This window comes from Pan troglodytes, chromosome 17, assembly GCF_028858775.2.
Source record: "Pan troglodytes isolate AG18354 chromosome 17, NHGRI_mPanTro3-v2.0_pri, whole genome shotgun sequence".
Classification (NCBI taxonomy): domain Eukaryota; kingdom Metazoa; phylum Chordata; class Mammalia; order Primates; family Hominidae; genus Pan; species Pan troglodytes.
In genome coordinates this window covers 41,789,217-41,933,395 of record NC_072415.2, presented here as the reverse complement: position 1 = coordinate 41,933,395, position 144,179 = coordinate 41,789,217, and the positions used below count along the sequence as shown (strand labels likewise).

At 41.4% G+C, this 144,179-nt stretch overlaps 2 protein-coding genes, 1 non-coding gene and 1 pseudogene across 14 annotated transcripts; 1 reads left to right on the top strand and 3 right to left on the bottom strand.

Annotated features, from left to right (window-relative positions):
• Positions 1–25,116: 25,116 nt before the first annotated feature.
• RNF138 (ring finger protein 138) lies at positions 25,117–64,917 on the bottom strand. 6 transcript variants are annotated; one of them, XM_512083.9, is made up of 8 exons: positions 64,523–64,917; positions 63,873–64,059; positions 44,773–44,938; positions 42,833–42,948; positions 33,114–33,170; positions 31,846–31,957; positions 29,892–29,999; positions 25,117–27,468 (listed from the first exon to the last, which is right to left on the bottom strand). In XM_512083.9, exons 2-8 carry the CDS (start codon positions 63,980–63,982, stop codon positions 27,400–27,402), a joined length of 738 nt encoding a protein of 245 aa, XP_512083.3. In that variant the 5' UTR covers positions 63,983–64,059; positions 64,523–64,917; the 3' UTR covers positions 25,117–27,399. The 6 variants fall into 6 exon arrangements, with proteins under 6 accessions (XP_512083.3, XP_016788984.1, XP_063651644.1 ...); XM_016933495.4 differs by lacking the exon at positions 33,114–33,170 and having other exon boundaries at positions 64,523–64,913; XM_063795574.1 differs by lacking the exon at positions 64,523–64,917 and having other exon boundaries at positions 63,873–64,296.
• On the bottom strand, positions 62,171–62,273 carry LOC112206305 (small nucleolar RNA U13). Its single transcript, XR_002940538.2, has one exon. It is a non-coding gene; the product is annotated as a small nucleolar RNA U13 (small nucleolar RNA).
• A 958-nt stretch (positions 64,918–65,875) lies between the features above and the next one.
• RNF125 (ring finger protein 125) lies at positions 65,876–138,158 on the bottom strand. 7 transcript variants are annotated; one of them, XR_010151886.1, is made up of 7 exons: positions 137,332–138,158; positions 119,108–119,261; positions 114,428–114,522; positions 110,941–111,031; positions 90,761–90,868; positions 88,278–88,464; positions 83,559–84,561 (listed from the first exon to the last, which is right to left on the bottom strand). XR_010151886.1 is itself a non-coding variant. In XM_001160124.7 (6 exons), the coding sequence occupies exons 1-6, from the start codon at positions 137,493–137,495 to the stop codon at positions 88,378–88,380; spliced, it is 699 nt and encodes a 232-aa protein (XP_001160124.1). In that variant the 5' UTR covers positions 137,496–137,959; the 3' UTR covers positions 83,559–88,377. The 7 variants fall into 7 exon arrangements, 4 of the variants coding, with proteins under 4 accessions (XP_016788983.1, XP_001160124.1, XP_009432115.1 ...); XR_010151888.1 differs by having other exon boundaries at positions 90,761–91,487; positions 137,332–137,900; XR_010151887.1 differs by lacking the exon at positions 90,761–90,868 and having other exon boundaries at positions 137,332–137,900.
• LOC743849 (small ribosomal subunit protein uS8-like) lies at positions 80,471–80,897 on the top strand (annotated as a pseudogene).
• Positions 138,159–144,179: the final 6,021 nt, after the last annotated feature.

Genomic DNA, 144,179 nt, shown 5'->3' with positions numbered 1-144,179 from the left:
ATAAATTAGAAATCTATTTAGAGTTGTTAGCGGATTCATAGGACTGTGTATTTCCCCAATCGTTAAAAATCGGCCACTCTGAGCCTTCCACAGAAGACAATTAAAAAATCGGCTACTCATCATGTAGAGAGGTCTGAGAAATATTGTGAGGTTCAAAATTTTACCATGCTGGACAAGACAAGAAGCACTAGTTTAGTTTTGTACAACACTTTTGTCTAGTTAATGCCTACTCTTCCCTCAGATCTAGCTTTAACTGGCATCTTTTCTGTGACCTCCCTGACATAACCAAATTCTGCTATTATGTGCTCTCATAGCATCATAGCACTTAACACACTTGGAGTTTTAGAGTTGTGAGCCATATTTCTTATTTTTGTGGGATGTTATTACTATACAGATAACATTTGCCACAAGGTGTGGCCCCCTTATAGTGTCTAAGGCTCCTAAGGGTTTGTGAGTGTGGATATAGAATATCTCTCTCCCACTACTGTAAAACATCATACGGGCAGGCCTTATGTCTTCCTGATCAATACTGTCTGTCCAGGGTTCAGCACAGTTTCTAGCACACACTAATAACTCACTCAATGAATAAGTACAATAAGCTAAAAGTTCCTGTGTCCCAGTCCTAGGAGATAAATCCAGGGATGACATGTCAAAGTAAACCATCTAAAGGTCTTGGTGGCTGGTAGCTATCTCTAGAGACCTAGACCCAGAAGTAGGTCTCCTAGGAGAGGAGACCCAGATATGTAGAGGAAGGGGAATGTGGAGCTCATAAATGTATCCTGCCTAACAGCCAAAGTCAGGGGCAATTCCACCTTTTATGGACAGTTCTCAGTGTTAGAAAGAGCATTAGATTGGCCGGGCGCGGTGGCTCATGCCTGTAATCTCAGCACTTTGGGAGGCCAAGGCGGGCGGATCACAAGGTCAGGAGATCGAGACCATCCTGGCTAACACAGTGAAACCCCGTCTCTACTAAAAATACAAAAAATTAGCCGGGCATGGTGGCAGGCGCCTGTAGTCCCAGCTACTCAAGAGGCTGAGGTGAGAGAATGGTGTTAACCCAGGAGGCGGAGCTTGCAGTGAGCGGAGATTGCACCACTGCACCCCAGCCTGGGCGACAGAGAGAGACTGTCTCAAAAAAAAAAAATAAATAAAGGCCTTAGATTAGGAACTACACAGTGGGTTCAAGTTCTGGATCTACCTACCATCAACCTGGCATATAACCTTGGATTAGATATCTAACCTCATCAACCATGAATCAGATTCTTAATCTGTAAAATGGGGATGATGTCTGCCCTATCTACATCATCATTGTGAAAAACAAGCAAAATGATGGACCCTAAAGTACAGTGAAATTATAGAGTATTCGAGAAATATAAGGGTGGCATTTTTTTCTAAATACAATAAGTCCTCAATGTCATCAATAGGTGCTTGGAAACTGCAACTTTAAGCAAAACAAAACCAATTTTACCATAGGCTAATTGGTATAAACAAGAGTTTAGTTTCTTGTGGCATTTTTCTGGTCACAGAAACATCACCAAACTTCTAAATAAAGACACAAAACACTTCTAATATTAAACATTGAAATAAATGTGAGCTATATATACCTTTAAGAAATATTAATAAAAACAAGTAGCATAATTACCCAATTTTTGGTGAATCAGTGAGTGATGGGGGTTGCAATAGTGGTGGATTAAATCAAGGAATAAATGTTCGCAAAGCAAAAAATATCAGAGTACTTCCTACCACTATGCAGCTCAAAAACAATCACAGACATGGCAGGCTCAATAAGCGCTTTTGTCCTGCATCATTTATTTTCATGCATGTATTAGTGTGTTCTCACACTGCCATAAAGAACTGTCCGAGACTGGGCAATATATAAAGGAAAGAGGTTTACTTGACACACAGTTCTGCAGGGCTGTGGAGGCCTCAGGAAATTTACAATCACAGCAGAAGGGGAAGCAAACTTGTCCTTCTGCACAGGGCGGCAGGAAGAAGTGCCAAACAAAGGGGGAGGCCCCTTACAAAACCATCAGATCTCATGAGAACTCACTCACTATCACGAGAACAGGATGGGAGAACTGCTCCCATGATTTAATTATCTCCACCTGGTCCTGTCCTTGACGCATGGGGATTATTACAATTCAAGGTCAGATTTAGGTGGGGACACAGCCACATAATATCAATGTATTTATATGATTTTCATATATTTTGTGAAGTTTTATTTTACCATCATATATATCCATTCCTTTATTCATTTTCTAACCCACTTATTTCAGTTCAGGCTCACAGATGGCTGGATTCTCTTCCAGAAGCTCAGGGTGCAAGGTGGGAAATGACCCTGGAGAGAATGTAATTCCATTACAGAACACACTCACAGACACCCACATACTCACTCCAACTGGGACCATGTAGACACACCAATCAACCTAATGTGTACAGCTTTGAGATTTGGGAGGAAACTGGAATATCCTAAGAAAACCCACTCAGACATGAGGAGGATGTACAAACCCCACACAGACAGTAGTCCCCATTGGGAATCAGTTTTTTCTTTCTTTTTTTTTTTTTTTTTTTGAGACGGAGTCTCGCTCTGTCGCCCAGGCTGGAGTGCAATGGAGCGATCTCGGCTCACCACAACCTCCACCTCCCGGGTTCAAGCAATTCTCCTGCCTCAGCCTCCCAAGTAGCTGGGATTACAGGCATCTGCCACCACGTATGCCTAATTTTTGTATTTTTAGTAGACACGGGGTTTCCATGTTGGTCAGGCTGGTCTCAGACTCCTCAGTTGATCCACCCTCTTCGGCCTCCCAAAGTGCTGGAATTACAGGCAGTTTTTCCACATTACAACGAAACCATGTTGAACAAAATCATGTTATTTGAGGCCCTGCTGTGCTGCTTTTTTATGATTCTCCTCTTCAGCTTCTCCTAATTTATAAAATATGATTTATCTTTTCTTTTTAAATCTTCAGTTTTTTCCCACTTCTTTTTTTTTTTTTTTTTTTTTTTCTTTTTTTGGCTGCACAATCATGGCTCACTGCAGCCTCAACCTCCTGGGCTCAAGCAATCCTCCCACTTTTGCCTCCCAAGTAGCTAGGACTACAGGTGCACACCACCACACCTGGCTAATTTTTAAAAATTTTGTAGAGACAGGGCCTTGCCATGTTTCCCGGGCTGCTTAAGTTTCTATAGTTTTTCTGGATATTTGTCTATCTGTTAACTTTCATTGATTATGCATCCTAATAATTACCTAAAATAAACCCAATTTCTCAAAGGCCCCATAAAGACTATTTATCTTGATGTGCTAGTAGCTCAGTGGACCGAGAGCCAATATCATTTCTTCCTACTGTCACAAAGCAGATCAACAAACACTTATTGATTACCCCACTACATGTTAAATGTTAGTTAATATCAAATGAGTAATACAACATCACATTTTCAAAAATTTCACAGCCGGGAGACTTCTGGTTTCAAAATGACAGTGTAGAGGTAAGCTGGTTTCACTCTCCCCCATAGAATACCAAAAAGTATATATACGGCACTGAGATTTTCACCAGCAACAATCCAGAGCTCAGATCTGAGGATGAGACAGTTTTCAGGGCCTTAGAGAAATGGAAAACCTCTGAGCAGACAATAGGAGAAATGGATTTCTACATCTGTAATGACCCTCACCCCGATTCTGCCCAGTACCAAGTAAGTGAAAAATCTCTCCCAAACTCAGTTTCTACAATAGAAAAAGTGAAACTGAGGTGGTCAACCAGCTTCCCCACTTTCTTGGGTTCCCTGGCAGGAACCCTGTCCTTGCTTTAACCTATGGGAAGCATTGTGACTGCCTGATGGCAGAAATATCCCTGAGAACAGGAAGAGACAAAGTGGGGAGACAGGACTACCATCTCCAGCCCTAGGACCTCTGCTCTGTAACTCAGCCAAAGGAGATGCTAAATCAGAGTGGCCGTTCAGCAGCACCACACTGTAGGAAGTAAGTCCCACAGGTCTCCTGGGCATGAACCTCTAGCCAGCCTTCTGACACAGTCAGGATAATCCCTTTGGGACCTCCTCCATTTAGGACCGGGAGCACTCTGAGCATTAACTAAAGCTGAGGCAAACCTGGGCTTAAGGTGTCACCTAAAGCTGAAAAGGAAGCAATGACCTGCAGGCAAAGATGTGCTAAGCAAATATATTCAATTAAAAAAACAAAACAAGACTGAGAAAACTGGGATAAATAATCATCCAATGCAAAGACCTAGACATCCACAAGAAACAGCATGGAACCATGACCTCTCCAAAAGGATAAAGCAAAAATCCAGTAACTGACCCTAACAAGACAGCAATTTGTGAGCTCTCTGACCAATAATTCAAAACAGTAGTTTAAGGAAACTCAGTGATCTCCAAGATCACACAGAAAAGCATTTCAGAAATTTATCAGAGAAATTTAACAAAGAGATTGTAATTAAAAAATAGAAATCTTGGAATGGAAAAGTACATTTGCAGAACTAAAGAACCCTTTAAAGGCTCTCAAGAGCACAATGAATCAGAGGAAAGAATCAGCCCAAAGACTGGCTATTTGAAAATATGCAGTCAAAGAAGAAAAATGAAAAAGAATGAAAAGGAAAGAAGATCACCCACAAGATATAGAAAATTAGCTCAAAAGATCAAATCTAAGAATTATTGGCATTCAAGAGGGAGCCAAACATGAGCAAGGGGTAGAAAGATAAATAATAACAGAAGAGTCTCCAAAACTTGAGAAGGATAAATGTCCAGGTACAGGAAGGTCTTAGAACACCAAACAGATTTAACCCAAATAAGACTAACCCAAGGCATATAATAATGCAACTCTCAAAGGTCAAAGGCAAAGGATCTAAAAGCAGCAAGAGAAAAGAAGCAAATAACATATAAAGGAGCTCCAATTCATCTAGCAACAGACTTCTAACAGAAACCACAGAGGCCAGGAGGGAATGGAATGAAATTTTCAAAGTGCGCCAAGAAAAAAAAAAAAAACTATCATTCAAGTGTAATATATACAACAAAATTTCTCATTTAAATATGAAGGAGAAATAAAGTCTTTTCTAGACAAACAAAAGCTGCCAGAATTTATCAACACCAGATCCATCTTGCAAGAAATGCTAAAGGAAGTTCTTCAATATGAAAGAAAAACAAAAACACACCAACATCCCAAAGAAAACATTTCAAGGCATAAAACCCATGTTAAAATTAAGTACACAAACAAACCCAGAATACTCTATTACTGTATTTGGGGGGTACAATCCACTCGTAACTCTATTATGAAGCCCAAAAAATAAATCTGTTAAAAACAATAATAGCTACAGCAACCTGTTAAGAGATAGGTAATATAAAAATATATAGTTTGAGACAACTAAATCAAAATGGAGGAGGGGATAGAGTTCAAGAAGTAGAATTTTTTTGCATGTGCTTTTCTTGGCCTTTGTTTGCTTCTATTCTTTTATTTGGAGTCAAAGATAAGTTATCAACTCTTTAAAATAACTTGTTATATGTATAAGATGTTTTCTGTAAGCCTCATGGTAACCACCGTACAAAAACCTATAATACAATTCCTAAAAATAAAATACAAAAAAATTAAAATATACTACCAGAGAGAATCCTTAGCCACAAAGGAAGAAAATAAAGAAGGAAAAGTGGAAGGGAGGAGTCTCAAAACAACGAGAAAACAAGCAACAAAATGGCAGTAATAAGCCCCTATTTATCAATAATAACACTGAATGTAAATGGTCTAAATTCTCCAACTAAAAGGCATAGAGTGTCTGCATGGATAAAGAAACAAGACCCAACTATATGATGCCTTCAAGAAACCCACTTTACCTAGAAAGACACACACAGATTAAAAGTGAGAGGGTGGAAAAATATGTTTCAAGCAATTAGAAACCCAAAAAGAACAGGAATAGCTATTCTTATATCAGATAAAATCAGATGAAATACTTATTTCAGACAAATCAATGACTACAAAAAAAGACAAAGAAGGTCATTATATAATGATAAAGGGATCAATTCAGCAAGAGGATATAACAAGTATAAATATCTATGCAACCAACACCAGAGCTCCAACTATATAAAGCAAACATTAATAGATCTAAAGGAAGGGCCAGGCATGGTGGCTCGTGCCTGTAATCCCAGCACTTCGGGAAGCAGAGGTGGGAGGACTGCTTGAGGCCAGGAGTTCAAGGCCAGCCTGGGCTGGGCATGGCGGCTTGTCCCTGTAGTCCTAGCAAATTGGGAGGCTGAGGTGGGAGTATCACTTGAGCCTAGGAGTTTGAAGCTGCAGTTAGCTATGATCACACTACTGCACTTGGCCTGGGTGACAGAGTGAGACCCTGTCTCCAAAAAATAAAAAATAAGAAATAGATCTAAAGGGAGAGATAGACTGCAATGAAACAATAGTAGGGGATTTTAATACCCCAATCTCAGTAATGGACAGATCATCCAGATTATCTGCAAAGAAACAATGGAGTTAAACTGAACACTAGATCTAATAGGCCTAACTAATGTTTACAGAACATTTCACCCAACTGCTGCAGAGCACATGGAACATTCTCCAGAATAAACCCTATCTTAGGCCACAAAACAAATTTTTTAAAAATACAGATTTTATCACTGGGCATGGTGGCTCCCGCCTGTAATCCCAGCACTTTGGGAGGCTGAGGCAGGCAGATCACCCGAGGTTGGGAGTTCAAGACCAGCCTGACCAACACGGAGAAACCCCATTTCTACTAAAAATACAAAATTTTTATATTGTATATAAAAATTTATATTTCTATAAACTTTATATTTTATAGAAAATTTTTCTATAAAAATACAAGCTGGGCATGGTGGCACATGCCTGTAATCCCAGCTACTTAGGAGGCTGAGGCAAGAGAATCACTTGAACCTGGGAGGCGGAGGTTGCAGTGAGCTGAGATCGCACCATTGCACTCCAGCTTGGGCAACAAGAGTGAAACTCTGTCTAAAAAAAAAAAAAAAAAATTTACCAAGTATCTCTTCTGACCACAATGGAATAAAACTAGAAATCAGTCACAAAAGGAACCTCAGAAAATACACAAACACATGGAAATTAAACAACATGCTACTAAACAACCAATGGGTCAATGAAAAAATTAAGAAGGAAATCAAAAATTTTCTTGAAACAAATGAAAGTGGAAATACAACATACCAAAATCTATGAGATATGGAAAAAGTAATACTAAGTACTAAGAGGTAAGATTACAGCAATAAATGCCTATATCAAAAAAGTATAAAGACTGCAAATAAATAACAATGCACCTCAAGGAACTAGAAAAGCAAGAGCAAACCAAACCCAAAATTAGTAGAAGAAATAATAAAGATCAGAGCAGAAATAAATGAAATTGAGACTAAAAGACAATACAAAAGATCAACAAAAGGGTTGTTTTTTGAAAAGATAAGCAAAATCAACAAACCTTTAGCTAGACTAAGAAAAAAGGAGAGAAGACCCAAATAAATAAAATCAGAAACAAAAAAGAGACCTCAGAAATAGAATCATTAGAGACTATTATGAACTATATGCCAACAATTGAAAAGCCTAGAAGAAATGAATAAATTCCTGGACACATACAACTTACCAAGGATGAACAAAGAAGAAATAGAAAACTTCAACAAACTAATAACGAGTAACAAGATCAAAGCTGTAATAAAAAGTCTCCCATCAAAGAAAAGCCCAGGAACTGATGACTTCACTGCTGAATTCTACCAAATATTTAAAGAACTAATACCAATCCTACTCAAGCCCTTCAAAATAACTGAAGAGCAGAGACTACTTCCAAATACTCCACAATACAAGCATTACCCTGATATAAAAACCAGACAAGGACACAGCAAAAAAAAAAGGAAACTATAGGCCAATATAATTGATGAACACAGATGCAAAAATCCTCAACAAAATATTAGTAAGCCAAATTCAATATTTAAGAGATGATTCACCATGATCAAGTGAGGTTCATCCCAGAGATGCAAGGATGGTTCAATGTATAGAAATCAATAAATCAAGGAAATGAATATGTCAAAGAGACATCTGCCCTCCCATGTTTATTGCAGCACTATTCACAATAGCCAAAAATATGGAATCAAAGTGCCCACCAATGGATGAATGAATAAAACGTGGTACATATACACAATGGAATAATATTCAGCCATAAAAAGAAATTAAATTATGTCATTTAGCAACATAGATAGAACTGAGGGGCCATTATGTTAAGTTAAATACACCAAACACAGAAAGACGAATATTGCATGTTCTCTCTCGTATGTGGGAGCTTAAAAAGTGGATCTCATGAAGATAGAGAGTAGATTAATGATTACCAGAGGCCAGGAGAGGGAGATGGGAGGATGAAGGGGAAAAAATATAAGTGTATTTTATTACCACTAACCTGTATACTTAAAAATGGTAAAGATGGTAAATTATATATGTATATTTGGTCTAAATAAAAAATACATAAGTAAATAAAAGATATTAAACCGAAAAATAAAAATTGAAGGAAGTGCAAGTAAAAAGCAAACAAAAAATTTTCACAGTGGCTCTTAACTCTGGCTGTACATTAGAATCATCTGGGCCCTGCCCCAAACTAAATCAAAATCTCTGGAGGTGGGACCTGGGATATAGTTGTTTTTCCAAAGATTCTTACGTGATTCTATTGAGCAGACAATGTTGCAGATCTAGTTGGGAAAGAGACTTACACAAGTTGATGGTAATGCTGTGATGGAGGCATGAAAAAAGTGCTATTGAAATCATACATTCTGCTTGGGGCTGCAATAGAATATGAGCTCAATGAGGGTAGAAGCCTTTGTCTGTTTTGTTTACTGATATGTCTCAAGCACTAGAGCCTTTATTTCTAGCACAGCCACTCAATTCATATTGTTGAGCTGTAGCTTTAAGAGTGAACAAATAGAATGTCAGCAAGGCAAGGTATGGGAAAGGCATTCAAAGAAGAGGTACTTGGAAAATAAAAAAATAAAAAAAAAAGTAAGTGCAGCACATATGGGAAAAATTTCAAATAGTTGACTAAAGCTAGATTATAATGTATAATCTCTAATGTATAGTGTATAATGGAGACTGGTGTAAAACTCCTTTTATTTCTATAAAAAGAAATTTGTTCTGTAGTGTGCAAAAATTGGTAAGGTACCAAAGAACAAAACGGTACACAACTTATAGTTTTCAAAAGTAACACTCAAGTTCTAAGGTTATCAAACATTTCTCTTTATGGACCTGGATTCCTATTAACAAGATGACTGCCTCCATTTCTGTAGTGGAGAAAGTTGATGAGGTCAGTTTTCCTGTGTTTAAAACTCCACTAATAGTTTGATCAAAGATGCTAAACTGGTAGATAGGCCTGGCTTTTGTTACAGAAGCACAAGACACAGAGATTACATTAGAGAAGCAATATTGAAATTTTGGGATTTACATACTGAAAATATGTAACATTGTTGGAAATAAGTATCTCCTAAGATAAAGGAAATTATAAAACTAGGTACACCTGAAAAGGATTCTGAATTTAATGTCTTAACAGATTGGAAAGGCAATTATTTAAAGAAAATTTCTTTTTGAAGGAAGACGCATGAATTAGTGAAAAAAAAAGGTCATATTTCAACAAGTTCAGACTAAGGTAATATGATCCTTAGGCAAGAGATATTAAAAAGAAAAAGTTAGTAGAGAGGATATTCTAACAACGTTATTAAAAATTGATCCCAATAAGGAAGGAAAGGGGGAATATTTGAAGAAATTAAAGTAACTGCCATTCTAACAAGATGAAAAATCAGTCTATAAAAGAGACATGTATACAAGGATAAATAGCAGTGAATCATTTCAAGAAGGTTAGTACCCCAGATATCTAAGACTCTTGAAAAATTCTGAAGATTTTATATTTTAACCTTTTAGAGAAATTTTTGGAACAAGAGAAAAAAAGACTGATAGGTTTCTGTTAGGAGCAGAAGATACAATGTCATTCATTTACTCCAGTGGTTCTCAAACCTTGCCTGCATGAGAATCCCATGGAGGCCTTATGAAAACAAAGATTGCTGACCTCAGCTCCAGAACTTCTGTATTCAGAGGACTGAGATAGGACTTGGGAATCTGATTTTCTAACAAGTTCCCAAGTAATGCTGATGCTGCTGGGACAGGCACCATGCTCCAAGACTGACTTAGTGTGTGTCTTGGTTTGGGTTCCACAACAAGTAGACACTAAGACAAGGATACAAGTGTAAGTAATTTATTTTGGAGGTAAAGAAAACACCTGTAGGGGGCTGAGCACAGTGGCTCACGCCTATAATTCCAGCATTTTGGAAGGCCGAGGAGGGAGGATCACTTGAGGCCAGGAGTTCCAGACCAGCCTGGACAACATAGTGAGGCCCCATCTCTCCAAAAAATAAAAAATTAAAAATTACTGAGTGTGGTGTTGTGCACCTGTGGTCCCACAGACTCAGGATTGCTGGAGCCCAAGAAGTCGAGGCTGTGAGCCATGATCATGCCACTGCACTCCAGCCTGGGTGACAGAGCAAGACTTTGAGAGAGAGTGAGAGAAAGACTGAGAGAGGAAAAAAAAAGGAAAGAAAGAAGGAAGAGAGAGAGAGAGAGGAAGGAAGGGAGGGAGGGAGGGAAAGAGAAAAAAAACCTGTTATCCCAGCACTTTGGGAGGCCAAGGTGGGAGGATCACTTGAGCCCAGAAGTTGGAGACCAGCCCGGGCAATAAAGTGAGGCCCTGCCTCTACAGAAAAATACAAAAAATATCCAGACGTGCTGACAAGCACCTGTAGTCCCAGCTACTCAGGAAGCTGAGGTGAGAGGATCACTTGAGGCTGGGAAATTGAGGCTAGAGTGAGCTATGATCATGCCACTGTACTCCAGCCTGGCAACAGAGCAAGATCCTGTAAAAAAACAAAAGAGAGAGAGAAGAGAGAAGAGAGAAGACAGAAAGAAAGAAAGAAAGAAAGAAAGAAAGAAAGACCAACACCTGTAGAGGAGGGGAAAATGAGACAGGGAAACAGTAAAATACAGACCTCAGAGTTGTTCCACAAAAGGGGCCAGAGAGGTAGGATTTTATACATCAACTTCCGTTGGGCATTGATCGAGGGTTGATGGAGGGGAGTGTTGATAAAAGAGATTGGTTAATTCTCCAACACTTCCAAACTATGGACCTCCAGGGCGTTACAGGAAGGCCTCATCAGAGGTGGGGATATAGATTCTGACAATTGACGATGCAGAATCACAGTTGATTCCTACTGTGTATTGGGCATTACTATGCCTCCCCCACTGAATAGTCCATTGCTGCTGTGTCCTCATGGAGCTTACATTCTGGGGGAGACTGGCAAGAAGTTATTTAATTTAATTGTAACTGGGTTAAATGCTAGGAAGCAGAACAGGTGCTATGGGAGGGTACAGCAGGACCAGAAGAGAGCTGGGTCATCAAGACTGCCTTGAGCAAGTAAGGTGAGAACTGAGCTTTCAGACGAACAGATTACAGCTAGATGGAGAAGGGAGGGTGAGGGTGGTGTTCTATGTTGAGAAAGCAGCATGTGTGGAGACCCTCTGGTGGGAATGGGCATAGCAACTTTGAGGAACAGAATCTATGGCTAATAGCGCCTGTGTCTCTAGTATGAAGAGTGATGATAAATGAGGCTGGGAATGTTATGTAAGATGCAGACGCTGTAGGTTTGTTGGCCAAATTAAGAGCATTTGTTTCTTTTTCTCTTGAGAACAATGGAAATCATTGGATGATTTTAACCAAAACAATCGTAAGAAATTTGATGATATATACTAAAGAGAACACAAGCCTATTCAGGCATACTGATCGCAGTCCAGAAGTAGGGATGATATCTTTGGGTAGTGGAATGACAGTGAATAGGAAGAAAGACAAAAGAGACTTAAGAAATAAAATCAACAGGACTCGTTAATGAATTAGATGTGTAATATATGGAAAACAGAAGTGACAAGGATGACTCCTAGGCTTTTGGCTTCAGCAAGTGCTGAAACATACTACTGTTACTGAGTTTCAGAATATGAAGACCAGATGTGAAGAGAAGATAAGTTTGGTCTTAGCTGTTATGAGTTTGAGACACCTGTGTGATCGTTGGTGCTGCTGAACAAATAGGTGGATATGCAGAGGACAGATGCGGATGAAAATTTGAGACTGGTTACCATAAAGATGGTAACTTGACGCTTGGATGAATGTGATCACTGATGCACAATGACGGATGAAAATGCTTGACCTTGAGATAAAGTAAAAGAGGAGAGACAGTACTGAGCCCTAAAGAACTCTGACATTTACATGCCCAATCTTAGGAGGTGAACCAGCAAAGAAGAAGTAGAGAGGAATGTGAGGAGAACCAGGAGAGAAGGATGCCACATTAGGCCAAGAGAAAGCAGTATTTCAACCCAGTACTGAGTAGTACAGTAAAACAAGTACTAACTAGCTATGAGAACCCCGCCTAGGAAATAAGGGGCTTTTCAGCATTAAGGTTCTCAGGCTACAAACCTTAGTTTGCATCTTTTCTAAGGAAGAGTGGCATAACATAGTTAATAGTGAATTGAAGCTCAAGATACAGGAATAAAAGTAACTTGCTGCTTCAGATGAATTCATATCTCTAGGTCCAGATAAATTTCATCCTAGTATAAGGATGAGAGTGAAAACCTCATGACAATGACAAAAACTGCTGAAAACCTTCCTCATTAAATCTTCACATCCAACCTGTGGGTAGCCTGAAAAGAACAGAAGGGATACCTGTCTTCCAAGATCTATTCATGCTAAGAGTTGCCTGAACCAAACCCAAACCACAGCATACTCATACTTCGTCTCCTCTTTTCCTGCTCTGTGTCTGTTTCTGTTGACTTGCGTCTCCATCCCCCATCCAGTTCACTGTAGTTTCATCTTCCCTCTTGGCTCAGTGCATTTGAACTGGTCACACCATCACTGGCCTCTGGATTTATCTCAGGATTTTGTTTTCTGAACCTGGGCTCACAGACAACCCAAGATATACAGACCAGCCCTGCCACATACTCAAGGTGGATTGAATATCAAACTATGATGATGATGAAAATAGTCACTTTAAAATTCGTGACATTGGCCGGGCACGGTGGCTCACGCCTATAATCCCAGCACTTTGGGAGGCTGAGGCAGGTGGATCACCTGAGGTCAGGAGTTCGAGACCATCTTGACCAACATGGTGAAACCCTGTCTCTACTAAAAAAAAAAAAAAAACACACACACACACACACACAAATTAGCCGGGTGTGGTGGCAGGCGCCTGTAATCCCAACTACTTGAGAGGCTGAGGTGAGAAGCACTTGAACCTGGGAGGTGGAGGTTGCAGTGAGCCGGGATCATGCCACTGCACTCCAGCCTGGGCAACAAGAGCAAAACTCCATCTCAAAATAAATAAATAAGCAAACAAACCAACATTCAGACAGGTGCGGAGGCTCACGCCTGTAATCCCAGCACTTTGGGAGGCCAAGGTGGGCAGACCATCTGAGGTCAGGAGTTCAAGACCAGCCTGACCAACATGGTGAAACCCCGTCTCTACTAAAATTACAAAAATTAGCCAGGCATGGTGGCACACACCTGTAATCCCAGCTACTTAGGAGGCTGAGGCAGGAGAATTGCCTGAGCCTGGAAGGTAGAGGTTGCAGTGAGCCAAGATCACACCACTGCACTCCAGCCTGGGTGACAGAGCGAGACTCTGTCTCAAAAAATAATAATAATAAATAAATACATTCTTTCCTATGTTATAAATTTCACAAGCCTCACATCAACTTGCTGCTGCGCTTTTTTTTTTTTTTTTTTGAGATAGGGTCTTGCTCTGTCACCCAGACTGGAGTACAATGGTGTGATCTTGGCTCACTGCAGCCTCAACCTCCTGGGCTTAAGCAATCTTCTTCCCTAAGCCTCCTTGTGTAGCTGGGTTCATAGGCACTCGCCACCACACCCGGGTAATTTTTGGGCTTCTTGTAGAGATGGAGTCTCACTTTGTTACCCAGGCTGGTCTCGAACCCCCAGGCTGAAGCGATCTGCTCACCTCGGCCTCCCAAAATGCTAGGATTACAAGCATGAACCACTGCAGCTGGCCTCAACTTGCTTCCTTATCGTGATATTAGCTCATATTACAAAATAAGCAGCAGGGTGTTTATGAGAAATATGAAAGAAATAAGGCTGCAAACAGAATCTTCACTTCAATTTAGACATATTTGTACTGAGGAGTCTCATACTCATGATATCATAGGCCCTTGATAAGCCCCAGCCAGTCAGTACGTAAGAAACCCTATCTGGATCAAACTGCTCCTGATTTTTTGTTGAAAGAGATACTTTTATTAGAAATGTCCCCCAACATTCATGGCCCAAATAACAAGAGGGGGAAACAAAAACTTCCAGCTTTTTTGCAATAATACACCTATCACCAGTGAAACATATACAACATTTTACATGTGGTCACCTTTTAGTGATATATATATTTAAACATTTTGTAGAGTCAGGGTTTCACCGTGTTGCCCAGGCTGGTGTTGCCCAGGCTGGTGTTGCCCAGGCTGGTCTCGAACTCCTGGATGCAAGCAATCCACTTGCCTCAGCCTCTCAAAGTACTGGGATTACAAGTGTGAGCCACTGCGCCCAGCCAACCTATCTTTCTAAAGAAAAAGAATGCATGCTCTGGAAATTACCAGTGAGAATCATGTTGTTCGACAAAATTCTAGAGTATCTGACTTGTAAGCAATTAGAAATTGAAATAGTAATTAAAGGACTCAAGGTGTATTCACTAAGTCAAATCAAACTAAATACATTTCACATTTTAACACATTTAATGGGCCAGAAGATTAAGAATTGTTATCATTGCAAACAATATGCTATGCAAGGGCTGGAGACTAGAACATTTAAGCATAAATATTAAAGTAATAGTTTAATAACTACACTCAAAGATTATTGATTAATAGATGAATGCCAGTCTAAAATAGCCTTTAATGATTTGTTCCTGGGCTCACCTTGGTCCTGTGCAATAAGGTGAAGGCCTTGCTTATTAGTCTGCACATGAATCTGGGAGTGGTAGCTAATATGTTGAGTGCCAAAATAAAAACTCAAAACATCTTATAGGTGAGACCCATGGCCAAAACTAAAAACAATGAAATTTAATAGTCTTTAAAGTAATGTCCTAAATTATGAAAAACATTTTAGGGATTATGATAGACATAAACTGCCATCAGTGGTCATGTAGTCTTGAGCAATTTTGATTAAAATGTGGTTTCTAATACAATGCACATAATGGTACCAAATTATTTTGCTTTGATGGGAAAACAATTTAAAGCACTGGACTGCAATTAAGAAGCCAACAATTTAGGGCGTTGACAAAACTGAACTGAGGCCAGACAATGGAAACCAGGAAGAGAAGTGATCCTAAAACCAGGCCATGAGGAATGATCAAAGCAAATGAGGATGTTACCTTGAAATGAAGTAAAATTTTGCTGATATTGTAAGAGACTCATGCATTCAAAGTTACGTTATAAAACGACAGAATTTTATGTCATTTATTTTTGGTAAGACTGGACTATAGAATTATGAAGTCGTTTTATGGCAATCACTTGGATGGAATGTTATCAAGCTGTGTCAGGAATTGGTGGGTTCTTGGTCTCACTGACTTCAAGAATGAAGCTGCGGACCCTCGCAGTGAGTGTTACAGCTCTTAAGGTGGCGCGTCTGGAGTTCGTTCTTTCTGATGTTCGGATGTGTTCGGAGTTTCTTCCTTCTGGTGTGTTCGTGGTCTTACTGGCTTCTGGAGTGAAGCTGCAGACCTTCGCGGTGTTACAGCTCATAAAAACAGTGTGGACCAAAAGAGTGAGCAGTAGCAAGATTTATTGCAAAGAACGAAAGAACAAAGCTTGCACATTGTGGAAAGGGACCCCAGCGGGTTGCCACTGCTGGCTGGGGCAGCCTGCTTTTATTCTCTTATCTGGCCCCACCCACATCCTGCTGATTGGTAGAGCCAAGTGGTCTGTTTTGACAGGGTGCTGATTGGTGCGTTTACAATCCCTGAGCTAGACACAAAGGTTCTCCACGTCCCCACTAGATTAGCTAGATACAGAGGGTCGACACAAAGGTTCTCCAAGTCCCCACGAGAGTAGCTAGATACAGAGTGTCGATTGGTGCATTCACAAACCCTGAGCTAGACACAGGGTGCTGATTGGTGTTTGCAAACCTTGAGCTAGATACAGAGTGCCGATTGGTGTATTTACAATCCCTGAGCTAGACATAAAGGTTCTCCAAGGCCCCACCAGAGTAGCTAGATACAGAGTGTCGATTGGTGCATTCACAAACCCTGAGCTAGACACAGGGTGCTGATTGGTATGTTTACAATCCCTGAGATAGACATAAAGGTTCTCCAGGTCCCCACCAGACTCAGGAGCCCAGCTGGCTTCACCCAGTGGATCCCGCAGGGGCCTGCAGGTGGAGCTGCCTGCCAGTCCCGCGCCATGTGCCCACACTCCTCAGCCCTTGAGTGGTCGATGGGACTGGGTGCCGTGGAGCAGGGGGTAGGGTTCATTGGGGAGGCTTGGGCCGCACAGGAGCCCACGGAGAGGGTGGGAGGCTCAGGCATGGCGGGCTGCAGGTCCCCAGCCCTGCCCTGTGGGAAGGCAGCCAAGGCCTGGCAAGAAATTGAGCACAGCAGCTGCTGGCCCAGGTGCTAAGCCCCTCACTGCCCGGGGCCGGTGGGGCCGGTTGGCTGCTCCGAGCGCGGGGTCTGCCAAGCCCACGCCCACCCAGAACTCACGCTGGCCCGCAAGCACCGCGCACAGCCCTGGTTCCCGCCCACGCCTCTCCTTCCACACCTCCCCGCAAGCTGAGGGAGCCGGCTCCGGCCTTGGCCAGCCCAGAAAGGGGCTCCCACAGTGCAGCGGTGGGCTGAAGGGCTCCTCAAGTGCCGCCAAAGTGGGAGCCCAGGCAGAGGAGGCGCCCAGAGCGAGCAAGGGCTGTAAGGACTGCCAGCACGCTGTCACCTCTCAATGCCACAGCCTGAAAACACTCTGTAAAAGCCTACTAGCTCAGAAAGTCCTCCTCTCAGCTCCATGGCACTAGTTCCACAGAATTAACTATTATTATTATTTTTTTTTTTTTTTGGTGTTTTTTTGCTAAACTATCATATCTGCTCCACTTAATCTTCTTCATAATCTGCTGCAGTTTGCTGCTTGTCAGTTGAGGACATGGTTTACATTTCAAAAGACATAATTTAAGCTTCTTTCCTTAATAAAAGTACTTTTTAAAAAATGTTCACGCATTTATTTCTTTTGAAATAAATCTGAACTTTAAGAAAATTTGCGGCTGGGTAGCCAGGGGTGGTGGCTCACGCCTGTAATCCCAGCACTTTGGGAGGCCGAGGCAGGCGGATCATGGGGTCAGGAGATTGAGACCATCCTGGCTAACACGGTGAAACCCCGTCTCTACTAAAAATACAAAAAATTAGCCGGGCATGGTGGCGGGCACCTGTAGTCCCAGCTACTCGGGAGGCTGAGGCAGGAGAATGGCGCGAACCGGGAGGCAGAGCTTGCTGTGAGCAGAGATCGTGCCACTGCACTCCAGCCTGGGCAACAGAGCGAGAGTCTGTCTCAAAAAAAAAAAAAAAAAAGGAAAGAAAGAAAGAAAATTTGCGGCTGGGCACAGTGGCTCACACTATAATCCCAACACTTTGGTATTACAGAAAAAAATAAAAATAAAAAAAACCCAGGATGCAATAAAGAAGCCAGTCAAAAGCTGTCAAAACCAAGATGGTGACCAAAGCAACCTCTGGCTATCCTCACTGCTCCTAATATGTTAATTATAATACATTAGCATACTAAAGTAAACTCCCATTAGTGCCATGACTGTTTATAAATGCCATGGCTACATCCAGAAGTTACCCTACATGCTCTAAAAGGGGGACAAACCCTCAGTTCCAGGAACTCCTCACCCCTTTCCTGGAAAATTCATGAATAATCCATCCCTTGCTTAGCATATAATCCAGAAATAACCATAAGTATAGCCAGTCAAGCAGCCCACACTGCTACTCTGCCTATGGGGTAGTCACCCTTTTATTCCTTTACTTTTTAATAAACTTGCTTTCACTTTACTCTGTCAGCTCACTCTTGAATTCTTTCCTGTGCAAAGCAAAGAACCTACCTGGCCTTCTGGGCTAAGCCCCAGCTTTGTGGTTCACCCTGTGACAGAGTGATAAGACATATAGATCAATGGAACAGAACAGAGAACCCCAAAAGAAACTCACATATGTATGCTCAAATGATTTTTTACAAAGTTGCAACAGCAAACTCAATGCAGGATGGATAGTGTTTTCAACAAATGGTGCTGGATTAATTGGAGAACGATAAGCAATAACAAGATAATGTCAGCCTAAACCAAACCATTTATATAAACATCAACTCTAAATGGAGTAGATTTAAATGTAAAGCATAAAATTATAAAGAATTTTAGAAGAAAACAGAAAAAAACCTGCAGGACATAGGACTAGGTAAAGAATTTTTAGGTATGATACCAAAAGTATAATCCATAAAAGTTAAACTCAATAAATTGTATTTCATGAATATTAAAAACTTTGTTCTCTTAAAGTTTTTAATTTATCAAAAACTTATATATTTTCTTCTCCCCATGTGTATGTTATTTCCTTCTTCCCTGTAAGATGAGAGATCCAGTATATGAGAGACCCAGTTTCTCTGCATCCTTGCCAGCATTTAGTATTATGAACATTTTTTTCTATTTTAAACATTCAAATAGGTATATAATGACATTTCATTTGTGGTTTAAATTTTTATTCTGTAATAGATCATGGCATTTGACATCTTTTATATCCCTTATGTCCCTATAAGAATAAGGAAACAACAGATACAGATGGGGAGAAAATATGCAGTAGAAAAACAAATAATCCAGTTAGAAAATGGGCAAATGATAAGAAGATATAAAAGGACATTTCACTAAAGAGAGATGGCCAGTAACACACTAAAAGATGTCAAATACCATTAGCTATTACTGAATAAAAAATTAAACCACAATGAAATGTCATTATATATCTAATTGAATGGCTAAAATAGAAAAAAATACTTATAACCATGTGATTTGTGCCTGTAATCCCAGCTATTCCAGAGGCTGAGGCACGAGAATCACTTGAACCCAGGAGGTGGAGGTTGCAGTGAGCTGAGATCGTGCCACCGCACTCCACCCTGGGTGACAGAGTAAGATGCTGTCTTAAAAAAAAAAAAAAAAAAAAAAACTAAAAAAATTTTGACTCTTAAGTAGAAGTCTTTTTTAATATTCTGGATAACAAAAGGGGGAAGACACATAAAGTACATTTCCTGCATAAGGAGGTACAATGGTTGTCTCAAGGAAATATATTTGTGCAAATTATATTGAGTTATGACCTCAACCAACTTTTTTTTTTCATGGCATGGCCACTTTTACTTAAAAGAGTGACTGGCAAAATATTTATATGTGGGTATTTGGAGGGAGAAAATCAGCATGTCACTTCAAGGTAACAACCATTTTTTGTCAAAGATAAAATTTGAGGTTTTAAGCAAAAATCAGAGTTTTGTAAGCTTCCTGGCTTCCCAATTTTTAAAGACTTGATGAGATCCATGGTGATATTAATATAATTGCTACAGTATAAAAAGTGAGTAAATATTTGATAGATCTCCATAACTCAGTGCACCATCTTTTGGACTGACCATCACATAATGCTATGCAATCATGTGCAGGTAGAAGGTCCATTCAAATACAGGATAGATCTATGGATTTTCCTGTTAAGTGTACAAAAAGTTTGATGTGGTTCGGATTACAACTAACTTTTAAGAATTTACTATTTGTTCAGGAGGCTGAGGCAGGAGAATTGCTTGAACCTGGGAGGTGGAGGTTGAGGCGGAGGTTGCAATGAGCTGAGATTGTGCCATTGCACTCCAGCCTGGGCAACAAGAGCGAAACTACATCTCAAAAAAAAAAAAAAAGTTACTATTTGTTGTTTTTGTTTTGATGCAGTATGTAAGAATACCCAGCCAACTTTTTTTTTTTTTTTTTTTTTTGAAACTGAGTTTTGCTCTGTCACCCAGGCTGGAGTGTAGTGGCACAATCATGGCTCACTGCAATCTCAACCTCAACCTCCCTGGGCTCAAGAGAACCTGCCACTTCAGCCGCTGTGGGTAGCGGGGACTACAGGCACATGCCACCACACTCATTTAATTTTTGTATTTTTTTTTTGTAGAGACCGGGTTTTATCACATTGCCCAGACTGGTCTCCTGAGCTCAAGCCATCCGCTCGCCTCGGCCTCCCAAAGTGCTGAGATTACAGGTATGAGCCACCTTACTGGAACTCAGTTATCTTTTTTAAAAGGCTATTAAAATATTCCTCCCTTTTCCAACAACATTATCTGTATGAGACTAGATTATCTTCATATCCTTTAAGCAAAATAACCCACAATAGGTTGAATGCTGATGCATATATGAACAATATGAACAATCTAGCTGTCTTCCATTAACCTAGATATTTGAGAGATCTGCTGAATATTTTTGCAAGTTATTTTCCATTACAAATGTTAATGATAATGTAATGAGCTTATTATTTTAAATGTTAATGTTTTCACTTTGTCAATTCCCTTTTTTTTTTTTTTTTTTCTTAAGAGACAGGGTCTCATTGTGTTGCCCAGGCTGGTCTTGAACCCCTGGCCTCAAGGGATACTCTTACCTTGCCTCCTAAAGTGCTGAGATTACAGCCATTAGCCACTGGGCCTGGTCCACTTTATCAGTTTCCTATGTGATAAACATGTGATAAATACAGTCATGCATTGCTTGATGACAGGAGTATGTTCTGAGAAACGTACCATTAGGTGATTTCCTCATTGCGTGAACATCACAGAGTATATTTACACAAACCTAGATGATATAAGCCTACTACATACCTGGGTTATATGGTGTGGCCTATTGCTCCTAGGCTACAGAACTGTATGGCATGTTACTATACTGAATACTGTAAGGAACTATAACACAGTTTATCTAAACATATCTAAACATAGAAAACATATCTAAACATAGAGAAGGTACAGTGAAAATACAGTATTATAATCTTAAGGGACCACCATTGTATATGTGGCCCATCAACGACCAAAATGTCGTTATGTGGCGCATGACTATATTCACAAAAACAAAACTGCTTTTGGGTTCTCAATAATTTCTAAGGGTAAAGGGCTCCTGAGGCAAGAAGTTTGAAAAGTGTGAGTCTAAGTAAACCTAAAATTACTTCATAAACACAGAAAATGCTGTTGTGATATATCAATTCTATCTGGAAACAGAAACAGTTGGTATAGAGTAGTATTCTCAACCATTACTCATAAAATTTTCAAAAAGCTCAGAAAAACTATTTTACACCCTTTGATACTACCAAATAACCTAGATAATCATATGTAAGCTAGTCAAGTGATTTGCTAATGTTGCAAAATAATTTTTTTCCTAGAGACAATAGTTTCATTCTAATTATTAAAGAACCAAACATGTTAAAAAATGGGTGGGTTAAGTAAATTTCTCATCATACATCCTAGGTATACATTCGACTGAGAAGTATGATCATCAGCTGATTGTTTATTATTCTTTTTCTTTTTTTTTTTTTTTTTTTGAGGAGTCTTGCTCTTGTTGCCCAGGCTGGAGTACAACGGCGCAATTATTTTAAGATATGTTTTATTTAGAATTCCTCATGTGTGGGGTATTTGTACTTCTTGGAAACAAAAACAATGTCTCAGATCTTCCCACAAAAGTTGAGGCTAGCAAGCCAGGTATGACGCACACCTGCAGTCTCAGCTACTCATGAGGCTGAAGATCCCTTGAGACAAGGAGTTTAGGTTCAAGGGATCGAGGCCTTGAGGCCAAAGCAGGAGGATCACTTGAACTCAGGAGTTTGAGACCCACCTGGGCAACATGGCGAAATCCTCTCTCTACAAAAAATACAAACAGTTGAGGCCAGCAAATAAAGACTAGTAACCCTTTAGACTCTATATCCTTAAGGGGGAAAAAAAATCCAGACTGTCTTGACAGGATTTTAGACTAAAGTAGGACCTGACAGATATAAATACAATAGGTTGACTTGTACTGGATACACAGTAACAATAAACGTAACATGCTCTGTTCCAAGCTCTTTGTAATATTAACTAATTCAATCCTCACAAACCATAGAGGTAAAAAGGGCTAAGAAATGTGTCCAAACTACACAAGTAGCAACCAGCAGAATCATCAAAAACGGGTTGTCTGGTCCAAGAAAGTAGGCTCAGTTGTTTTAAATGCTTGGTCTTCTGGCAAAGATCTACCCAACACCCTTCTGTATCTGCTGCAACCGCTTTTGTTTCTATTGGTGGCTTCAGATCCTATCCCAGAAAATATTGTCCTTAAATACTCATTAAAATCTCCTATTTCCCATGATTTGAGGGAGCCTAACAAAAAAATAAAATAGAAAAATAAAATTCTGTACCTACAAAAATGCCTTGAAAAGAAACATCCAGGCCGAGGTAGGGCACGGTGGCTCACGCCTGTAATCTCAGTACTTTGGGAGTCTGAGGTGGGCGGATCACCTGAGGTCAGGAGTTTGAGACCAGCCTGGCCAAGATGGCGAAACCCCGTATCTACTAAAATATAAAAATTAGCTGGGTGTGGTGGCGCATGCCTGTAATCCCAGCTACTCGGGAGGCTGAGGCAGGAGAATCGCTTGAACCTGGGAGGGGTTGAAGTGAGCCGAAGTCAGGCCGCCGCACTCCAGCCTGGGTGACAGGGCGAGACTCCATCCCCCCAAAAGATAAAAGAGCATCCAGGCCCTGCGCGGTGGCGCACACCTGTAATCCCAGCACTGTGGAAGGCTGAGGTGGGCGGATCACTTAGGGCCAGGAGTTTGAGACCAGCCTGGACGTGGTGAAACCCATCTCTACTAAAAGTATAAAAATTAGCTGAGCATGGAGGCGCACGCCTGTAATCCTAGCTACTCAGGAGGCCGAGGCAGGAGAATTGTTTGAACCCGGGAGATGGAGGTTGCAGTAAGCAGAGATTGCACCACTGCACTCTAGCCTGGGTAAGAGTGAGACACTGTCTCAAAAAAAAAGATAGAACATCCCATACACAGCTCATGGAAAGTCAGGTAAGAGCCGCAGAAGGCCATTTGGCTAGACTCTTCACTTCCTTCCTCAGTTATGAGGGGAAGACCAGCCTGTTCTGTTTTTACCTACATTTGGCATCCCCAGGTACCAGCATACATAAAAGAATCACTTGTAATACATTTAACACAACTTTTATAAATACTAAAATGTAACTTTAGAAGACTAAGCTTTTCTGTTCTGGACAAAGGACAAGTCACTGCTGCTGTAAATGCAAGAAAAAAACAGAAAAATCTCAATGTTATAAAAGCCAAATATAAAATAATATTTACTGTGTGCTTCCACTTAACACAAACCCATTTATGGTATTAGAAGTTATGTAGTGATAATACTTAGTTGTGACCGGAAATAGAAACAAAAAGACTTAGGAGATTCTAGCAATTTTTTTTCTTGACTTGAGCATGGATTACTTCAGGTTATCGTTCACTTTGTGCACTTTCAGTATCATGTGCCATTATTGCCCACTTAGACTAATACGAAATCTCCCTCACATCATATTTTCTTCCTCTCCATATCCTCCACCAAATGGCTGACTCATCTGCTTACCAGTCTTCCATATTTATTCCCCTGCCTTGCTTGTCTTAAATTCTGCAGGATGTCTTTCACTATTACAATCTTAAGAATTCCTGTTTTTTGGCTGGGCATGGTGGCTCACACCTGTAATCCCAGCACTTTGGGAGGCTGAGGTCAGGAGTTCAAGACCAGCCTGACCAACATAGTGAAACCCTGTCTCTACCAAATACAAAAAATTAGCTGGGCACGGTGGCGTGTGCCTGTAATCCCAGTTAAGACAGGAGAATCGCTTGAACCTGGGAGGCGGAGGTTGCAGTGAGCCTAGATCATGCCATTGCACTCCAGCCTGGGCAACGAGAGAACTCCGTCTCAAAAAAAAAAAAAAAAAATTCCTGTTTTTTGTTGAGACAGGGTCTTGCTCTGTCATCCAGGCTGGAGTGCAGTGGCACAGTAACGGCTCACTGAAGCCTCAACCTCCCCAGCTCAAGCCATCCTCCCACCTCAGCCTTCTGAGTAGTTGGGACTACAGGTGCACACCACCACACCCGGCCAATTTTTTGATTACTTGCAGAGATGGGGATATATGTTGCCCAGGCTGGGAGAATTCGTTATATAGGACATCATACAATACAGTTTAAATTGTTTGTTTGTCAGTAAAGTACATAATGGAATACACCCATTTTACTCATATTGGGAGAAGAATGCAGTGTATGTCATCTTTCTCAATCCCAGGACTGGACCACTGCTATTGAAGCAGGGAGACAGGCTGTGACACCCGTTTTCCTGAGATTCCTGTATCCCCCTTTAACTCACCTCCCTTCCCCATCTTTTTTCAAAACTGTACTGCACAGATAATTATGTTACACACTAAGTGATATCATGGAATGAGTGCTTTACTTATATGTCTGAGTTTTATAGTATCTGTATTTACATGTTTTCTGGGTCACACCTTTTCTACATAGTATGCTAAAAAGTCACGCTTCTACAAGGGGTTTGAGTAGCAGCTGTAAGGGGTTTCTGTAGAAGTTATGATGTATTGAAGATCATAATTAATACTTACCAAGCAACCCATACAAGGTATATGACATTGTATTTGGCAACATAGTCTTATAACCCTGGTATCTTACTTAAAAGTACTATCTCCATATAAAAGTGTTTATTAAGCAAATAAGCTTTCTGCCTAGCTGCTAACAGGGCTTGAAAATCTTGCTCCGCAGACACTTCATAAAATTGCTTTATAAGGTGATTAACATTTGAAATGGATACAAATAAATAGGTTTATAAAGTTAAATCTGACATATAGCACCAGCATGTGGTAGCTTTTTCTTATCCACTTTTTTAAGTGCAAAATAATGGGTTATCTCCTACATGTCTTTCAGTGTGAATTATGAGAGTTAAATGTTTGCCTCCAGACAAATTTTAATTAGACACACAAGTAGGAGAAAACCACTTTTAATTGAAAAATAAAGCAATACATCTCAAATAAGACTCTGTTTTAACAACAAAACTGTAATTTGTTGAAATAGCTTTCCTAAGTGGTATTGTGAAATTTAGGTATTGGAGTATCAATACAATTCCCTCCTTTAATTCTGACTCAGCTATAAGTAATATTAAAAATAAAAACTTTTCCCCATAAATTTAATGTCCATAAATCTGTAAAGTCTATCCCTATTCCCAATTCACTGACAAAAAGAGGGGAAATTTTAAACAATCATTTTCATACTGAGAAATTCTCAGATAAAAGCAAATAAAGTATTTTCCTTATGAAAAAGCTGATATGTGAGACACACAAGACTATCAATGGTATTTAACTCATTCACAAAACTTTAAAACACAATTCCATCAAGATGACCTCTACTACAATTTTCCTTTAAAGAAGTTCCCAAATCCCAGAATGGTTTAACTTGACATATTGGATGTATTAAACTTTGAAAGAAACTATGAAAGTTATTGCTTTAAACTGGAAAACACTATGGTCAAAAGTCTCTTAAAAAGGAGCTGTTTTTTAAATTACACCCATGTAACTGAGAGAAAATGCTCAAGCACACACATAGTAAACACCACTCTTTAAAATGACAGAACAAAGGCGTATGTTCATTAAGATGTATGGCTTTTCTTGTGGTTGTTATTACAATCCATAAATAAAGTCTTTACTGTTTGACTGAAAAAGGTTTTTACAAAACTCCACTTCCAAAATTAACATTTTTATTAAATCAAGTTAAAAAAAATGTTCAGTGTAGAAAAGTCAACAAGGGTTTTAACAAAACCAAAATATACCTTTTTATACAATATATGTATATATTAGCAGCAAACTACTTCTGAGATTCTCTTTTATGTTCTTCTAGTTATTTTAAAGAAAGCATAAACAAACAATGTATATTAGTATGGAATGTCAGCAAATCCACTCTTAGTCCTTTATTCTGTGATTTGGGCCTTCTACAAAATACTTTGTGATTCTCACTAATGAATATTAAGAACATACCCAATTTTAACTAAAAAGTAGTGAAACAGTGGTTGGTAGAATCTTTCTCACTATATCACGGTCACACATTATATTTGAGAATAACAAATGAGCACCATATAAACAGGTAATTGTGTGTGTGTAAACTCAATTTTTAAGGTGTAATAGCAGCCAACTAGATAACTTAGCACTGTGACTATCACTTTTTAAAAATTTGGTGATATACAAAATTTTAAACAAATCAGATAAACACTTCAACCCCCTATTGCTTGTCCATTTAAAAAATCCTTAATAGAAATTCTATATATAACCTGACAAACTGCATACACACATATGTGTATATATACACACAAAAGTATATGTATATATACATCTTTAGCTTTGAATAAATTTCTAAACTGAGATGAAGCCAAACCTCTCATTTATATCTTCTAGAATACAATATCACCAACTGAAAGTTTCTAATAAGAGTTTCAACTTAATCAGAAATACTGGCTACTGAAAATTCTGAGGCCAAAGAGCTGTTATTCAGCTTAGTATATTCTAGGCTTACAAATCAGTCAAAGACTGAAATTATCAAATGCCCATGAAAGAAAGAAATTTTTCTCTTTGTATGTCCTTCTAATAACAAAAAGAAAAGAAAATATCTTTACAACAAGCTTTCACTTTTTAAAGAATTAAAATTATTACAGAAATCTCACTAGTCTTCAAAAATAGTAAATGTTATATAAATACAATTTTCTTATAGTTGAATTTTTCAGCTAGAACCTGCATTTAAAAAATTTCCTTTGGATTATTCCATTTAGCACTTCAAGTTTCTATTCTGCAACTCTAATAATAACTGGCTCAGATTTGTTAGGTTATATCAATCACATCGTTCAAAATTTGCTACTGTGTGTTAAATGTGTACAATAATAAAGTAAATGGGAGGAATGCATCAAATTTCAAAAGCAACATAATAATGAAAAATTCAAAAATAATATTACAAAAAGATAAAGTACAACAGGGATTCTCTTTCACCGTTACATTAGTGAAACATCTTTTTTACACCTTTAAAGCTAATGTCATAACTTTCATTTTTTAACTTATCAAGATGATGAAGTTTTTAGAAGCCCTACCTTTATTTCCAATCAAAAACTAAAATGACTGAATTACTTTTATTAATATACACATCAAGTTACTGAAACGGTGACTTCATGTAGTTTCCCCCTTAAAGATGGCACTTGCAGGTACAAAGATGCAGAGATGTCTACAGCCTTCAGATGTTTACTTGAAAAGATTCTTCAACAGCAGTTTGATATTGGGTTTCTTCATCTAGCTGAAGATTCTAAAAACAATAACATTCATGTCAACAGGAAAAACATACTCAACTACTCTAATACTTTGCCCAAAACATTAGACATCTTGATACACAGTACACACACTCAGGACAGTTATGTAAAACATATATAACAGTATCTTTTAAGATACAAGATTTGAATACCTGAACTTTATCAACTACTCTAATACTTTGCCCAAAACATTAGACATCTTGATACACAGTACACACACTCAGGACAGTTATGTAAAACATATATAACAGTATCTTTTAAGATACAAGATTTGAATACCTGAACTTTAATAAGACATTAAGTTCAGTTGTAACTGTTCAAGAATAACAAACAAACAGAGAGGATCATCACAGAACAAAATTTGAGTGTTATAATGCCTTTATAAGTCATTCATAAAAAATGTGGTTAACTGGAAAGCTGGGTAAGCATGCGCCTGTAGTTGCAACTATTCAGGAGGCTGAGGCAGAAGATAGTTTGAGCCTATGAGTTTGAGGTCAGCCTGGGCAACACAGGGAGACTGTCACTTTAAAAAATAAAAAATGAAAAATAAAACTGAAGTTAATCATAACACACAATCATAAATGTGTCATCTCTAGAAAATAATGCCAAATATCTGACAGTAAACTGATTTTAAGAAAACAAGCATTTATTGAATTATGAGTTGAGTAAGAAATTTTTTGGGGGGGCAGTTTGGCTCTGTCACTCAGGCTGGAGTGCAGTGGCACAATCTTGGCTCACTGCAACCTCCACCTCCTGGGCTCAAGCAATTCTTGTGCCTCAGCCTGCCAAGTAGCTGGGATTACAGATACGTACCACCACACCCAGCTAATTTTTGTATCTTTAGTAGAGACAGGGTTTTGCCATGTTGGCCAGGCTACTCGAACTGCTGACCTCAGGTGATCCACCCACCTCGGCCTCCCACAGTACTGGGATGACAGGCATGAGCCATCATGCCCAGATGAGTAATAAATTCTTAACCATAACATGAAGCCTACAGCTTATTCAATCATTATAAAACTACTCCTTAATTTTAAAAATTATATTTGCTACCAATTTTATGCCCTATGCGTTTCGCTTTAAAATCAAGGCCTCTATTTGACAATCTGAAATAATTAGATCACCTACTTTTCTTTTCTTTTTTGAGACAGAGTCTCGCACTGTCACCCAGGCTGGAGTGCAGTGGCGTGATCTTCACACACTGCAAGCTCTGCCTCCCAGGTTCATCCCATTCTCCTGCCTCAGCCTCCCAAGTAGCTGGGACTATAGGCACCTGCCAACACACCCGGCTAACTTTTTGTATTTTTAGTAAAGACGGGGTTTCACCGTGTTAGCCAGGATGGTCTCAATCTCCTGACCTTGTGATCCACCCACCTCGGCCTCCCAAAGTGCTGGGATTACAGGTGTGAGCCACCAAGCCCTGCCTAGATTACCTACTTTTCTATGGCAAGATAAAACAACTTGACAATTAGATCAAAAGTGGTTCACAAATTTTTGTATTTCCAAATACATTACATAGCAATCTTTCTTACAATGAGAATTTAATAATAATCTAGAATTACTTTATAAATTGCTAAAGCAATAAAGCGCACCTAAATTTTACATATATTTGAATTTTTACTTTGAAATTGGCTAAATAATGCAAATTCTACAAAATTTAAAAACCATTTAAACAAGAATGATGTAATTTCAACACTGGAAGGCAGACAAAAATGTATATTTTGTTCATGTCACTCTGCTTACCTAAACTGGAAAACAAATAGCCATTCTTTGTCAGGACTAATCTTAAATAAAGTTTTGATTAAACTGAAGTTGAATAAAATGCAATTTAATAATTAATAAAACAGGTTTTCACCTAATTAAAAAAGTATATCACACATTTAGAAGTACAAATTAACCCATTTTGCTTTATGAATTCATTTTTACATTATATAACTTCTCTTACACTCTTAGTCTCTTTGTAACCTGGCTTTGCCTGATAACTAAGCTCCCTCATTTTTAAAAACATTGTGTCTTACATGCTAGATTTGAGAAATCTAAGATTTCTAGCATAATACAAGCAACTTATACTACATGAGAAAGACATCCTCCATATGTTGTACCAATTTTACTTCTCTTGTAGGTACAATTTTCCCTTAAATCTTGACAGAGTTTTCATGTAAATCATCATTTTGTTAATCTGGGTGCTTGCTGTTACTCTATTAATTCTCTCTCTAGTACAGGAGGTGGAGAGTAAACTCAATTTTTACCTTACCATTTCTACAAGCTAAAGTTCACCAGTATTATTAAAAACCTAAGAACTTGCTCTAAATCCATCCAGTAAGATACAACAGCTTGCCACAAAATTTAAGTCGATTAAAAAAAAGTTATTTTAACTTTAATATTTAAACAGTACTTTCTTAATCTTGAAGAATTCACTTACCACAAATTCTCCATAATCAAATTGATGTCTCTGATTTAGATGACTAACGAAATTTCTGGTAATCTGGCTAGGATCTCCCCAAGGAAGAGACACACAAATAGGACATGTCTATAAGAAACAGATTGTTTTAAACAAAAAATAATAAAAACAATGAAATATTATACAATTGACAGTATTAAAATAACACAGGGATATGTTAACCAAAAATATCTATGTGAGAAGCATTTTTAAAGGCCAAGTTCCATGACTAGATCATTTCCCAATCAATTACCTTAGATAAATGACATTAATTTAACACAGTAAGAGAGATCTTAGACATTCTATTCCTTAAATCTCTTATTACACAAATGTTTCAACAGAAAAACCACATCTAGCTTTTAATAATACCAACTGTAATGACAGTTATCACTAACTGGCTGCCTGCAACATATCCAATATATTATCTCATTTGATCCATACAATAACCATATAATTATTATTAGTTTTATTTCATTTGTAAGTAAAATAAAAATGAAGTAAACTGGAAAATTTACTTTAAATTGTATCCTTAGTTTTTCTTTTCTTTTCTTAAAACTAGAGACACAGTCTCACTGTTGTCCAGGCTGGGTCTCAAATTCCTGAGCTCAAGCAATCCTCCCGCCTTGGCCTCCCAAAGTGCTGGGAGTAAAGGCATGTGCCACCACACCCAGCCATATCCTTACGTTTAAATGAACTACATCTTAAAAACTGAATGGATAAATAACTGAAATAACACACAAAAAACCTTCAGTAATTAAACTCTAGCCAAAGTTTATGATATATCGAATATTATGCAGAAATGAATAAAAATTTGGTAATCCAATATAAAACTAAGTAAAATCTTAAATATGAGCGAGATTTCCTGGAACATCTTTGGCACTGTATTTGTCTATTTAAGCATAACTGAACCCATTCTAATAAGCAAAGTAGGTAGTACACCTTCTTAGGTGGTATGTGAGAGCTTAAGGTCATCCTCAATGGTTATTGAAGCATATTCTTTTTATTTTATTTTTAAATAGACAGGGTCTCACTATGTTGCCCAGGCTAGTCTCGAACTCCTGGGCTCAAGCAATCCTCCCCTCTCGGCCTCCCAAAGTGCTAAATTACAGGCATGAGCCACCGTGCCCGGTCCTGAAGCATATTCTTTCACAACTTTTCCTAGCATACTCACTAAAACAGCTTAGAAATATCTACAGTTCTTATTGATAACATTTTCCTTCCTATTCTCCTTTCTGAAGACAATTATTTATATATCAAAATGTTCAGCTGAAAGGGAAATCTCTCTCCCAGCTCAGTTTCTCCTGTTCCATTCACAGCTGAAATAACTTACCTATGAAACACTTCTAGGATCATTATATGTTGGAATCCTGAATTCTGCTCTATCTCCCTCATTATCAAAAAGCTCTCACCATTTTCTTACATACCCTCAAAATGTCAAAAAATACGTAGGCATCAAATACAAAGTCTAAGTCTTTTCCTTCCTTGCTTTATGCATTCACATACTATATGCTGCAAGAAAACAATAAAAATACCTACTGACTTTATTCTTACTTACAGGTATTTTCACCTACAGCAATCTACCTGACTAGATCTACTTGTCTGCCATCTACAGAGCAAGTAACTGAGGCCTCAATAGACAGGTTGTGCTACTGCGCAGGAATGAGTTCCCAGTTCATCTTTCATTACTTCACTCTTCTCCAGACTGTGCTATATTACCTCACACTATGCATCTCCCTTTTTATAATGAGAGTTACTGCAATTTTAAATATCCCATTTTGCTTCACAGTCATCAATCCTTTGTTGACAAAAATCTACCTTACTGATAATGCCCCAACCAAATATAAATCAACTACTTTCCCTTGCATACATGAAGTGAAATAAATAGAACAGCATGTTTTATTCTAAGCAGAAGACTGTCTCAAACATATGTACTTACCACAGGAACTATCTGAAATAGGTGATTACTGTTACAGTGATCCAGTAAACGCTGTCTGGTAAAATTTGATTCTTGACACAGGGGACACTTAAAAGTAGGATGACCAGAAGAACTATAAAACAATTTTAAGTGAAACATACTTAATTCAGAATAACACAAAAATAACGCTCTCCTATTTTTTGAGGAATCACTATACATTTTTTTAAAAAGTTATAATTATTAGACTATTCAAAGATTCTCTCGTTTTGAACATACATATTCAGGAAATGATGCATTACAGAGGTTCCCAATCTCAGTTTACAGTACTCTTAGTATCCTCAATAAATTTTTTCATGGCACCTCTAGGCCAAAACAAAAACAAAAACAAAAACCTAGCTGACTCCATATATTATGTAGTTAGGTCCAAACTTAATTGTAGTTGTTTTCTGATGCCAATAGCTGTCACTGTATGTCCCTTGAAAATTTTTAATATTCTGTAGTATTCCACATTTTGCAAACCTTTTATCTAGGAACTTAAAACTTCTAAAAGACTTCCATCAATATCGTATCTCTAATAAATACCAGGCCCTAGGAATCCAACATCCAAAATTCAAAGGAAAAGAAAAAACAAAAGCACTGATCATGAGAATGAAATACTCGAAAACATTCTGAGGATCAAGCATCACTGAGTTTTAATACTTCTGAATTTCAGGAAGGGACAGTTCAACACAGACAACTTTACCTGAATCGTGTGTGGAAGAAACCTGACCACAGTGAAAGAGAATAACTAAACTCTTCTAACCTAATGTGATTCTTAAAAGCAGTAACTGCATTTTCTATTTCTAAACTGCTAACTTCAAACACTATGCCTAATGATGTAACTGATTTTTTTTTTTTTTAAGTTTAATTTATGGCCAGGCGCAGTGGCTCATGCCTGTAATCCCAGCACTTTGGGAGGCCAAGGCAGGTGGATTATCTGAGGTCAGGAGTTCGAGACCAGCCTGGCCAACATGGTGAAACCCTGTTTCTACTAAAAATACAAAAATTAGCCGGGCGTGGTGGCAGGCACCTGTAATACCAGATACTTGGGAGGCTGAGGCAGGAGAATCACTTGAACCTGAGAGGCGCAGGTTGCAGTGAGCCAAGATTGCACCACTGCACTCCAGCCTGGGAAAACAAAGTGAGACTCCGTCTCAAAAAAAAAAAAAAAAGTTTAATTTAAAAAGCTATTTGATAAGTGATAAATATAATATTACTTGCTAAAGTGGCAGGATTTTTCAAAAGCTTACCTTGTATTCTCTTGGTAAGTTTCTGTGTTATCAGATGTGGATGTTTCACTCCTATTGCTTAAGAAGCACAGGGGAAAAAGTTAATACCTCAAAGTAATGAAAACACACTAAAGGTTCATTATCTTGAACCATTAATGAAGAAGACTAGTCTGAATTTGTTTTAAAAGTCTGAACTTCAATACACCTTTTTCCTATTAGGTCCTTGAAAAAACAAAATTTGAACTTCAAATGGTTCTGAACTATGAAATAATTACAATATTAATTACTTTTAAATAAATTGACTGCTTACTAGATTCTTATTTATGTTCTTTAAAATTAACTTATGCACAAGTTACAAAAGTATAGAGAATTTTGCAGAATTACCTTAAATCCCATTCCTCTACCTTTACCTAGACTAGTAAGGTTTTAAATGCTACGGTAGACTCAAGAATTTGTGAACTTTTTTACTTCAAACTAGGATATGGTATAAGGTTATGCCCTCCAAAGTGGAGTAATTTAAGAAAATATGTAAATGTTCATTATGTTTGTATTTTATTTCCAGAAAGGAAAGAAACCAGGCTTCACTAATATTTAATATACAGAACAACTTAACATCTCCACTTTTACCATATGCCAGAGAGTCATGTGTCACATGGAATATCAGAGGAATCCTGAGGGAAGAGTAAGTATTCCATACAGGGACTGTCACCTGTGTGTTACAGAATTTGATCAATGTGGTCAATTTTATTTATTTATTTATTTAGTTATTTAGTTTTTGAGATGGAGTCTCAATCTGTCGCCCAGGCTGGAGTGCAGTGGTGCAATCTTGGCTCACTGCAACCTCTGCCTCCTGGGTTCGAGCAATTTTTCTGCCTCAGCCTCCCAAGTAGCTGGGATTACAGGCGTGAGCCACCATGACCGGCTAATTTTTGTATTTTTAGTAGAGATGGGGTTTCGCCATGTTGGCCAGGCTGGTCTTGAACTCCTGAGCTCAGGTGATCCGCCCACCTCAGCCTCCTAAACTGCTGGGATTACAGGTGTGAGCCACCGCGCCTGGCCCAATGTGCTCAATTTTATAAAAGCAACGTCTTTCAATAGTAGAAATCTTAACACAGTAATAAGATAAGTAGTGGCTAAGAAAAATTGTACAATACAGGTTGGTTCTATATCTCAATGCGAGTTTAAAAAGTTGAACTTAAATGGTTATTCATTTTTCCTTTATAAAAAGACAAGGAGTACTGTATCATCTACTTAGCAGCTGATCTTTCTTTTCTGTTTACTTTAATAATAAATGTGTATACAACAATGTGTACACAGTGAAAAGGCACCATTCCAATGACACTCAGTTCACTTCTGTGAAGATAACAATGTTATCTCTCCACACATAGCCCAAGCGAGCAAGCAGACTTCACTGTTAAAATACATAACCCAGGCCGGGCACAGTGGCTCACACCTGTAATCCCAGCACTTTGGGAGGCTGAGGCGGGCGGATCACAAGGTCAGGAGTTCAAGATCAGCCTAGCCAACATGGTGAAACCCCGTCTCTACTAAAAATACAAAAATTAGCCGGGTGTGGTGACGGGCGCCTGTAATCCCAACTACTCGGGAGGCTGAGGCATGAGAATCACTTGAAACCGGAAGGCGGAGGTTGCAGTGAGCTAAGATCATGCCACTGCACTCCAGCCTGGGCAACAAGAGCGAAACTCAGTCTGAAAAAAAAGGACATAACCTAAATAGAAGACTATTAAACTACTATTTGTACCTTTCTGGAACTAAAAACCTGCTCTTTAAAATAAAGTCAAATTATGGAGAGTGCACTTATTAAGGGAGTGTTACATGATTTTGTTACCAAAAACAGCATGTGTCACCAATTAAAGAAAAACAACTCATATCTATACATTTAAAATTGGTAGATGTTTCTAACCAGCTTAAAAAATCTTCCAAATTAATATAATCACTGGGTTTTGAATGTGCCCTTTAAAAATACTGTTAACAACTTCTAATAGGTTTATAGAACTATAATATCATTGGGGAGGATGAAAATTTCAGCAACAGTCCTTTTTATATTTAGAAAATAGGATTAAAACTTTTTTTTTTTTTTGAGATGGAGTTTCGCTCTTATTGCCCCGGCTGGAATGCAGTGGCGCGACTGCGGCTCACCACAACCTCCGCCTCCCAGGTTCAAGCGATTCTCCTGCCTCAGCCTCCTGAGAAGCTAGGATTACCGGCATGTACCACCACACCCGGCTCATTTTGTATTTTTAGTAGAGATGGAGTTTCTCCATGTTGGTCAGGCTGGTCTCAAACTCCCAACCTCAGGTGATCTGCCCGCCTTGGCCTCCCAAAGTGCTGGGATTATAAGCGTGAGCCACCACACCTGGCCAGGATTGAAAAAATTTTTATTTTATCCTATGGCATACATCTTCCATTTGGATCTGCTTTTTTTTTTTTTTTTTTTTTGAGACAGTCTCGCTCTTGTCTCCCAGGCTGGAGTGCAGCGGCGCGATCGCGGCTAACTGCAAACTCCTCCTCCTGGGTTCAAGTGATTCTCGTGCCTCAGCCTCCCGAGTAGCTGGGTCTATCGGCCATGCCACCATGCCTGGCTAATTTTTGTATTTTTAGTAGAGACAGGGTTTCACCATGTTGGCCCAGCTGGTCCTGACCTCAAGTGATCCACCCACCATGGCCTCCCAAAGTACAGGGACTACAGACATGAGCCACCGCACCCAGCCAGTACTATGCAGTTTTAAATAAACACAAACACTGGGGGTACATACTCAATTCTTTCACTGATAGGGTAATGCAATCACAAAACTTCTGATTTAAAGCATTTAATATCAAAGTTAATGCCCTTTTCAAACACGTTCTCCCTTCTGTCTACCATTATAACTCTCAATTTTCCATTATTACTGTCATCATCATCATTCTAGTTCTTCCTAGTCATCCTTGTATCATGCCTAGTCTGTTGTATCATGCCTGCTCATTTAGCTCAGAATAGGTTCAACAATAGAAAATCAATTACTGACAGCAAATTATTATTTTTTTAAAAACTTATGATTTTATCAGATACAGAAACACCAATAAAATTCAATCTCCATAATAAAACAAAAACAAAAAATTATTTTCCCATAGTTATGTCTTGCTTTTTAATTTAATGTTCTATATCACACTTGGTTTACTGCATTCAATAGGATCTCTATCCAATGTTAAATAGTAAGCACAATGCTTTTTAAAAATACAAATGCCTAGACTCCAGGTATCAGAATATCTGGAACTCTAGCCAGATGTATATATGTTTTTAATTTCATACATGATTCTGATTTGAGTAAAACTATTAATGGGGAAACCTTAAATTCAGGGTAATACTGACATGGGGCAGATAAACTGTAAAACTAAAAGATCTACGCTAAAAAACTATAGTAAATATTATACTTATTTGTAATATTATAGGTGTATTCCCACTAAAATCAGGAACAAGAAAAGGTGCCTGCTATTTAACACAATAGAAAACCTATTCAATGCAATAAATCAAGTATTATATAGAACATTAGGTTTAAAAGAAGCAGACAAAACTATGGGAGAACATAATGATTTTCTATATAATAAATCTAAAAGAATCAACAGGTAGATTATAAGAACTGCCAGATTAGAACTATTACAACTAACAAATCATCAAAGCTGCTGAAAACAAGATTAACATAAAAATCAATTTACTCTCTAGTAATAACTAATTAGATTATCAAACAGGAAAAAAAAGGGGCTCATTTTTATAGCAACAAAAACTATAAGGTTTTACTAGAAAAAGATATAAAACATTTACTCATGTTCTAAATGAACTTTTAATCCATTTCTTTTTAAATGAGAAAGAGGCTGGGGGCAGTGGCTCACTCCTGTAATCCCAGCACTTTGGGAGGCCAAGGCAGGCGGATCACCTGAGGCCAGGAGGCCGAGAGCAGCTTGGCCAACATGGCGAAACTCTGTCTCTACCAAAAATACAAAAATTAGCCAGGCGTGGTGGCACATGCCTGTAGTCCCAGCTACTCGGGAGTCTGAGGCAGAAGAATCACTTGAACCCAGAGGCAGAGGTTGTAGTGAGCTGAGATCACGCCATTGCACTCCAGCCTGAGAGACAGAGTTAGACTCTGTCTCAAAAAAATAAAAATAATAAATAAAATAAAATAAAATGAGAAAGAGGCCAGGCACCACAGAGGCTCATGCCTGTGATCCCAACACTTTAGGAGGCCAAGGCGGGAGGACTGTTTGATCCCCAGAGTTTGAGACAGGCCTGGGAAACATAGCGAGACCCTGCCTCAATAAAATAAATAGTAAAATGAGAGAGGTCATATTTCTAGAGGAATGAACAATGGATCACCTCCTACTGCGCCCCCCCGCCCCAGAAAAAATCAGGATGCAGAGATGTGTAGAACAGAAGTGGCATTATAAATCAGTAGACAAAGAACTGACTCCTCAATGAATGTTACCAAATGGTTTATCACATGGGGAAAATTTTTCCTACCTCACATTATACATCCCAAATAAATGTGAAAAGCTCAGCTTTTAAAGTTTAAGAAGAAAATATCTTTTATAACCTTCATGTAGAAAAAAATTTCTCAGGCACGATATAAAAAGAAAATTAAAGAATATGCATATACATGTAAATACTTTTCTATGTCAAAAGACACCATACAAAACCAGCCAAAGACTAAACAAAAATATCTGCAATGCATGTAATGAAGGATTATTATTATTATTATTATTATTATTTTCTTTTTTTCGAGACGGAGTCTCGCTCTGTCGCCCAGGCTGGAGTGTTAGTGGCACGATCCCGACTCACTGCAACCTCGGCCTCCCAGGTTCAAGGAATTCTCCTGCCTCAGCCTCCTGAGTAGCTGGGATTACAGGCGCGCGCCACCACGCCCAGCTAATTTTTCTATTTTTGGGAGAGACAAGGTTTCACCATGTTGGCCAGGCTGGTCTCGAACTTCTGACCTAGTGATCCACCCACCTCAGCCTCCCAAAGTGCTGGGATTACAGGCGTGAGCCACTGCGCCCGGCATTATTATTATTTTTTGAGAAAGAGTCTTGCTCTGTCTCCCAGGCTGGAATGCAGTGGCCAGATCTCGGATCACTGCAACCTCTGCCTCCTGGGTTCAAGAAATTCTCCTGCCTCAGCCTCCTGAGTAGCTGGGACTACAGGTGTGTGCCACCATGCCTGGCTAATTTTTGTATTTTTAGTAGAGATGGGGTTTCACCATGTTGGCCAGGCTGGTCTTGAACTCCTGACTTCAGGTGATCTGCCCACCTTGGCCTCCCAAAGCTGGGACTACAGGCGTGAGCCACTGCGCCCAGCCATAACAAAGGATTACTATCCAGAATATATGAAGAATGCCTATAAACAAGAAAAAGAACATTTTAATACTATGCCAGATTTCTTCATAGCTATTTAGCCACTTAAAATATTGAACAATCTGGAGAGAAATTTATTAGGAAAAATAAAAGACTGCTGGTAATTTTTTTTTAGTTTTTGTGAAGAGCTGTATTTGAAATAAACTGTATGAGCCTACTGACAACCAGTTACTAACGTTTACAGAGTCAAGATTAGTAGGAACAGCCTGAAAACAGACCAAATGATTTCCAAGGAAGATAAAATTGAAATGTCTTCTGTATCTTAATGATTACATTCATCTTCCCTCCTCCTCCCCACTTCCTGTGGCTAAAGAAAACAAAAATATATAATCTTATGTTAGCAGCAGAATGTTGTTATAAAATAGGAATGGCCTTAGTAAAATTAGCACTGCTATCTAATTATTATGAGAAACTACCCCACACCAATGCAATAATTTTGCTAAAACATCCTCCAACATTTACTAATTTACAGTAAACAGTACTACTCTGAATGATATGAATGAAAGTGACACAGATTATTTTAGATGGCTCAACTGGAAGTTATAGCTTACAGTTAGATACGTGGAAAAAATAATGTCTGTTTTACCAATTCCTGTATATTCATAACGTGGAGTGTGTCCAGCACTTCAGAACGTATAACAAACAGTATGAATTAGTGAAATGATCTATGGATTTATTTTGCAATTTTTTTTTCTACTCAGTTGCATGCAAATGCCACTTTAAGAATTTCCATAGCCATGCTCTATTCAGCTCTCTTCTTCAGGTTCTGGTATCTATTTCCTCCTCTCTCCTGCTTTCAGTAGACCCAGAGCACACCATTATTCCTTGTGGCTTCCTATACCCTACTTATATAGTGAACCTAACATACTACTCTTTGAAAATAGTCTCTTTACTAAATTCTCCTCAAATCGCATAATTAGAGCCCACTGTTTCCTGCTCAGACCGTGAATATACCACAGATCATATTTTTCCTACCATTAAAAAAAAAAAAAATTTCTGGCTGGGCGCGGGTGGTTCATGCCTGTAATCCCAACACTTTGGGAGGCCGAGGCAGGCGGATCACCTGAGGTCAGGAGTTCGAGACCATCCTGTCCAATATGGTGAAACCCCATCTCTACAAAAAATACAAAAATTAGTTGGGCGTGGTGGTGGGCACCTGTAATCCTAGCTACTCAGGAGGCTTAGGCAGGAGAATCACTTGAACCTGGGAGGTCGATGTTGCAGTGAGCTGAGATCGCACCACTGCAATCCAGCCTGGGCGACGAGCAAAACTCTGTCTACAAATAAATAAATTAAAAATAAAAATAAACATTTCTGGCCAGGCGTGGTGGCTCACACCTGTGATCCCAGCACTTTGGAAGGCCAAGGCGGGTGGATCACCGGAGGTCAGGAGTTCGAGACCAGCATGGACAACAAATTGAGGACCCCATCTCAATGTGTTTAACACCAAAAACCACCCCCCCACCCCAAAAAACCAAAAAATTAGATGGATGTGGTGGCATGCGCCCATGGTCCTAGCTACATGGGAGGCTGAGGCAGAAGGATTGCTTGAGCCCAGGAGGTCAAGGCTACAGTGAGCCATGTTCACGCCATTGCACTCCAGGCTGGATGACAGAGCAAGACCCTGTCTAAAAACAAAACAGAACAAACAAAATAAATTTAAAAATTAAAAAAAAAAAAAAAAAAAGCTTTTCCTTCCTTTGCCAAGTTTCTTACTGACTAAAAATCCATATACAAACTCAATTCTTCCATTGCAATCAGAACTCTGCAAAGGATATAGAAATAAATAAGACTTAAAAGCTCATTCTAGGTGAGGAGACAGGCTGAAATAAATAAATAAATACAATAAAGTTTAGAGATCTAATAGCATAAAGAACAGTTCTACCAAGAAGAAATTCTAGAGCTCAGGAAGGATTTTACTGAGTAGCTAACACTTGGTCTAAGTCTTCAAGGAGAAGAAAAAAGTTAATCAGCTGGCAAAATGCAGGTTGGGATATTACTGGTAAAAGTGTGGAGGTGAGGGAGTGATAATGAGGATGATGAGGAAGAACTAACATTTTCCAAGCAAAGTACTATTCAAGTTTCTTTACCTGTATTAACTTATTTATTAACTTCAACTCAATGAGGACCTATCATCATCATCGCCTCTCATACCTTTCCTTAAACACATGAGACAACTGAGGCAGTTTCTTGACAATGTAATACAATTAGTAAGTGACATCTGAAATTTGAACCCAGCATTCCGGCTCCAAGCCTACATTTTTAACCACAGTCATACTGTTTTTCAAGAATGGCAAAGAGAGGGAACAAATAAATCAACATGGCTAAGGCATGTGATGCAACGATGGATAACCAAGAAAGAGGCTATAAAAAGAGAGGAAAGGGCCAGATCAGAAAGGGCTTTGGAATAAGGAAGTGTGTGTGTGTGTGCGTGCGTGCGTGTGTGTTTTAGACGGAGTCTGACTCTGTCGCCCAGGCTAGAGTGCAGTGATGTGCTCTCGGCTCACTGCAACCTCCGTTTCCTAGGGTCAAGTGATTCTCCTGCCTAAGCCTCCCAAGTAGCTGGGACTATAGGCACGCGCCACCACGTCCAGCTAATTTTTGTATTTTTAGTAGAGACAAGGTTTCACCATGATGGCCAGGCTGGTCTTGAACTCCTGACCTCAAGTGATCTGCCCACCTTGGCCTCCCAAAATGCTGGGATTACAGGTGTGAGCCACCGCGCCCAGCCAGAATTTTGTCTTTTATACTTCATTAATATTACTTTGGCGATAGAATGTAAAACAGATTAGAGGATAACTACCAGCTAAAAAGGCTATTATCATAGTTCGAGTGAGAGATGATGAGGGCCTGAGCTAGGGAAGTGACAAGATAAAATAAAAGTACAGATGAGGAATATTGCTATTAGGAATCAAGTGTCTATGACCAAGTGGATCTAAGAAATAAGGGGGAGGAAGGCCTGTTTCCTGATAAGAAAAGTTGGTCATTAAAAGTGTGATTGCAATCATGTATACTAAGAACTTTACTAAAAGCTGGAGATATGCTCAACAAGACAAACACCATCCCCTCACTTAAGAACAATCTATTGGGTAAAAAAGCAGATAGGAAATTACAATAAAGTAGAAGTACAACAATAAGAAAAACATAGAAATGAAGAAACCCAGAAGGACTAAAAAAAAAACTATAAGAGCAACAACTTTCAAACAAATTTCCTTGACACTAACAAGTCAAGTAAAATGAGAACCTGAAGTTTTTTCAGACTAGGCAATCAGAAAATTACTGCAGATCTTTACCAGACAATCACTAAAGATTTTTACCAGAAATTTCAACTGAGTAGGGAAGACGCTTAATGTAGTATGATCAACATGAAGTGCTTAAGGGCGGTTAAGTTACTAAAAATTAGCAATATGTAAAATGAAAGGCTACTAAAATAAAATATTAGAGACTGCTTAATATACTGTCTCCTGGGAACCTTTCTATAATAGTGGCAATATTGTCTTTCCTTACAGTTACGTATGTGCTTACTACTGAAGTTTTCAAAATTAACAATGCATTGTTTAGGGATACATGCATGGGTGATGATACATAAAGAAAATCAAAGGAATGAATAATCCAAATAAGAGAACAGTGGTTGCATCTAGGAGTGTACGGTTCAAATGGGCAGGAGCTCACATAGAGATCCTAAAGTTCTGAAAAATGTTCTTTCTTGACCTGGGTTAATAGGTAACTGGATGTTAATCATTATTTTTTTAAACCACAAGTGCATTTTGGCCATTTTTCTGTGTAAAATACATTTCATAAAAATGTTTAATGTACATGAATCTGAGATAAGATACAAATCAATCCAAATCTAGTTGTTTAAAAGAAATGAGACTCAAATAGAACTGCACTGCACCTGGTTTCATTTTTACATGACATTTTAGAATAAAAATTTCAAACTCTAAGTCTATCCCTTAGATAGCAAAGAAAAAACAGGTTGTAGTTTGCAAATACATTACTGAAAAGAATTTTCTATAGTTTTTCAAATCATTTCAGTTGCAAAATCAGTAAGAGAAAAATCTCCAACTTATTTTTTACTCAAAAAAATGAAAATTCTTAGAATGATTTTAAATAACGTAAGCTGAAGTTCATGAAGTCATCTCCCAGATGAGAGCTTACGTGTGCCAAACAGATTTTAAGGCAAATGCTGTAGTTCTGATACTTGGCAATTCACTTTAAAAACACATGTGCACATACACACACACACATCCCCCCAAATACCTTATCATATAGTTCCCAAAACAATTTCCATTTCAATTATGAAAATTCTGTATTTAGGAATAAGTATTGCTTACCTGTTCCCTACTGAATCTTGAGAGATCTGAAAGTTTGGAATGATAGAAGAAACACCATATTCATCCTGATACTTCTTACAAGATTTGTAATGATGTCTCATGCGATAGAATTTAATCTGTAAATTATTAAAATGTGACTTTTAATTTAAAATAGAAGTCATAAGATTTGAAATAGTGTAAAAAGAGGAAAAAAATAAAAGTAACTAAATACTCCATTTAAACAGGAGTTGTATTTTTTTAAAGTAAATGATTTCATCCTTAAGTAGGAGTTAAGAATAGATAATACATTTCTGTTCATTAAATGTAGAGATGGAGAAGAGTCCATCTGTCCATAAATTCACTGCAAAAAACAGCAAATAACTTCACACTTGAAAAGACACTACCAGCAGTAGACAAAAAAATTAAAAGCACTAAGAGGATGCCAGATGCTATTGGGCATGTCTTATTATTTAACTTCTGCAGCCTGGCAGAGTTAGAAACACTTTTAAAAAATTAAGTTCCTGGCTGGGTGCAGTGGCTCGCGCTTGTAATCCCAGCCTTTTGGGAGGCTGGGATGGGTGGACTGCTTGAGTTCAGGGGTTCAAGACCAGCCTGAGCAATATGGCAAAATCCCGTTTATACAAAAAATACAAAAATTAGCCAGGTGTAATCTCAGCTACCTGTGGGGCTGAGGCAGGAAGACTGCTTAGAGCCTGGGAAGTCAAAGCTGCAGTGAGCCGAGATTGTGCCACTGTACTCCAGCCTGGGTGACAAAGTGAGGCCCTGTCTCAAAAAAAATTAAGTTGCCAGGAATACTTGGAACATTTTTCAGTTTCTCACTGAGAGGAATAGCCAGAATCTCTCGAGTGTGTTTTCCAGCTTCACGTCATTGCCTTGTCAGTTAAACACTTCCTTCAAAAAGATGTAAAAGCAGATCTGACTTGTGTGAATGCATGAAATAGCAACCAGCTTTGCTCACTGAATTCATTAGCTATTAGAAAAAATGTCGGTGATAAATCTATAGACACATGGATATACTCAAAGCCTAACCACCCCTCTCTATTTTATTCCTTCTCCAAATGATAGAATAAAATCCAGATTAGAGAATTAATGCTGGTTATTTGTTAACACCTGATTTTCCTACATGTTCCTTAAAATTAACCAAATATTTTGTGATTTCTTTCTTCTTCTTTTTTTTTAGACAGCGTTTCGCTCTTGTTGCCCAGTTTGGAGTGCAATGGCGCAATCTGAGCTCACCGCAACCTCTGCCGCCCAGGTTCAAACAACTCTGCCTCAGCCTCCCAAGTAGCTGGGATTATAGGCATGCGCCACCACACCTGGCTGATTTTTTACTTTTAGTAGAGACGGGGTTTCACCATGTTGGTCAGGCTGGTCTCGAACTCCTGACCTCAGGTCATCCACCCACCTTGGCCTCCCATAAGTGCTGGGATTACAGGCATGAGCCACCATGCCCGGCCCTTGTGATTTCTTAAATACATACATAAATACATAAGTAAAGTGAGGAGCTAGAGAGTTCCTTAACTACATAAATCCATGTGCCCAAACTAGTAACATTTCTATGTGCAAAGCTGCAATAATGATGCTACCATGAGAAAAACTTAAGGGGTGAATTTGTACCAGAATGGGGTTTAAATGAGCTAAATGCCAGCTTGCTAATTTAGTTACTTTAGTAAGTAATCAAAGAAATTACTTTTAGAAAAATGCCATGCTAAGTATTATGAAATTCAGTGATTTTTTTTTCAGTCTCATTTCTCAGTAAGTTTATAATCTAGTAAGATCTATGACCACAGCTTTTTTTGGCCTTTTCTATCCAATTCCCAGTCTAAATACCTTTCATCTTTTCAAAAAAAAAAAAAAAAACACCAACCAAGAAAATTCAAATAAGAATTTCAGAGTAGAAACTTGGCTTCCAAAGAAGAGAGATGTCACATTTACTCTACCTGTTTTGCACAGCATCTGCAGCTACCAGAAAACTTCCTCATTATATTTTCAAGGTCTAAGGCCCGTTCAGGACATGCTCTCTCTCTTCTAGTCACATTTCCACGACATAGGGGACAATGTGCTCCGCTTTCCCTCATTGCAGTCAGGAAACATTTTCTACAGAAACTAAACCAAACATTGTGACACATTAATTACAAAAAAAATTACTCGCTTCATCTCTATAATTAAATACAAACAAGTGATTATAAATATGTATTCATATTAAATAAGTTAGGCTACTCATATGTACATAAATCTCAGAAGTTTAGTAACTGTATATGTATTTATCAGAGAGTAAGACTGATAACTGGACTAGATGGGAATATTTGAACAATTACACTCAAGTCTGCTTTACAACTTTTTAATATATGATGAATATTAATGCTACATATTAATAATATTACTAGAGGAAGCATGGTACAAAGGAAAAACTGGATCCCGGCTCTGCCATTTAGTAGCTGTGTAATCTTAGGCCAACAAATTAACGCACACTGGATCTCCATTTCCTCCCCTTACAAAATAAAAGGATGAATAACATAAGCTTTTGTCTCAAACTGATGTATATCCACATGTTGTTCCACAAGACATAAACAGGTCTACTACAAAAGAGCACACAAATTGGTTTGGGAAGTTCTAGGATAAAGTTAATAGGTTTTACCCAAAGTTAGGTGTTACCCAAAGTTATCTGCGTGTTAACAGATATTTGGTTATTTGGTCCGGAAATAGGGAAATTTCCCAAACAGTATGCAATGGAACATAATTTGAGAAATACTTAAGAATACTTCCGGCTTTGCCGGGCACGGTGGCTCACGCCTGTAATCCCAGCACTTTGGGACGCTGAGGCAGGCGGATCACGTGGTCAGGAGATCAAGACCATTCTGGCTACCACGGTGAAATCTCGTCTCTACTAAAAATATAAAAAATTAGCCGGGCGTGGTGACAGGCGCCTGTAGTTCCAGCTACTCGGGAGGCTGAGGCAGGAGAATGGCATGAACCCAGGAGACGGAGGTTGCAGTGAGCCGAGATTGCACCACTGCACTCCAGCCTGGGCGACAGAGCGAGACTCCGTCTCAAAAAAAAAAAAAAGATTAAACATTTATAACCAACTTTCTAATTAGAATCAAACTAAAATCTTTTTATCTTCTCTAGCCCCACCAAATACCTTATTTGATCATTTTGCTTTCAAGAGAACCAGTTAAATTACAGACATATATATCTGGGATCTAGAATACATATACATTTAATCCAATCTCCTATAAATATATATGAATATTCCTCCTCTATACTAACGAAAGTTGAGAAGAAATGGTGCAGTAACAGATCACATAACCTGAGTTTCCTAACTATGCAGCACTTTTAAACAAGTCAGTTTTCCCCTCTAATATCAGTTTCCTCACTCATGAAATAATAAAAGTATCTACAACTGATTCGGCTGTTCAGAGGATTAAAATAGATAACAAGTATAAAATGCTTAACACACTATTTGTCATGGTCAGGAAAGTGCTCAATAAATAGTAGCTAATATCATTAAAGCAGCACTAGAAGTCATTACCAATTAACACCATAAACTAAAACATTAGGCAGGGCGTAGTGGCTCATGCCTATAATCCCAGTGCTTTGGGAGGTCAAGGCAGGAGGACAGCTTGAGGCAAGGAGTTGAAGACCAGCCTGGGCAACAGAGCAAGACCCTGTCTCTACAAAAATTAAAAATAAAAAAAATTAGCTGGGTATAGTAGCATGCACGTCCAGTCCCAGCTACTCAGGAGGCTGAGGCGAAGGATCACTTGAGCCCAGGAGGTTGAAGCTGTAGTGAGCTATGAAGGTGCCACTGCATTCCAGCCTGGGTAACAGAGCAATACTGTCTCTCAAAAAACAATAACAATTAAAAATATTTACCATAGCCAGAAACCAAAATAACGCAAAGTAAACAAGATGCCAGTTTTCACTTGCCAAACTAAAAACTAGTTTTATTTGTTTTATTTTTTTGAGACAGAGCCTCACTCTGTCGCCCAGGCTGGAGTACACTGGTGCGATCTTGGCTCACTGCAACCTCTGCCTCCAGGGCTCAAGTAATTTTCCTGCCTCAGCCTACCCAGTAGGTGGGACTACAGGCATGCACCACTGCGACGGCTAATTTTTGTACTTTTTGTAGAGATGGGATTTTGCCAGTTGCTCAGGCTAGTCTTGAACTCCTGAGTTCAAGTGATCCAGCCATCTCAGCCTCCCAAAGTGTTGGGATTACAGGCGTGAGCCATGGTGCCCAGCAAAACTAGTTTTAAAAATAGTAAAAGTAACCAAATCTGGGCACAGCAGCATGTACCTGTAGTCTTAGCCACTTGGGAGGCTGAGGTGGGAGGGTCTCTTGAGCCAATGAGTTCAAGGCCTGCCTGGGTAACACAGCATGACCCTGTCTCTAAAAAAATAGTAATAATAAAACAATGGCCAGGCACAGTGGCTCACACCTGTAATCCTGCACTTTGAGAGGCTGAGCGGGGCAAATGGCTTAAGCTCACAAGACCAGCCTGGGCGACATGGTGAAACCCCATCTCTACTAGCCTGGCATGGTGGTACATGCCTGTAGTCCCAGCTACTCAGGAGGCTGAGGTGAGAGGATCACTTGAGCCTGTGAGGCAGAGGTTGCAGTGAGCTGAGATCGTGCCACTGCACTTCAGCCTGAGCAACAGAGTGAGACCTTGTTTAAAAAAAAAAAAAGAAAGAAAAAGACAAAAATGAAAACGGTGGGAAATACCAAGTGTTAGGGAGAATATGAACCAACCTAAACTCACATTGGAGGCTATGGGAGTATAAACTTTTACAACCATTTGGAAAACTGGGTGGCAATATCCATTAGAGCCCATAAATTCCACTCTGAAGTATATACCCATCAAACCTATATACATAAAACCATGGGCAGTGGCTTATGCCTATAATCCCAGCACTTTGGGAGGCCAAGGCGGGAGGATTACTTGAGGCCAGCCTGGACAACATAGTGAGACTTTGCTCCTGTAAAAAAATTAAAAATAAAAATAAAAAATTAGCTGGGCACTGTGGTGCATGCCTGTAGTCCTAGCTACTTGAGAGACTAAGGCAGGAGGATTGCTTGAGCCCAGGGGGTCAAGGCTGCAGTGAGCTATGATCACTCCATTACCCTCCTACCTGAGCAAGAGACCCTGCATCCATTTAAAAACCAAACAAAACAAAAATTACATATATAATCAGAAAAAATTTGCTAGAAAGTTCATAGCCACACTATTTATAATAGCCCCAAACTGAGAACTATACATATGTCCGCCAACAGAAGAATGCATAACTAATTATGGTATATTCGCAAAATGAAAATTACAATATGATGTATTGAGAATGAAAATGTTACAGCTATAAGCAACAATATGAACATAATGATATAATGTTGAGCTAAACAAGCCAGATATAAAAGAGTACAAACTGCATGATTCTATTTTTTAGAATGTACAAAAAGCAGTTAAACTATGTTAAAGGTCAGGATAATGGTATCCTGAAGGAGGTGGGATATGTTCCCTTAGAGAAGGGAACATTAGGGGAGTTTCTGGGATGCTAATAATCTGTTGCTTGACATAGGTGCTGAATGGTTGCTTGATATGGGTGTACTCAATTTGGGAAAATTCACTGAGCTGGATATCTGTGATAGGGACACGTTTCTGTATGCATTTTATAGTTAAATAAAAAATATTTGGCCAGGCATGGTGGCTCACGCCTGTAATCCCAGCACCTTGAGGAGCCGAGGCGGGTGGATCACCTGAAGTCAGGAGATCAAGACCAGCCTGGCCAACATGGCAAAACTCCATCTATACTAAAAATACAAAAATCAGCCAGGTGTGGTGGCAGGTGCCTGTAATCCCAGCTACTCAGGAGGCTAAGGCAGGAGAATCACTCGTACCTGGGAGGCGGAGCTTGCAGTGAGCCGAGATCGCGCCCCAATCTGGGCGACAGAGCAAGAATCCGTCTCCAAAAAAAAAGTACCCTTTAAACAAGGGTAGTTATATTAAAACTGTTATAAAAATAATTAAATAAGGCCGGCGCAGTGGCTCACACCTGTAATCCCAGCATTTTGGGAGGCCAAGGAGGGCGGACTGCCTGAGCTCAGGAGTTCGAGACCAGCCTGGGCAACACAGTGGAACGCCGTCTCTACTAAAATACAAAAAAAAAATTAGCCGGGCGTGGCAGCGTGCACCTGTAGTCCCAGCTACTCGGGAGGCTGAGGCAGGAGAACTGCTTAAACCCGGGAGGCAGAGGTTGCAGGGAGCCGAGATCGCGCCACTGCACTCCAGCCTGGGTGACAGAGCGAGACTCCGTCCCCCCCCAAAAAAAAAAAAAGAAAAAAAGGAAAGTGAATTTAACCAGAGACAGTTAACACACAAGAGCCCTAATCCAGTGGCCCAATAGCCATAGGAGACAGAAAGAGAAAATTATTTTCAAAGAAACAAAAGGAGAAAGTGAGAGTGTGAGGGGAATTTCCAGAGCTAAAAAATATGTCAGCAGAATAGAGACAAGTGAAGGACCTGTACAATAAATTTAACAGTCACAACCAGAGAGATTACTGGAAAAACTTCAAATAATAATTTTCAGCCGGGCGCGGTGGCTCACGCCTGTAATCCCAGCACTTTGGGAGGCCCAGGCAGGCGGATCACGAGGTCAGGAAATCAAGATCATCCTGGCTCTAACACAGTGAAACCCTGTCTCTACTAAAAATACAAAAAATTAGCTAGGCATGGTGGCGGGCGCCTGTAGTCCCAGCTACTCAAGAGGCTGAGGCAGGAGGATGGCGTGAACCCGGGAGGCGGAGCTTGCCATGAACCGAGATCGCACAACTGCACTCAAGCCTGGGTGACAGAGCGAGACTCCATCTCAATAAACAAACAAATAAATAAATAAATAAATAAAATAAAATAAAAAATAATTTTTCAACTTCTAGTATCTTCCAGAGAGGAAGTAAAAATAGATCACCTACTAAGGAAAGAGAATCAGATTAGCATCAAACTCATGAGCAATAACAAATGACAAATATAATGATGTGTTCAAAGTTCTGAGGAGAAATGATTTATAACCTAGAACTGCATCTTCTGGATATTAAATCATTTTGTATCACTTAAGGCATTTCTGATATAATGTAACATATGAAACACTGAAAACCTTGGCATTCTGCATACCCGCACACTAAAACTTATAGGGCTTATGGAAAAAAATGGTTGGAATAGACCACTCGTGCAACCTTGTCGCCAGACTACTACTAACAAAACCCAAACAATCCAAATAAAAATACGAACGATTCTGAAAAGGTATGTAAAGTTCCTAATAAACACTTCACCCTAAAATTTTCTTAAAAGAAGAGAGGGATAAGTGGTTGAAGCTGTTAAATTATGGAAATAAATTTAAAATGCACAAGGGAAAGGAGAAACATGCAATAGGTATTCCAAGAGAGAACTCATAGCCAAACTGAACTAAGAAGAATGAATGTTGGGCACCTTGTGTCATAGTGCTTAATTCTATGGTTTGTTATATTCAGCTATGTTTTAATGTGCTTTGCTTCAGCTACCATTTGTTGATGGACCAAAACAATTTTCAGGGGGAAAAAAGTCACATAGAAAGCTATCTGTTCTGATATAATCTGTTGCAGCAAGTAGAACAGACTACATTCAGTCCATCATTTGTCTTTAACCTTGCTGCTTGTGGTCTTCCGATATGGAAATTTTTTAACTTTTAGACATGGCCTTTTCCTAAAATTATGGTTTATGCTTTTGCAGTCTTAAGAATTCCCCACTTCAGGATCAGAGATATTCCCCCACATTTCCTTCTAAAGTTTAAGCTTTGCTCATTAAAGTTTTCAATCCATCTGGAAATATTATCATGTATAGCACACAGCAGAGATTCTACATATAAAGCTATTGCCTAAATACTATCTTACTGATCAAAGCCACCTTTTCCTCATTCATTTGCAATGTCACGTCTATCAAAGATAAAAAGTTCCAAAACATGGGTGGAACTATTTCTGGACTCTGTAGTATATTCTAGTCATTTATCTACTGCTGAATGAACACCATACGATTTGGCCAGTGCGGTGGCTCATGCCTGTAATCCCAGCACTTTGGGAGGCCGAGGTGGGTGGATCAATTGAGGTCAGGAGTTCAAGACCAGCCTGGCCAACATGGTGAAACCTGTCTCTACTAAAAATACAAAAATTAGCCATGTATGGTGGCAGGTGCATGTAATCCCAGCTACTCAGGAGGCTGAGGCAGGAGAATCACTTAAACTCAGGAGGCGGAAGTTGCAGTGAGCCAAGATGGTGCCACTGCACTCCAGCCTGGGGGACAGAGGGAGACTCCGTCTCAAAAAAAGAAAAAAGCATATGATTTTTTAATTTTCATTTTGTATTTTTATATTTTTAATTTAATAATATTTTCACAGGAAAATCAAAGAAGCCAACCATACCATTTTAATTACTATTGTTTCATAATATCTCATTATATCTGATAGGGTTGTGCTATCTGTATGTTCCTCTTTTTCAAATATTTTCTTAGTTATTCATAATCATTAGCTCTTTATTAGAATTTTTAAATCCATTTTTCAAGTTCTACCAAAAAATCATGTTGGGACTTCACCAGAACTGTATGTTTAGAACTGTGTGGAGAAAATTGATACCTTAAATTTATTAAATCTTTCTAACCATAAATGTCATGTTCTCTTACACTTTTCAATAAAGTTTTGTAATTTTCTTTAAGAAGCTGTGTATATTTTTATTGTTTAGTCCAAATAACATTATAATTTTGTTGCTATTGTAAGTGACGTTTTTCTTCTATTAATTTTTTTATCTGATTACTGCTGGTATAAAGATATGTTGTTGATTTTTGTCTGTTCTTGCATCAAACCTCCCTGTACTCTTATTGTTTCTCTTGTTTTTAATCGACAAATTATGACAATTTTATCTCTTCCTTTTCCATCTCTGTGTATCTGATTTCTTCTTCTCTCACTGAATTGTCTAAAACCTGAAATACAATGTTAAATGTCAGGGGTGATGCAGACTTCTTTGACTAGTTCCTAACTAGAAAAGCACCTAAAGCTTACAACTAGGTATATTTGCTATAGATTTTAGGGAAGCCACCCTTAATGAGGATTTTTTCTTTAAAGTTTTAGGCCAGGTCTGGTGGCTCATGCATGTAATCTCAGCCCTTTGGGACGCCGAAGTGGGGGGATCACTTGACCTCAGGAGTTCGAGACCAACCTGGCCAACATGGTGAAACCCTGTCTCTACTAAAATACAAAAATTCGCCAGGCGTGGTGGCATATACCTGTAATCCCAACTATTTGGGAGGCTAAGTCACTAGAATTGCTTGAACCCAGAAGGCAGAGGTTGCAGTGAGCCAAGATCAGGCCACTGCACTCTGGCATGGGCGACAGAACTAGACTCTGCCTCCAAAAAAAAAAAAAAAAAAGTTTTTTAGCCTATTCCTAATTTGCTATGAAGTTTTCTTTTTTTTTTCTGAGACGGAGTCTTGCTCTGTCGCCCAGGCTGGAGTGCAGTGGCGCGATCTCAGCTCACTGCAAGCTCTGCCTCCAGGGTTCACACCATTCTCCTGCCTCAGCCTCCTGAGTAGCTGGGACTACAGGTGCCCGCCACCGCGCCCGGCTAATTTTGTTTTGTATTTTTAGTAGAGATGGGGTTTCACCATGTTAGCCAGGATGATCTCGATCTCCTGACCTCGTGATCCACCCACCTCGGCCTCCCAAAGTGCTGGGATTACAGGCGTGAGCCACCACACCCGGCCCATGAAGTTTTCATAAGCTCAACATGTACTCTTGTCTAAAAAAAATTTTTTAATGATAAAAAGGGATAATAAAAATATTTTGTGGAAAATTGCTGTTTATTGATTGTGTTCTTTGAAGGACAAATCTTTTTTTTTTCTTGGTGCCTTGAATATCAGGTACACAAAAATGTTTAATCAAATGCTGAATGAGACCAGACACAGTGGCTCGCACCTATAATCTCAACACTCTGGGAGGCTGAGGCAGGAGGATTATTTGAGCCTAGGAGTTCAAGACCAGCCTGGGCAACATAGTGAGATTTCCCCACCTCTACAAAAATTTTTAAAAATTAGTGAGGTATGGTGGTATGCACCTGTAGTCTCAGCTACTTGCAAGGATGAGGCAGTAGGATTCCTTAACTCCAGGAGTTCAAAGCTACAGTGAACAATGATCACCCCACCCCACTGTACTCCAGCCTGGGCAACAGAGTTAAATTAAAACTAGTCTCTAACCAAAAAATGAAAAATAAACACATGCTGAATGAATTTTTACTAAAAAAGGAGAAACAAAGCCAACAATTTCTATTCAGCATTTACTTTCAAAAATATTGGCACACAACTAATAAATGCAATGGTCTGGATTCAAAAATATACATATACACACATGTATATATATATAGGCTATAAAGACAAAGCAAATATTTAAAGGCATAAAAATATAGAAAAGCAAAAAATCAATTTAGATCACAAAACTATTTTGTTAGAAAATCCCAAATTGGCCAGGCATGGTGGCTCACACCTGTAATCCCTACACTTTGTGAGGCCAAGGCAGGTGGATCACCTAAGGTCAGGAGTTCAAGACCAGCCTGGCCAACATGGTGAAACCCCGTTTCTACTGAAAATAAAAATTAGCTGGGCGTGGTGTTGCGCACCTGTAATCCCAGCTACTCGGGAGGCTGAGGCAGGAGAATCACTTGAACCTGGGAGATGGAGGTTTCAGTGAGCCGAGATAGTGCCACTGTACTCCAGCCTGGGCAACGGAAGGAGACTATTTCTCAAAAAAAAAAGAAAATCCCAAATTAACCTCCAAAATTACATGTGATACACCAGGTGACAAACTGTACAATACAAACTCTTCAAATATTAATTGCATTACTACAGACTAGTGACATTATTAAAAACATTCATATAAGAAACTAAAAAAAAGGGCCGGGCACGGTGGCTCACGCCTGTAATCCCAGTACTTTGGGAGGCTGAGGCAGGCAGATCACGAGGTCAGGAGATTGAGATCATCCCAGCTAACATGGTGAAACCCCATCTCTACTAAAAATACAAAAAATTAGCCGGGCGTGGCGGCGGGCGCCTGTAGTCCCAGCTACTCAGGAGGCTGAGGCAGGAGAATGGTGTGAACCTGGGAGGTGGAGCTTGCAGTGAGCCGACATCGCGCCACTGCACTCCAGCCTGGGTGACAGAACAAGACTCCGTCTCAAAAAAAAAAAAAGAAACTAAAAAAAGGTCAGGTGTGGTGGCTCACACCTGTAATACCAGCACTTTTGGAAGCCCTGGCCAGAGCATCACTTGAGTCCAGGAGTTTGAGGCCATTCTGGGTAACACAGCGAGACCTCCTCTCTACTGAAGAAAAAAAAAAAAAAAAATCAGCCAGGCATGGTGGTGCACGCCTGTAGTCCCAGCTACTTGGGAGGCTGAGGTGGGAGGATCGCTTAAGCCTAGGAGGTTGAGGCTGCAGTAAGCCGTGATTATGCCCCTGCACTCCAGCCTGGGCAACAGAGTTAGACCCTGTCTCAAACAAGCAAAAATGTAATATGGAAAAATGCATGCAGCCTTGCTAGCAACTAAAGAAATACATTTTAATGTGACTTCTAGACACCATTATGAACTGTATTAAAATAGCATAAAAATGCTTAAAAAAACAAAATTGGCAAAGATGATGGATTACAAATATACTTTTATAGTACTAATAGCATTTTGTAAATTAGCTCAATTTTTGGGAAAGCAACATGACATTTATGAAAATAGCAGTTACCACTTATTGAGTACATAATATGTGCTAGGTGCTAGGCTGGATCCCAGAAACTATCCATTCATGATCTTGAATTCTTAAAAAAAAATAAATTTTTCTTAATAAGTTCCTTCATTTTACAGATGAGGAAACTAAGGCTTAAAAAAATAAAATGTTAATAAACCTATAAGAGTGAGGCAGGCAAATCACTTGAGGTCAGGAGTTCAAGACCAATCTGGCCAACATGGTGAAACCCTGACTCTAATTTAAAAATATATATATATACACAAAAATTAGCCAGGAGTGGTGGTGCACGCCTGTAATCGCAGCTACTCAGAAGACTGAGGTAGAAGAATGGCTTGAACCTAGGAGGCGTAGGTTACAGTGAGCCAAGATTGCGTGTGCCACTGCACTCCAGCCTGGACAACAGAACCAGACTCTGTCTTTAAAAAAAAAAAAAAGAAAAAGAAACCTATAAGAGGTTGAAGCCCAGAAGATGCTTCTGTCATTCAAATACAAAGCCCTGCATGTTCCCTCCTACCTCGGGACCTTTGTCCAGAATGTTTCTTCTCCCCAGAATGTTCTATGCACAAGCACAGCCCTCCACAAATTAATACCTATATCTCTCTTAGATATCAGCAACAATATCACTTCCTAAAGAAAGGGTCATCGATACTCACCCACTAGATCTGGTCCCTCTCTTATACTCTCTCGAAACCTATACATTTGTAATTACACCATTTTTCTGAGTGTTTATTTTAATTTAAATATATCTCAGGCCAGGCACAGTGGCTCAGGCATGTGATCCCAGCACTCTGGGAGGCCAAGGCGAGCAGATCGCTTGAGCTCAGGCATTCGAGACCAGCCCGGCCAACATGGTGAAACCCAGTCTATACAAAAAATACAGGCCGGGCGCGGGGGCTCATGCCTGTAATCCCAACACTTTGGGAGGCCGAGGTGGGTGGATCACCTGAGGTCGGGAGTTCGAGACCAGCCTGACCAACATGGTGAAACCCCCGTCTCTATTAAAAATACAAAATTAGCCGGGACTGGTGGCGCATGCCTTTAATCCCAGCTACTTGGGAGGCTGAGGCAGGAAAATCGCTTAAACCCGGGAGACGGAGGTTGCAGTGAGCCGAGATCGCGCCATTGCACTCCAGCCTGGCCAACAAGAGCGAAACTCCGTCTCAAAAAAAAAAAAAAAAAAAAAAGTTAGTTGGGTGTGGTGGTGGCACATGCCTGTAGTCCCAGCTACTGGGGAGGCTAAAGGGGGATTACTTGAGCCCAGGGAGGTCAAGGCTGCAGTGAGCCATGATCATGCCACTGCACTCTAGCCTGGGCAACAGAGCAACAGAGAAAGACCCTGTCTCAAATATATATACAAAATAATAAAATAAAATAGAGGTATTCAGGTCTTTTATGTCCAATTTTACTGTTCCTTCCCCTGTACAACCAAAGATTATAAATATATATATATAAATATATATATATAAATATATATATATAAATATATATATAAATATATATATAAATATATATATATAAATATATATATATAAATATATATATAAATATATATATAAATATATATATATAAATATATATATATAAATATATATATAAATATATATATAAATATATATATACATATATATATAAATATATATATACATATATATATAAATATATATATACATATATATATACAAATATATATACATATATATATACAAATATATATACATATATATATACAAATATATATATACAAATATATATATACAAATATATATACAAATATATATATACAAATATATATATAAATATATATACAAATATATATATACAAATATATATAAATATATATAAATATATATATATAAATATATATATATAAATATATATATAAATATATATATAAATATATATATAAATATATATATATAAATATATATATATAAATATATATATATATATATATCTCAATCACTAACACCCAGCTCCAAGAGGGCAGGGATCCTATCTATTTGCTCTTTACAATATCCCTGGCACCTAACAGTGCTAAGCACCTATTAGGCAGTCCTAATATTTGCTAAAGCAATGAATGCCAATTTACCTTAATTTAAAAAGTATTAAATCCCTTAACCAAAAGATATAATTGACAGTTCTCAAATCAAAACCTTGAGCACTTTCCATGAACAAGACACTTCACTAGAGCTGCAACTATTCTTGTGTGATGTATCAGAAATATTTGTTTGTATCTACCCTTTGACCCAGCAATTCCATTTGTCAGAATTTAGCTGGCAGGAAAAACTCTCATATGTGAAACGATATATTAGTAGGCTTAAGTAAGTAACAGGAGATCTTGGATGCTTTCTTTATAAAGCTTGCAGCCTAACCAGTGAAACTGACATTGGTCAAATTATCTGATTCCAAAAATGTTATGATTACAAACTGTGATAACAGGTACAAAGAATGGCCGGGTGCAGTGGCTCACAGCCACTGTAATCCCAGCACTTTGGGAGGCCGAGGCGGGGCAGATCATTTGGGGTCAGGAGTTGGAGACCAGCCTGACCAACATGGTGCAACACCATCTCTACTAAAAATACAAAAAAATTAGCCGGGTATAGTGGTGCATGCCTGTAGTTCCAGCTACACGGGAGATTGGGGCAGGAGAATCTCTTGAACCCAATGGGTGGAGGTTGCAGTGAGCCAAGACTGCACCACTGCACTCCAGTCTGGGCAACAGAGCGAGATTTTGTCTAAAAATAAAATAAAATAGAGATATTCAGGTCTTTTATCTCCAATTTTACTGTTCCTTCCTCTGTACAACCAAGCATGTTTCTTCAGACATAAAACGAATTATTCTCATCTCACTTTGGGCTGGAATGGATCAAAGTGCTAGACAGAACTTATTTCAAAACAAAGCAGAAGTAGGAAGGAAAAAGGTACAAATCAAGAATTACTAAAACTAATTTTCATGTTCCTGAAAAGGCCCGTATCTTCAGAACAGGGCATTACCCTATAACCAAAAAAGGTCTCTTTACATTTCTCTCAACTTTAAACTAGCAGATGCTAGACGAATTTCCGTTACGCATTCTCCCAACAAAAGGCTAATCAACAACACTGGGAGAGGAAAAACAATATTCCCACTCATCATGCTCCCAATTTCAGTATAAATTAAATAATTTAAAATCTGGCACTTAGTCTATTTTCCGAGTCAATAATCGAGATCATTCCCCAAAAAAACTTCAAAAAAAAAAAAAATCAAAGGTTGTAAACTAGTCCTCAAGATTTAAAATTAATCTTTTTTTTTTTTTTTGAAACGGAGTCTCACTCTGTCGCCCGGGCTGGAGTGCAGTGGCACCATCTCAGCTCACTGCAAGCTCCACCTCCCGGGTTCATGCCATTCTCCTGCCTCAGCCTCCCAAACAGCTGGGATTACAGGCGCCTGCCGCCACACCCGGCTAATTTTTTTTATTTTTAGTAGAGACGGGGTTTCACTGTGTTAGCCAGGATGGTCTCGATCTCCTGACCTTGTGATCCGTCTGCCTCGGCCTCCCAAAGTGCTGGGATGACAGGCGTGAGCCACCGCGCCCGGCCTCAACCTTTTATTATATAATTAAATAGCACAGATTTTAGGAAAGAAGAAAATTATTTTAAAGTATATACTTACAGCATAACTACTCAAGTAACAAGATACCAATAAAGGTGTTAAAATTACAAAGCCAGGTGCTGTGGCACTCACCAGTAGTCCCCGCTACTCAGGAGGCTCAGGTGGGAGGACTGCTTGAGACCAGGAGTTTGAGACCAGCCTGAGCAACACAGCAAGACCCCATCTCTAAAAAAATTTAAACTATAAGAAATATACTGTGGGCACAGTGGCTCACACCTGTAATCCTAGCACTTTGGGAGGCCGAGGCAAGAGGATCACTTGAGGTCAGGAGTTCAAAACCAGCCTGGAGTTCAAAACCAGCCTGGCCAACATGGCAAAACCCTGTCTCTACTAAAAATACAAAAAATTAGCAGGGCGTGATGGTGCACGCCTGTAATCCCAACTACTTGGGAGGCTGAGGGAGTAGAATCGCTTGAACCAGGGAGGTGGAGGTTGCAGTGAGCCAAGACCGCACCACTGCAATCCAGCCTGGGCAACACAGTGAGACTGTCTCAAAACAAACAAACAAACAAACAAAAAAATATATATACACACACACACATATACACACATATATACATACACATATACACATATATACACATATACATACACATATATACATAGCCCGAGCAACAGAGTGAGACCCTGTTTCTAAATTAATTAATTAGGCCGAGGATAGTGGCTCATGCCTATAATCCCAGCACTTTAGGAGGCCAAGGCGGGCAGATCACTTGAGCACAGGGGTTCGAGACCAGCCTGGCCAATATGGTGAAACCTCATCTCTACTAAAAATACAAAAAAACAAAAAACAAAAATTAGCCGGGCATGGTGGTGTATGCCTGTAGTCCAGCTACTTGTTGTGCCTGTAGTCCCAGCTACTCAGGAGGACGAGGCAGGAGAATCGCTTAAATCCAGGAGGTGGAGGTTACAGTGAGCCAAGATCCCACCACTGCACTCCAGCCTGGGCAAGAGAGAGAGACTCGGTCTCAAAAATAAATAATTAATTTAAAATTGTTTTAAAATTAAGGATTAAAAAAAGTAAATATGAACTAAAAACTCAGGAACTGGATGTTCAAGCTGGTCAAATAGGAAATTACACAAATTTGTGCTTAACAAGAAGTAGAAGTTCATTTTAAAAGATGCCTCCTTACAGAGAGGCCTAAAAGCAAAAACAGATTAGATTTCCATTTTTAAGAGTTTAGCAAAGAATCAAACTTGTTATATGTAATTTTTATTGCAATAGTAGCTTACTTCTGCCATGTACAAGAATTATTTCCTTGACTGTTCAAAACAAGGAAGAACAGAGGTTTCCAAGAGCCTTTGAAGATTACAGAATAAAACACCAAAAGAGATAAACACCTTACTCCTACGCCAGTCTGTACTTTCTTCTGAAGCCTTGCTTTGACTACCTGCTCAACTTTCATATTAATTTGTCTTAACATGTTTTTCAAAATATTACATCTGCCAGGTGTGGAGGCTCTTGCCTGTAATCCCAGCACTTTGGGAGGCTGAGGCAGGAGGACGGTTTGCACCCAGGAGATAGAGACCAGGTTGGGCAACAAAGCAAGACCCATCTCTACAAAAATTTTTTTTTTAATAGCCAGGCATGGTGGTGAGTGCCTGTAGTCCCAGCTAGCTACTTGGGAGGTTGAGGTGGGAAGATATTCTTGAGCCTGGGAGGTCGAGGCTGCAGTAAGCTATGATCATGCCACTGCACTCCTCGCAACAGAGCGAGACCCTATTTCAAAAAAAACAAAAACAAAAACAAAATTACATCTGACCACTCTAAGGCCTCTGAAAATGCTGACTGCTTAACAATCATTTGCAGATGATCTGAATCCTCAGTTTCCACTCTCACTTTATTCCTGGTTTTCTTCCTATCCTTCTGTTCGTTCCTTGTCTGGCTGCAATTTTCTCCACTCGATATTTAAGTAAGTATTCTCCAACACTTTGCTCTATCTAGGTGCTCTTCAATCTTTCCATTTATATACCTCACTGGGTGACCACGTCGACACCCACAGCTTTAGCTCCATGTATTCCAGATCTACATATGGTATACACACTTAACTACTGAACACAGTCATCAAATCTTACACACTGTCCTTAAAATGTCAGGAGTCTCTCTGCTCCATTCCTACTATCATTTCCTTAGTTCAGGTTCTAATCATTTCTCTCCCTGACACATCAATGAATGACCTCTTCACTAGTCTCACCACTACCAAGCTGAAAACCCTGCTATGAAGGTAAACTTTCTAAAAATGAAATGTGACCACGCTGCTCCCCTGCCAAAAATTATTTACTAGGTCTAGTATTATTCATTAGGTTATCTAATTATTTAATAGGTTTTCAGGAAAACGCTCAAATTAGCTTACACAGTAAGTTCCTGCCAATAACGCTAAGCTCCATCTCCACTACGCTGTCTTTGGTTCCAGCCAAACCTCAAAGTCCAGCTCACATTCATCCTCTGTACCCTCCTTGACTCTGGCATTCCCCACAAACACTGAATACAAACGCTGACCTAAGGCATTACTTCATCTAGGAAATTATCCCTATCCTTTAGGCTAATTTAGATACCTGCTCTAGATGCTCACATAAAATCTCTTCTATATCAATCACACTCATTTATAGGTCTCTCCAGCGGACTATTAAGTCTCCAGAGAAACAGTACTTAGTAGTCCGTGCACCAGACAAAGAGCATTCAACAACTGCAGTTTCAGGGAATGAATGGGGATTAAATGGGAGTTTATATTTTAGTAATGTTATTCTAATGATAATGAACTTGCTCCTTTTACTAGGATAGTCAGTAGTCAAATCCTTACCTGTCATTGAAATGGCAATTAAAATTTTTCATTTTCTAACTGATCCACAGTAACCCAAAGCCCTTATCACTTCAACTCTCTATTCGTGAATCAAAAATTGATTTTGCAGCCAAATATAAGTTTCTTTAAAGGCATAGGTCTGTCCTTTGTGAAGAAGGTAGAGCAAATGACATAGATAACTATGTTAATTAAAAAACAGGTCAGGTGCCATGTCTCACGCCTGTCATCCCAGCACTTTTGGAGGCCAAGACAGGAGGATGACTTCAGCCCAGGAGTTCAAAATCTGACTGGGCAACGTAGTGAGGCCCTGTCTCTATAAAAAAGAAAACAAAATTAGTCAGGCATGGAGGCATGCTCCTGTAGTCCCACCAACTTGAGAGGCTGAGGCGGGAGGGTTGCTCGAACGGGGGAGGTCAAGGCTGCAATGAAACATGATCACACCACCGCACTCCACCCTGGACAACAGAATAAGACCATGTCTCAAAAAAAAAATGATAATTTATAAAATTTGTCTCCAATTCCCCCACTAAACTCCTTCCAACTGATTAAAATCCTGTTCCTCCATTACCACCTCTTCCAAATTAAACTTTTTTTCTCCCTCTGCCTATTCTTTTAATTCATTGTTCAGGCAGAACTGTCTATGTACAATCAGTTGATTTGAGAAAGGTCCTGAATTAAAAACAGTCATCTCCAACATTTTCCACAGTCTTGAGGTCAAATCAAATTATAAACCTTGATTTAAAATGTCCCACAAGGGAAGCGGACTAGAGCAATCTACACGGAATTTTGGGGAGTGCTAAAAACTACAATGAGGCCCATTAGGTCAATGACCCAAAGGATAATTAGAATGATTCTATCCAAAAAAGACCTGCTTTATATATATATATATATATATATATATATATATAGTTAGCAGCTATTACAGCTTCCTCTCACCTTGCTCTCCTCCCTCCCTTTTATCTACCCAATGCCAACACAGCACTTAAATTTTTTTAAAATATTGGAAAGGGACCAAGTTATGCTAGATTAAAGGTGGAAGATCTATATTGTGCCCTAGACACCTCCAAACGTTTTTTTTTTTTTTCATGTCAGATGGGTAATGTGCTGACCCTGTAACAAGGTTTGAGGATGGCATATCTCACACATGCCTGTGAACACTCAATCATCACACTATGAACCGCAAAAGGATCCCTCAAAACATTTCCCTAAGAATCTGCATTTGTTGCACAAAATAACAAGATGTCATTCATCTCCCTTAAAGAGCAAAAGCGTAACTGGCATAATTTCTATCATGAAAATCCACACACTCTTGGCTCACACAACCAGCACAAAATAGAAATAAAGTAGACAGTGCAGTTAAGATTGGGGAAAAAATGAGAAGAGTTGGTATCAAGAAAACAACCACAGTAAGGGCATTTGCAATTAAGAACCAAAAATTCAATCTATCCTTTACAAAATTATAGAACCTCACCTCAAAAAAAAAAAGAAAAAAAAGTCGAAGGAGAATGAAATACATTTAGAAGGTTGGTCAATTCTTTTCAGTTATTTGCAAACACACGTAACTTTCAAGCCTGAGTGTGTTTTTTAAAAATAAAGATTTCCGGGCGGGGCGCGGTGGCTCACGCCTTTAATCCCAGCACTTTGGGAGGCCGAGGCGGGAGGATCACGAGGTCAGGAGATCGAGACCATCCTTGCTAACACGGTGAAACCCCGTCTCTACTAAAAAAAAAAAACAATAAATAAATAAATAAAGATTTCCAGGCCCCACCTGCCCGAACATTCTTTTGTTAAGTTTGAAATGGAGCCTGGGAATTGGTATGTTTACTTAAAAAGTTCCCCGGGGACTCTGATCATCAGTCAGGTCTGTCAGAAGGGCTATACACCTTCTCAACAAGGGCTCTTTCCAACCCTTACTCACACCCTAGCCGTCCATGAAATTTTATCAAAGTTCTTGTAAATATGCCTGCCAATCAAACGCATGCGTTATCTCACCCAACCCCTTTGTGTTCTCCCCCACCCTGGGTAGCATCTCAATTTCGGCTCATTCCTCATAACAGAAGTCTTCCTTTCTCCTCTCCACCCTTGTATTAATCAAGTAATAAGCAGAAAGGTAAAACAAAGGGGAACGCTCATTTCAATGCCCGAAAATCCTGTCAGTTTTAAGAGACCAGAGAAGAAAACTCATTCTAGATCCCTCTAACACATAGTGGACTGGAAACGAAACAAAACGCTCTCGAGGGTGTTCTGTGAAGCAGGGTTGAGGGGAAGTTACAGAAGAGCTCTTGGACCGAGGGGACGGACCAAGGTTCTGAAAGAGGAAACTTGAAAGCAGGGCAGGTCGCGGGGCGAGCGGGCCCGCGCGAGCACCGCCGGCCGCTTTTGACACTCGACACCCCAGCCTTCACCCGGGTTGCTAAGAAACAAAAAGGCTCCAAGATCCCTGCAATTCCTCCCGGGCCTGGCGGAGACGACAGGGGCCTCCGGGGCCTGAAGACGCCGCAGGGAACGGCCTGGCCACTGCCCCGGGGGCGCGAAAGCCAGGGAGAGCGGGAGAGCGGGAGAGCGGGAGCTTGGGCTGAGGGGGCTGGACGCGGGGAGCGGGCCCCGAGGCTGAGGAAAAGGCCGCCCCGGGACTCTGAGGGGCGGGGAACGGGACCTCGCGGGGCAGCGACGCTCGGGCAGGGCGCGGCGGGCTCGGTTCCCGCCAGGCGGCAGCCCGGGGTCCCGGGCCGGAGGCCGGGCCTAAGCGACAACCCGGCTCCGCGCGGGGGAGGGGGCGTCTACTCACACGTGCTGACAGGCCGTGGTCCGCACGGGCGTTTTGAGCACCTCCTGACAGACGGGGCAGTAGAAATCATCTTCGGTGTAGGACGTGGCCGCAGAGAGGTCCTCGGCCATGGCGGGGGATGGGGAAACAAGGCTATGGCGGCAGCGGCAGCGGCCGAGGTGATGGTGGCGGCCCGGGGCCCGACTCCCTACACGAACCCGGAGGGGGGAGGGGGATCGCATCAGGATACAGCGCGCGCCAGGAAGGGGGCGGGGCCCTGGGTAGGGCGGGGCCGAACGCAGAGACGCTACCGCCGCACGCGCCGGGCAAGAGGCGACCCCTCCCACGGCTCCTCCCACAGGGGCTGGATGGGGGACGGTGCTTGGCGGGAGGCTGGGCTCGCAGCGTGCCGTGGGCCCGCCCCGCTCGCCCCTCACCCCGCCCCAGGCCGCGGCCTCACGCTCTAGGCCACGCCCTCACCGGGCTCCAGGCGCGGGCTCGCGCCCCGCCCTCAGCCCCCGTCTTCGCCCAAGGCCTCCCTTTTCACTGCTTTTCCGCCTCTACTCACCCCGACCCCGAGCCCCGAGTGCCCAGCCCGTGTCCGCGGCTTCCTCCCCGCCCCGCTTCCCGGCACCCCGGCCCCTCCACGCTTCCGCCGGGGAGACTCTCACCTAGGAGCCCCGAAGCGGCGCTGTGGACGGAGCTGCTTTTCCTTCACGTGTTCGTAGAGAGGCGGCCCAGCGCTTTCCTCGGGCTTCCTGTCCGGCCGCCGCTATCTTCGCAGCCGAGGCCCCGGGGCAAATGGAGGGCGGCGTGCGCTGTGCTTATCGGCCCCAAACGGGGCTGGAGCCGAGGCTCATGGTGCAGGGAGATTCGCCCGCCGCCGCCAGCAGCTCTGTCTTGGCATTGCGCTGCCTACAGCCTACCCGGCCGTCACCGAACGCGGGAGCGCCGGGGATCTGGGCGGAGGAGCCAGGAGAGTCGGGGAGGCACGGGGTGTGAAGTGCGGCCACTATAGCAACCAGCGCACGGCTCCTTCCGCGGGTTGTGACGTAAGCAGTTGGGCGCCCGCGGTAACACCTGCGCCTTCCCGCCCCGCCTCGCTAGGCCCGGGACCCCAGTTACCTCTCCTGTCAAATACATTGGGCCTTTCAGGAAGTTTTCGTCAATGTTCAAGATTTAGCCTTTACTATTTGCCCTACCAGAATGTTTTGATCTTGTCAAGATGTGTTATAAACGAATATTTGTTACGGGATTTTAATCCTTTGGGGGCAGGATTAAAGTTTCCTTGAGAGGATGTCCACTTTCTCCTTTAACAGCATGACCGATGCTTAAATACGGTCGCAGATGCAGTCTTCTACTACACCTTTGGGTTGATTTTTGATTTTTTCTTTTTTTTTTAGCTTTGAAGAGAAATGCCGTAGAAGCATGGACGTGGCTTTTCACCAAGGTTATTCATTAATTTAAGTGTTTTTTTTTTAATTTTATTTTATTTTATTTTATTTTTTGAGACAGGTACTCACTCTGTCTCCCAGGCCGGAGTGCAATTATCTGTACAATTGATAATCTATAAGATGGTCCAACCTGCGTAACAGAGTGAGATTCCGTCTCAAAAAAAAAAAAAAGAAAGAAAGAAAAAAGGCCGGGCGCGGTGGCTCACACCTGTAATCCCAGCACTTTGGTAGGCGAAGGCGGTTGGATCACTTGAGGTCAGGAGTTCAAGACCAGCCTGGCCAACATGATGAAATCCCATCTCTACTAAAAATACAAAAATTAACCGGACATGGTGGTGGGAGCCTGTAATCCCAGGTACTCGGGAGGCTGAGGCACGAGAATCGCTTGTACCCGGGAGGCAGAGGTTGCAGTGAGCCGCGATCGCGCCGCTGCACTCCAGCCCTGGCGACAGAGTGAGACTCTCTCAAAAAAAAGAAGAAAAAAAAAAGGATAAATCGATAAGATGGGATCACAATGACGTGAAAGAAGCTAAGGAAAATCTGGAACATTATACAGCATCTACAATTAGCTTCAGAGAAAAGAAAGGTTTTATTACCATCCTTTGTTAAAACCCTCCCCCATGGTCTAAATGAATAAACAGAAGCCATTTAAGGGACTATTTAAATCAATTCTGCCATTTATTGTCTATGTTGACATTGGCATTGTTAGGTGTTATGCAGATGTCATGAACTTTGCTCTCAACCTGTTTACATTATTACATATCTATCAGAATGAGAGAGAAAAAATGGTATTTGCCAAAGTATTAAATTTTGCATTAAACGATGGCTGTAATGAGGATAGGAAATGGAATGATTAGAAATATATAGATTTAACAGAAAACTTTATGGAGGAAATGGGTTTCAATGTACATCTCAAAAGCATTGATTCCTAGAATAATAATAATTTGTCCAATGAATAGCTAATTCCCTCTACCAAACTATATTTTGTATTTTTGTTGCTTTTCCTCCTTAGCAGCAAGCGCAGTGGAAGCAAGACAAGAAAGCTAATACTAGCTTCAGATTTCCTGGAAGGAGGAAGACCACGTGACGAGAGGGGCAGCTAATAGCAGTAGTTCAGGTGCTTTTCACATTCACTTATAAAATGGTTCTTTGAGTTCAAATTTTTAACAGCCCAGAGAAGAAAACTCACTTTTTTTCTTTCTTCTTTTGAGACAGAATCTCACTCTGTCACCCAGGCTGGGGTGCAGTGGAATGATCTCAGCTCACTGCAACCTGCGCCTTCCAGGTTGAAGCAACTCTCCTGCCTCAGCCTCCCAAGTAGCTGAGATTACAGGCATGCACCACCATGCCAAACTAATTTTTGCATTTTTAGTAGAGACAGGGTTTTGCCATGTTGGCCAGGCTAGTCTCGAACTCCTGGCCTCCAGCGATCCGCCCACCTTGGCCTCCCAAAGTGCTGGAATTACAGGCCTGAGCCACTGTGCCTGGCCTACATTTTACTTTTTTGATAATTCCACTCATTTCATTCATTCTGACCATTTAGGAAGTAAGGTGTATTTTCTGTATAATAGTGTTTCCCATTATTCATTGGGAATATCTAACCATAACATTAATTTTGTGACCCTAATTTTATTTGCTTCATTCTTTCTCTGCAACGGCAGCTTTACTTATGTCTAATCCAAACATATTTGTATCACTCCCCCATATATTCTAATAAGTCATTCGGTATACACGTAAGCATATAGCTGGCAATATGTGGAAATCCAGCAAAAACTTGGACATAAGAAAAATATAGATACCCTTGGAAAGTTAAGCTTAAAAAAATAAGTTGCAATTACCAATGACACAATCTTCTTTCTTGGCAACATTTCTGGTGAAAAGCTACTTGATATTTTTATAAGAATGTCATAGATTTACTCAAAATACATTCAGCTGCGTAAATAAAATGTCCTCAGCCTTTGGTCATTAGAAGGGAAAACCCTAGATGTAGACCGATTTGGTAAACTGTGCTGCAGTAATTTAAACAGTTCCTTTAAGTTTGGGTTAAACCAGTCAGTCCCTCTCAGTGGGCTTCCCTCAGAATGGCATTTGGGAGAAGGGAAGGGAGGATGATGGGTAGCTGACATGAACTCAAGGCACTATAGGGGAATCTGGGTCCTGAAATCTGCAAGTTCTCTTTTGCATTTTTGCCGGATTTTCTTTAGCCAGACTAATTTTCGCTGCTCCTTGAGATGCAATGTGTCCTGGGTGTTCTCTTGCTGAAACTTGCTGATGAAGATTGCTCGGACCTGTCTCTCAGCTGGGCCAAGGCCCTGAGATATGTCCTAGCTTCACCAACACTGTAAAACCTTCTGATTTCTGCCACGATCACCTTCCAATTCCTTAACCCTTAACATGGCAGGCTCCTTAGCAGGCTCTCTGGCTCTCAACACAACTACTGTCTATGACATCCTTTGTGGTTCTCCCTCTGGTTCTGAACAGCCTGTAAGGCCATGTGCTTCCAGGGCACGCACTCCAACCCATCTAAACCACCTTTCCCCCCAAGAATGAAGCCCCTACTTTGTTTCTTCTCCTACAGTCTCTTGGATTAGAAGGAATGGACTTTTCCCCTTGCCACTTCTTGCTGATTGGGTGCTCTAAAACTCTCCAGTCAAGGCCAGGCGTGGTGGATCATGCTCCTAATCCCAGCACTCTGGGAAGCCGAGGCAGGCGGATCACTTGAGGTCAGGAGTTCGTGACCAGCCTGGACAACATGGCGAAACCTGTCTCTACTAAAATACAAAAATTAACCGGGCATGGTATGCATGCCTATAGTCCCAGCTACTCCAGAGGCTGAGGCAGAAGAGTGGCTTGAACCCAGGAGGCAGAAGTTGCAGTGAGCTGAGATGGCACCACTGCTCTCCAGCCTGGGTGACAGAGCAGGACTCTGTCTCAAAAAATAAAAAATCAAAATAAATAAATAAAACTCTCCAGTCAAGTTCGATGGACCTTGATATGCAAAAGAGAAAAATAAAATAATTTAGAATACTGATTTCTTGACAAGGCCTGGCTTTATCTTACTACAAACCTTCAAAATCCTGTTTTGCTGGCAAAAGTAACTGCCTTTGAAGAAGTGAACTGGGAAGCTGGAGGATGGAACAGGAGAGAGGCTCATGTTTCACTCTCTACCCTTTGGTATCTTTGTAAATTGCTACCATGTGCAGTGTTGACACTCAGCTGGTTTGTACCAGTACCATTTTCCTAGTCTTTTTCAGCCTTGTCCATCCTGACTGGGGAGTAGTCTGCCCTGAATGACCAGTGCCAATTTGGTTCCAGTCGCTAAATATTTTTATTTTAGCAAATATTAGCTAAATATTACTCTTGACTATGTACATACACAACTGTTCCATGAAAGGGCTATATATGCAAAGTGACTCTCAAATGCAGAAGAAGCCAAAAATCCAAAGAAGAGGCAAACAAATCCAGTTTGCTGGTAGCAGGTGATTTACTGGGGAACTTGTGGATGGAAGTGTGGTCTTGGGCAGCAGCAAGACAGGTGGATCTTCGTACTGTTATCCTGCAGACCATAAGGAAAGGGTATACATAATGTGCAGGAAAATTAAAGTTCACCCCTGAGGGAAAGACAAGAATACTATGTGCATTACAGCCTATAATTTGCTTAAGGGCAGGATTTATGATTAAGATCATGCTCTTTTTACACAAGGAATCATAAAGAAGAACTCTTAGGGGCATTCCTGGAACTGGGGTTAATCAGAAGTCAACCTAGCATGTTAACATCCATGATGGAGTTCTTTAACCTCCACAATAACCAATTGTGTAGGGAAAACTCTAACCATATTTTACCTTTACTCTCACAGCACCACAACAATCAACACAGAAGAAGACTTCTGTGAACAAATATGTGGGGGGTTTTCCCCACGCACCAAGCAGCAGACAGCAAATGGGTGTCCTCTAATTCAGTTCCTACCTACCCAGAGACAGTGTCAGATCCCACAGGTTGGGGGCCCAGTTCCCAAGACTGGCTTCCATACCCCCAGACACCACTTACAAGTCCGGGCCTCCAGAACTTCTGATCAACCAGCTTCAAGTTGTGGTTCCCACGGCCCACTCTTTGGGTTTCATTAATTTGCTGGAGCAGTGCACAGAACTCAGAGAAACATGATTACTGGTGTATTATAAAGGATATTGCTCCAGCAAATTAATGAAACCGAAAGAGTGGGCTCTGGGAACCGCAACTTGAAGCTGAAGCAGCACACACAACTCAGAGAAACACGATTACTGGTATATTATAAAGGATATTGCAAAAGATAGAGATGACGAGACGCATAGGGTAAGGTATGGGGGAAGAGGTGCAGAGCTTCCAAGCCTTCCCTGGATTGGCCGTTTCCTCTGGTTTAAGCATGAGTGTGTATGTGACTCAGTTATGACCAAAAGGCTGTGAAGGGAATTATTATGAGGGGCATCGGCAAGCACTTTTCTTTGATGATCAAAGACAAGGCCAGGCATGGTGGCTCATTCCTGTAATTCCAGCACTTTGGGAGGCTGAGGTACGAGGATAGCTTGAGGTCAGGAATTTGAGACCAGCCTGGACAACATAGTGGGACCCTGCCTCTACAAAAAAATTTTAGAGGCCAGGCATGGTGGCTCATACCTGTAATCCCAACACTTTGGGAGGCCGAGGCAGGCAGATCACCTGAGGTCAGGAGTTCAAGACCAGCCTGACCAACACGGAGAAACCCTGCCTCTACTAAAAATACAAAATTAGCTGGGCGTGGTGGCAGGAGCCTGTAATCCCAGCTACTTAGGAGGCTGAGGCAGGAGAATCACTTGAACCTGGGAGGCAGAGGTTGCGATGCGCTGAGATCATGCCATTGCACTCCAGCCTGGGCAACAAGAGCAAAACTCCATCTTAAAAAAAAAAAAAAATTAGAAATTAGCATGGTGTGGTGGCTCACACGTGTAATCCCAGCTACTCGGGAGACTGAGTTAGGAGGACTGGTCGAGCCTGGGAGGTCAAGGCTGCAGTGAGCCATGATCACTCCACTGCACTCCAGCCTGAGCAACAGAGAACCTGTCTGAAAAAAAAAAAAAAAATATCTAGGTGCAGTGGTGTGCACCTATAGTCCCAGCTATTCGAGAGGCTGAGGCAGGAGGATTGCTTGAGCCCAGGAGTCCTACCTAAGCAACACAGCAAGAGCTTGTCTCTTAAAAAAAAAAAAAAAAAAGACAAATCTACTCCCCCATCTAGATGTTTCTGTGTCTATATGTGCTACGTGGAACTGCAACCAGGATGAAACCATGCAAAGAGCCAGCCGTGAAAAGATAAGCCAATGTGCTGAAGGTGGTAAAGCTGAAAGATGGAAAGAATATATAGGTTCTTGATATATTAATATTTGAATTATTCAATTACTCTAGTCAACCCTGAAACTGCCCTGCCTCCTATCTGTTAATCAAGATTAATTAAACACCTTCTAGTTTGAGCCATTCTCAGTGGGTTCTTTGGTTATTTGTAGTTGGAAGTATCTGACCTAGGCATTTGCCTTTCCACATCTCTTTCCCTGTTCTGCTCTTATTGTTCTGCTCTTGTTGTTGGAGCTGACTCTTATAAACTGTTTCCCAGTTTCCCTTACCAGCTGACTTCTGGCTATATTCAGCCAATACGAGGCACCAATGAGAGATCAGGAAGGAAGGAAGGACGAAACCAAGTTACTTCTCTCTCTTTTTTTTTTTTTTTTTTTTTTTTGATAAGGCGTTTCACTCTTGTTGCCCAACCTGGAGTACAATGGTGCAGTCTCGGCTCACTGCAACCTCCACCCCAGGTTCAAGCGATTCTCCTGCCTCAGCCTCCCAAGTAGCTGAGATTACAGGCGCCCGCCGCCACACCCGGCTAATTTTTTGTATTTTTAGTAGAAATGGGCTTTCACCATGTTGGTCAGGCTGGTCTCAAACTCCAGACCTCAGGTGATCCTCCCACCTTGGCCTCCTAAAGTGCTGGGATTACAGGTGTGAGCCACCTCACCCAGCTTGCTCTCTCTCTCTCTCTCTCTGCTTCTGGCAGTGGTTTCATTTCTTCTGCGGTTTTGGCTTCTGTGAGGCTGCACTTTCTTTGGTCCTGCTTCCTGCTGGGCAGGCCCTTCCTTTTCTCAATGCCTTGTGTATTTGCTTCACTGTCACACTTGGCCTTTCTGCTCTTTTAATGTCTTTGTAATTAGTTTCCCATATTAATCATCCTCTACTGAACCACCCTTGCAAGCTCCGCTTTCCTGATTGGCCCCTGTCCCAGTTTCCTAGCTGAATCAACAGTTCAGAAGGAGAGGAGAGGCAAGTGACAAAGAAATGCCGCAAAGTGGTTCTTCCTTCCCAAAGACAAGGAACTGGGTTACTTTTCATTGTAAGCTTAAATTCTCTCCTCACACCTCTGCAAAGTAGCTGAAATGGAAGTTCAAAAGTGAGATTAAATTAACTATAGAAAATGAAGGAATTTATCTTTTGAATTCACCCCAGTTTGAGACAGTTACATTTCAACTTCTTCATAAATGTCATTATGAACATGAATTTTCATGACATTTAATTTCATATCATCCGTATTTTATGTATTATTATACAGCTTCCATTTTTAACAATGTTCATATGAGTAGCCCCGGTGACCCTGTTTATCCTGTGGAATCTGGCCTCTATGTTACAGTTGATTAGGATAGAGGTGAATATAATCCCAGCTTGTGATAGCCACACTCTGTCTCCCAAGACTGTGGAACTGAGATTCTGATATTCTAGTCAGTCTCTATCAAATCCCTTAATTTGGAAGGCATGTTAACACAGGAGCTGTGGGGCAGCCACCTTATCTCTTGCCCAAACACACAAATCAGTCAGTAGAAAGAGAGCAAACCAACAATGAAACAGATATTCGGAATGCAGCTAAAGTCACTTCACTGAATAAACCATGCTGTTCTAGGAGGCAGAGCCCTAGAATAGACCAGTAATGATGAATAGATTTCAACAAATTAACTCACATTTCAACTTTTCTTTGACACTGTTCTTGTTTTTTTTGTTTGTTTGTTTGTTTGTTTGGAGACATAGTCTTGCTCTATCCCACAGGCGGGAATGCAGTGGCACTATCTCGGCTCACTGCAACCTCCGTCTCCTGGGTTCAAGCGATTCCCCTGCCTCAGCCTCCCAAGTAGCTGCGATTACAGGCATGCGCCACCAAGCCTGGCTAATTTTTGTATTTTTGTAGAGATGGGGTTTCAGCAAGTCGGCTAGGCTGGTCTCAAACTCCTGACCTCAGGTGATCCACCTGCCTCGGCCTCCCAAAGTGCTGGGATTACAGGCGTAAGCCACCGCGCCTGGTCAGTTGTTTTTTAATCTTTGAGAGAAACATTTAAATTTGAAGCTAAAAGATCTTTCTCCATTTCTCTCTCGCTCTTCTCTCCCTTTCTCCCTTTCTTTTTCTTACCTTTTCTCCCTCCCTCCTTCCTTTTTTTCCCTTTTTGTTTTTCCTTTACTCCACATTTTTTTTTCGACACAGGGTCTCGCTCTGTTGCCCGGGCTGTAGTACAGTGGCACAATCATATCTCACTGCAGCTTCAAACTCCCAGGCTCAGTCAATCCTCCTGCCTCTGCCTCCTGAGTAGTGAGAACCATAGGCACACACCACCACACTCAGCTAATTTTTGTAGAGATGGGGTTTGGCCATGTTACCCAGGCTGGTTTCAAACTCCTGAGCTCAAGCAATCTGCCTACCTAGGCCTCCCAAAGTGCTGGGATTACAGGCATGAGCCACCGCACCTGACCTACTCCACGTTTATTAACATCCTCTGGGCATTGTTCTGCCCCCCCCGGCTTCCTCGCCAGGACAGAGGCAACTATAACAAGATTAGTTCCAGTATCACACTGGAGGCAAAAGCCTGACACCAGTTTTAAAAAGCAAACAAAGCCTACATTTTAGGGAAACAGAAGAACCCTCCAGCCCACATATAAGCCCTTCTTTCTATACATGAAGTTCAATAATTCCAGCCTTACCCCTTAATATATAGGCATTTATTATTTTCTCGAAAGGAGGTAATCCAAAGTCCCTTCTGGCAGCAATGTCACAATGTCATGAGACCACTATTTTTCCAGTTCAGTATTGCCAAATGATTTACCTTTCCCTTTGCTTGGGTCTTAATCTGGTCCAATTTTGAGATCTCATGATACTGCAACCTTAGACCAAATAAGAAATGTAATTCCTATCAACCACCTGTTATGTACCACAATGGAGAGCAAATACAACTACAATGAAAACTTCCATTTAGAACATGGAAAAAGGGGAAGAAACACAGGACATGTACCATCTGTTGCTGGACAGAATTAATAAAGCAAAACAGAGAACCACAGCATCTCATGGGCATCATTTGGTTGACTTTGCAACAGTGAGAGCTCTATTGCCAACAAATCTAGCTTCTCTGATATTGCCTTCTGGGATCATTTCTATTGTCAAGGGAGCATCTGAAAGGACATTAGAGGAGACTACCCTGTTTGGGGAGAGAGGATGGGTATATCTCACAATTCACTTTTTGTTAAAGGTATTGGAGTCCACAAATGCCCTGAGGACCTTAGGGTCTCCAAGGAACTAGGACATTGGTTTCAATGAATCACAGTCCTGTTATACGAATTGTGTTTTTCCAGTGCTATAATTCTAATAAAAACTTAGTCACCTGTCCATCATTTTCATTATAGGGGAAATTCCTAAAAGCAAACACCAAAAATGTCAGGTCAGCAGGGCTGCTAAATTGAAGAGCCAAGGCTGGCCTACACACATAGAGTTTCCGTTCCTTAGCAGCAACTCTGGGGGCGATGTATATCCCAGTACACTCTGTTTGACAAACTTTATATCAGGACAGCGTGAAGACGACTACCTGGGCTGGCAGAGAGGTCTTCTCTATTCCCTAAAATATTGCCTGGTGATCTGAATTCACAGCATCCTGAATCTACGCTCCCAGGTTGCAGATCTCAAACTTGGCCCAAATAAACTCTCTACTTATATTTAAACAGACATATAATATAAATACAAATATAATATATATGATGTGTGTCCATGTATATATATGTGTGTGTGTGTGTGTGTGTGTTTGTGTGTGTATATACATATACCAGTCCAATGTATTTTGTACAGGTAGTGACATCTTATTTGATTTGCCAGGAGAGAAACCAGTGTGAGGTTTTGATTTCCTATTTGATTTGCCAGGAGGGAAGCCAGTGTAATGTACTGAATACCAGTCCAATGTATTTTGTACTGATAGTGACATCCTATTTGATTTGCCAGGAGGGAAGCCAGTGTGAGGTTCTCTAATGTAGCTCAGGGAGCCAAGATTCCCCAAACCCTCCATTCCATTCATTCCTTCCCACTCCGGTTGCCAGGATCTCAAACTTTCCCACTCAGCATTTCAAACTTACATACAGAAAAGGAAGTGAATCAAAGAACTTGACTCCTGTACCTCAGTCCATCAAATGATTACTTTCTTCATTTGGACCTCCACATTCTCAATTCCCAACTTCCTTTTTTCTACTCACATCCAGAAAAATCTCCATGGAAGAATGTAAATTTCTGGTTGTACCTTATTGAAAGTACTCAGGAAAAATCAACACAATCTGATTTATCAGTCTGGGTCTAATCATGAGAGAGAAACCACACAATAATTTGAACAGAGAAAGTTTAATATTAAAAATTTTAAATTATAATAGATTTTATAGGTTGAATTGTATCCTTTTCTCTCCCCAATTCCTATGTTTAAGTTCTAACCCCAGTACCTTAGAATGTGACTCTTTTTGGAGGTATGGCTTTTAAAAAGTAATTAAGTTAAAATGGGGGTGATACTAACTATAACTTGTAACTCAGTAAATATCTAAGAGATGGTACAATCACTGCAAATGGTGGGGGAAACAAGCAAACAATGTTCTGTGCTTTAAGCTTCATCCAAAGTCTGGAGAGAGACCAGTGGGTGAAAAAAATAGCAACAGAGAGTAAAGTTGTTGTCTCTATATTTAAATACTTCATTTTTGAAACCCCAAGAGCTTTGCCAGTAAGATGACATTTCTTCTTTCCTAAATTTCACTGACAATTATAATTTCCTAAACTGGGTGTCATAGAACTATATATACACCATGGTATTTGCTTAAAATTTTTTGTTTGTTGTTTTTTTCTTTGTGTTTAAAAACACACAACATGAAATTTACCATTCTGACCTTTTTTTTTTTTTTCAGATGGAGTCTCACTCTGTTGCCTAGGATGGAGTCCAGTGGCGAGATCTTGGCTCACTGCAACCTCTGCCTCCCGGATGCAAGCGATTCTCCTGCCTCAGCTTCCTGAGTAGCTGGGATTATAGGCTTACAGGCCTGCGCCATCACACCCGGTTAATGATTGTATTTTTAGTAGACACGGGGTTTCACCATGTTGGGTCAGGCTAGTTTCAAACTCCTGACCTCGTGATCCGCCTGCCTCAGCCTCCCAAAGTGCTCGGATTACAGGTGTAAGCCACCGCGCCCAGCCCATTCTGACCCTATTTTTTTTTTGCCTTTTTGAGACGGAGTCTCGCACAGTCCCCCAGGCTAGAGTGCAGTGGCGCCATCTTGGCTCACTGCAAGCTCCGCCTCCCAGGTTCACGCCATTCTCCCGAGTAGCTGGGACTACAGGCGTCCGCCATCACGCCCAGCTAATTTTTTGTATTTTTAGTAGAGACGAGGTTTCATGACTTTTAAGTGTATAAGACAGTAGCGTTATCTATAGTCACCTTGTTACGCAACAGATCTCTAAAACTTTTTATCTTGCAGAATTGAAACTCCATACCCATGAACAACAACTCCCCTTTTCTACTTTCAACTACCATTCTAAGAGTTTGATCACTTTATTAAGTTTTTTAAATTAGAAAGTTACAGTTTCTCTCTTTAAGGTAGTTTTAAAACCAGCATGCCTCAAGGCCGAAATTTCTGGAGGACACATCCTTGAAATACTGTCAAAGGACAGTATGATTTTGTTATAAGACTTTGACCTTCTTGCATACATTAGTAAGAGTGTTTCAAAGGCACAAAGTGAAATACCCTTAGAGGTATATCAAAACATAGTGGATAGGCCGGGCGTGGTGGCTCACACTTGTAATCCTAGCATTTTGAGAGGCCGAGGTGGGCAGATCACCTGAGGTCAGGAGTTTGAGACCAGCCTGGCCAACATGGTGAAACCCTGACTCTACTAAAAATACAAAAATTAGCTGGGCGTGGTGGCGCGTGCCTGTAATCCCAGCTACCAGGGAGTCAGAGGCAGGAGAATCGCTTGATCCCAGGAGGCGGAGGTTGTAGTGAGCCGAGATTGCACCACTGCACTCCAGCCTGGGCGACAGAGCGGGACTCCATCTCAAAACAAAACAAAACAAAAACAAAAACATAGTGGATATAAGAGCTAAACATTTTCTTCATTTTACGTGATTACCTAGGTTAGTCCATTTTATTTGGTTACCTAGGTTGACTCTGTAGCAGATTACTACACTGTAACATCTAGAGCCAATGAAACTCAGCAACTATAATATATACAGTTGTCCTTCAGAATTAGCACTATAGCTTTAAAATGAACACAAAATAATACCGCTTCTCCTATAAGAGCTATATCACTGGACTAAATCTTTACTTTAGAACTCTGTCCAGGAGAGAAGTTGTCTGGTAGTTTGGTTCACTTGATGGGCATATCTCTAAAGAGAAGGAATGCATCTGGCTTGAAGACATTATTCATTAAGAACATCTTGTGTAAGCATATCAAACTACAATTTATTCACTAACTTATTTATCAGATGTTTATGGAGTGCCTACAGAGATGCATGACACTGTTGCTAAGTTCCAGAAACAATAATGCACAAATTTAGACACAGGGCTGCTTTCTTCATTATAATTTTGCTCCCCATGTAGGCTTTATTGCTAAGAAAATACACTGAAAAGCTAACATGAATAGTCTCATCCATTTTTTAGCCATTCATTCATCCAGTCAATGAACATGTTGTTAAGGACTGAATGTTTGTGTCTTCCAAAATTCATATGTTGAAGCTCTAACCCACCATTTGATAGTATTTGAAGATGGGGCATTTGGATGGTAATTAGGATTAGATGAGGTCAGGAGAGTGGAACCCTCAGAGGAGATTAATCCCCTTATAAGAGACTCCAGAGATCTTCTCTCTCTCTTTCTCTCCCTCTCCACCATGTAAGGATGCAGTGAGAAGTCGGCTGTCCAAAAATCTGTTACTAAAGTCACCCAGTCTATGGTATTTTTTTATTGTAGCCTGAACAGATTGACACATGAATTGAATTTCTAGTAAAGCCCTGTGATTACAAAGATAAATCCCAACCTTTGCCCTCAAGGAACTCCCCATCTCATGGATCTCAGATATATAAACAAAGAAATATAACGTGATAACTGTAGCAACAGATGTATGGTCAAGGGATACTGGTGATATAAAAGATGGTGTGACTGACTCTACTTGGGTGGGTCAAGGAAGTCTTTTCAGAAAAATAATGAAATTTATTTCAGGCTGAGGAAAAAGTGTGCAAAATCACAGAGGCATAAAACAACATGATGTGTTGGAGATGGAAGGACTAGGGCAACAATAAAATATTTCCTAAAACCTTAGAAACAGTGAAAAGGATTGCACTATGAGAATTAAATTAAAACTAACTAAAGCAAAGTTTAAATATAGTAATTTAAAGATACACATTTCTTCCCAAGCTGACTTGAGAGTAAACTGAATGATGTATTTTTTTTCTTTTCTTTTTTTTTTTAGAGATTTGGTCTCACTCTGTTGCCCAGGCTGGAGTGCAATGGCATGATCATAGCTCATTGCAGCGTTGAACTCCTGGGCTTATACAGTCCTCATGCCTCAGCCTCCCAAGTAGCTGGGACTACTACAGGCACATGCCACCGTGCCCAGCTATGAATGATGTATTCACCGATCTTTATTATTATTATTTTTAAGCTATATCCTACAGGAAGGATATTCACCTATCTAATGACAGTGACAATCAAAAAGTGCCACTATTTAACCGTTATTAGACTTTATTACGTCCCACTCCTTTTTTGTCATTATGAATGGTGTTGCAATAAATTTCATCCTGCATATAGATTCCATTTTGGATTAGAGTGCCAGGAAATATTTCCAGATGTAGAATTACTGGGCCAAGAGGTAAGATATTACTATCAACTTGCTTTGAAATGTGTAAGTGATACCGCTGTCACCAGCACAATATGCCAGTTTCACCATATCATCCTTTCATGGGGGATTATTAATTGAGAAATTTTGCTAATAGACTGAATCAAAAAATATTTATTGAAGGCTGGGCCTGGTAGCTCACGCCTGTAATCTCAGCACTTTGGGAGGCTGAGGTGGGAGGGTCACTTGAGCCCAGGAGTTTGCAGCCAGCTTAGGCAACATAGTGAGACCCTGTCTCTACAAAAAATTTTAAAAATTAGCTAGATGTGGTGGTGTGTGCCTATAGTCCCAGCCACTCAGGAGGCTGAGGTAGGAGGATCACTTGGACCTGGGAGGTCAAGGCTGCAGTGAGCCATGTCACACCACTGCACTCCAGCCTGGGTGAGAGGGTGAAATCATGTCTCTAAAAAAAAAAAGAAAAATTATTAGAGGTTACACTATGCCAGACATTATGCTAAGAGAGAAAAATGGTACATGATTAGAGTGGTCAAGTTAATGTCTTTGATTACTGGTAATATTAGGATTTTTTTCTTCTTTCAAAAATGGGGTTTTACAGCCCGGCGAGGTGGCTCACACCTGTAATCCCAGCAATTTGGGAGGCCGAGGTGGGCGGATCACTTGAGGTCAGGAGTTCGAGACCAGCCTGGCCAACAAGGTGAAACACTGCCTCTGCTAAAATACAAAAATTAGCTGAGCGTAGTGATACATGCCTGTAATCCCAGCTACTCAGGAGGCTGAGGCAGGAGAATCGCTTGAACCCGGGAGGCAGAGGTTGCACTGAGCTGAGATCACACCACTGCACTCTAGCCTGGGCGACAGAGCAAGACTCCGTCTTAAGTGTTGGGATTACATGTCTCAAAAAAAAAAAAAAAAAAAAAATGGGGAGAGGTGTTGCTATGTCACTCAGGCTGGAGTGCAGTGGCTATTCACAGGCACTATCATAGTGCACTATAGCCTCAAATTCCTGAACTCCTGGGCCAAGCAATCCTTCTACTTCATGCTGGATGTTTTATATGTGTGTTATCATCACACACTGATGATGTGTATGTGTATATATCATCAGTAGGTCTCATGATAGATTAGACAGCTGAAATATTTACTAAGTACTTGACATGTGCCATTGTTTTAGATTTTGGAGAATTTAGTGGTGAATACTTGCAATCAAAAATTTATATTCTAGAGAGAGGAAATAACCAATAAAAATGAAAATAAATGTATAAGATAACTTCTCATTCTAGTACAGTTATGGAGACATTACAATAAAACAATAGACAGATTTGGTGGAGGAGTGACTTTGGCTGGAATTACAAGGTAATTCCTTTATGAGAAGATGACATTTGAGCTGACAGTTGAATGATTTAGAAGGCAGTCATGTCAAACTCCCAGCGAAGAGCTTTTCAAACAGAAGGAATAGAAAGTGCCAAGATGCAGGACCCACTGTAAGTTTGGTGTGTTTAATAAACCTAACAGTGTGGCCAAAGTATAAGGATCAAGGGAGAGAGTGGAGTGAGATGAAGTTGGAGAGGTGGGCAGGGACCAGGTTGTGAAGGGCTTTGAAGGGCATGGAAAGGCCTTTAGAATTTATTCTCATAATAATGGAGGCCGGGCATGTTGGCTCACACCTGTAATCTCAACACTTTGAGAAGCCAAAGCAAGAGAATGGCGGGAGTCCAAGAGTTAAAGACCAACCTGGGCAACATAGTGAGACCTCCATTTCTACAAAAATTTTACAAATTAGCCCAGCATGGTAGTGCATGTCTATGATCCCAGCTACTAGGGAGGGTGAGGTGGGAGGATGGCTCGAGCCCAAAAGGTCGAGGTTGCAGTGAGCTGTAATCATACCACTGCACTCAGCCTGGAAGACAGAGTGAGACCCTGTTTCAAAAAAAAAAACAAAAAAACAACCAAAAAAAACCTCTTTCCACCATCTTTCCACGTCACCACAATGGTGCGCATAAATGTCCTGGCTGATGCTCTCAAGAGCATCAGCAATGCCAAAAAGAGAGGCAAACACCAGGTTTTTATTGGGCCATGCTCCAAAGTCATCATCCGGTTTCTAACTGTGATAATGAAGCATGGTTACATTGGCGAGTCTGAAATCATTGATGATCAGAGCTGGGAAGATTGTGAACCTCACAGGCAGGCTAAACAAGTGTGGAGTGATTAGCCCCAGATTTGATGTGCAACTCAAAGATCTAGAAAAATGGCAGAATAATCTGCTCCCATCCTGCCAGTTTGGTTTCATTGTACTGACAACCTCAGCTGGCATCATGGACCATGAAGAAGCAAGACGAAAACACACAGGAGGGAAAATCCTAGGTTTCTTTTCTAGAGATGTAATATATATTTACAAATAAAATGACTCGTGGACATACACACACAAACAACAACAACAAAGAAAACAATGGAGGCCCTGGGAGCATTTTAAGCAGTGAAAAGGTGGCATGGCACAATCAGATTGATGCTTTTAAAGATCTCTCCAACTGCTGTATGAGGAATGGACCTTTTTTTTTTTTTTTTTTTTTTTTTTTTTGAGATGGAGTTTAGCTCTTGTTGCCCAGGCTAGAGTGCAATGGCACGATTTCGGCTCACTGCAACCTCCGCCTCCCAGGTTCAAGCAATTTTCCTGCCTCAGCCTCCTGAGTAGCTGGGATTACAGGCATGCACCACCAAGCCCAGCTAATTTTGTATTTTTAGTAGAGTTGGGATTCCTCCATGTTGGTCAGCCTGGTCTTGAACTCCCGACCTCAGGTGATCCACCCATCTTGGCCTCCCAAAGTGCTGGGATTACAGGCATGAGCCACCGTGCCTGGCCGATTTTTTGTATTTTTAGTAGAGACGGGGTTTCATCATGTTGGCCAGGCTGGTCTCGAACTCCTGACCTCAGATGATTCACCCACCTCAGCCTCCCAAAATGCAGGGATTACAGGCGTGATTACGACTGGCTGAGAAATGGACAATTTCTTAAATGTGGGCACGGAGTCCAATTAGATAGCTCTAGGGATCCAGGCAAGAGACGCTGATGGATGGAGTAGAATTGTAAAAATGGAGGTGGTGAGAAATGGGCAGGTTGGCATACATATCAATGACTTCCTGATGAATCCATGATAATTTCAGAGATTCTGTACATCTGGAGAGGGCCCAGGAAAGTGCAATTATAACAAGTATCCCAAGTGGTTCTGATGGCGGCAGACAAGGAGTATACTGAGAAAATACTGTTGTAAGGGACAGACAACATATTTGGCATTTTTGTTAATAAATAAGAAAGAACAATTCAAAAAAAGAAATCACTATTTTATGTCTGAGAAACTGACAGTTCTTTCATTTGGTAAAATAATCCCAAACTTTAAGTAAAATTAACGAAAATATTACCATGGCAGGGCCAGGCGTGGTGGCTCACGCCTGTAATCCCAGCACTTTGGGAGGCCAAGGCAGGCGGATCATCTGAGGGCAGGAGTTCGAGACCAGCCTGACCAATATGGTGAAACTCCGTCTCTACTAAAAATACAAAAATTAGCCGGGCATGGTGGTGCATGCCTGTAGTCCCAGCTACTCAGGAGACTGAGACAGGAGAATTGCTTGAACCTGGGAGGTAGAGGTTGCAGTGAGCTGAGATCATGCCACTGCACTCCAGCCTGGGTAACAGAGCAAGACTCCATCTCAAAAAAAAAGAAAAGAAAAAGAAAATACTACCATGGCAAAAATGAACGTGACTTCATGTTTTAGAAAGCTAGTCTCATTTTGACTTTTCACCCCTCCTTTCCACACATATTTTTAATGTCTTTACCCTGTGTACTTCCTGTCTTCTTTGTCAACTCTGCCTGGCTTGTACCTTCATGGTTGGTATTACTATTATGCCTCAGTATCCAGTTGTCTTCTACGTGAGAAGACTGGATTTCCTCAATGCCTTGACATTACATATGGCCATGTGACTTGCATTGGCAAATAATGAACAGAAATTACCTGTGTAGCCAACTCAGCAGCCTGTTGCGAGGGGTGATATAGGAACACACAGTGATATACAAATGCCATGAGATGAAAGTACCCTGGAATTCTGAAGCTGGAGAACAGCTTCCCTGGAGGAGAGCCAGGAACCACAGTAGACTTTGGATGAGCACTGGGATTTGGGACTTGTAATTGTACCATAATCCAGTTCACCTAGATCAATACTACTCCCTGTGATTCTCCTTCGTTGGGCTTCTTACATGGCTATTGTGGTGGCAATGATTAGCCTTAAGATCCATGCGTTGTCTTTGCTGAAATCTTTAGGATTAAAATACCACATGATTTTCTAGTAATAATACAAAAACATAACTATTAGCTTCAAGGATCTCAGACATGAGTGTCCCTCTGTAATATTTTGTCTTATTTCAATAAAGATAATCTAAATGATGAAGGTAAATCTTCTCAACTGATCTGGGTTCCCTCAATCATCTAGAACGTCACTCAGCAAACAGGCATCAGAGGTTTCGTCAGTAACACTTGTGTTCTGTCCTGTATGTGTTCTTGCAAAAAATCAAAAAATTAATATGCTCATGACATATGGGTACGCATGACAGCTACAGCCATTCGAAACTTAGTATGGATTTAGCGGGGGGAAGAATCTATCTACATCTTACCTTTTAAATTTCAGTGAAGCCTCTTGCTAGCAGAACAAATAATAATTCCATAGTGCTCAGTATTATGTTGACCAAATCAGAGTTTCTAAGCCTAGGCACTATTGCCATTTTGCGCAGGATAATTCTTTGTTGCGAGGGGCTGTCTTGTGCACTGTAGAATGCTGAACAGCATCCCTGACCTGTATCTAGATCTCAGGCCACTAGCACACCCGAGCCCTGTTAGGACAACCCAAAATGTATCTAGACATTGCCAATGTCTGCTGGGAGACAAAATTACCCCCAGTTGAGAACTACTGGCCTAAATGAATGTACACCTTTGTGACAGATATTGCTCAATGATGAAAATTTAAAAAGCATTATTAAACTTGAGTTAAAAAGTAACCAAGATTAATGTTTAAGAATAGACACAGTAGATATTTTAATAAAAACAATGGTCCTGCCATTTTTTATTTATCATAGCAATACATACTTACAGAAGAAAAAGAATCATACATTTTAAATTCTGATCATTACACTATTTGTTGAATAATAAAAGAATGAATCTCTTAGTGACTTTTTAAAATACCTTCAATGTTTGAAAAATGCAAATTATGATATGATAAACATTCAATAACTGGAGTAAGTTCACTTCCAAATGAAAGACACTTGGCACCCAGTAACAGTAATGAAATTAAACATCACTGAAGACAGTAAGGAGGTCTGCCTGGAGGTCTCTAAGGAGGTCTGCCTGGAACCATATCTTTAGTGTAGATTCACAATCAATCCAATCTTTCAACCTACATTTTAATAATTTAGCTTTAGAAGAATAACATGTGAATCAGTTTTTCTCTAATAAGACCCTGAAAAAGTTGTATCCTGAAGCACTATAGAGAGAGTGAAACTTTTTTGTTGGTAATCAACAGCTTCAAATATTGGTTTTTATCAATGAATTATAAATACCTTTTTATAAAAGGCCAAAGGCACAGTAAAACAATGAGTATTTGTACTTTACCATTTTAGAGCTCAAAATAATTCAGAACACAAAATAATTCAGGCGACCAGCACCTAATCTGTCCTGTAGGTGGCAAAATTATCATAAGAGGAATCCAGGCACAGGAGTCAGAATTGCTGCACTGAGGTTAATAGTGACAGATGACTTAAAGCTTTATCCGACATACAATTTTTAACTTTTTCAAGTTTTATAGATTCAAAGTGCCTTTTGTATTGCTCTGAATTAACAAAAGTTTGTCTGCATGGTCAACACCAATGCTTAAAAATATGTTTTCATTTCTCAGGCTCTGGACTTTCAGTCTGATGATCATTTCTCTTTTTATGATTATTCCTGAAAAATTCCTCTCCTTTTTCTCATTTCCCAACAGATTTTGCTTTATTTTTATTTATATTTAATTATTTATGTTTTTGGAGACAGGGTCTTGCTCTGTTGCCCAGGCTGGAGTGCAGTAGCATGATCATAGCTCACTGCAGTGTTGACCTCCTGGGCTCAAGTGATCCTCCAACCTCAGCCTCCTTAGTAGCTGAAACTAAAGGTGTGCATCATGCCCAGCTTTTTGTTTGTTTGTTTGTTTTTGTTTTTGTTTTAATAGAAGGAGTCTCACTATATTGCCCAGGTTGGTCTTGAACTCCTGGGCTCATAAGACCCTCCACCTCAGCCTCCCAAAGTGCTGGGATTATAGGTGTGAGCCACTGTAACCAGCCAGGTTTTGCTTTATTGTATGATCCATCTAAATTGAAGAAAGAGAGGTAGTGGAACTAAAAATCAGTTGTTACTTTTTAGCAGCTGTGAAAAGCAAACTTAAAATCAATATCTAAAAGGGAGGCTATGAGGCTCACTAGATTTCATTCAGCTTTACATTTTTCCCAATTATTTGTACTGGATAAAAGAACTGTAGCAAGACCTTTAAGGAGTTACAATAACTTATAGAAAATTTTGGGCACCATGGTTATGACTATGCTTATATGTAAGGAACAAAGAAGTTTATAAATGATTACAATTAAAAAGCTAACTCTAGTCAAGTAACATTTTATCCTCAGGAGTTGATATTACTTATTTTCCTGGCTTCTTTGCATCCTTACAAGATGGAGATACTAATCTATGCCCTGGATTCATAATTAAAGAGTCAGATATGAGAAACAGTCAGAGCCATCAAATAAAAACGGGGCAATCGCCTGGCGCGGTGGCACACACCTGTAATCCCAGTACTTTAGGAGGCCAACACAGGTGGATCACTTGAGGTCAGGAGTTCAAAACCAGCCTGGCCAACATGGCAAAACCCATCTCTACTAAAAATACAACAATTAGCCGGGTGTGGTGGTGCCCACCTGTAATCCCAGCTACTCGAGAGGCGGAGGCAGGAGAATCACTTGAACCCGGGAGGCGGAGGTTGCAGTGAGCCAAGATCACACCACTGCACTCCAGCCTGGGCAACAGAGCAAGATTCCACCTCAAAACAAAACAAAACAAAACTGGGGGCAAGTGTTAAATATATAGTTGAAGAACTAAGAATAAATGGGGGATAAAAGGAAGAAAGTACAGTATGCTATACCAGTATATTCTGAAAATGTTGACACAGTATAACTATTTTAAAAATTGGGGTGTTGGGCGCAGTGGCTCACACCTGTAATCCCAGCACTTTGGGAGGCCGAGGCAGGCGGATCACCTGAGGTCAAGAGTTTGAGGCCAGCCTGACCAACGTGGAGAAATCCTGACTCTACTAAAAATACAAAATTAGCAGGGCATGGTGGCACATGCCTATAATCCCAGCTACTCGGGAAGCTGAGGCAGGAGAATTGCTTTAATCCAGGAGGCAGAGGTTGCAGTGAGCCGAGATCGCACCATTGCACTCCAGCCTGGGCAACAAGAGCTAAACTCCATCTCAAAAGAAAAAAAAAAAAAATTGGGAAAGAATGAGAAAAGCAACTGAAAACTTTTTAATTGTTTCAATTGCCATATTATTTGTGGTTGTATTTCTATTGTTATTCTGAGACAGCTGTAAGTGTAAGATAAATAAAAGAAATGAGTAATTGTGGGATGTTCTAATTCTATCGTGCCCTGTGTTCTTGAAAACCAGGACTTTCAGTACAGAAGAAGAGAGGTACAGATGTAACAGAAAGGTTAGATAAAAACCCTGTAGGCCGGGCACAGTGGCTCACGCCTATAATCCCAGCACTTTGGAAGGCTGAGGTGGGTGGATCACAAGGTAAGGAGTTTGAGACCAGCCTGGCTATTATGGTGAAACCCTGTCTCTACTAAAAATACAAAAATTAGCTGGGCACGGTGGCTCATGCCTGTAATCCCAGCATTTTGGGAGGCCAAGGCTGGTGGATCACTTGAGTTCAGGAGTTCAAGACCAGCCTGACCATTATGGTGAAACCCCCTCTCTACTAAAAATACAAAAATTAGCCGGGCATGGTGGCATGCACCTGTAGTCCCAGCTACTTGGGAGGCTGAAACAGGAGAACTGCTTGAACCCGGGAGATGGAGGTTGCAGTGAGTCGAGATCGTGCCACTGTACTCCAGCCTGGGCAACAGAGTGCAACTCTGAAAAACAGAGAAAGAAAAAGAAAGAGAGAGAGAGAGAAAGAGAAAGAAGGAAGGAAGGAAGGAAGGAAGGAAGGAAGGAAAGAAAGACACCATGATTTACAGTCTTGCCAAAGGACTGAACCTAAGTCTTCTCAAATTCAATGTGCCTGAACCTGCACCTTGTGCTAATATCTAGAGGACAGGGCAATGTGCTGAACCGTGCCATGAGTGTGCAATCAGCAAAATACAAAGTATGGGAAACTCTATAGGTCCTAGGATCAGGTTCTTCACCAGGTAAATTTTAAGGAACTGGAAAGAAGGAGGAACTTCTAGATTAAAAAAGAGATGTAAAATAAAATATACATTTAATAACAACTTTAAATTGATAATATTAAAATATAGATATATGCATTTAGGTGTGGCAGCAGTAATCAAATGCAACAAAGTGATTACTATTTAAATCAGTCTAGCAGTTACTTTTGTGGGGTTGTAATTGTGACAGGACACAAAAAGGACACGTGGGGTGACTGGCTGAGTCCTAAAAGAGTATTTCCTTATAATAAGGCATTCAGCTATAAATTTTGTGTCTGGTTTTCAGTACTTTTATTTCATAATTTTTAAAATGTTACAATCAAAAAAGATATCAAAGCCCTTAGGGTTTTCTACTAAAAAGTCTGGATGTGAATACTTATACTGTAAGTATCATCTGATGGTTTTTAAGAAATTGCTTATATTATAGAAATATTTCTAAATAAGCTATAAATATTTGAAAAATATTGAATTCTTATGTATGCAGTTATAAAAAGAATTAAGTATACTTTTCTAACACAAAATTTGTTTTGTTACAGTATTACGTAAGACAATTTGGTTAAATGGATTTTTTTTTTCTTTTTTTTTGAGATGGGGTCTAGCTCTGTCACCCAGGCTGGAGTGTACTGGCGCAATCTCAGCTCACTGTAACCTCTGCCTCCCGGGTTCAAGTGATTCTTCTGCCTCAGCCTCCCAAGTAGCTGGGATTACAGGTGCCCGCCACCACGTCCAGCTAATTTTTGTATTTTTAGTAGAGACGGAGTTTCACAGAGACCAGTGTTGGCCAGGCTGGTCTCGAACTCCTGACCTTGTGATCCGCCTGCTTCAGCCTCCCAAAGTGCTGGGATTACAAGCGTAAGCCACCGCGTCCGGCCTAAATGGACTTTCTTGACTTCCAAAATTTTCCTTTCCAACTCCCATACAAGATTATTAACGTTAACCTATTAGAGATTAGAACAAGAGCATTGGAGCAGATTTCTTATTTCTTTGAATGTCTGCACTTTGTTTCACTCTCCATTTTTTTTTACACAGAACAAAGATTAGTTATCGTGCCTAATCACGATGGTAGTTATTAATATGTAGCATTATACACAGAGTATTATCTAATTTGCAAACTGAGATCCTCCACCTACTTGCCTACCATGTGTCTTTTCCATGTAACAATGACTGATGTAGATAATTTTTTTTGTTGTTAGATGTGTAAGAATCTCAAGGATGTAAAACAGATTTAAACAATTAAAATTAAAGCAGTTTTTAAATGCACTATAACAATAAACATGGACAAACACATAACTGTGTTGTACATTTTTGCCCATCAATCATTGACAACTTCCCTCCAATTTGTTCAAGCAGCATCTTAAATGGTGCAATTCAGTGGTCCCTTTTCCCTTCGTTTTAATAAAATTATGTGGTGTTCGAGTGATTCACATATTCAAGAAGTGACCGGTCTAAGACTCTTCGGATAAGAGCTTCCTCAATTATATTAAAATCCTACAATAAAGAAAAATAATTAGAAATATTCAGAGTCAATAGTATTTCAGAAACTAGAGGATGAGGGTCAATGCAATACCCTCATTTTGTAGGGAACTAAAGTTAGGAGACTTGTCCAAGGTTCCACAAAGCCTGTCATAGAACCCAGGACTTTTGCTTTGGGGCTAATGAATTTTCTACTTCACTTTGTTGTCTATCGATTAACTAGTTACTGTCATAATAAACAGTCTTGATTTGGAATTTGAAGTTTTTATCTGATATAATGAGAAGTTTTTAGTCACCATTACAAATCCTGGTCAGAGTGCTATGTTCCACATAAACCTGTAAAATGGAGCAAAGTTCAGGCTCCCCCACAGGCTTCACCAATGCCAGCAGTACCACTGAATGGCTATTTCTGAAGAAAATGTTAAAAACAAAACTTTCTCCTTGCCTCCTATGTGTCAAAGGGGAATTCAAAATTCTATGTCAGCACATTCTATAAGTAAAACAAAAACCATTAAGAACCCTATCCTCTGCAATCCCTCTCCTCTTCCGCAATAACAAAAGGTGAAATCTCTATTCAAAGTCCATTCTGCAATATAAAAACAAAACAAAAAAAAAACCCCACAAAATCCAAAGGAAAGTCATAAAGCACAGCAGAGCACAAGGTTTGGTCTTGATACTGGCTTGTTCTTAGATAATTCAGTTAACCTTTGAGCTTCAGATATTTCAGTTAAATGAAGATAAAAATACAGTATTCACTTCACGGAAGTTGCTACAAGGAATAAAATGTGATATATACATAGAGTGCTTAGCTTAGTATATAGTAGCTCAGGAAGCAAAAAATCAAAACAAAGAACACTACTTCAAGTTCACTTCCCTACCCAAGAATATGGCTGTGAGTGGCTGGAAAGTATTCTTATCAAAGTGGCTTCATCCTGCCTAGCTCTGGATCATGCTTTGTCTGAAAGATCTTGAGAACAGACTGAGCATGATTAGACAGAACAGCCATAGAATCGACCTGGCTTTTAGAACACCTCATAGAGCTAAGGTAAAGAGAAACCTCTTGAGACGGAGTCTCGCTCTGTCACCCAGGCTGGAGTGCAGTGGCGCGATCACAGTTCACTGCAAGCTCCGCCTCCCGAGTTCACGCCATTCTCCTGCCTCAGCCTCCAGAGTAGCTGGGACCACAGGCGCCCGCCACCATGCCCAACTAATTTTCTTGTATTTTTAGTAGAGACAGGGTTTCACCGTGTTAGCCAGGATGGTCACGATCTCCTGACCTCGTGATCCGCCCATCTCGGCCTCCCAAAGTGCTGGGATTACAAGTGTGAGCCACCACGCCCGGCCAAGAGAAACCTCTTTGTATTACCAGAGAGAACACATAGACCAGAACCAAGTTCTGTTGAGGCCTGTGTGCCATATGGGCCACAAAAGACATGCTTAGAGATATGGAGCTGAGAATTTAAAGCCTCTGTCATGTTCCTTGTTCATTTCCTCAAGTGGTCCTAACAATTCTACTCCCATCCCATCTCCAATTTGCCTAACATCTGCACCTGAACTGTGCAAAACACTTTATATACATTATCTCATTTAATCCTAAGAAGAATTTTGGGAGTAGGTGCTTTTAATCTCTTCCCTTAACCAGTGCACAAACTGAGTTTCCGAGGTTAAATACCTTCTGCAAGGTCGCACATATATGACAGAGCTATTGCTTAAAACTAGTTTAGAACCTGAGCTCCTTGTATCCAACCTGGATAATAATAATTGGCAGATAGAAAGCATGGAGAAAATTCTCAAATGACAATCTTCAATCGTTATTAAATTTTATCTTGAAATTGCATTTCTTTTTTTTTTTTTTTTTTTTTGAGACAAAGTCTCACTCTGTTGCCCAGGCTGGAGTGGAGTGGTGCGATCTCAGCTCACTGAAACCTCTGCCTCCTGGGTTCAAGCGATTCTCCTGCCTCAGCCTACCGAGTAGCTGGGACTACAGGCGTGTACCACCATGCCTGGCTAATTTTTTTATTTTTAGTATTTTTAATAGAGATAGGATTTCACCATGTTGGCCAGGCTGGTCTTGAACTCCTGACCTCAAGTGATTCGCCCACCTCGGCCTCCCAAAGTGTTGGGATTACAGGCGTGAGCCACTGCACCAGGCCAAAACATTCTATTTTCATGATTTCTTACTTAATGCTAATACTCAACACTACAGCTATATACACATTTTTTCCTCTATAATTTTATTCACTTGGATCAGAAAGGAAAGCTTAACAAGACAGCATAAAAACATAATGTAAAAATAAGAAAATATACTTACTATGAAATCATCATAAAACAAAGTGTGACTAACTTGCAGATGTCTTATTAAACTGCCACTGAAGCTGCTTGGATTCTCATCGGGTATTAAACGGCAAAGTGGACAGAACTGGAAACAAACAAGACCAGGGGTCCAAGAAAGAATTTAAAATCGTTATTAGTGTCAGAATTAAAAACAACGGCTGGGCGCAGTGGCTTACGCCTGTAATCCCAGTACTTTGGGAGGCAGAGGCGGCCGGATCACCAGGTCAAGAGATGGAGACCATCCTGGCCAACATGGTGAAACGCCGTCTCTACTAAAAATACAAAAATTAGCTGGGCGTGGTGGTATGCGCCTATAGTCCCAGCTACTCGGGAGACTGAGGCAGGAGAATTGCTTGAACCCGGAGGCAGAGGTTGCAGTGAGCCAAGATCACATCACTGCCCTCCAGTCTGGCGACAGAGCAAGACTCCGACACACAAAAAAACAAAACAAGATGGGGTGCAGTGGCTCCCACCTATAATCCCAACACTTTGGGAGGCTGAGGCGGGTGGATCATGAGGTCAGGAGTTCAAGACCAGCCAGGCCAAGATGGTGAAACCCTGTCTCTACTAAAAATACAAAAATTAGCTGGGGGCAGTGGCAGGTGCCTGTAATCCCAGCCACTCAGGAGGCTGAGGCAGGAGAATCACTTTAATCTGGGAGGCGGAGGTTTCAGTGAGCCGAGATCTTGCCATTGCACACCAGCCTGGGCAACAAGAGCAAAACTCTGTCTCAAAAAACAAGACAAAACAAAACAAACAATAACAACAAAAAACAACAACAGATAACCATTCAAAAATAAACTGTCAACTTTATTCATCCATTAGCCATACCTCAGTATTATGTTATAAAATTGCATAAACATGAAAGCAACATTAAGCAAATAAAATTACGTCTTCATATGCATTTATTGCTCATATGCATACATAACTATAACTATTTCATATTCATCAATTTATTATTTAAACAATATTACAATTAATACATGTACCATAATTTACTTAATTAGTTTGCCTACCTCTTGGAATACTTGTTTGTATATGGATATTTTACTATCACAAATGAGAATAACTATAGTGTTTACCTTTTAGGGGATTAGTTCCTTAGGAGAAATGACCAGAAATGGCAATTACCAGGTCATGAACGTTGGCCAGGAGCGGTGGCTCACTCCTGTAATCCCAGCACTTTGAGAGGAGGCCAAGGCAGGTAGATTACTTGAGGCCCAGAGTTCAAGACCAGCATGGCCAACATGGTAAAACCCTGTCTCTACTAAAAATACAAAAATGAGTCAGACGTGGTGGTGCACACCTGCCTGCTATCCCACCTACTTGGCAGGCTGAGGCAGGAGAATTGCTTGAAAAAAGATTTCACTAGGTTTTGCCTGTACTCATATTTTTCAGTGTGTGTGTGTGTGTGATATAGTTTGGAAACTTGTCCCCACCCAAATCTCATGTTGAAATGTAATCCCTGGGTGTGAAGCCAAAAAAATTAGCCAGGTATGGTGGCAGGCACCTGTAATCCCAGCTACTCAGGCAGCCGAGGCACCAGCTCTGTCTCAAAAAAAAAAGAAAAAGAAAAAGATTTCACCAGGTTTTGCCTGTACTCATATTTTTCAGTGTGTGTGTGAGATATAGTTTGGAAATTTGTCCCCGCCCAAATCTCATGTTGAAGTGTAATCCCTGGGCACCGTGGCTCATGCCTGTCATCCCAGCACTTTGGGAGGTGGATCACTTGAGGTAGGAGTTCATGACCAGCCTGGCTAACATGGCAAAACCCGTGTCTACTAAAAAGACAAAAAAAATTCGCCAGGTGTGGTGGTGCACACCTGTAGTCCTGGCTACTCCAGAGGCTGAGGCAGCAGGATGGCTTGAACCCAGGAGGTGGAGGTTGCAGTAAGCCGAGATCACACCACTGCACTCCAGCCTGGATGACAGAGTGAGAACCTGTCTCAAAAAGAAAAAAAAAAAGGACTTGATGGATTAAAAAAAAAAAAAGATACAGACCATTCTGTCACTACAAAGGAATGTCAGTGCGTTGCTATCCTTTATTTCCTTCTCTCTCCCTAACCTCTGCTCTGTTCCCCATATTATTATTATTACTATTTCGAGAAACTTATATAAATAGAACTATACAGTATTTAACCTTTTGAGATTGGCTTTTCCCATTGAGCATGACTTTGAGATCCATCTAAGTTGCTGGGTGTATCCATAGCTCCCTCCTTATTACTGAGTAGTATTTCATGTATGGATGTCCCACAGTCTGCTTATCCATTTATTTTGTAAAGGGCATTTGGGTTGTTTCCAGTTTTTGGTTAAGATAAAGCTCCAAGAAATATTTGTGTACAAATGTTTGCATAAACATAAGTTTTCATTTCTCCAGGATAAATTTTCAGGAGTGTGATTGCCTGGTTATATGATAAGTATATGTTTAACTTTGTAAAATATTGCCAAACTGTTTTCCAGAGTGGCTGTACTATTTTACATTCCCACCAGCAATGTATGAATTATTCAGTTTTTCTTTATTTTCCCCAACATTTGGTATTGTCCAAATTTTTTTATTTTAGCCATTTTGTTAAACGTGTACTGGTATCTCACCATGGTTTTAATTTGCACTTCTATGATGGCTAATATAAATAACTCTTTTAACATATATTACTTTATCACATTTTAACAAAGGGTTCACTTTTTTAAAATTATATTTATTCATGTATTCTTTTTCTTTTTTTTTTTTTGAAATGGAGTTTTGCTCTTGTTGCCCAGGCTGGAGTGCAATGGCATGGTCTTGGCTCACTGCAACCTCCGCCTCCTGGGTTCAAGCAACTCTCCTGCCTCAGCCTCCCAAGTAGCTGGGATTACAGGCGCCCACCACCATGCCCAGCTAATTTTTGTATTTTTAGTAAAGACAGGGTTTCACCATTTTGGCCAGGCTGGTCATGAACTCCTGACCTCAGGTGATCTACCCACCTCGGCCTCCCAAAGTGCTGGGATTACAAGCATGAGCCACCCCGCCTGGCCCATGTATTCATTTTTTAAAGTATGAGATACAGACTTATTACTGAGTGCCAAGTATGTGTTGTTAGGTAGTAAATTAGGTAGTATTCTCATTTGATCCTCACAACAACCCAGTGAATTAATTGCTATCCTTATTTTGTTGATGAGCCCAATTTCAGAGAGAAAAAAATAGCTTGAATTTACTCAGCTGTAAGTATCAGATCTGGAATCAATGTCGCTGATCCTCCAATGTTCTTTTCACATTCTAACAGTGTCCAATTTATCAACTTGGGTGATAATGTTTTTCTTTATTTAAATGAGGTCTTTATATATTTCTTTTCTTTCTTATTGTTTTATGAGGATCTCAGTTTCAATATGCTCAATTTCTATAATTAAAGGTCTATTTCTGAATTTTGCTCAACTTCGCTAATTTTTACATCTTATTTTTAGTAAAATTACATCCTTTTAATTAATTATTATTGAATTATAATCATTTACAATTTCCTAATGTTCTTGGTTAATTGGCACTACTGGTCATTCCAAGACAGCATTTAATTTTCCCTGATGCCACTATATATAATGAGAACAGAGCTGAGACCAAGAAATATTTCAACAAAAGAGCACTATTAATATTTGTAGTGTGGGAGAAGGAACCTGCCTATAGAAATTTGTTCATCCAACACTCTTTATTATGCCCCTACTACGTGCTCCGCACTTAGAATATAGAGATCAGTAGGATACTTTGAAGTTAGATACTTTGGGTTCAAATCCTAGCACCAGCAGTGTGATCTTGAGCATGTAAGTTTCCCTTTCTGTGAAATGGAGATAATAACACCTGCCTTGTAGAGTAGCTGTAATATTTACAGATAATGTCTTCAGTGTGCCAGGTAAACATCAAACATTCAATAAATGCCACATATTTACTACTATTTGATCCCTGTCCTTGAAGAGTTGGGGCTCCCTGAGGGAAGAAACTACCATGTGTCTAGTTGATCCCTACATTCTTAGTACCCAGAAAATAGTTTCCGATTTCATCTCAGCCTCTCGCTGATTTTCTGTGTCTCAGAGCTGTTAGATTTAAAATAATACACCATTTACTATTATAAAGCTCAGTCACTATATTAGCTCAGTCTTTAGCTGCCATTATTATCACTTAAGCAGATACTTTCAATAGTGTATCAAGTGCCATACTCAAGATGTGAACAGACAACTGTTCAAGATCTGTAAAGGGAATTACTAATTTTGCCCAAGGGTTCGGAAAGGCTCCAGCAGAGCTGCTGGTAACTGAAGTGGGTCTTGAAGAATGAGCCAGCCAGGCCAGCAGGGAGGAGCATCACAGCAGAGGAATCAATGTGGGAAAAGGCAGTAAATCCTAAAAGAAAAAGGCCTGCTTAGGGCAATGGAAAAACCTCAGTGTAACTGAAAGTAGGGCAAGTTGGGGAAGTGGTAGGGGATGAGTTTGGAATGATAAGTTGGAACTAGCTCTGCTCCATATTTATCCAAGCACCTGACATGGTTTTGGTAGACTTGATGCAAGGAGTCAGAGGTACAGAGATGTCTGTTACCTTGATCCCTACCAATAAGGAGCTGATTAGAGTCTAGTGGAGAAGACAAATACAGAAAACCTGGAATTTTAGGCCAGGCGCAGTGGCTCACGCCTGTAATCCCAGCACTTTGGGAGGCCGAGGTGGGCGGATCATGAGGTCAGGAGATCGACACCATCCTGGCTAACACGGTGAAACCCTGTCTCTACTAAAAATACAAAAAATTAGCCGGGTGTGGTGGCGGGCGCCTGTAGTCCCAGCTACTTGGGAGGCTGAGGCAGGAGAATGGCGTGAACCCAGGAGGCGGAGCTTGCAGTGAGCCGAGATTGCACCACTGCACTCCAGCCTGGGCGCCAGAGCAAGACTGTCTCAAAAAAAAACTGGAATTTTAAGCAAACAAGATTTTGTTTTGTTTTGTTTTTGAAACGGGATCTCACTTTGTTGACCAGGCTGGCCTTGAACTCTCAGATTCCAGAGATTCTCCTGCCTCAGCCTCCTGAGTAGCTAGGATTACAGGTGCAAGCCATTGTTAGTCTGACGTTAATAGGCAACTAGTGGAGTCTTCAGTCTCTGGTCAACATAAAATTTAATTGTGTGACTAAAGACACATCTGTCAAAACGACATTGCAAAACAATGGGCTGAAGTCGGTACTAGTGGAAAAACTTCTTTTGTTTCTTAAATTGGGAGATTAAACCTGAGGGAAGAGAGGGTAAGAATAGGAAGGAGAAAGAAATGGTAGGTGAGAGACAGACTGAAGATTACCTAAGTATTGACTTATACTCAATGTTGTCCATTTCCTAACATCAGCTCATCCTTTCTTACTTGTCTCTACTCAATGCTCCCAGGTTATACTACTTATATTAAGAGCCAACAACTATACAGTGTACATTCAAAATATGCTGGTTTCATCTCTGTATGGGCTTTTTCTGATGGTGAATGCAATGGGCGAATAACAGCTACCATATTAGAAGCTACTACCAACTTCAAATAATTGAAAATTGTTTCTAAGATTAGCCTCCCACTTACTAGACATGGTGATATTATCATGTCCTTATGCTCCCACCAACCCACCCGCAACAATGACAGGTCTTTAGTGGATAAGCCTACAGCCCATTCACTGTGCAGGCCAGTGTGTCAGGGACCGGACATCTGCCTGTCCTGATTTGTGACCTGGCAGCTTTGAAGAGCTTCACCTCATCCTACTGATGCCTTCAGTTGATCCCCTTAGCCCTGTGGTTTCTATTTCCTGGCCTTGAGCATGTTGACTCCAAGTAGGCCCTTTCTATGCAATGAATCTTCATTTATTGTTCTTTCCTTTCAAGAAACCATAAAGCCAAAAATAACCAAAATCATTGAGTAGATTTTCTCTACCTTTGTTTTACAAATGACCAAATTGAGGACCAAAGAAATCCTCTTGCTAGGAAAAGGGGAAAGATCTCCTGACCAAGGCTGCTTTAATAGGATTGAAACAAAACAACACTTGATGTGGGTGGAAACAGATGTTTCTTTCCATTTTTGATCAGATGAGGAAGATTCTTTTGAAAGGATAATTATTCCTCTAAATCCTTAGGATATAGATTATTCAATGCTGGTCAAGATAGTATCAAATTTAAAAAAATAGTCAAAATCAAATCAAAATGGATTAAAAACTTGAATCTAAGACCTCAAACTATGAAACTACTAAAAAAAAACATTGGAGAAACTCTCCAGGACATTGATCTGGGCAAAGATTTCTGGAGTAATACCCCACAAACACAGGCAACCAAAGCAAAAATGGACAAATGGAATCACATCCAAAAGCTTCAGCACAGCAAAGGAAACAATCAATAAAGTGAAGAGAGAACCCACAGAATGGGAGAAAATATTTGCAAACTCCTCATCTGACAAGGGATTAAAAACCAGAATATATAAGGAGTGCAAACAACTCTACAGGAAAAGAAATTAGTAATCCAATTTAAAAACAGGCAAACGATTTAAACAGACATTTCTCAAAAGAAGACATATAAATGGCAAATAGGCATATGAAAAAGTGCTCAGCATCATTGATCATCAGAGAAATGCAAATCAAAACTACAATGAGATATCATCTCACCGCAGGTAAAATGGTTTTTATCCAAAAGTCACACAATAACAGATGCTGACGAGGATGGGGAGAAAAGGGAAACTTCATACACGGGTGGTGGGAATGTAAATTAGTACAACTACTACGGAGAAGAATTTAGAGGTTCCTCAAAAAACTGAAAATCAAACTATCATATGATCCAGCAATCCTACTCCCAGGTATATTCCCCAAAGAAAGGAAATCAGTATATTCAAGAAATATCTGCACTCCCATTTTTATTGCAGTACTATTCAGAATAGTCAAGATTTGGAAACAACCTAAGTGTCCAGCAACAGACAAGTGGGTAAAGAAAGCATGGTACATACGGAGTACCATTCAGTCATAAAAACGAATGAGATTTTGTCATTTGCAACAACATGGATGGAACTGGAGGACATTATGTTAAGTGAAATAAGCCTAGCACAGAAAGACAAACTTCACATGTCCTCATTTATTTGTGGGAGCTAAAAATTAAACCAATTGAACTCATGGAGATAGAGGGTAGAATGATGGTTACCAGAGGCTGGGAAGGGTAGTGGGGATTGGGGGAAGTGGGCATGGTTAATGAGTACACAAATATAGAGTATAATTGGATTGTTTGTAACACAAAGAAAGGATAAATGCTTAAGGTGATGGGTATGCCATTTACCCTGATGTGATTATTACACGCTGCATGCCTGTATCAAAGTATTTCATGTGCCCCATAAATATATACACCTACTATGCATCCACAAAAATTGAAAGTACATGTATGGTCATACTTCTCACTTGCCCTTTAATTTTTTTTTTTTTTTTTTTTTTTTTCAGAGATGGGGTCTCACTCTTGTCACCCAGGCTGGAGTGCAATGGTATGATCATGGCTCACTGTAACCACAAACTCCTGGCTTTAAGTGACCCTCCCACTTTGGCCTCAGAAAATGCTGGGACTACTGGCATAAGCCACAGTGCCTGGCCACTTTAGCGCTTTAAAGGAAGCAATGGTTCTCAGCGTGGGGTCCTCAGACCAGCAGCATTGCCACCATCTGGTAACTTGTTAGAAATGCAAATTTTCAGGCCCTAGCTCAGACCTATTTTATCAGACACTCTAGGGGCAGAGGCCAGCAATCTATGTTTAAACAGGTCTTGTAGATGATTCTCATGCATGATAAAGTTTGAGAACCACTGCCTTAAAGACAATATAATTTCTTTCAGAGAAACAAGATAAAATAGTAGGCGAACAAATGAGAAATTCTAAATCTAATACCTAGGCTGTAATGGAGAACACCTTTCTTAACTCCAGTACCTATTAAAAAAAACAGTCATTTGGACCAGGCGCGGTAGCTCACGCCTGTAATCCCAGCATTTTGGGAGGCTGAGGTGGGCAGATCACCTGAGGTAAGGAGTTTGAGACCAGCCTGACCAACATGGAGAAACTCCGTCTCTACTAAAAATATAAAAATTAGCCAGGTGTGGAGGCATGCCCCTATACTCCCAGCTACTCAGGAGACTGAGGCAGGAGAATCGCTTAAACCCGGGAGGCAGAGGTTGCAGTGAGCCAAGATCGCGCCACTACACTCCAGCCTAGGCAACAACAGCGAAACTCCGTCTCAGAAAAAAAAAAAAAAAAAAAAAGTCATTTGGGGTTCTATTTTACTGAGAATCATAATTAGGCCAGAAATATGACTCAATCATAAAAAAGCTAGTACAGTGCTGTATGGATAACATTCAATTATCTAGAATAATGGTTGTTTCCTCTGTTCTGCATTCACTGACCATTCCTGGAGTGCTGTGTTCTATTTTAAGTGCTGGGTAAGGAAAACATCAATAAACTGCAATAGACACAGAAGGGAAATTAAGATGTTGAAAGGTGTAGAAACAAAATCCTTGTAATAACTGGGTTACCATTCTGGAAAACTTCAAGCACTCACACAGTAAGTTACTTATCACCTTGAGAGGGAGGCTACATTAGATCACCTCTGAGGACCCTTTTCTCTACGACTGTGTAAAAATCTTTATTAGCTCAATACTATAAACAGCCCAAGTATAATGTAGAAATAGAAATGCTGCTGTATGTCTATTATGTATAAGCTTGAGGAAGAGAGGTGAGGAAGAAGGTTTGTAATTTTTTGCTGTGTAAAAAAATCATTGTTGGCATAAAGCCAAGGGCATTGAGTTTCTTTTGCACCTGTTCTCATTCTCCTACTGTAATCCATGAGAATTAGAAAAACTTCCCACTCCTTTTGCTCTTCTAAAATTTTTTTTGAGATGAAGTTTTGCTCTTATCTTTTTTATTTTTTAATGTTATTATCTTTTTTTCTAAAATTGTCTATCTTTTTTTTTTTTTTTAATTTGAGACGGAGTTTTGCCTTTTTGCCCAGGCTGGAGTGCAATGGCGTGATCTCGGCTCACTGCAACGCAATCTCTGCCTCCTGGGTTCAAGTGATTCTCCTGCCTCAGCCTCCCGAGTAGCTGGGATTACAGGCATGGGCCACCATGCCCAGCTAATTTTGTATTTTTAGTAGACATGGGGGGTGGTTTATCTATGTTGGTCAGGCTGGTCTTGAACTCCTGACCTCAGGTGATCTGCCCGCCTCAGCCTCCCAAAGTGCTGGGATTACAGTCGGGAGCCACCACGCCAGGCCAGTCCTTTTCCTCTTTATTCATGTGAGTCATTTTCTCAGAGCTTTGTAGGGCAATTTTAGAACAGTCTAGATTTACGAGGAGTCAGTACCTGAAGTCTGTTCACTTTACAGAAAGTCTACGAAATCTCTCCTTCTTCCTACGTGAGCCACTTACTTTCATTTTCAGGAATACTGAAGAGAGTAAGAGTCCTTGCAAATTCCAGGAAAAAAAAAGTCCTATATGATGTTTAAAAAAAAGTGTCTTTTATAAAGGCAGCCAGAAATAATAATGGATTTCTTAAGTTTCTTAAAATTAGGGTTTAATTTTTTTTTAATTTTTAAATGTTCTCTTTTTTTTTTTTTTTTTTTGAGATGGAGTTTCACTCTTGTTACCCAGGCTGGAGTGCAATGGAATGATCTCGGCTCACTGCAACCTCCGCCTCCCAGGTTCAAGTGATTCTCCTGCCTCAGCCTCCCGAGAAGCTGGGATTACAGGCATGCACCACCACGCCCAGCTAATTTTGTATTTTTAGTAGAGACGGATTTCTCCATGTTGGTCAGGCTGGTCTCAAACTACCCACCTCAGGTGATCCGCCCACCTTGGCCTCCCAAAGTGCTGGGATTACAGGCATGAGCCACCACACCTGGCCTAAGTGTTCTCTTAATAATCCCCACAATCACCAAGTGTCAAGGGAGAGACCAGGTGTAGGTAATTGAATCATGGGGGCAGTTTCCCCCATGCTGTTCTCATAAAAATGAGTTCTCACAAGATCTGATGGTCTTATAAGTGTGTGGTAGTTCCTCCTGCGTTCATTCTCTCTCCTGCTTGTGAAAAAGGTGCCTTGCTTCCCATTTGCCTTCTGCCATGATTCCTGAGGCCACCCCAGCCATGTGCAACTGTGAGTCAATTAAACCTCCTTCCTTTCTAAATTACCCAGTCTTGGGCAGTTCTTTATAGCAGTGTGAGAATGAATACAGGGAGCAAGATGTTGGAACAGGAAAAACTAAATAAGAAGAACTTGGTCTAATTTCTTTTTTTTTTTTTTAGAGACATGGTCTCCTTTTGTTGCCCAGGCTGGAGTGCAGCGGTGCCATCATAGCTCACTGCAGCCTCAAACTCCTGGGCTTAAGGGATCCTCCCACCTCAGCCTCCCTAGTAGCTGGGATTACAGGTGTGCACCACCAGGTCCAGCTAATTTTATTGTTGTTGTAGAGACAGGGTCTTGCTCTGTTGCCCAGGCTGGCCTTGAACTCATGGGGTCAAACAATCCCCCCAGCTCGGCCTCCCAAAGTGCTGGGATTACAGGTGTAAGCCACTCCAGCTGGCCTAAATTCTTGCTATGTTAGCTTGCATAGGATTTGGCACATAATAGAAGCTCAAATTCAATTTTTCATATCTAAAGCAGGAATAAAATATATACTTTGCAGATTAGATAATATATATTTTATTCAAATTTTCTTCTTCCTTGGAATAAAGGATCCTAGGGCAAAAACAAATCATATTTATCTTATTTCCTTATGCCTAGACCTAGCATAACTTGACACACAGTAGACACCTCATGAATAAAGAATTCCTTTTTGGGAAAAAGATTTCTAGTACTTTTCTTTCTCTTCTGACGGATTTTTGCTAGCCTTTTGTTTTTTCCAAATGTCTTCTACTTCACATCAGTTCCTATAACAGAGCACTTGGGCAGGTCAGAAATGGGAGAAGAATAGTTGATACACAGAATCAGATGAGAATTCTTTTTCAATGATATAACCTTCCTTCCCTAAATTCTGATACAACCACATTTTCTCCCCAGAGGAGTTCTCACCACTCTCATGCATCACTATTACTTATGGAAAAATAAGAATGATTTTGTTCAGTATTATATTTTTTAGATGTGATGGGACAGAGAAAATATTAGGAATCACCAATGTAAGGGCTTCTGAGAATACATAAAATGTACAGGGCAGATGCGGTGGCTCATGCCGGTAATCGCGGCACTTTGGGAGGCCACAGCGGGAGGAACACCTGAGGTCAGGAGTTCGAGACCAACTTGGTCAACATGGTGAAACCACGTTTCTACTAAAAATACAAAAATTAGCCGGCATGGTGGCGCACGCCTGTAATCCCAGCTACTTGGGAGGCTGAGGCAGGAGAATCGTTTGAACCCAGGAGGTGGAGGTTGCTCCGAGCCGAGACCACGCCACTGCGCTCCAGCCTGGGTGACAAGAGTGAAACTCTGTCTCAAAAAAAAAAAAAAAAAAAAAAAAAGTAAATATCTTCACAGGCATGATCATATGAGCTTTGATCATCAGGATCATAGGTGAGAGCATCTACATAGGTCTATTAGGATGCATTTCCTAAAGTTTCTCACACCAAACACCAAAGCCACAGAAATGGAGTTGATACTGCTTCATGAATACATGGAGTCAAATATCCTGTCTCCCCCCTAGTCTTTCTGAACTGGTCCTTACCAGGGTTTTCAATAAGACACCCCTCCCTTATCCCATTAAGAATAAAGGCAATATTACTGACAGATCATAACCAACAGGGTAGTTGGCTTTCCAGTTCTTCTATTTTTTTTTTTTTTTAAGACAGGGTTTTACTCCCATCACCCAGGCTGGAGTGCAATGATGCGATCTCTGCTCACTGCAGCCTCTACCTCCCGCACTCAAGCAATCCTCCTGCCTCCTAGAGGCACACGCCAACGTGCCTGGCTAATTTTTAAAATTTTTTTCTAGAGATGGGATTTCACCATGTTGGCCAGGCTGGTCTCGAACTCCTGACCTCCTGACCACAAGTGATCTGCCTGCTTTAGCCTTCCAAAGTGCTGGGATTACAGGTGTGAGCCACTATGCCTGAAGAGTTGGCCTAAAGTTGATAGTTTTTCCCAATTTTTGTATTGTTATAGGGAATCCCTAAAATAATATCATACTCAGTGCAGGTCTGACAGCCCTCACTGTGAATGACATATATGTTCTTTCTTTTTTTTTTGTTTGACACAGAGTTTCACTCTTGTTGCCCAGGCTGGAGTGCAATGGCACAATCTCGGCTCACTACAACCTCCACCTCCCGGGTTCAAGCGATTCTCCTGCCTCAGTCTCCCAAGTAGCTGGGATTACAGGTATGTACCACCATGCCCGGCTAATTTTGTATTTTTAGTAGAAACGGGGTTTCTCCATGTTGGTCAGACTGGTCTCGAACTCCCGACCTCAGGTGATCTCCCTGCCTCGGCCTCCCAAAGGGCTGGGATTACAGGCATGAGCCACCACGCCCAGCCAATGACATCTATTTTCTACTATAAAACTTGAATTCCATTTCTAAAGTCTGTGCATGACTGATTTAATATTTAATAGAAAATAAGTGTGTCAGAACTTAATTTTTTTCTGGTACCCTTTTCTTAAGTTCTAATAGCATATATGCAAGAACACCATATTTTACTGTTGAGGGATTTCAGTTGCCAAGTACTATGTATGCAATCTAATATCAATGATCCTTAGTGAACAGCATGTTCTATCAAGTTCTCCTGAAGTCAGAAGATGACTCTAGGAGTACAAGTGTAAAAGAGCTGGACGACAGTGCACTCATGTTACAGCCATTCCAAGATGCAAAGGATTCGATCCTTCAGAATATCTATGATAATGGACACTCCGCTCTATCTGTGGCTTAGATTAACCTCCACAGCAACTCAGCTGATTATAGAACACTTTCCATGTGATGACAAGTGCCATTTGAGGAGGTAATTAAAGGTTACTCAATCCAATACCCAAAGAAGAAAAAAGGAACATGCACTGAAAATATTCACAGGCACCTATTTAATTAAAATCAAGGTGCAAGACTGCATACCTAATTTTTTTTTTTTTTTTTTTTTGAGATGGAGTCTCGCTCTGTCACCCAGGCTAGAGTGCAGTGGCACGATCTTGACTCACTGCAACCTCCACCTCCCAGGTTCAAACGATTCTCCTGCCTCAGCCTCCTGAGCAGCCGGGACTACAGGCGCGCACCACCGTGCCTGGCTAATTTTTGTATATTTAGTAGAGATGGGGGTTTCACCATATTGGCCAGGCTGGTCTTGAACTCCTGACCTTGTGATCTGCCCACCTCAGCCTCCCAAAGTGCTGGGATTACAGGCACGAGCCACCACACCCGGCCACTGAAAGCAAATCTATTGGAGATTTTTTTTTCCTTCCAGAATTATTACCACATAGATCTCCACTGTCGCATCAAGTCACAGATATTCTAAGTACTCACGGAAATTAACTGCTATGGAGAGGGGTAGCCCAGGATGTAATCATCACAGTTTACACTTCAAACCAAAAGTCCTGTCCCTTCCTTAAGGAATGAGCCCCCAGGGTAACATTGAAAATATAGAACTCAGGCTGGACGTGGTGGCTCGCGCCTGTAATCCCAGCACTCTGGGAGGCTGAGGCGGGCAGATCACAAGGTCAGGAGATCGAGACCATCGTGGCCAACATGGTGAAACCCCAACTCTACTAAAAATGCAAAAATGAGCTGGGTGCAGTGGTGCATGCCTGTAATCCCAGCTACTCGGGAGGCTGAGGCAGGAGAATTGCTTGAACCAGGGAGTCAGAGGTTGCAGTGAGATCACGCCACTACACTCCAGCCTGGCAACAGAGCAAGACTCTATCTCAAACAAAAAAAAAAAAAAAGAAAGAAAATATAGAACTCACTGGAACCCCTGAATCAGGGTGAATGGAATCATGCCTTTTTTTTTTTTTTTTTTTTTTTAAGACTGAGTCTTGCTCATGTCGCCCAGGCTGGAGTGCAATGGCATGATTTTGGCTCACTGCAACCTCCGCTTCCTGGGTTCAAGCGATTCCTGCCTCAGCCTCCTGAGTAGCTGAGATTACAGGCTCCTGCCAACATGCCCAGCTAATTTTTGCATTTTTAGTAGAGACGGGGTTTTGCCATGTTGGCCAGGCTAGTCTCGAACTCCTGACCTCAGGTGATCCACCTGCCTTGGCCTCCCAAAGTGCTGGGATTACACATGTGAGCCACCGCGCCCAGCCTGTCTTTCTTTACTATCTTTTTTCCACATCACTACATCCTGCTATGTTCTAGGCACTCTGCAAAGAACTGGGCATGCAGTGTTAAACGAAAGACTTAGGTCCCATGACTCCATAAGCCTAATAAATTAGAGGGAGAGACAGACATGAAATGAATATGCAATTATAAGTTGTGGTAAATACTGAAAAGTAGAGGGGAGAAACGCAAAAGCTGAAATTAATGAGTATCAGGGAGGGCTTCCTTGAGGAAGTAAAATTTAAGCTAAGCTCCAAAGGATGAGTAAGAGCCAACCAGTGACAGAAAGAGAACTTTGAGGCCGGGCGCAGTGGCTCATGCCTGTAATCCCAGCACTTTGGGGGGCCGAGGAGAGCAGATCGCTTGAGCTCACAAGTTCGAGACTCAGCCTGGGCAACATGATGATGAAACACCGTCTCTTCAAAAAAAAAAAAAAAAAAAAAAAAAAAAAAAAAAAAGCACTCTAGACAGAGAGACTAGCTGGAGGGCAAGGTTCTTGCTAAAACATCTTCCCTTTACAGAGTAAAATACATTTCTCTCAAAAGTGGTCTCATTAATGTTATCTACATTTAAGGAAAAAGAAAAAAAGTGGTCTCATAATTCAGTCTAAAAGCATGCTGTGGCCGGGCGCGGTGGCTCACGCCTGTAATCCTAGCACTTTGGGAGGCCGAGACGGGCGGATCACGAGGTCAGGAGATCGAGACCATCTTGGCTAACACGGTGAAACCCCGTTTCTACTAAAATTACAAAAAATTAGCCGGGCGTGTTGGCGGGCGCCTGTAGTCCCAGCTACTTGGGAGGCTGAGGCAGGAGAATGGCGTGAACCCGGGAGGCAGAGCTTGCAGTGAGCCGAGATCGCGCCACTGCACTCCAGCCTGGGCGACAGAGCAAGACTTCGTCTCAAAAAAAAAAAAAGCATGCTGTTTGTGTCACCTGCTTCCTTTGAGTCTAATATTCCAGAGATGGAATTATTATTTAAAAAAATAAATGACCGAGCTTAGTGGCTCATGCCTGTAAACTCAATGCTTTCAGAAGCCAAGGTGGGAGGATAGCTCGAAGCCAGGAATTTGAGACCAGCCTGGGCAACATAGCAAGATCTCATCTTTACCAAAAATAAAAAATAAAAAAATAATAATTAAAGAATTATCCAGTTGTGAAGGTGCACACCTGTAGTTCCAGCTACTCAGGAAGCTGAGGTAAGGATCACTTGAGCCCAGGAGTTCAAGGTTACAGTGAGCTATTACTGCACCACTGCAGTCCCGCCTGGGTGATAGAGCGAGACCCTGTCTCCAAATTTTAAAAAATGGCAGAATATAACAATATAATTACTGCTTGACAAAAAGGAGCTATTGGCTCTTAAGGATGCATATAAGAAAAGTCAAAATCCCCTGATGTTTTTAACAAACATTTTATCATTCTTGAGCAGCTCAGAAAGAAAAGATGGTTATCTTGTGGTTTGATCTCTGAGTTATCTAATTATTTTTGGAAGTCAGAAGAATCATTTACCCAGGAAATCTCTAACTGCCAGGAAACCTCTTATGTGAGGTAAGTCAGATGATGTCACTGATCTTATCTGCTTGCAAAACCTGTAATCCAGTCCTTTAAAGCAATAATTCCTGGTTAACTTCCACACCCATCCAGAATCAGCACTGGACCCAGCCCTCCTTGCCCAGGACTTCCCTCAGTGTGTTTTCACCCACATGTCCCCATTAGGGATCCCTAAGCACGTGAACCCCAGCTATACCACATATCTGTCCCCTGCCTTTTCCTAACCATGGGGTAAATCATGACTTCTAATGGCTCTAGATCCTTCAGAGTGACATGCTCTTGAGCTTCTGCTCAAGAGTGAAACACTAACACAGGACACCTGAAGGTCTTGTGTTCCAATTACCACCTCTAGACAGCCCTAGGGTATTACAGAACCTTGGATTTCTGAACAATCTGCTCCTGCTTCAAGGCCATGATAGCGTCCTGGTCTTTGTGGTGAGATTTTACCACTTCACTTCCCCATCCTCCTCCTCCCCGCCACCCCCCCGACTCACACCACCACCCCATGTGGGTTCTCTGTGAGAGGACATCACTTCCTGTAAGAAATCTGCTCTAGGCCTGATTTTATAGAATTGAAAAAGTGTAGTGAACCTCCACTATCACCACCACCCTCTTCTATTAATGGAGTGAACACCAGGAGACAGAGTGCTTACTTTATTATATGCCTGATTCATTTACTACTTGTGAAAAAGGCATGAATGTCATCACCATCCCCATTTTACAAATGATGAAACAGTGACAGAATTTCATAGACTTCCTGGGATTAGAACCAAGCCTATCCCCTTTAAAGCCTAGGATTTAACTACAAAATCCCACAGGCAATCTGATTCCACCATTCCTAGTTTGTTTCCCTGCTTAGGTCAGCTGTCTTCAATGACCCTGAAGACCTGTAAAATCATGGAGGACCTAGCTTCATGGGCCACCTTCAATTTGGGCCAAACTGAGCAGCATGTGGACTGGATTTCTGCTGGAGCCGGTACACAGTACCACGGAACTGACCAGTACACGGCCTGCCCCAGACTGCTGCTTAGATGCAGCCTAGGACCACAGTCCAGAGGGCCTGGCATTCTTCCAGCCAAAGCAGCACCCTGGGTACTAATGGTCAGGGTTCAACCTTCTTCACAGAGTTGCTAGGAGACAAGAAAATACTTATAACTCAGTAAACTCAGTGATAGTAGTCACTATCATTCCATCCTTATGCTTTCTTCTAACTTCCTCTAGCTCCCCAGGGACCTATTGTGAAACAACTCCCTAGCCCAGTTCCTCCTACAGAGCAACTTGAGCAGGAAAAGCCCGTGACCATCGGCTCTGCTCCCTCAACACCTAACAAGCTCCTACTTAGCCATTCCAATTGCCAACTCCCTAGGCCATTAAGATCAATAACAAATATCTCTGCATGCTTTTCTCTTGAACTTGCTATAGACCACAGGGGTTTCCCACACAGCCCTGGAGCTAGATCACTGTATTCAAATTCTGTCTTTGTTACTTACCAGCTGTGTGACCTTGTATGATTGACTTAACCTCTCTGAGCCTCAGTTTATCATTTTTAAAATGGGGATAATCATCAAGCCTATCTCATAGGATTGCTGTGAGGATTTTCTCTCTTTTTTTTTGAGACAGGTTTTTTTGGGTTTTTTTGTTTGTTTTTTGAGATAGAGTTTCGCTTTTGTTGCCCATGCTGGAGTGCAATGGCGTGATCTCAGCTCACTGCAACCTCCGTCTCCCAGGTTCAAGTGATTCTCCTGCCTCAGCCTCCCGAGTAGCTGGGATTACAGGTGACCCCCACCACACCCGGCTAATTTTTTTTTTTTTTTTTTGTATTTTTAGTAGAGACAGGGTTTCACCATGTTGGTCAGGCTGGTCTTGAACTCCTGACCTTAGGTGATCCATCCGCCTCAGCCTCCCAAAGTGCTGGGATTATAGGCATGAGCCACTGCACCCGGCCTGAGACAGGTTCTTGTTTTATCACCCAGGCTGGAGTGCAGTGGCACGATCTCAGTTCACTTCAACCTCCGTCCTTCCAGGCTCAAGCAATCCTCCCACCTCAGCCTCCCGAGTAGCTGGGACTGAAGGCGCATGCCACCATGCCTTGCTAATTTTTGTATTTTTAGTAGTAGAGACGGGGTTTCACCGTGTTGGCCAGGCTGGTCTCGAACTCTTGGCCTCAAGTAATCTGCCCACTTGGCCTCCCAAAGTCCTGGATTACAGGTGTGAGCCACTGTACCTGGCTGTATCTTTCTCTTTATTCTCTATCATCTTTATTTCTATCCATTATCTATCTACCTACCTGTCTAATATATTTATGTTTTAATTTCATCCACTTTCTGAAAGGATTTTATGGAAAAAACCCTAAAACTAAAAAACCCCTAAAAACTCATATGAGAAAACAACACACACACATTTGTGTATATATTACATAAAACTACATACTACATAAAATAATCTTCAAAGTATCATTTTATATTTGTTGAGCCAGGGTAAATTAAAAGTAAATGTTCCCAATTATGGTCAGATTAAGGTAAAAGTGGTTTACTCATACATTGCTGACACAAATATAAATTGACTCAGACTTTTTGGAAAGCACTTTAAAAGTACATTTCAAGAGCTAATAAAAAGTCTGCATTATTAATTGCAGAAATAATAATGTAAGGAATTTCCTCTTAGAAAAATTCCAATATAAGGAAAAGTTTAAGCATACAAGAATATGAACTCAAATTCTAAAAACTGGTTAACAATCCAGGCCCAGGCGCGGTGGCTCACACCTGTAATCCCAGCCTTTGGGAGGCCGACGTGGGCGAACCACAAGGTCAGAAGATCGAGACCATCCTGGCCAACATGGTGAAACCCTGTCTCTATCAAAAAAATACAAAAAATTAGCCGGGCATGGTGGCGCACGCCTGTAGTCCCAGCTACTCAGGAGGCTGAGGCAGGGGAATGGCTTGAACCTGGGAGGCGGAGGTTGCAGTGAGCCAAGATCACGCCACTGCACTCCAGCCTGGCGACAGAGCACGTCTAAAAACAACAACAACAACAAAAAATTAGGCAGGTGTAGTGGCACGTGCCCACAGTCCCATCTATTTGAGGGGCTGAGGCAGGAGGATCGCTTGAACCTGGGAGGTCAAGGTTGCAGTGAGCCGAGATGGCGCCACTGTACTATGGCCTGTCTCAAAAAAATAAAAATAAAATAGCTTAAGTAAACAATGATGTATCCACTCTGCCTTACCTCACAACTATACAAAAATGAAAATTATAAAAGCCACTCTACAAAGAAGAACTAAAACGCCAAGGCTGAAAAGAAAAAAGCATCATTCACAATGAATATAGGAAATAATGAGCAATATGTACATTTACCATACAAACATATGGATAAATATTAACCATGAATAAAACGACACATTAATGAAGATGAATGACTACTTTTTGTTTCTAGTGTAGTGTCATAATAACACTATTTGCATTTTTTTTTTTTTTTTTTTGAGACAGAGTCTCGTTCTGTCGCCCAGGCTGGAGTGCAGTGGCACGATCTTGGCTCACTGCAAGCTCCGCCTCCCGGGTTCACACCATTCTCCTGCCTCAGCCTCCTGAGTAGCTGGGACTACAGGCGCCCACCACCACGCCTGGCTAATTTTTTTATTTTTTTAGTAGAGACAGGGTTTCACCGTGTTAGCCAGGATGGTCTCAATCTCCTGACCTCGTGATCTGCCTGCCTCGGCCTCCCAAAGTGCTGGGATTACAGGTGTGAGCCACCACGCCCAGCCTTATTTGCATTATTTTTAAATGTTCTAAACATGGCTATAACCATGGTTAGTGTACTAAACTTAGATCTCTCTTTCTCTTTTTTTTTTTTTTTTTTTTTTTTTTTTTGAGACAGTCTTGCTCTGTTGCCCAGGCTGGAGTACAGTGGCTCCATCTCGGCTCACTGCAACCTCTGCCTCCCAGGTTCAAGCGATTCTTCTGCCTCAGCCTCCCTAGTAGCTGGGATTACACATGCCCGCCAATGTACCCAGCTAGTTTTTGTATTTTTAGTAGAGATGGGGTTTCACCATATTGGCCCAGCTGGTAAACTTAGATCTTAACTGTGCATTTTGGATCATTTTAGTTGATTATGCCCATGATTACCTGTTAGAGATAATGTGTAATTTCATAAATGAGTGATTACACATTAGTCATTCTTATCAGTTTCAACTGAACACTTTCACACATTGTAAACAGTCACATAGTTACCATAACCTTAACTTAAATCATTATCCTTTATAAGGTATCTATAAATATAAATCTATTAAATGGCTTTCCTAATGTGTCCTGAATTCAGACATTGCTGTAATACATGTAACAAAAATCCTTACCACAGGCCTCCGTTCCGATCTGTGATGAGTAATACAATGATCCAGCAAGCTGTCTTCATCCAGTTCCCTCTGACAAAAGGGACATACACACCTGGAAATAGCACAGAATACAAATAATATTAAAATGGTTGGCAACTAGATAGTAGTCACTTTTTTTTTCTTTTTTTTTTTTTGAGACAAGAGTCTTGCTCTGTGGCCCAGGCTGGAGTGCAGTGGCATGATCTCAGCTCAATGCAACCTCCCCACCTCCCGGGTTCAAGGGATCCTCCTGCCTCAGCCTCCCAAGTGGCAGGGATTACAAGCCCCCACCACCACACCAGGCTAATCTTTGTATTTTTAGTAGAGATGGGGTTTCACCATGTTGGCCAGGATGGTCTCAAACTCCTGACTTAAGGTGATCCACCCACCTCGGCCTCCCAAAGTGCTGGGATTACAGGCGTGAGCCACCACACCTGGTCACATATCTGAATTTGGACTAGCCACATTTCAAGTGCCCAGTGGACACATCTTGGACAGCACAGATAAGCGACAAATATTCCTAAGTGTACATAAGGATTTAATAAGGTAGCTGCAGGTCACTTTTCTTTTTCTGTCTTTCTTTCTTTTTTTTTTTTTGGCGAGGGAGTCTCGCTCTGTTACCCAGGCTGGAGTGCAGTGGTGCAATCTTGGCTCACCGCAACCTCCACTTCCTGGGCTCAAATGATCCTCCTGTCTCAGCCTCCCGAGTAGCTCAGACCACAGGCACATGCCACCATGCTAATTTTTTGTATTTTTAATAGAGGTAGGAGTTTCACCATGTTGCCCAAGCTGGTCTCAAACTCCTGAGCTCAAGCAATCCACCCGCCTTGACCTCCCAAAGTGCTAAGATTTCGGGTGTGAGCCACCTCGCCCGGACTGCAGGTCACTTTTCCTTCTTCACTGGAAACTAACAATATAGGCTGATGCACATAGTTATATGCTAGTGAAGTTGGAAAACAAATAACACCCCATCTAAATGTTATGTGAATTCGGAAAGGGAGGAAGAAAAAGGTAATCCAAGGACAGCTGGGTGCTGCAATACTCAGTTTCTCAGTTAATGCATGCTCAGATTGCACTTCTCTCCTAAAGAGAAGTGCAGTGAGCTGGTATCGCACCATTGCACTCCAGCCTGGGCAACAGGCGTGAAACTCTATCTCAAAAAAAATAAAAAAATTCAGATTTGCTGGATGTATAAGATACACACTGAATTTTGAGGGCTTAATGTAAAAAGAAAAAAGAATGTAAAATATCTTGATAATTTTTATACTGATTACACATTCAGATGATAATATTTTGGCAATATTAGGTTAGATAAAATATATTGAAAGGCAATTTAAACTTTATCTTCTTATTTGTTTAAATGTCGCTACTAGAAAATTTTGAATTACATGTGATTAACATTATATTTCTAGGCCGGGAGCAGTGGCTCAGGCCTGTAATCCCAGCACTTTGGGAGGCCAAGACGGGTGGATCACGAGGTCAGGAGTTCAAGACCAGCCTGGCCAAGATGCTGAAACCCTGTCTCTACTAAAAACACAAAAATTAGCCAGGCATGGTGGCACATGCCTGTAATCCCAGCTACTCAGGAGGCTGAGGCAGGAGAATCGCTTGAACCCGGGCAGCAGAGGTTGCAGTGAGCCAAGATTGCGCCGCTGCACTCCAGCCTGGGTGACAGAGCAAGACTCCATCTCAAAAAGAAAAGAAAAGAAAAGAAAAGAAAAGAAAAGAAAAGAAAAAAAAAAAAACCCATTATATTTCTACTGGACAACACTGCCTTAAGTTCTTAGGGACAATACGGAGTCTTGGAGTTGTTTGCTCACTTTCTGTTACAGATGTAACTTCCTGTCCCCCAAAACTTGTACTCTGGACAAACTCTATGTGTAAGAATTTTTAAAATTTGAATTATGTGGTAAATTCTTCTGTAAAGCAAAGATTTTTATCATAAATCAAAATATTAATATATCTTGTAAAATAATCAACAACCCTCTCCATTTTCTATTATTTTAATTCTTTACTATTTAATTCTAATGAGTAAAAGAAATTGGGATTCAAATTAGCTTTCATATATTTTTAAATTTTCATAAAAGCCATCAACCTTGCAATCAAACCCATACACTTTCTCAACCCATTGGTAATCCTTCCTTCCTATTGGTCATTGTGGTCAATCTAACAGGATCCATACTCTGTTTATAGCTAAAATACTCATTTGAAATTTATAAAGTCAGGGTATAAAGCTAATCCTATAATAATAGGTACTTTTGCAAGGCGATCTCTAGTAAAACATAAAGAATGAGGTGATTGTTTAGACTTTTAGGTTTAGAAATGTAAGCTATATTTTGAGTATATTTTCTAAAAATGAGCAGAGCTAACATTTTTCTCCAGGAGAGAGAAATTAAACAGAATACCAATATTGGATAAATGAATCCATAGGCAGATTAATGGCTGGAAAGCCATCAATCTTTGCTAGAGAGCACAGATCACTTTATTTGGTTAGTAGGGGCAGATTACAAACTTTATAATTACTCTGATGCAGCTAAATTACCTTTCTCATCAGGAGAATAATGACTTAGATGTGTTTCTTTTTTTTTTTGAGACAGAGTCTTGCTCTGTCACCCAGGCTGGAGTGCAGTGGCCAGATATCAGCTCACTGCAACCTCTGCCTCCCAGATTCAAGTGATTCTCATGCCTCAGCCTCCAGAATAGCTGGGATTACAGGTGTGCACCACCACGTCCAGCTAATTTTTGTATTTTTAGTAGAGATGGGGTTTTGCCATGTTGCCCAGGCTGGTCTTGAACTCCTGACCTCAAGTGATTTGCCCGTCTCAGCCTCCCAAAGTGCTGGGATTGCAGGTGTGAGCCACCACACCCCACGAATGTTTCTTTCTCTCTTTTTTTTTAAAGAATAAAATACTATCAATATCCTCCATTACATCTGTCAGCTACCTCCATCTTTCCCCTACCCCCATACGAGATTACCCATCAAAAAGGCAAAGGATTCAGGATGCCTGCCCAGCCTGTTCTCTTGCATACTGAGATGCTGCTGTCTATATTCTAAAGAGAAACAAGCAAAATGATAAGGAATGAGCTGGTGAAATGAGCAGTGGTGATAGAAAATGGATAATCCCAAACACAATCTACTTCAGGAATCTATTAGAAAACAAAGCCTAGCAGAAATGTAACAGTTCTGCATTCTATTTTTGGATCTGTGTTAACACAAACTTGTTTGAGGAAGTTGCCCCAATCTCTCCAGTCTGTGGTTGGTTACCCCTGGAAATTTTTAAAGTAGACAGTGCAAAATTCCTTAACAATGATTGCTATCAACAAATGATTACCAGTACCAGGTATTATAGTTAAGAACATAAACATAAATATGTAAATATTTTCATAAGAATGTTAAAGTTTCCAACCCATTAAATTCTTTATAAACATTATCAATTTGAGCATTAAACTATATTGTATTGAAACAAACCTTGCTGCTGTCTCCTCGAGTTCTTGTAGTGGTCCATACTTATCTATGTACTTCTGACAAGTCCGAATATGTGCCCTCATTTCACTGAGGCAAACCTACATAAAAACAAATTCAAAATAAACTCACTGTTAAAAAAGGGCTCAATGAAAGCTTATGCGATCCAGCCTTTTAACTTTCAAGTAAGGTCATACTGTGGGATCAACTGACTAAATAGATGCATTCGTAACACCAGTACCACCAAAAATTAAGGCATTATCAAGAATACTACTATTTTTCAAATTCTCCAATACTTAGAAGACCCAACTGTTAAGTTCTTGAATTTGGTTCTTCTAAAAAGCATATACATTTTTTAAAGTAGATAGATGTGTGGTAACTCAAATTTACTTCTTTTGCATGCCATTACATAAACAGGTTTTAGAAAGAAGGAAGCAAGGGAAAAAAATGGGTGAAGAAAAAGAGCACAAGAGAGAAGAAACAATCTAAGATGGAAAAAGAGACAGAAAAAAGAAATGGAGAGATAAGAAGAAATGGATACATTTTAGAGGTGCCCATAGTAAGTTAAATGAAACACTGTGCCTTAGGGAAAGATATAAATACCATGGTTTTATAACACACCCAACAGTATTACATGAATTCACAATACACAGTATACTTAATGGTCCCATTAAGAGCAAACATAAAAGACAGCTCTTGCAGTCCATTTTTATCAATGCAGAATAAAGAGCCCTTGTTCTTTCACATATACATTCAGAGAGCCTAACCATGAGGGATCTGTTGCTAACATAACACATCCTATTAAATGTTTCATTAGAAACTCTGATAAGATCTTGTGCTAAAGGAAGCTCTGTACAGCTGTGGTAAGGTGGCCGACCCACTCTGCTTCATTTTGCCCAAGCTACGGAAGTTAAACCTCAAACATGAAATCTGCCATGTGAAGGAAACAGTTATAATTGTTTAACAGAGGGCAAAAATAAAAGCAAGTGAAAAGTAAGAACAAAACCCTGGCTTTACAAGTATCCACCTAAAAGATATAAAAACTAGGATTGATCTGCATAAGCTGTCTTAAACAGATATATTTTACAATCTGTAACATCCAACTTTGCACATTAGCGTTCTCTCATGTCTTTGACTTTTGCTAGTAAAAATTTCTATTTGTATTCTTTGTTCAACAAAGATAAGCATTAGTCATGAAAATTAACAAGCCGTGGACTATCTACTGACAAATGAATTGATCAATTCATAGTCTAGACACAAGATTATTTGAAACATTATAAAAAATGGCAGAAGAAATGCAATTCATTGTGCCTGTTCTAATGGTGCTTACAATCTAACAGAAGAAAAAAGGATGTTAGACAAGTAGATAAGAAATTGTTTGATATACGGGCTGGGCGTGGTAGCTCACGCCTGTAATTCCAGCACTTTGGGAGGCTGAAGTGGGTGGATTACCTGAGGTCAGGAGTTTGAGACCAGCCTGACCAATATGGAAACCCCCTCTCTACTAAAAATACAAAAATTAGCCGGGCGTGGTGGTGTGCACCTATAGTCCCAGCTACTTGGGAGGCTGAGACAGGAGAATTGCTTGAACCCAGGAGGCGGAGGTTGCAGTGAGCTGAGATGGTGCCACTGCACTACAGCCTGGGTGACAGAGCAAGACTCTATCTCAAAAAAAAAAAAAAAAGAAAGAAAGAAATTGTTTGATATAGGGAACTGGAAAACTAAGGCCAGGCCTCAAGGAATGGAGATCTGGCCGGGACTCTGAAGAACACAGAGAGTGCAACATGGGAGAGGGCAAAATGTGCGTAGAAGGAATGGGGAGCATTCCTAGAAAGAGGGATAACACAGAAAGGAAAAGACAGAATATAAGAAGTATCTCAAAGCTGGGCGCAGTGGCTCATACTTGTAATCCTAGCACTTTGGGAGGCCGAGGTGGACAGATCACCTGTGGTCAGAAGTTCAAGACCAGCCTGGCCAACATGGTGAAACCCCGTCTCTACTAAAATACAAAAATTAGCCGGGCATAGTGATGCATGCCTGTAGTCCCAGCTACTCGGGAGGCTGAGGCACGAGAATCTCTTGAACGTGCAAAGTGGAGGTTGCAGTGAGCCAAGATCATACACCACTGCACTCCATCCTGGGCAACAGAGTGAGACTCCATCTCAAAAAAAAAGTATCTCAAAGAAAAAAATCAAAATCTTTGTGATTAATCAGATAATGGGGGAGGGGGAGGTGGTGAAAAAAGGATTTCCACACAAGTTAATTGAGAGAATCCTCTTGTTTCTGACAGACACCAAGGTGGGATCAAGAATTGATGATTAAACAATATAATGAGTTTGATTTTGTGTATGAATTTTATGTGAAGACAAAGTAAAAATAAGCAATAATCTATTATTAAGAATGTAAAAAGCTATTAATTTTGAGCATTTACTATATTCCAGACACTGTGTTAAAAGCCAATCATCAGTTATATATATCACATATATATTTATCATTTACCTTTAAAACCACCCTCTAACATGAACATGAACATGATCCTCTCCCCAGCTCCTCTTTTTTGTTGAGAGAGTCTTGCTATGTTGCCCAGGCTGGAGTGCAGTGGCACAATCATAGTTTACTGCAGCCTTGATCTCCTGGGCTCAAGCGCTCTTCCTACTCAGCCTCTGGAGTATCTAGGACTACAGGCATATACCACTATGCCCCAGCTAATTTTTTTGAATTTTAGTAGAGACAAGGTCTCTTCCCAGGTTGGTCTTGAACTCCTGAGCTCAAGCAATCCTCCCGCCTCGGGCTCCCAAAGTGCTGGGATTACAGGCATGAGCCACTGCGCCTGGCCTCCAAACCATTTTCTATGTGTATGTTAGAGTGATATCTTAAAGATACAAGCCTGGGCTGGGCATGGTGGCTCATGCCTGTAATCCCAGCACTTTGGGAGTCCGAGGCGGGCAGATCGCCTGAGGTCAGGAGTTCAAGACCAGACTGGCCAACATGGTGAAACTGTGTCTCTACTGAAAATACAAAAGTTAGACAGGCGTGGTGTCGGGCCCCTGTAATCCCAGCTACTCGGGAGGCTAAGGCATGAAAATCGCTTGAACCCAGGAGGTGGAGGCTGCAGTGAGCTGAGATCGCACCACTGCACACCAGCCTGGGCAACAGAGTGCGACTCTGTCTCAAATAAAAATAAAAATAAAGATATAAGCCCGATCTTGGCACTCCAAAACTTACTCTCTTTCTCTGGCTTACTATTGCATTTAAGATAAAATCTAGAATCTTCTACATAACTTTCAAGACCTCACATGATCTGGGGAAGCTGATATAGTACCCAAGTTGAAAACTGCAACAGGCAAGGTGTGCTTGATAGAGACAAATACTGCAAAGTCCAGATCAATACAGGTGGAAATATGTCACTGGGTTTGATAATAAAGCTATTCATTAGTGGTCTGCAATAGAGTAGCAGAACTGGAGGACATATCATAGAGGATCACTGGAGTAATGGGAAGAAGGGAAAATGGAGGTGGTCAATGAAAGCCTTTCTTTGACAAATTACGGGTGATGGTAGAAGGTCAGGGTTTTCTGCAGATGATATATGTACATATATGAAATTGGAGGCTGGGTGAGATGGCTCACGCCTGTAATCCCAGCACTTTGGAGGCCAAGGTGGGCAGATCCCTTGAAGCCAGGAGTTTGAGAACAGCCTGGCCAACATAGCAAAACCCTCTCTCTACTAAAAAGACAAAAAATTAGCCAGACATTGTGGCACATGCCTGTAGTCCCAGCTACTCGGGAGGCTGAGGCATTAGAATCACTTGAACCTGAGAGGCGGAGCTTGCAGTGGGCCGAGATGGCGCCACTACACTGCAGCCTGGGCGACAGAGCAAGACTCTGTTTCAAAAAAAAAAAAAAAAAAATGGCATGGACCCAAAGAGTGAGTGGTAGCAAGGTTTCTTGTGAAGAGCAAAAGGACAAAGCTCCCACAACATGGAAGGGGACCCAAGCCGGTTGTCACTGCTAGCTGGGGGTGGCCAGCTTTTATTCCCTTATCGTCCCCGCCCATGTTCCGTTTCTGTCCTATCAGAGTGCACTTTTTCCAATCCTCCCTGCGGTTGGCTACTTTCAGAATCCTGCTGATTGGTGCGTTTTACAGAGTGCTGATTGGTGCACTTTACAGAGCACTGATTGATGCGTTTTACAGAGCACTGATTGGTGCATTTTACAGAGCGCTAATTGGTGTGTTTTACAATCCTCTTGTAAGACAGGAAGGTTTCCCAAGTCCCCACTCTACCCGGGAAGTCCAGCTGGCCTCACATCTCACCAGCACTGTGGGAGGCCGAGGCAGGCGGGTAATGAGGTCAGGAGATTGAGACCATCCTGGCTAACATAGTGAAACCGTGTCTCTACTAAAAATACAAAAAATTAGCCAGGCGTGATGGCACGTGCCTGTAGACCCAGCTACTCAAGAAGCTGCGGGCAGGAGAATCACTTGAACCCGGGAGGCGGAGGTTGCAGTAAGCCGAGATCGCACCACTGCACTCCAACCTGGGTGAAAGAGCGAGAACCTGTCTCAAAAAAAAAAAAAAAAACAAAAACAAAAGGTGCGTACCATGGGGTCAGAAGCAGAGGTGAAATGATAACTTTCGCAGGGACTTAAGCTGGTAACCATGAACATAGGTGGGGTCACATACATACCAGGGTGTCACACTCAGCGCAGTTCTTATACTCTGATTTCATTCTTTTGGCTACATCAGTTGCTGGAACTCCTTCTGAAGGAAGATATGCCCGGCAATAAGGACAGGTCCACTTGTTGTTCTTTAGACTGGTAGCAATACAGGAACGGCAGAATCTACCCCAAACAGACCAAAAATACATCACTTTCCTTGAAAGCTATAAGGAGCCACCACCATGTATTCATTTGTGTAAACTGTAATTTAATGACACCTCGTACCCCATGAGCCATACTACCAAATTACAGGTCCACTTGCACCCTGCACTTCCCGAGAATTGCTTACCTTCCCAGCAAGACTTCTTTAGAATCACACATTCTTACCACATGCACTTTCACACATTTCAAGAAAAGTAAGAATTCAAAGTGGGTGAAATAGCTTTCCTATAGGCTAAGTTTAAACGATACTTTAAAGAATGTCTAAATTGGATTTTACCTCAAATTTCTTGAGAAAATATGTCTTTCTTCTGTGGGGTTTTGTGTGTCACGTAAGAAAATAGCAGGAAGTCAAGGAAGTAAAAATACCAGACACATTATAATTCCCTATAAAACCATTTTCTCCTTCCCTCCCTTCCTCCCTCCCCTCCCCTCTCCCCTCCCTCCCTTCCCTCTCCCCTCCCTCCTTCCCTCCCTCCCTTCCCTCTCCCCTCCCTCCTTCCCTCCCTCCCTTCTTCCTTCCTTCCTTTCCTTCCTTCCTTCCTTTCTGGTCAAGAAATATGTTCTCTGGTTTATTTAAAGGTGCTCATTATGAAATCTTAACATAATCAACATTTCCAGAAAATTCTGACCTATTTATAGGAGTTGTTGAAGACTCCATAAATACAGAAATAAAAATGAGCATTTAGGTAATTTATACACATCAGCATGACCTGATGCCTCTTAAACTACTCAGCACATAATATCTATTTGGGAGTATTAATACATGTCCAAAGGTAGGCTTTTTAAATTTTAAGTATACTGTACATACTGGAAAGTTCTTATAAGCATATAGTTGAATGAAATTTCAAAACTGAACACATCCATATAACCAGTACCTATAACAAAAACAGCATGGCCAGCCCCTAAAATTTCCCCTCTTGTTTCCTTCTCTTTTTTTTTTTTTTTGAGATGGAGTCTTGCTCTTGTCACCCAGGCTGGAGTGCAATGACACAATCTCAGCTCACTGCAGCCTCCACCTCCTGGGTTCAAGCAATTCTCCTGACTCAGCCTCCCAAGTAGCTGGGATTACTGGCACCCACCACCACGCCTGGCCAATTTTTTGTGTTTTTAGTAGAGACAGGGTTTCACCATGTTGGTCAGGCTGGTCTCGAACTCCTGACCTCAGGTGATCCACCTGCCTCAGCCTCCCAAAGTGCTGGGATTACAGGCGTGAGCCACTGTGCCTGGCCTCCAGACACAATTCTATCCCCTCCAAAGTAATCACTGACTTTTTAAAATGTATTTTAACATATGAAAATTATACTTTTCAAACATTGTACCAGCCTATAGACTGCAGCTTTCTCATCCCTGCTTACCATCCTTGGTGGTGCTAATCATTGACTTCTAATAACAAAGATCAGTTTTGCCTGTTTCTGTACTTCCTATAAATGGAACCCTTTGGTATGTATTCTTGGTCTTCTTTAGCTCAATATTATGGTCAAAAGATTCATTATATTGTTGTATATAGTTGAGATTGTCCATTCTAATTTTGTGAAGTCTATTGTATGAATACACCCAAATTTATTTACCCTTCTGTTGTTAATGGACATCTGGGTAGTATTTAAATACTTGCTGATGATAAACTTTAGTGATGGGCAGGCACAGTTATTTTCCAAATAATTCTTCTTCTTTTCCTCTTTAACTCCTAATTATATTAGTCACTACCGATTTTTTTACTCTTTATTTTTTTCTTATTATGTTTGAATTTGGCTTGGATCATGACTGATTCGTAACAGTATTCTCTTCTGCATCTGTTATCAAATTACTATAAGCACACAGAGGATGCTCACTTGTGCAGTGATTGAGACATCTACTTGTTGTTTATACCTGTCCAGCATCCATTCCTCCTTTTTCTTGCAATAGCATCCTGCTCTTGCTCTTCAGGAACAATACCTCTTATATTACATATAGTCTCAGTGGGACCTCAGTCAAGGTGCCTACCAACTCCTGCTGAAGGCGTGAGCACCTGGCAAGCCAAGTCAAGTATAGACCATGTCTCTGGAAGTTGAACACTGCACACAGTGACATAATGACCGATTCAGTAGCAACCAGATGGAACTTTTCTCCCTTTACGTAGAACTCCATATCTGCCTTGGTTCCTACCCTTTCCTTTTAGCTATTTTTGTTATTGTATGGTAATTTTTTTTTTTTTTTTTGAGATGGAGTTTCGCTCTGTTGTCCAGGTACAATCTCGGCTCACTGCAACCTCCGTCTCTCAGGTTCAAGCAATTCTCCTGCCTCAGCCTCCCAAGTAGCTGGGATTGCGGGTGTGCACCACCATGCCCGGCTAATTTTTTTTTACTTCTAGTAGCGACTGTGTTTCGCCATGTTGGCCAGGCTGGTCTTGAACTCCTGTCCTCAAGTGATCTGCCCGCCTCGGCCTCCCAAAATGCTGGGATTACAGGCATGAGCCACTGTGCCCGGCCAGTAATTTTTTATGTCTAATTTCAAGCTTGATACACTGGTTCTCTACAAAAGTTTTTAAAAACACTTCCATATACCTTAATTCATTTAACCTTAATACACTCCCAAGAAAGATCATTATTTCCATTTATAGATAAGGAAACCAAGGCACATACAGGGTAAGTTGCTTCTGCAAGATCACATAAAGGAACAGTGTGAAGAAGCAGCAAGAACAACCCCCAGACCGACTATAACCTATGCGCTGTTGCATCCCTTACCCAGGGCTTATGTCCCGCTGCAGCTGCCGCCCTGCTCAAGAGAAAGACTGAGCGGGATGCTAAGGAGATAACGCCAAGGTGAAGGATGAACCACAGAGAAGATCCGCGAGGTTGTCTGTTAAACTTGCTTCTCCAAAGCCAAGTCTAAGGAGACCCTTGCAAAGAAGGGAGAGAAGGTACCCAAAGAGAAAAAGGGAAGAACTGATGGTGGCAAGGAGGGGAATAACCCTGCAGAGAATGCAGATGCCTAAACAGACCAGGCACAGGAAGCCAAGGTGCTGGAGGTGCCAGGTGAAGTGTGTGCATCTGTGATAACTATGTACTTGTGGTGACTGTACAGTTTGAAATACTATTTTTTATCAAGTTTTATAAAAATGCAGAATTTGGTTTTCTTTTTTTTTTTTAAAGGTATGTTGTTAGCACACAGAACACTTCATTGTTGTTTTCTGGGGATGGGATATCAGTCACTGTCACTAATAGAACGTCTAGAAGCTGGATTGATGTGGGGAAAACACCTTTCCCTTCTACTTTTTTGTTTGTTTGTTTGTTTGTTTGAGATGAAATTTCACTCTTGTTGCCCAGGCTGGAGTGCAATGGCAAGATCTTGACTCACCGCGACCTCCACCTCCCAGGTTCAAATGATTCTCCTGCTTCAGCCTCTTGAGTAGCTGGGATTACAGGCATGCGCCACCACGCCCAGCTAATTTTGTATTTTAGTAGAGACGGGTTTTCTCCATGTTGGTCAGGCTGGTCTCAAACTCTCGACCTCAGGTGATCCGCACTCCTCGGCCTCCCAAAGTGCTGGGATTACAGGCATGAGCCACTGTGCCCAGACTTTTTTTTTTGAGGTGGAGTCTTGCTTTGTTGCCCAGGCTGGAGTGCAATGGCATGATCTCAGCTCACTGCAACCTCCACCTCCTGAGTTCAAACAATTCTGCCTCAGCCTCCCAAGCAGCTGGGATTACATGCGTGTGCCACCATGTTTGGCAAATGTTTGTGTTTTTAGTACTAGAGGAGGGGTTTCACCATGTTGGCCAGGCTGGTGTTCCCTTCTAGTTTTGAGAGGCTTCCTCTTGGCTCCCAGGAGAAGGGATTCCCTGACTTTGACAAACACAGACACCTTGGCACAACAGCCTTGTGGTATGGAAAAACAAATTTGTTCCTATGTCCTCTTCTCCCTTTCCATCTTCAGCATAAACTTAACTCCGTTAAACCCACACACCTGTTGGGGACTGGCCCCCAATAATTGGTTACCAGCATGTCAGGCAATCTGGACTTTCCAGTGATGCCACTGAGATGGGGCTCCTCAAAAGAGCAGTGGTTCAATTTCTACATTGTGTATTGTCAGACAAATTCTGCCATTTTCATTTCACTCCCTGAAAGTCAGGGTCGGCTCATGTTAAACAACATGCTAAATGTGAAATGTCAACCCTCACCCTAAACTTTCTTGTTCAGAGTAGCAAATGAATACTCCATTGGGTTTTTTCGTTTTGTTTTGGGTTTTTTTGTTTTTTTTTTTGGCCAGAAGTCTTGCTCTGTCGCCCAGGCTGCAATGGCGCAATCTCGGCTCACTGCAACTTCTGCCTCCCAGGTTCCAGTGATTCTCCTGCCTCAGCCTCCCAAGTAGTTGGGATTATACAGGCGTGAGCCACCAAGCCCGGCCCTCCACTGGGTTTTAAAGTGGCTTTATGTTTTTTGGTAGTCCATTGAAGAAGCGAGTTTGAAAGTTGTTGTATACTGTTAAGGATTGTCTGCCCACGTCCTGCCTGAAATACTGTGACTGTTTATGGAAAGTATCTTTAATAAAGCTGGATAAAGTTTGGCTTGGGGGGAAAAAAATCACATAAATAGAAAGTGCTTGAGCTTGGTCAGGCACAGTGGCTCATGCCTGTAATCCCAGCACTTTGGGAGGTAGGTGGCTCACCTGAGATCAGGAGTTCGAGACCAGCCTGGCCAACACAGAGTGAAACCGTCTCTACTAAAAAAAAAAATACAGCCAGGCATGGTGGCTTCTGCCTGTAAACCTAACACTTTGGGAGGCTGAGGCAGGTGGATCGCTTGAGGTCAGGGGTTCGAGACCAGCCTGGCCAACATGGTGAAACTCCATCTCTACTAAAAATACCAAAAATTGGCCAGGCATGGTGGTGGGTGCCTGTAATCCCAGCTACTCGGGAGGCTGAGGTGGGAGAATCACTTGAACCCGGGAGGCGGAGGATGCAGTGAGCCAAGATCGTGCCACTGCACTCCAGCCTGGGTGACAGAGGAAGACTCCGTCTCAAAACAAAACAAAACAAAAATACAAAAATTAGCTGGGTGTGGTGGTGCATGCCTGTAGTCTCAGCTACTTGGGAAGCTGAGGCAGGAGAATCACTTGAACCCAGGAGGCAGAGGTTGCAGTGAGCTGAGATCGCGCCACTGCACTCCAGCCTGGGCAACAGCAAGACTCCATCTCTCTCTCTCTCAAAAAAAAGAAAGTGCTTGAACTTGGTTGGTCTTAAGCTGGGGTTTTCTGACCCAAATTTCAGTAACCTTTTATTCCACTACCACAGCTACCCCAGTTGGGAAGATCAATATTTTAAGATCAAGAAATCTAAGTTCTCTGCTATACATATTTTACTTCCTTCTATCTCAGCTAATTATAAGTTCTAAGGTACAATCTGACCTTGGATGTCTCTGAGTCTCTAAGAATTGGTTCTCAAAATGTAGTCTTGAATGAAATTTATGACAAATGGTTCAAATGCTCAACTCACAATTAACATTTCTAATACAACACTTATGGTTCTGACATGAATTATTTGCTTACATTATTTAGAGGCAAGCAGATAACATTTTGTTTTTTTTGTCAACTAGCAGTTTTTCTTTTTTCTTTTTTTTTCCACAATTTGAGTTGTATGCCAATGCAAGCAGAATACAAATACTGGTGCCGAGCCCTATGGGGGACACTTGTATACATTATCCCCTATTATTGTAGGCTCCTACAATAATTCATAAAACGCTACTGTGCTTTCTCCTCATTTTATTGATGGCAAACTAAGGTTCAGAGTAGTGTAGCAACGTGCCAAGTTTATGCAGCCACAGACAGTAGTGCTCTGATCCTTAAACAGTTTGGGTAGGGCCTCAAATTTTGTAGTCTTTTCAAGAAACCTCAGTTCTTCCCAGTAACAAGCAGAAGTCACAAATATAAGACCATGAATGTGCCTGTATAACCAGGAGGCCTGATATAATGAATGTGTCCCCCCAAAGTTCAAGCATGAAAACTTGGTTCCTCTTGTGGTGGTATTGAGAGGTGGAACCTTCAGGAGGCATTTAGGTCATAAGGGCTCCACTGTGATGAATGGATGAATGCCGTTATCACAGGAGTGGGCTAGTTCTTGCAGAAGTGGCTTTGCTATAAAAGCCAACTCTCTGAGGCAGGAGGATCACTTGAGCCCAGGAGTTTGAGTCCAGCTTGGGCAACATAGTGAGACCCCCATCTCTAAAAAATAAAAAAATAAAATAATAAGCGAGCTCTCTCACGTGCATTTTCCCACTCTGCCAACTTCTTTCTACCTTTCCACCAGGGGATGACCCTAGCCAGGTCCCAGCACCACGCTCTTGGACTTCCTAGTCTCCAGAATTGTGAGCTGAAAAAATTCTTTTCTTTATCTATTACCCAGTCTGTAGTATTTGATAAATACCCATTCCCATCATGGCGTGAACTAGTGTTTCTGGTTTACTTTAGAATGCCCTTGGCAGAGAGGAAAGGTCCATTCAGTTGGTTGGGGGCCTTAGAATTTTATTTTTGGTTTACAGTGGGATTGCAAATGTCCTGTAAGAATGAAAGCCACTCATGCATATTTCTGGATCAATTTAAAACTCATCAGGAAGACTCTCAGACTCTACTTAGGAAACCACCAATTTGATGTATGCTTTACTGCTCATACTTGACCACAAATTGAACGTTTCAATCCATTTACCTGAAAGTATTTCAGAATTATCCTAAACAGAGTTTCATTTTCTAAAAATTAGGTACATTCACTGCCGGGTGGGGTGGCTCACGCCTGTAATTCCAGCACTTTGGGAGGGAGAGGCGGGCGGATCACCTGAGGTCTGGAGTTCGAGATCAGCCTGGCCAACATGGTGAAACCCTGTCTCTACTAAAAATACAAAATTAGTTGGGCGTGGCAGCATGCGCCAGTAGTCCCAGCTACTCAGGAGGCTGAGGCAGGAGAATCGCTTGAACCAGGAGGTGGAGGTTGCAGTGAGCCAAGATCGCGCCACCGCACTCCAGCCTGGGTGACAGAGCGAGACTGGCTCAAAAAATTAAATTAAATAATAAAAAATAAAAATAAAAATTAGGTACATTCTATGACTTAGAGCAGTTGTATCTGAGGTCAATGGAGACTTGGCTCTTTCTTATGGTGTGCTCCGGTTCATTTAGCTCTCTTCAGCCCATTCTCAACCTCTAGATGCTTTTTAGATAACTCAGTCTCCAGCCCTGATCTCTTTCCCCTAGTCTATTCCTCCAGAGCCTTTGGATATTTCCATTTGGATATCTGCCTATCAGACTGCTGTACATTCAGCAGGCCCATTCATGAGTGCACTCACTTCCTCCTGTGCCAGTCTCTCTGACCCCGTTTATTCACCAGCCTTAAAGCCCAGTGGTTGGCTTTGATATCTTTCTCCCTTGCATCTACTGTTTTCAATCTGACAACAAATGTCTTTGAGTATTTCCTTTGAATGTAAATCATTTTTTTTTTTGAGGCAGGGTCTCATTCTGTCACCCAAACTGAAGTGCAGTGGTGCAATCACTGCTCACAGCAGCCTCCCGAGCTCAAGTGATCCTCCCACCTCAGCCTCCCGAGTAGCTGGGACTACAGGCATGCCCCACCATGCCCAGCTTTTTTTTTTTTTTTTTTTTTTTTTTTCTGTACAGACGAGGTCTCACTTTGTTGCCCAGGCTGGTCTCAAACTCTGGGGTTCAAGCAGTTCCACCTCAGCCTCCCAAAGTGCTGAGATTACAGGCATGAACCACCACACCCAGCCTCCAGACTCCTTTTAAGTTCCATTTATACAGCTCCAAGTTATCTACTGGCTCTCACCCCAGCTTTCTAATAGAAGATAAGGCAGAAGTGAGAAGGCTCTTCCCTCAAATCTATTTTTTACAACTGATACAGCAATATGAATAAAGTTCACTTAAAATTATAAAACATTAAAGTGAAACTTCTTAAATTAAAGTCCACCAAAGGAAAAAGAACTAAGCTAAAAGTGAGGCTATATGAGACATCTTAGAAATGTCATAGATCAACTTTTCATGGCACAGTGTTCTTCCAAAAGAAATACAGAGATAAGAAATAATATCTGTTCCTGGGGTTTTGCTTATGGAATGACTGAAGGAAAGAGAAACCATGTTTTGAGCCTTTACTATGGGATACTTTTACATTTTAAATATTCATAAAAATGGCACTACTCACCCCATTTTACAAATGAAGAAACAGAGATTCAAAGAGATTAAGCAACTTAGTGGTAAAGAAAATTGGCTGGGCAGGGTGGCTCAACCTGTAATCCCAGCATTTTGGGAGGCTGAGGTGGGCAGATCACTTGAGGCCAGGAGTTTGAAACCAGTCTGGCCAACATAGCAAAACCCCATCTCTACTAAAAAATACAAAAATTAGCCGGGCGTGTTGGCACACACCTGTAGTCCCAGCTACTCAGGAGGTAGAGGTTACAGTGAGCTGAGATCACGCCACAGCACCCCAGCCGGAATAACAGAGCGAGACCCCATCTCAAAAAAAAAAAAAAAAAAAGGAAACAAAATATTTTACCCCCAAAAATAATTATTTGACATACTTTGAGATGGCTATTGAGATGGCCTGCAGAAAGGAAAAACCCTGAAAAGCTGCATGTTGTGGGGGAGAGAAAAGTCTACATTGGTAGAGAAAGTCTACATTGGTGAAATAAATAGGCAGGCTTTCTGAGGTCTCCCCTGCCCAATCTAGGAGATTAACCAAGAGTCTGAAACGTTTGAAGGTCTAACAAAAAAACTTATCATGAACCACTACCTATTCTTTTTTTTTTTTTTTTTTTTTTAAGACGGAGTCTCGCTCTGTTGCCCAGGCTGGAGTGCCGTGGTGCAATCTCGGCTCACTGCAAGCTCTGCCTCCCTAGTTCACACCATTCTCCTGCCTCAGCCTCCTGAGTAGCTGGGACTACAGGCACCCGCCACCATGCCCGGCTAATTTTTTGTATTTTTAGTAGAGACGGGGTTTCACCATGTTAGCCAGCATGGTCTCGATCTCCTGACCTCATGATCCGCCCGCCTCAGCCTCCCAAAGTGCTGGGATTACAGGTGTGAGCCACCGCGCCCGGCCGACTACTACCCATTCTTTCTGAGAGCTTCTACCTGTGAAGTTTCATCTGTATAACAAGAACAGCTTTGCCCCTTATCTTTTTTTTTCCCTCTTATAACTTGTCTTGTCATCTTGCAATCCCCCATTCTTCTGTAACCTCAAGTATAAAAGCATCAAGCATCTGGCCCTCTCTTTCAGTTTTCATATTTTGTATGACTCCCACGCCCATATGCATATTAATAAATGTGTATGCTTTTATCCCATTAATCTGTTATCTGCCTGTTTTATAGACTCAAAGTATCGAATCTTTAGGAGAAAAATTTTTGGTGTTGTGATCAGGATGTAAGTCATTTTGTTCATTCTAGAGCCAATCCATTCATTGGATTCTTGGAACAACGGATGAAAAGCCAGCAAAGAAAGGTAAACTCATTTTTTTTTAACCAAGTCAGTTCTCCTCTCCGATCTCTGCCTATAGTGCCTGGTCAAATGTGGATGGTATGAGTCTCTGTGTTTTACCCTTTCTAAATTTGGATCAACAGAGAAAAACATATAAATTAGTTCTTGTATTGGTTTCGATCGCTTTTAAAATAAATGAATGGCTATATTTAAAAGAAAACTTTTTAGAGCTCACATCTTAAATAGCTACCTTATTGGTACCTATGAAAAGATACAAAAGGAATACAGGTTTAGAAACTCCCTCGGCAAGATTTTTGAAAAGTAGAAATCAGATTTAAAACAAAGTTAAAATCCTTTGTACTCAAATTGCATGCTTTAGATTCCTTATGAAATTTGTTAAATTAAAAAAAAAAAAAAAAAGACTCCATCCTGTAGTCTAGTGGTAAGGATTCTGCACTTTCACCACTGCAGCCTGGATTCAATTCCCTTTCAGGGAACAAGACCCCAGGCGATGTAAATCCTTTAACTCAGGAAGGAAAAATAAAAGAAATACTTGGAAAAAATTAGTTTGAATTGTTTTGAATTTATATTTGTATGACTTCTTAACCTTTGGGGTACCCATTCATTTTGTAAGCCTCTCATCCAGCTGCTGTTTTCCTCTGTCTTAAACCCTAGAGAATATGGCCAGACAAAAATGTGGGTTGTACCCCATTTGCGGCTGGCAAAACCTTGCTTTCTTTAAGCTGTTGTAGGGAATGATCTGGATTTTGAAAGGGTTGCAACTTTTGCTCCCTCTTAGGAAACCTTGGTTGAAGCCATCAAGAGCTTCTTGGTTTCAGTCTCAAATGTTCTTATTTGTTTTGATTTTGAGTTATTTCCTTTGGTTAAAACGTTGGTTTATATTTAGAGTGTGATAGTAACTTTTTCCCCATTAATCTGCTTCCTCTACGGGGCCAGAGAGACATACCTCCTGCTACGGCTGGGAACCAAACAGGTGAGGAGAGGTGGGTACCCCCTAAAGAGGGGGTGCTGGGAGGGTCTGGGGAAAAAGAAGCATGAAATGCCACAGCTACCATTCTCTCTGCTCCCACAAAAGACTGGGTGCTCAGGCTGGGGACAGTGGCTCACACCTGTAATCCCAGCACTCTGGGAGGCCGAGGCAGGCAGATCACCTGAGGTCAGGAGTTTGAGAGCAACATGGTGAAACCTCTTCTCTACTAAAAATACAAAAATTAGGTGGGTGTGGTGGCACACCCTCGTAGTCCCAGCTACTCGGGATGCTGAGACAGGAGAATTGCTTGAACCCGGGAGGCAGAGGTTGTAGTGAGCCCAGATCGGGCCACTGCACTCTAGCCTGGACGACAGAGCAAGACTACATCTCAAAAAAAAAAAAAAAAAAAAAAAAAAAGACCGGGTGCTCAGAGGACAAAATGTTTGCTGCTTGCATATTTAAAAGGATTTTTTAGGCTGAGGCACGAGAATCACTTGAACCCAGGAGGCGGAGGTTGCAGTGAGCCGAGATTGCGCTGTTGCACTCCAGCGTGGGCAACAGAGCAAGACTCCATCTCAAAAAAAAAAAAAAAAAAAGTTTTTTTTAAGAAAGATGGCTCTGTGGTCAAAAGCCAGCTTAATTAATAGCTGATATTCTCTGTTCTCTTTAAAATCCTGTTTCTCCCTTGGGAACTTCTTAGTCAACTAGACCTTTTTTTGTTCCTCAGACTCCTACTAACTAAAACTGTATTGGCCTTTTGAAAGCTTAAAATCTCCCCAAATTGGCTCCTCTAAGACTTGTTCTTCCATTTCCTTCCCCTTCTGCCCCTCCTCCTTTTTGCCATTTTTGATACCACATGAAGAGGCCTAGAGGGGACTTCTGTGAACCCTGAGACCCCTTGAGGAACACACACGCGCGCATACACAAACACAAAAGCCACCAATCGCCCCTCTTTGGGGGTCCTCTGTCTTCTTTTTTTGTTTTTTTGAGACAGAGTTTCATTCTTGTCACCCAGGCTAGAGTGCAGTGGCGCCATCTTGGCTATTGCAACCTCCACCTCCTGGGTTCAAGTGATTCTCCTGCCTCGGCCTCCTGAGTTGCTGGAATTACAGGTGCCTGCCACCACCCCTGGCTAATTTTCTTGTATTTTTAGAGAAACGGGGTTTCGCCATGTTGGGCAGGCTGGTCTCGAACTCCTGACCTCAGGTGATCCTCCCACCTCAGCCTCCCAAAATGCTGGGATTACAGGCGTGAGCCACCACGCCTGGCCATTGGGGGTCCTCTGTCTTCCCACTGAGCCACAGAAGCCATGGGCAGGGTCCATCCTCTCATGTCTAAAGTTCTGCTCTCCTGCATTAAACTTCCGAATCTCTCTGGCTTTTGGATACTGGTGTGTGCATGTGATATATGTTGTGTCTACATGTATATATATGTTTACACATGAGTTTGTATAGTCTGTAGTACCAAACTGACTTCTAAATAAATGAGTACTCACAAATTAACTATCCCAAATGTTTTTCAGAGTTCATATGACTTTAGTAATCTTTGATAAATCAAGCTAGGTTTTTTTGTTTGTTTTTGTTTTTTTGAGAACGACTCTCGATCTGTCACCCAGGCTGGAGTGCAGTGGTGCGATCTCAGCTCACTGCAACCTCTGCCTCCTAGGTTCAAGCGATTCTCCCACCTCAGCCTCCATGTGCGCCACCATGCCCGGCTAATTTTTTAGTATTTTCAGTAGGGACAAGGTTTCGCCATGTTGACCAAGCTGGTTTCCAACTCCTGGGCTCAAGTGATCCGCCTGCCTCGGCCTCCCAAAGTGCTGGGATTATAGGTGTGAGCCACTGTGCCCAGCAATAAAGCTAGTTTTAAATTGTTGGTTGGCTGGGTGTGGTGGCTCATGCCTGTAATCCCAGCAGTTTGGGAGTGCTCATGCCTGTAATCCCAGCTCTTTGAGAGGCTAAGGCAGGAGGATCACTTGAGCCTAGGAATTCAAGATTGGCCTGGGCAACATAGGCAGACCCTGTCTCTATAAAAAAATAAAATTTTAGCAGGGTGTGGTGGGGCATGCCTGTTGTTCCAGCTACTCAGGAGGTTGAGGTAGGAGGATTGCTTGAGCCCAGGAATTTGAGGTTGCAGTAGGCTATGATCACATCACTGAGTAGTTTGTTCTTAGATCATATCTCTAAAAACAAACAAATAAAACTACTAGAAATAAGACAAACAATTCTTCAGGCAGAATATACCAAAAAAGCAAGATATGTTTTTGGAGAGAAAGGTTGTAAGAATGGCATGAGGCCGGGTGTGGTGGTGCACGCCTGTAATCCCAGCTACTCAGGAGGCTGAGGCAGGAGAATCGCTTGAACCTGGGAGGCAGAGGTTGCAATGAGCCAAGATCATGCCACTGCACTCCAGCCTGGGTGACACAGTGAGACTCCATCTTAAAAAAAAAAAAAAAAAAAGAATGGCATGAAGTGTGATTTTTTTGTTAATGGAAAACGAATTGTGTCTAGTTTAGAAGTTATTTGAAGCTTGTTTCAAATTGAAAGAATAAAAAAAGATATAGATAAAACTAAATGAATATAGAAAGTTGGAAATAGAAGAAAAATCGTAAGAGGTTATAAAAGATATGTAAATCTTGTGTGGTCAAAGCTGACTGAAATTGGATGGACTTGTTTATTAGGTTTTATTTAAATGTATTATTGATATACTGATTCAAAAGTAAAATATGGTTTTCTCTTTTGAACAAGACTTTTGTGTAGTAGAGATGGGGTCTCGCTATGTTGCCCAGGCTAGTCACAAACTGCTGGTCTCAAGCCATCCTCCTGCATTGGCCTTCCAAAGTCCTGGGATTACAGGCATGAGCCACTGCACCTGGCCAAGTATACTTTTGTGAGCAAAATAATTTACCTTTTTCTCTTTGGATTCACAAACTGGGTTTTGAGTATTCCTATTTCATGGCAATATAGTTACATGCATAAGTTCAGTAACAGTCTGAACAGGACATAATTGGAGACAGTGGTTATTTTAGCAAGGCTTTAACTGGAATGTCATACTTAGATACATGATCAAACTGTTTTGAGGGACTGAAATTGACATTCAAAAGCCAACAGACTTAGAAAAAGATTGGCCTGGTACCCTGTGTATATGGTTCCCTTACAAAATCCTGACCTTGCGGTATGTAAAGAATTGTCACTTTCTTGGCTGGGTGCAGTGGCTCACTCCTGTAATTCCAGCACTTTGGGAGGCCGAGGCAGGCAAATCACCTGAGCTCAGGGGTTCAAGACCAGCCTGGGCAAAATGGCGAAACCCTGCCTCTACAAAAAATACAAAAACTAGCCAGGTGTGGTGGTGCATGTCTGTAATCCCAGCTACTAGAGTGGCTGAGGCGGGACAGTCACTTGAACCTGGGAGGCGGAGGTTGCAGCGAGCTGAGATCACGCCACTGCCCTCCAGCCTAGGTGACAGAGCGAGACTCCGTCTCAAAATAAACAAATAAGTGAAAAATAGCCAGGCATGGTGGCAGGCACTTATAGTCCCAGCTACGTGAGAGGCTGAGGCAGGAGGATTGCTGAGCCCAGGAGGTAGAGGCTGCAGTGAGCCATGATTGCACCACTACACTGCAGCCTGGGTGGCAGAGTGAGATCTCACCGCTATAAATAAATAAATAAATAATAAAAATAAATAAAGGAAATGTTTAATGTTTTAAAAATTAAGCTTTAAATGGGGGACTAAAGGAAACTGAAAATATTTCACCCCAAAATGTACTTCTTTGATATATTCCCACAGGAATAACCCTGAAAAGCTGCCTTTTGTGGAGGAGACTTGTATCTGTAGAGAAAATCTACACTGGTGAAATAAACAACCAGGCTTTCTTGGAGGCACCCCCTTATCTGTACCTAGGAAATCATTAACTGAAAGTCTGACACCTATGAAGGTCTGACAGAGCAACTTAACACAGGCTCATGCCAATTCTTTCTAGGAGCTGCTATCTATGAAGTTTCATCTGCATAACTAGACCATCTTTGCCCCAGCCCCTTCTTTCTTTCTCCCTCCCATAACCATGTTCCAAGCCCCTACTCTGCTGTAACCTCAAAATGGTATAAAAGCATCAAGCATCTGGCCCTTTCTCTCAGTTTTCATATTTTGTATGACTCCCATGCCCATATGCTCATTAATACATTTGTAAGCTTTTCCCCCCTTGTTAATCTATTAGCAGTTTGTTTCATAGACTCAAATGATCAAAACTTTAGGGGAAAAAAATCAAATTCAAATTTCCCTAAAGTGGTCACACATCTGGCTAGTGGCAGAGGTGAATTTCAAATCCAGCTCTCTGTAAGGGCCAGTTACTACTGCATCACAATACAACTTATAAAGTGCTCTTACGTATTCATTCAAGGTACTGTTGTTATTATTAAACTTGTTTGACTTGAGATAGGTTTACAAACAAAAATCAGCATAAACCACCTAGTTCAACATGTCTGAAAATGTAGCTTCAATATGGGATAATAAAATACAGAAGGTTCATTTGCATTTATTCGTTTTCCAACTTAATTTCAATGGAAAAGAGTAATTCATTTAGAATGTACAAATGGTATTAACGCTCACAATCTCTACTGCAGAAAGGACTCTGGTTAACATTTATAAAGTGGAAGGGGACCAAGTAAGTTTGCCAAAAGGAGGAATATGGAAATTCTGCCCACAGCCAGAACAATGGACATAGATTTGTCAAAACAAAGAACAGTAAAGAGAGGAAAGGCAATTTGTTCAGCCCTTGTAATGCTATTTTATGACTATTTTTCCAGTTGCTAGTTTCCTATTCACTTTAACAAAGAAAAAGATTAAACAAAAAATTTAACATTTTGCAAATTTATATTATCCTTTAGTAGAAGGAAAAATATTGTAAATGGTAAATTAAATATTCAAAGTCCAAACCGGGAAAACAATCTCCAGTCAGATCATTGAATAGCAAAGCGGTCTGTTCCAAAAAGAATCTTCAAAACGCCCACTGTTTATGTTTTGCACAACTTTAAAGTTTTAATGCTAATAATGATTCAATTTAAATGGAGATATCTTTAGGCTGTTATTGCCCTAAAATAATCAATATATTTTATGACTCACACAGCCCATCTTGGCTTCCAGACTGGCCTGTGGATATTATGTTAATAAGCTACATCTGGACAGCTGAGCAACAACATCAGTAATAGAAAGGAGGGTAAATTCAAGCCTCGAGTTTTAAGAACAAAGCTGAAACAACAGGCCTTGAAAATACAGCTACGGCCGGGCGCCATGGCTCACACCTGTAATCCCAGCACTTTGGGAGGCCGAGGTGGGCAGATCACGAGGTCAGGAGATCAAGACCATCCTGGCTAACACGGTGAAACCCCGTCTCTACTAAATATACAAAAAAATTAGCCGGGCGTGGTGGCGGCACCTGTAGTCCCAGCTACTCCGGAGGTTGAGGCAGGAGAATGGCGTGAACCCGGGAGGCGGAGCTTGCAGTGAGCCAAGATCGTGCCACTGCACTCCAGCCTGGGCAACACAGCAAGACTCCATCTCAAAAGAAAAGAAAACACAGCTACGAAATAATGCCCAAAGCACTCTTTATTTATACATTGTGCAGGCTGCACACTTTTGTCCCTGGCTCACAGACGGGCAGTAGTGAAAACTGCTTTTCAGATACAAGGCTATAGGTATTAAGGATTACCTAAGCCCTTTCAAAACTTTCTTTTTTTTCTTTCTTTTTTTTGAGACTGAGTTTTGCTCTGTTGCCCGGGCTAGAGTGCAATGATGCCATCTCAGCTCACTGCAACCTCTGCCTCCCAGGTTCAAGCAGTTCTCCTGCCTCAGCCTCCCAGGTAGCTGGGATTACAGGCACGGGTCACCACACCTGGCTAATTTTTGTATTTTTAGTAGAGACGAGGTTTCACCATGTCGGCCAGGCTGGTCTCGAACTCCTGACCTCAGGTGATCCATCCACCTTGGCTTCCCAAAGTGCTAGGATTACAGGTGTGAGCCACCACGCCCGGCCTCAAAACTTTTGACTGCAAGTGCACAACATGTTTTTAAGGACTACCTGAATCCTTTCAAAAGTGGTCCTCAAAAACATGTTGTGCACTTGCATTCATAATAACGCTATTTCTTTCTTCCTGCTAAGCCAAATGCTGGTACAAGCCACTGTGGTATCACACAGGGCTTCATCATACTATAGTCACCCTTCAAAGGACACTAAGTAGGCTTCCGCTCCTGATCTGTGCAGACACAACACACACACGCGTATCCACGAAAAAAATTCAAAACAAAGAGAGAAGGCTGGGTGCAGTGGCTCACACCTTTAATCCCAGCACTTTGGGAGGCCGAGGTGGGTGGATCAATTGAGGTCAGGAGTTCAAGACCAGCCTGGCCAACATGGTGAAACCCCATTTCTACTCAAAATTCAAAAACTAGCCGGGTGTGGGGGTGGGCACCTGTAATCCCAGCAACTCGGGAGGCTGAGGCAGGAGAATCACTTGAGCCTGGGAGGCGGAGGTTGCAGTGGGCGGAGGTTGCAGTGAGCCGAGATAGCACCACCGCACTCCAGCCTGGGCGACAGAGCCAGACTACGTCTCTCTCTCTCTCAAACACACACACACACAGTAAACAGAGAGCACAAATTCACAGATCCAACTCCACCAGTTATTCAAACACACATTAAGGATGTGCCAATTTTATATAGGGACTTTGTTTTTAAATTCTTCTTAGAAACGACCACGGCTTTGCACCAACTGTGAGTTTTAGCTAAGTACTATGCGGTTTTGAGAGTTATTTTACTCTGTAATTTCCGCCGGTTTGGAGAGACCGTGCGTAAAGCAGGTAGCCTGCCACCTCCTGTTACGTTGTGGCTGGGTTTTGAAGGAGTACATTCAGGGGCTTGCGGCTAACGTCCAAGCCCCACCCTAGCAGGTTGTTAAACTCTAACGACTGTGGAAAGTCACTCGGAAGCTCCAGTTTGACTTGCCCTTTGAGGGGCTGGGTGTCTGTGTTGGGAAAGGGTAGCAGGGGTGGGGGTGGAAAGACACTTTGCACAGATCCTTGTTTGCTTAAGACGAGCCTCTGTAGGCATTCTGGGAACACGTGCACAGCTCCAGCAAAACAAAACGGACCCGGGTTTCTGGGGCAGAGGGAAGCGCAGCCCGTTCTACCGTGTTCAGCGGGGTAACTGCGCTTTGCGGGAGCCCCTGCCTTGTAGCTGGAGCTCGTTTCCTTTCCGTGCCTGGGCGAGCGCTGGTTCTCCAGCCAAGAGCACCCTCCCCAGTTGGCGAGCCCTGGCTCTGGGCGGGACCCGTGCCTGGATCCCCTTCTCTGGATCTGGCTTCGGGAGCTGAAAGCGCAAGGGGGCTACAGGACCCGCTTGTTTCTTTTTTCTCCTCCCGAAATCCTATGTCACCTTCCGACCCGCGTTTTCCCCGTGGTCCTGCATCCGACGGGTCCAGGTTTCTCCCTGCAGCAATTTCCTAAGACGCTGTCTTCCGTCCCCCTCCTTCCCCACACCATGCCCTCAGCTTCCCCACATCGCCCTCCTTAGGGGTGGGCGCAAACCGAGCTCCCCTGGAACTTACACGTGGCCACAGCGGGTCCGGACAGGCTGGTGTAACACCTCAAGGCACACGGCGCAGTCGAAGGACGTGACGGGCAACTCCGGGTCCCTCCTGCGCTCCAGGGCCCGCGCGGTGGCAGAGGCGGGCGCCGATTTGCCGCTGTCGGTGCTCAGCACGGAGCCCATCGCTGTGCCTCTCGCCCAGACAGCTGCGAAGCACTCAGTGCCTGCCGCAGGGTTGTTTTGTTGCCGTGCGGTGGAGGAAGGAAGTCCCGGCCCAGCTGCGATCGCCGCCTCCCAGCTCTCCCAGCTCGCGCAGCCCAGAAGCCACCTCCGCCGCTGCGCCCAACCCTGGTCTAGGGCAGGGCGAGCGCGCGGCCGCGGGGCTGAGATCTTCGGCAAGCCGCCTAGGTTAAGGCGCGGAGGCGGAGGCGGCAGCCGCCCCGTGCTCTGTCTTGTGGTATTGGGAGGATTGAAACCTGAAACCTCAACTGCAGAGAAGAGGACTTGAGGCAGCAGTAAACCTTCCAAGCTATCACACACAGCTGCTTTCCCCACTGTCAGAAGTTAAGTGCGGGCGTGGCCATGCTTAATGATAATCAGAGAACAGCCGCTTTTAAGGTGGAGGACCATCCTCCACTGTTGTCATCACAATAAGCTGCAAAAATGACCTATGACCTATGATTGGGCGTCTCCTAAGACGGTGCTATCGCTACTCTGTCATCCAATCAATAGTCCATTAATGGAGAGATAGCCTGGGTAGTGGAAAGAGTCCTGGAGATTAGGATTCCAATCTTACCTCTCCTACAGAGATTCTAGTGCTAAACCCTGCCATCTCCAGTTTCCTCTGCGGCTCAGGATTTCCTCTGTTGTTTGTACGCTCCCCACCCCGCCCTTTAAACATGATCAGCCAGGCGCGGTGGCCCACGCCTGTAATTCCAACTCTTTGGGAAGCCGAGGCGGTCTTGAAACTCCTGCTTGAGGGCAGGAGTTCGAGACCAGCCTGGCCGACATGGTGAAACCCCGTCGCTGCTAATAATACAAAAATTAGCTGGGCGTTAATTTATACTTTTTACGAAGACTTATTTAGTGCCCACTGCACGCCAGACTCGGTTCTAGTGATGAAGACGCAATCGTCAACAAGCAAACAAAATCCCAGTTCTCACAGAACTTACTTTAAAAAACAAAAACAAAACTTTATTTTGAGATAATTATAGATTCACATACAGTTGTAAGAATAGTACATAGTATATAATACACATATACAATAATATATAATATAACACATGGGATATAATAACGCATATAATACATGTACGTATTTAGCAGGCCATAAACTTCACCCAGTTTACCCCAGGCTTTACTTTTAATTAGGAGATATAGGCCGGGTACCGTGGCTCACGCCTGTAATTTCAGCACTTTGGGAGGCTGAGTTGGGAGGATCACTTGAGCACGGGAGCCAAGATCACACTACTGCACTCCGTCCTGTGCGACAGAGTGAGACCATGTCTCAAAAAACAAACCAAGCCGGGGCAGTGGCTCACGCCTGTAATCCCAGCACTTTGGGAGGCAAGAAGGACAGATCACCTGAGGTCAGGAGTTTGAGACCAGCCTGGCCAACATGGTGAAACCCTGTCTCTACTAAAAATACAAAACTTAGCTGGGTGTGAGCTACTTGGGAGGCTGAGGCACAAGAATCGCTTGAACCGGAAAGGTGGAGGCTGCAGTGAGCCGAGCTCATGCCACTGCACTCCAGCCTGGGCAACAGAGGGAGACCCTGTCTCAAAAAACCAAAACAGGCTGGGTGCAGTGGCTCACGCCTGAAATCCCAGCAATTTGGGAGGCCGAGGCAGGTGGATCACAAGGTCAGGAGTTCAAGACCAGCCTCGCCAACATAGTGAAACCCCGTCTCTACTAGAAATACATTTCTTTAGTAAAAATTTTTGTACTAAAAATACAAAAATTAGCCAGGTGTGGTGGCACATGCGTGTAGTCCCAGCTACTTGGGAGGCTGAGGCAGGAGAACCACTTGCACCCAAGAGGTGGAGGTTGCAGTGAGCCGAGACCATGCCACTACACTCCATCGTGGGTAACAGAGCGAGACTCTGTCTCAAAAACAAACAACAAACAAAAGGAAGATACATGTAATCAATCCATAAACAAATGAACAAAATCATTTCAGATAATCAGAGCCATGAAGAAGATAAAACAGTAAATGACAATGAGGAGAAGAATAAGCTCAGAGAAGAATTTTTGGATGAAGTGACATTTGAGCAGAGCCATGAATAATGAAAAGAAGTGAGCCATTCAAAGATTTAGGAAAAAGCGTGGACTGGGAACAGTGAATGAGGCAGAACCAAAGAAAGGAAAGACCTATGGAGCTGGAGCATGGGTGGTGGGGGGCAGGCGGTGGGGGGGGGGGGGGGGAAATAAGATGAAAAGGTAGTTATTCCCATCTTCAAAAGGAAAACAAAAACCTCCCTTTCATCCCACTTATGCCTCAACTCCTGCCCCATATCCGCTTCAAGGCCAAATCTCTTGATCTGATCCTCTACATTTTGTCATCATTTCTTAATTATTCACTTCTTATTCAGTCCAGCCTGGGTTCTGAACCAACCTCTCCACCTCCATCTGTCCAAAAACTGCTTTATTATCAGTGTCACTGGTGACATTCATGTAACTAATTCCAATAGATTCTTTTCAGCTATTTTTTTTGCTTGACCCCTCAACTATGTTTGTCAGTGCTGACCATCCCCTCCTTCTGGAAACACTCTGACTTTCCTTCTTTCTTTCTGGCTATTGTTTCTTCTCCCTTGCCAGAGTCTCCTTCTCCACTGGCTCTGGGCTGGAGATCCTAGGATTCTGTCTTAGGACCTTTTCCCTTCTCCTCTCTCTCTCTTTCTCTCTTTCTCTTTCTCTCAAAAATCACACAGGTTCTGTCACTATTTCGGTTCCAAAAACTTTCACATCTTTATCTCTACCCCAGGCCATTCAAATGCCCAATAGCCTAATAGCTTACATGACTGACCATTTGACATAAACACCCTCAGCCCAATGTCTCCAATAATGAACTCTTTATAGTAGCAGCCTCCTCCAGTGGTTGATCTCTCTTTTAGCAAATGGTACTATGATCCACTTTATAGCTCAGTCTAGACACCTGGAAGTCATCCTTGATTTCTTCCTCTTCCTCATTCACATTGAATCAAGCATAATCACAATCCTGCCTCCAATATGTATCTCAGTAGTTCTTTTTTTTCTGAGATGAAGTCTCTCTCTGTCGCCCAGGCTGGAAGTGTGCAGTGGCACAATCTCAGCTCACTGCAACCTCTGCCTCCTGGGTTCAAGTGATTCTCCTGCCTCAGCCTCCCGAGTAGCTGGGATTGCAGGCGCATGCCACCACGCCCGGCTAATTTTATTATATTTTTGGTAGAGACGGAGTTTCACCACGTTGGCCAGGCTAGTCTTGAACTCCTGACCTCATGATCCGCCTGCCTTGGCCTCCCAAAGTGCTGGGATTACAGGCGTGAGCCACCATGCTCATTTTCTTCTATTTCCATAGCCACCGCTTATTTTAAATCACTGCATTCTCTTGTGTGACTTAATGGCAGTAGTTCCTAACTGCTCTACCCGCATCCATCATTGCCTCTCTCCAGTTTATTATCCACATGGCAACTAAAGTGATCTTTTGAAAAGCAAACATCTTGTGTCACCCCATGCACAAAATCCTTTAATAGCTCTCCTAATCCTTAGGATTAAATTCCAAATCCTTAATATTATCTAAAAATTCCTGCAAGACTTACTTTTGATGGCAGGAATCAGAAATTCAACTAAAAGTGCCTCATTCAGTAAGGATATTTATTATCGCCCAGCTCAGTGGCTTACACCTGTAATCCCAGCACTTTGGGAGGCAGAGGCAGGCTGATCATGAGGTCAGGAGTTCGAGACCAGCCTGGCCAACGTGATGAAACTCCGTCTCTAATAAAAATACAAAAATTAGCCGGGCATGGTGGCACACACTGGTAAGCCCAGCTACTCAGGAGGCTGAGGCAGGAGACTCGCTTGAACCCAGGAGGTAGAGGTTGCAGTGAGCCAAGATCATGTCACTGCACTCTAGCCTGGGGCAACAGAGCAAGACTCTGTCTCAAAAAAAAAAAAAAAGATATTTATTATCGAATATGGCAAACTAGTCCAGGTGTAAACAGTTCCAGAGATGTCTCAGCAGCTCAATTATGTCCTCACAGCCTCAGCCCCTTGCCATCCTCAGCATGTCTCCCTTATGGCTGAAACAGTCACTTCTATACACAACCTCCAAAAACAAAAAGGAAAGGGTAAGATTTCCCCCTTGTAGCTCTCTCTTCTTTTACATGGGAGAAAAATGCTTCCTAGAGGCCTTCCTCTGCAGGCTTCCCTTCCTATCTAATTGGTCAAAATTGGGCACCATTGCCATCCTAAATCAGTCACTAGCAAAAGAGAATGGGAGCACTCTGATTGGCTTAAACTCATTATTTATTCCATAGGACTTGGCACCTCAGCTCTCTGGAACAACATAAATAGGGTTCTTATACCAAGAAAGGAGATGAGACAATTGGATGGACCAACAGTAAGGTTTCCCAAAGTAACTATTTGGGGGTCTTAGCTGCTTTCACTCTCCTCCCTATTTTTCAGGCTTCTAAATTTCTCTACTTATTTCATTCCTTGAGTGTGTTAAGTTCTCTCTGACTCAAGGCCTTTATCCATGCTTTTATTTTTCTCTTGGACTTAACACTTCCTACCCAACATTCTGCCATTCATAACTCAACTTTCTCAGATTTTTGTGTTTTTGTTTTTGTCTTTGTTTTCCCTGAGGTGGAGTCTCGCTCTGTCCTCCGGGCTGGAGTGCAGTGCCACGATGTCAGCTCACTGCAACCTCTGCCTCCTGGGTTCCAGCAATCCTCCTGCCTCAGCCTCCTGAGTAGCTAGGATTACAGGTGTGAGCCACCACGCCCGACTAATTTTTGTAGTTTTAGTAGCGATGGGGCTTCACCATGTTGGCCAGGATGGTCTTTCTCTTTTGACCTCATGATCCACCCACCTCAGCCTCCCAAAGTGCTGGGATTATAGGCATGAGCCACCACCCCTGGCCAAATTTTGGGTCTTAGTTTAGAAATCTTTCTTTTCTTTCTTTCTTTTTTTTTTTTTTTTGAGATAGGGTCTTGCTCTGCTGTCCAGGCTGGAGTGCAGTGGTGCCATCATGGCTCACTGCTGCAGCCTCAACCTCATGGGCTCAAACAGTCCTCCCACCTCAGTCCCATGAGTAGCTGGGACCACAGTCATGTGTCACCACACTCAGCCAACTTTTGTATTTTTTGTGGAGACCGTGTCCCGATATGCTGCCCAAGCTGATCATGAACTCCTGAGCTCAAGCAATCCTCCTGCCTCGGTCTCTCAAGGTACTGGGATTATAGGCATGAGCCACAATGCCTGGCCTTGGAAACCTTTCCAAATCACATTCATCTCATACTATCGTCTTAGTTTTTCATAGCCTGCTATATTTGCCTTCCTATGTGGCTACTCTGAGGGCTAGAGGACCTGGCATGTGAGAGGTGACAAATATATTCATATTTATACATGTCTTTCAATAATTATCTCACAAGGTGAATATTATTATTCCCATTTTATATGCTCAGATTATTTAACTTAGCAAAAGTCACATAGGAAATAAGTTGTAGAACCAGATTTTAATTCTAGATTGTCTTTTATTTTAAAAAATCTATGCATTTTTTTCACTAAGGCTCTGCTGTAGAGATGAGAAGCATAAAAATTCTTAGAAAATAATAAAACAGTATTAAACAAAATGAGGCAGGCAAATGGGATATGGAAGGATAAAAGCATCGGATATAATAAGACTCTTTCATAGAAACGGGGTCTCGCCAGGCACCGTGGCTCATGCCTGTAATCCCAACACTTTGAAAGGCCAGGGTGGGCAGTTCACCTGAGGTCAGGAGTTCGAGACCAGCCTGGCCAACATGGTGAAAACCCGTCCCTACTAATAATACAAAAAAATTAGCCAGGCATGGTGGTGCATGCCTGTAATCCCAGCTACTCGGGAGGCTAAGGCAGGAGAATCGCTTGAACCTGAGAGGCGGAGGTTGCAGTGAGCCGAGATCATGCCACTTCACTGCAGCCTGGGTGACAGAATGAGATTCCGTCTCAAAAAAAAGAAAAAAAGAAACAGGGTCTTGCCATGTTGCCTAGGCTGGTCTCGAACTCCTGGAGGCAAGCAATCTCTCCTTGGCCTTTCAAAGTGCTGGGATTGTAGGCATGAGCCATCACACCAGGCCAATAAGACTCCTAATAAATCTTTTTCTTTCTTTCTTTTCTTTCTTTCTTTCTTTCTCTTTTTTTTCTTTCTTTTTTTGGAGACGGGGTCTTTCTCTGTGATTCAGGCTGGAGTGCAGTGGCGCGATCTTGGCTCACTGCAATCTCCACTTCCCAGGCTCAAGTGATCCTCCCATCTCAGCCTCCCAGGTAGCTGGAACTACAGGCATACGCCAACATGCCCAGCTAATTTTTTGTATTTTTTGTAGAGATGGGGTTTCACCATGTTGCCCAGGCTGGTCAATCTTTAAACTTATAGATGACAAGGGTGATGATGATAACAGTGATGGTGATAGTGTCAGCCTGAGAATAAATTCACAATTCAGTTTCTAATCCCTGAAGTATATCAAAAGTATAGATTAGTACAAAGAAAATTTGAAAGGCCTATAATCAACATCCTGTCACCAAGAAGACTAATGTATCTCTCAACCAACCCAAAGGAAAGCAAAGCTACAGCTCTTTAAAACATCTAGAAAAATATGTACTTCACTTATTTATTTCCACAGAGGGATG

Excerpts from the sequence above, each read along its gene's own strand:
- RNF138 (XM_063795574.1), bottom strand. The coding sequence starts at position 64,093 with ATGCGATCCCCCTCCCCCCTCCGGGTTCGTGTAGGGAGTCGGGCCCCG. Across the intron at positions 42,949-44,772 it reads GCAGATGCTGTGCAAAACAG|ATTAAATTCTATCGCATGAG; the intron begins GTAGAGTAAATG and ends AATAATTTACAG. Across the intron at positions 33,171-42,832 it reads CAAGATTCAGTAGGGAACAG|CAATAGGAGTGAAACATCCA; the intron begins GTAAGCAATACT and ends GTGCTTCTTAAG.
- RNF125 (XM_063795575.1), bottom strand. The coding sequence starts at position 137,495 with ATGGGCTCCGTGCTGAGCACCGACAGCGGCAAATCGGCGCCCGCCTCT. Across the intron at positions 114,523-119,107 it reads GCGCTGAGTGTGACACCCTG|GTTTGCCTCAGTGAAATGAG; the intron begins GTATGTATGTGA and ends GTTTTTATGTAG. Across the intron at positions 111,032-114,427 it reads CTCGAGGAGACAGCAGCAAG|GTGTGTATGTCCCTTTTGTC; the intron begins GTTTGTTTCAAT and ends TGCTATTTCCAG.